Source organism: Suncus etruscus, chromosome 1 (assembly GCF_024139225.1).
Source record: "Suncus etruscus isolate mSunEtr1 chromosome 1, mSunEtr1.pri.cur, whole genome shotgun sequence".
Classification (NCBI taxonomy): Eukaryota; Metazoa; Chordata; class Mammalia; order Eulipotyphla; family Soricidae; genus Suncus; species Suncus etruscus.
This window is the reverse complement of record NC_064848.1, coordinates 86,622,463-86,766,641: the sequence shown is the minus strand read 5'-3', so window position 1 is coordinate 86,766,641 and position 144,179 is coordinate 86,622,463. Positions and strand designations below refer to the sequence as shown.

General features: G+C 33.0%; 1 protein-coding gene across 1 annotated transcript; it reads left to right on the top strand.

Annotated features, from left to right (window-relative positions):
* Positions 1 to 73,178: 73,178 nt before the first annotated feature.
* Positions 73,179 to 143,415, top strand: CALCR (calcitonin receptor). The gene is made up of 13 exons (XM_049785253.1): positions 73,179 to 73,255; positions 92,585 to 92,662; positions 102,887 to 103,043; positions 104,479 to 104,589; positions 105,526 to 105,638; positions 110,114 to 110,205; positions 118,337 to 118,463; positions 130,807 to 130,960; positions 133,520 to 133,580; positions 133,668 to 133,734; positions 135,139 to 135,357; positions 137,399 to 137,440; positions 141,331 to 143,415. The coding sequence occupies exons 1-13, from the start codon at positions 73,220 to 73,222 to the stop codon at positions 141,589 to 141,591; spliced, it is 1,518 nt and encodes a 505-aa protein (XP_049641210.1). The 5' UTR covers positions 73,179 to 73,219; the 3' UTR covers positions 141,592 to 143,415.
* The last annotated feature ends 764 nt before the right edge of the window (positions 143,416 to 144,179 follow it).

Genomic DNA, 144,179 nt, shown 5'->3' with positions numbered 1-144,179 from the left:
TAAATATTATTACAGAGAAGCATTTACAAAAGTTTGTGTGCATATTTGTAGTACAAGTTTGAATGGGAATGATATAGTTAAGCATTTCTAATCATTCCTATTGTCTTTTCTGTCATCCCAGGTATATAGTTTTTTGATGTGAATAACAGACCATAAACATAAGAAATATAATATTTGGGGGCTGGAGAGATAGCACAGCAGTAGGGTGTTTGTCTACCGAGAATGGAAGGTGGTTCAAATCCTGGAATCCCACATGGTCCTCCAAGCCTGGCAAGTGCTATTTCTGAGCACTGACCCAGGAGTAACCTCTGAGCATCGCCAGATATAACACAAAAAGAAAAAAAAGAAATCGAATACTTTGGGGGAAGAAGAATTTGAGAACTTGAGAACTCTCTTTTCCAACACTAAAACTGATGGGATAGACTATTGTCTGATTCAAAGCCCAGTGGCAGAGATGGACTCTAAAGGTGTTCAGACTGATAAAAAAAAAAAAGTGGAAAGGGAAAGCTGAGTTTTAATAAGAAACCTCAAGGAATTGTTCATAGTGGAAGGAAGGGGTTGGATTTGAAGCTTTTTGGTATCATCAAGTTTACTCTGGACAAGAATGGTTGAACACATTTATTTTAGATAAGGACCTCTTAGTACTAAATGCATTCACCTTATGTCAACAAGTGTATCACTGCTTTCTAGCATTCCAAATCTATGTGTATTTTATCTAAGTCAATGCTACTAATGCATGTAATAAAAAGCAGTAGTAAAACCAAATTTACTAATTTCCAATTCTTCAATCTGGAATATAAAAATTGGATTAAAATTTCACTCTGTTAGTGAATAAACCCTGGGGTTCTTGTGAAATTCTAAAGTGAAAGAATAGACAAATATTTCTTGACTTCTTGCAATTAAGAGAATTTGCAAGCATTTGTTAATAATGACATTTATTTGTTAATATTTGCATTTTAACTTAATTATATATATTTCAAGTTGATGACATATTATTATGACTTTCCTGCTTACCCATCATCCTGTTCAAGACACTTTACTCTTGTTATTTAGAGTCATCACCAAAGTTGATCACCCAGGGGGTCAGTGCAATAGTGCAGTGGGTAGTAAACTTGCCTTGCATGATGCCAACCTGCATTCAGTCCCCAGCACCCCATATGATCATGTGACCTTCATTAAGAGTTCACCTTGAACTAGAAGGAAACCTTGAGCATTAGGGGGTATGGCCCCTAAACAACAACAAAAATGGATCATGGAGGCCCAAGACTTTGTTTTAAGATCAGACTAAGAAATAAACTCATCTGTAACAATGGAATAACTTAATACCAGTAAGACACAAACTTTCCCTGAGCACTGCCAGGTGTGGCAAAAAAAGAAAAGAAAAGGGAAAAAAAAAGACAAAACTTGAGAGCAAGTAGAAAAACAGCATATACATATTATCAGGCTCTGACACTATTTACAAAGTCTAACACAATGGAAATAATAATGAAAAAGGCAATAATGTAAATATGAAAATACACAGATAAAAGTTTTTATGGAATAAAAGATCTGAATTGTAAGGCATTCATATGTCAAGATAGTTTAGTGTTATTTAAAAGAAATATGTTTCAAAATTTTTGCAGTAGCAAACTAGCATGTTCAAAATGTATTTAGGAATTATATAATTTGTTCCACACAGTATGTGGAACAAAGAAAATTGGGTAAATGTGAAGTTAAAATAGTACTGCAATGTCATAGGTGAGAAAAAATAAAAGGCAGTAGAAAGAAGGTAATATTGAGAAATTTTTGTGATAACTTCAACTAGAAAGCAATATAATGTGGTGGTTAAGTGTATAAACTCAGGAGTCAGTATCTACTAGACTCATCCTACATCCATCATGGTTCAAGTATTACATGAGATGGGCCTTATAAGTCTTGGTTTACTCCACCTGCAATATGGAAGTATTAATAATAAATACCTGATTGGGATTTTGAGGTATAAAGTGATAATAAGTGCAAGTAAGATCTTCATATTTTTTGTGACTGTAGACCACTTTTAATTATTAAGGTTATTAAGAGTAATATTTTTTGTTTAATATAATTATATTTCAGAGCACTATAATGCTTGTTTGTTTATATAATGTTTATGTAATATATATTTGTGTGTATGTAATGTTTGTGTATAACAGTAAAACAAACTATTTTCTTTTTCTTTTTTCAGAAAAAGCTTGAAATGTTTATTATTTTAGTTGGGATTCATGTAGAACAATAACTTGCTTAAGAGCACAGTGTCTGTGCAATGTAGAGTCCAATTTTGAACTATGAATGTCATTCTACTAGCTATGCCCTTTAGGTACCAGTATGTATATCTGCAACAGAGGTGTATAAAAAGACAGGGATTTCTGAAAATTATTATTGCATAGTACATTATAACGTAATACAATAAGTCTTTTTTGAAGATAGTAATCTTGGGATGATATCTATAGTTTTTTTTGGTATCTTGGTTAATTCTCTCAGCATCTCAAGAAGATATGCTTATCACTATTTTCTTGTTGAGAAAAACTAGAAGAAATATATCTAACTTTATATTTATAATCAAAGCAACAAAAGATAAAACTAAGATTTAGACTATGAGCTACATAATTTTAAATCTCATATTTTTTCTGAATTTAGAATTTTGTCATATGATACAGGTGACATAAATTCCAAAGAAGAATCAGATAAAATTAAGACTTAAGTGGCTGGAAAAAAAGCCCAGAAACTTATTAAATGAGAAACAGAAAGTGCATAAAGAAGGATAAAGAACATCCCGAAGATATCAAAAAAATCAAACTGAAATAGCTAAAATACTGGTCAACAAAAACAGAATTGCAGGGGTGTGTGAGAGAGGGTGAGGAATGAAATTCAAAGTAAGCAATAAGTAAAGAGACACAGATTTGGCAGTTGGTTTTATAGGTTAACAGTGGGAAAGAAATAATTTACTGATGGCAGTATGCTAATTTGCTAAAGAAATAACAATTTCCTGCCATATATTTAATCAGTCATTTTTTTCTAAATTAGTCTTACAGATTATATCATACTGTGTTTATGCCTCTGTAAAATAAGAAACTATACTACTTTGTAGATCAAGTATAAAAGAACTAATTTGGAAAATAGTGCATTACAATTAAAATCATTAACATGAAAATTATTTTATTAATTTTCTTATATCTTACATGAAAATAACTTCAATGGCATGTGACTATAATGGGTCACTAATTGTTTCCCAAAAATATTCTCCTTTAGGTAAAGAACCCAATTTTAGATGAATGAAAAGATTACATGTTACATATTTTCTCATGAAAAGGTATTATTCAAGTAAAAAAGATGTAAGCTGAAGACTTCCATGAGAAAGACTTGCATCAGAAAGTTCATAATGCAGAATGCACTTAAGAATCTAAGGATATTCAAAGCAGCGTGACAAAAGGAAAAAAAAAATGATCCCTGATAAACTTGGTATTTCACTGCAATGCCATTAGCCACCTTCCTTGACAGTCCTCCGTGAGTGAGTTAAAGCTTGCTTTTTGTAATAATATATTACTTAGTATTTTTTTGTTTCTGTTGTTTTATTTTGTGGCCACAGCGACTGTGCTCTGGGCTTACTCATGGCTCTGTGGTCAGAGATTAGTTTCTGGCACACTTTGGACCATATGAAGTGCTGGGAATCAAAATGTTCAGATGCACTTGAGGCAAGTGCCTCATCAGCTGTTCTATCTCTCTGGCTGCAAGGATTTTTCCCATTTGTTTTATGGAAGAATCTAACCGACTTAATGTATGACTAATCTGACTAAATTATCATTGATTTAGGTTGTCAAATGTTCGGTAATTTAAATTAACACTAGAATAAACAAAGATAAATTGATGATTCAAGTAATTGGAAACTTATAAATGCTATTTGTAGCTGAGTTTGATCCACAAGTATATACTGTAATAATTATTAAGTACCAAGAATCAAAGTGAGGATGTAAGAGTGAAAGCTTTTTCATTATTACATAAGCTTTCACTATTATAGTCTTTCTTTATCAAAAGTTTTTTCCTTTCCAGTATTTCACACACAAATGTTTCACACACAAATTTCATACATTAAATGTTTTTGTATTCACAATTATTAAGTCTTTATAATGAAAGAAATATATGTACATACCATAGAAATATAAAATTATGTCTTAAATTCTCTGAAATTCACTGAATTCTCTATATTTTTCTGGTAGTTATGTTGTTGTAATGTGAATTTTTTAAGAAACATAATTCTTAAATATAAATCTTGTGATAATTATTTATAATTAATTAGTGAGTCAGAGGCAGATTATGGAAGCGCTATTATGATGCTTTTTAAAAAAATTTCAATTATTTTGCTATAATTTGACTATGATTTTCTTTTTATTCTCTATGTGGAATTCTTCAACTGACTGTATAATTTCAGACTGAGAGAAGACATCAGAGGACAGGATAAGCTATTTCCAAAAGGAAGGAGAGGAGAAAAAAAGAACTATTGAGTTATACTAAGTGGGCCAATGTGCTTACTTTATAAATATTTCTATTATGGGGGGTTACAAATATTTCTATTATAAAAAATCTTCCTATTAATATTAGGAAGAGAATCCTTTGACCTAGCTCCACTACTTAACCTTATCACATTTCAAAGCCACCAAATTTATTTTAGATTTATAAAACCCAGTTCACATGGCCATATGCAGCCCCTGCCATCTCTATAATGTACAGTAGTGTCAGCCCAATAGTATCATAGGAAATCTGATGGGAAAGTGATATAGTAATCTATCAAACTCAGTGAGCCTAAACAGTAGCCAGAAGGCTCCACTAGCAGCTATCACAGCCCAGTAAAACCTTAGACACTAACTTTACTAACATGGAGAGATATAACAATCATTTCAAATTGACCTGTGTTGATATACGTTTTGATAATTCATTTGCCTTTATGTTGTAACAAACAATATGAAGTAAATTTGTTTGGTCCTGCATGGAGGTAGGCTATGGTTGTGGATGAGAGATTGAGGACACTGTTAAAAATGGTAGTGATTGGTGTTTGAATACTTAATATTCAATGACTGTATTATGAACTTGATAAATCATGGTGTTATACTAAAAAATAGGGGAAAATATCTATTTGGTGGCTGGATCAATCACACAGAGGGTAGGACACTTGCTTTGCACACAGCCACCTGGTTTGAAGCCCAGACATTTCATATGGTCTACTGAGCCTCCCTGTAGTAATTTATGAACATAAAGCCAGGAGTAACCCCTGAGTAACCCTCATGTGGCCCAAAATTTACCCCAGATATCCATTTCAAGAGTGCTACTTAGAAACATCACTTACATTTTCATTTTATCATGCTTTGTGCTTAACAGTTTCTCCTGCTCTCTTTTCAACTTACATGTGCTCTCTACTTTAGTTAATGCAATCGACTTTCATTGTTCTTACCACATTTTCTCACTTTCTTCCTGAATTTTCTCACTTTTATTCCTGAAGGACTTTCCTCTGCAAGTTTCCTCTTAGTTGTGTCTTTTTTCCAGAGTTTCTATATAAATTACCCCCTAATGATCAAAATTAGACTGCCCCCCCACAAACACACATACAGACATCCTCATAGCTAGATTTTTATCCTTTCTGTCCTTTTCACCTTCAACTAAAAAAGTTCATTTTATAAAAACCAGGTCTGACTATATATAATCTATTTTTAAAAGCCTTCAAAGGCAATCTTTTCCTAAAAAAATTCATATTTCACCACCTGTCATTTGTAGACCATGACCTGGTGCTCTGGCTATTTGATTGATTCACATTTCTTCAAACAAGATATGCACTTGGGACCTTCATGGCTTTCCTGATGTCCTGTCTTCTGCATGAGGTTCCCTCTTTTCTGTCTCAGCTTGTTCATATTATGCATGTGTGTGTACATCTGTGACATGTTCTTTGTCCTTCTCTGTCAGAATGAATTGCTCAGTCTTTCACAATGTAAAATTAAAGCAGTAGGTACACACCTCAATTATAATATTGTATTTTATCTGTTGCTTTATTTTAATTCCCTTTGTACCACTAAATTAAATTCTTTAACAATAGAAATCATATTTTAATCATTTTTATACTTTTATAAGTTTAAATATTTATTTTGTTTTCTTGGCCACCCCAGTGATGCGCAGGGGTTACTACTCCTAGCTATGCACTCAGAATCATTGCTGGCTTGGGGTACCATAAGGGATGCCAGGGGATCAAATCGCGGTCCATCCTAGGCTAGCGTGCGCAAGACAGACGCATTACCACTTGTGCCACTATTCGGGCCCCAAATACACATGTGATTTTTTTTTGGTTTTTGGTTTTCTTGGGGCCACACTTGGTGATGCTTAGGGGTTACACCTGGCTATGCACTCAGAATTACCCCTAGCTTGATGGACCATATGGGATGCCAGAGGATCAAACCATGGTCTTGTCTATCCTAAATTAGCATGTGCAAGGCAAATGCCTTACCGCTTGAGCCACCACTCCAGTTCCTATTTTTATATTCTTAATAGTACAGCATACTACCTGCTATAACTAGTGCTAAATTTGTCTACATTTATAAGAAACATATTGCCATGCTATTTAATACTTTTTGTTTTACATTCGAATTTTCTACTGAAAACAAACCATTACCTGGGTTTTATTCTCAAATTGTAATGACTTGAAATAAGTAGAGAATCAAACCTGGAAGATACTCACATAGCTATTTCCTTTACACAGCATGTTTTATGTGTACCACAGTACTTACAATTATATTAAGTATTAAAATATAACCTTCTTTTCCAGTTAATTAAACTTGAGTTTGATAAAGCTATCCAATTTTGGCAAATTAATAGATTTTTTTCTAGGTATATATGTGTGTTAAATGATGGCTTGATACAAGTTTTAGGCAGTAGACTAATACTTTCCCCTAATTAAATAGATTGTAACACTGCTTCTAAATAAAGGAGGGCTCTTACAAAGAACCAGTGAGACTTCAGTGTCTCTAAAGAGATACATTTTAAATTAGAGTTGTTATTTTTCTATTAGACATAGAATCTTATAGATTAAAATTATCTTTTAGATACCCAAACCATAAATATTCAAAGAATCTAAAGCATAGTATTTGGTCTTTCCAAATAAATTTTCCTACCACAAGTAAGTGATCTAAATTCTATATCAATAAAGTGCAGGCTCTTTATCAAAGATGCTCATCTCAGAAATGAATAGATTTCAACACAGCATTATTTTTTCTAGGAGATATTTGCCTTCTATGTTTATGGATGCACATACTGTTTTTGGAGTACTCAATCAGAGACACACATTTTACAGATGCGCACATTTTCTGGAACTTATGATTTAATTCTGGATGCAAAGCACAAAGATATCACTCTCCAATAGGAGTTAATCTACTCAAGGCACCAGTCTGTGATGGGCTTTCCTTGGGGATTCAAATTAAAATATCATATCGGTATGTTTAAATCTCCCTCCATACCACCCCACCCCCACCTCCACCTGTACTCTAGACAGGCTTTCCAGTTCCCTCATTCATTCACATGATTATGGTAGTTCTCTGTGTAGTTATTTCTATAACTGCACTCACCACTCTTTGTGGTGAGCTTCATGAAGTGAGCTGGAAGTTCCAGCCCTCCTCTCATTGTTTCTGAGGATTGTTTCAAAAATGACTTATTTTCTTAAAACCCATAGATGAGTGAGACTATTCTGCATCTCTCTCTCTCTCCCTCTGACTTATTTCACTCAGCATGATAGATTCCATGTACATCCATGTATAGGAAAATTTCATGACTTTATCTTTCCTGACGGCTGCATAATATTCCATTTTGTATATGTACCATAGTTTCTTTAGCCATTCGTCTGTTGAAGGGCATCTTGGTTGTTTTCAGAGCCTGGCTATTGTGAATAGTGCTCCAATAAATATAGGTATGAGAAAGGGGTTTTTGTATTGTGTTCTTGTGTTCTTAGGGTATATCCCTAGGAGTAGAATAGCTGGGTTGAATGGGAGCTCAATTTTCAGTTTTTGGAGGAATCTCCATATCACTTTCCATAGAGGTTAGACTAGATGGCATTCCCACCAGCAGTGGATAAGAGTTCCTTTCCACATCCCTGCCAGCACTGATTGCTCTCATTCTTTGTGATGTGCGTCAATCTTTAAGAAATATATACTAAGTTCTACTATCCATCCTTTGTCCCTATTTCTAAGTGATAATACTTTAAAATAATATATTTTGGGGCCGGGCGGTGGCGCTAAAGGTAAGGTGTCTGCCTTGCCAGCACTAGCCTAGGACGGACCGCGGTTCGATCCCCTGGTGTCCCATATGGTCCCCCAAGCCAGGAGCGACTTCTGAGCGCATAGCCAGGAGTAACCCCTGAGCGTCAAATGGGTGTGGCCCAAAAACCAAAAAAAAAAAAAAATAATAATAATATATTTCATTTGTGTATATACTTAAATGCCATTCATTTATTAAAAAGCATTTTTGAATTCATGGTCTTGACAATTGCAGAAACATATAAGTGGATTTATATATAAGTGAATTCAAACATAAGTTTATTTTAACTTAGTGAAACTATAATTTAGAGTGTATAGTAGAAGTTGATAAGCTTATTAGGCCAGATCAGGCTGTAACTATTCCCTTCCCTTATGTAACTGCATTTATTTTTCAAAAATAATTGCCAGAATAGATTTGCTCCACAGGTTGTTTAGTGCTACCCCTTCACTAAACAGTGTATATTGAATTATTATATAACTACATGGTTGGGGCTAGAGTGATTTAACAGTGGATGGAGCATTTTCCTTGCACATGAATAACCCCAGCACCCATATAGCCCCCAAATACTGCCAGGATGGAACCCTGAGAATAGAGCCAAGAGAAATCCCTCAGCACTGTTGGGTGTGGCCTCCAAACCAAAAAACAATTACCTGAAACATAATTTTATTTATTTATAATAAGCTTCAAATAATATTAATTATAGCTCATATTAATTTCTTAATAAGATATCAAAATGACTATGACATCAGTTTTCCTTCTATTCCACAATTCTTATAAGTTTGGGCTCACAGTGATATGGAATAGATTAATTTTTCTATATCCCTTTGTATCTTGTGGCCATGGACTAAGTTCTGCCATTAAACTATAAATACAAGAGTCATAGGACAGTTTTACAAACTATCTTTAAAAAGAAGCTGACATTTTTTCAGAGTGTTTTCACTTGCTTCCAGCATCCTGCTGCTTAAAATGTGCTTGAAACTCAGCTCACGAGGACATAAGCTTCACTCTAGGAATGGAATAGCAACATGGAAGGATCACAGATTTGGAGATTGTTGCAGTAGATCTTATTGGCAATGTAATGCCTTAAACACTCATTAAATATGCTTGGTTTCTCCTGTTGCTATATATATATATATGTCTCTATTAGAATAAAATTTTTCATTTTCATCTTTTTGAAAAATATATTATCATGTAGTCTTTGATATTATCAATCTCATAACAATTTTTGTTTTGTAAAATTCTGTATTAAGTAGTAACTCATTTTTCTCCTACCCATCTTTACAAGCCACCATTATACTTTATATCTTAATGATTTTGCCTAAAGATCTCATGCAACTGGAATATGCAGTATTTGTCAAATTATTACTGCTTCACTTAGCTTAACATCTTCAAAATTCATTTGTTGTTGCATATCAACAATTTTCTTTTTAAGACACTGAGCAATATTCTTCTGTATTTATAATAAATACTTATGTATACATACATTTGCTAATATAATTTTTATAATAAAAATAAACTTTTATACTAATACATAGCAATTTAGTCATATCTAATATTTTTAAAATAATCTTTAAAATAATTTTCTAGTAACTCTATAGACAATGAACAAACCTTTAATGCAACACAGCATCAATTTTCTTATGAGTCTCCTTACTTCTCATTAAAATTAACATCGTGAAATTCTATTAATCATAGAACCTACTAAAAATAATATTTGCTTACACTAGTTACTCATGTTAAATATAAATTTATATGTTAACATACAAGTTAACATATAACATATGTTAAATATAAAAATTATCAATATCCTCTCTACAATTCTTAAATGCATAACAGAGGGATTGCAGATTTATTTCAAATTCTGAATATGTAGGGACCGGAGCGGTGGCACAGAAGTAAGGTGTTTGCCTTGCACATACTGACCTTGATGGCAGCAGTTCAATCTCTGGAGTTCCATATGGTCCCCTGAGCCAGGAGCGATTTCTGAGGGCCTAGCCAGGAGTAACTCCTGACCGTCACATGGTGTGGCCAAAAATATTCTGAAAATGTCAATGTATTTTGTTCTTATTATTTGTGTTAATTAGCCTAAGAAAATGTACACTTTTTTTCTTTGCTTTTTAGGTCACATCTTGTGACACTCAGGTGTTACTCCTTGCTATGCACTCAGAAATAGCTCTGCACTCGGGGGACCATATGGAATGCCTAGGGATCAAACTGCGGTCTGTCCTTGGTCAGCGCATGCAAGGCAGATGCCTTGCTGCTTGCACCACTGCTACAGCCCCAGAAAATGTACACTTTTAAGCATCACTGCAGTTTAAATAGGTACCAAAATAATGACAGTTCTTATTTTATTTTTACTTTCACAATTGTAGGTGAAAGTAGGCTGAAAAAACCCTGAAATGAGTTCATCTAGTGACTAAAAGCCATATGACATATACCTCAAACTTATAGAATATGTCCCTCCTTTATATGTAGCATTCTTATTTTAGAGTAATTTATTTCATATCTGTTTTTATGTAAAGTATTTTTACACATCGTGAAGTGCGCTGGAGGAAATCGATTGGAAAAGGAATTACAACCTCAATTTAAATGTAATTTAAAATAAGAGAAAGATAAGCAGATACAATTAATATTTCTTACATGGAAAAACTATTGGGGGAAAGAACAAATATGTTGATGTTGCTTATCTTTGACTAGTAAAGTTACAGATGATTTATTTCTTACTTTTTATTTTCTAAATATTGTACAACAAAATTTATCACTTTTGAAAAGAGAAAAAATATATAATTCAGTTCCTGAAAAACTCCATTAAATAAAGAAAATACATAGAGAATGAAAAATATGAGGAAGATCAAAATGGCATAGAAATTAGGAGCACATAAAAGACTGCCAGTTCCCATTTTTCTGAGTGATATGTAGGCAACAAAATACAGCTACCATAAAAGCAAGTAACACAGTGCACAATTAACTTCAGTTCTTTTTGGAAAACCTCTGCAAATACGAGAGATTTTTGAGCATTTAAACCTCAGTTTTCTCTCTGTAATAGTGTACCCAAGCCTTTAAACTGCTGGGTAGATTGAGAATTAGTGTGAAAGCACCTGAATTTCAATTCTAGTAAATGAATAATGATCTATCTGATCATTATACTAGCAGATGTTCAACCAATTCATGAAATGCTGTGTGAGTGCACAGTGATGCACATCAGCGTTGTGTGGGAAATAGAGATGGATGCCAGAACCTCCCTTTACCCAAGAATTAAACAATTAATTTGGAAGGGTAAAATATACATGTAGTTATAATGGAGTATTTCTCATAAGAGCCAAACCAAAAAAGAAATAAGTTCAGAGGCAAAAGAAGTTTTACCAGGCGGAGTGATATTTTAATATAAAAAACTGAAAGAAACATTCAGGAGAGGAAATGAAAAGTCTAAATTCTAAAGTGATTGTCCAAACTACTAAAGAACCCAGGAAGGGTTACAAACTTTCTTTGACTTTCCTATTCATCATTTTTCCAATTAGGAGGAGTTTTCCAAATAGCACTAAGATAACTTCTGCTTTTATAAAAAATTTTTTGATGTAATTTTTATTTTGCAAGAATCAACTGACCTTTTTTATAGCTAAAGTTTAAAATGAAAAGTGTGTATGAGAGAGAGAGAAAGAGAGAAAGAAAGAGAGGAGGTATAGAGAGAGAGAGAAAAGGAAAGAGAGAGAAAGAAAGAAAGATGACACAGGGGCATACACATATAAACTTTACTATACAGCTGATCACAAAGAAGTTAGCAAGTTTCTAAAACCATATATCTAGAATTCAAAGCAAATTATTTTTCAATTAGTAACATTGACTGAAGCTTGAGCAGTTTTTATGATTTTATAAGAAACAACAAAAATAAGAAGTATAATTTTTCCCAGTGAACAAAAGTGGAACATTTCTGTTTTGTATAATTTGGCAGACTATTCTTGGGATCTGGAAACTCTTAAAAATGTTTTATATAGGGGCCGAAGCTGTAACGCAAGTGGTTAGGCATCTGCCTTATGAACACTAGCCTAGGATGGACTGTGGTTCGGTCCCCCAAGCCAGGAGCGATTTCTGAGCACATAGCCAGGAGTAACCCCTGAGTGTCATTGAGTGTGGCTCCAAAAAAACAAAAAACAAAAGTAAAAGTTTGATATCATTTATTGATTAGATTAATTATGATTATAGTAAAATTAACTTATACTTTGCAGAATGTTAATTCAGCATGAGTAAAACAAAGAAATACACTATTTTTTATTTAAACACCTTGATTACATACATGATTGTGTTTGGGTTTCAGTCATGTAAAGAACACCACCCATCACCAGTGCAACATTCCCATCACCAATGTTCCAAATCTCCCTCCTCCCCACCCAACCCCTACCTGTACTCTAGACAGGCTTTCTATTTCCCTTGCACATTCTCATTATAAGGATAGTTCAAAACGTAGTTATTTCTCTAACTAAACTCATCCCTGTTTGTGGTGAGCTTCTTGAGGTGAGCTGTTACTTCCAGCTCTTTTCCTTTCGTGTCTGAAAGTTGTTATTGCAAAAATGTCTTTAATTTTTCTTAAAACCCATAGATGAGTGAGACCATTCTGCGTCTCTCTCTCTCTCTCCCCCTCTGGCTTATTTCACTCAGCATAATAGATTCCATGTACATCCATGTATAGGAAAATTTCATGACTTCATCTCTCCTGACAGCTGCATAATATTCCATTGTGTATATGTACCAGTTTCTTTAGCCATTCATCTGTTGAAGGGCATCTTGGTTGTTTCCAGAGTCTTGCTATGGTAAATAGTGCTGCAATGAATATAGGTGTAAGGAAGGGATTTTCGTATTGAAATACACTTTGTTTTAAAGAATCAGTAAATAATATCAGAAGCGGTAGCTTTTTTATAGTTAAATGGTCAGTTGGAATATATAGTCACTTTATGGTTGTGATAAATAATTAAATAATTCTAAGTTTAATAATCTTTATTTTAGTATAGTATGTGTATATTCAGCATGATTAGTAAATAATAAAATACATGCAAAATCTAAACAGTATCTGTACATAATGAATACATAAAATGCATGTACATAATGTATACATAGAATATACACAATGTACATATAGTATGTACATTATAATATAGTACAACACAATATTATATTATGCACATTATAATGATGTACATAGAATATGTGTGTCCATGTATGTACACATTAACTACATATATAATATGAATGTATATAATATTCTACATAATAAATCTGTACATAAAAACAGTATCTGTACATAATAAACAGGACAGCACATAATAAAACTGAAGTTATTATATATTATATCTCTAATGCATGAAAGTCAGTTTCACTGAGCCATGTCAGGATAAGTTGAGAGCTGGAAAATGATTTTCCAAATGATTTTACCTACAAAGATAGTTATGGTTGGAAACATTTAGAATGGTCAGGAGGTTTATATCTTGTTTTGCTTTACGTTGCAGCCACAAGAGGTAGTACACAGAGCTTCCTCCTGGATCTGTGTTCAAGGATCTCTCCTAGAGGGATATGGGATGGCTCAGATCTAAGCTGTGTGGGAACAGACTAAGCAAGTGTCCTACTGATTGTACTAGTGTTCCGGTCCTGAGGCTTAGAATTTTAATGAAATTTCTTAATGTTTTCAAGGAGAGAATTTTCTATGTTTATGATGAAAATTAAACTTGTTTTGAATTTCAATAGCTTATGACTAGTGGGAATGTAATCATCTTCCTTGATGTTACTTAGGGTGAATCCTGGGTTGAACAGTTAGGATATATAAAAAATAATACACAACTATATGCAAGAATATTGACTCTTCACCTATAAGTTTATAGAACAGCTAAAATTTCTGTCTAGAAATATACTGTTTGAGGGCCAGAGAGAGAGAGTACTGGGTAAATTTGCTTTGCAGGCAGCCAACCTGGATTAGTTTCTCCTCAGCACCTATGTGGTCCTCTCAGCTCAGCCAGATTTAATCCCTATATACAGAGCCAAGAGTAAACTATGAGCATTTTCAGTTGTGGCCCCCAAGCAAACAAAAAGAAATACTATAATATTCTAGAATACATTTCTAAAAGATAGACTTCATAAAAAGTTTTCAAATAAATATTTGAATTAAATTTATTAATCAAAGATAAATATCATATCTATGACTCTTAATCTGAGAAAATGAGAATGTTACCAAAAATAGAGAAAATATTCAGTAAATTAACAATACTTTGAATTTGATCCATTTGTATACAAGTTAAGAGTAGTGTTATCAGGCAATTTACTAATAATCAACAAATTATTTAACATTGTGTTGCATGATTCATGCTTCTTATGTTTTAATTTCAACTAAACTTCATACTCTCATAAGCATACCATACTCATAGCTAAATATTTTTAGCACTTTTATAAATGAGGAAACTGAGTTTCACAGACATTAAGTAATTTGGAAAAGGAGATAGTTATGTCAAATGGCTCAAACCTGAATTGAAAACTAGTTTTTCTTGTTTTATTATTTAGTGCAGATTGATAACTCTTCCATACTACCCCTCTCATTTGTTACTACCACCATCAAAACCTCTAACACCATCACCAATGTTACTATCATAAGAACTTCCTCCAATTCTATAACCACTATTATAATTAGACCACTACCAACACACAAAATGCCAATCAATATTTTATCATCCTACAGCCTTAGCCCATCACTAGAATCCTCACATCATGCACATAACAATCACACTTTCACTTTAAAACTTACCGCCATACTAACAATAATCATTATAAAATTACAGTTGCCTCTACATCACAGCTACCTGTACCACCATCATCATCAAACACCACCATCACCATCGCTGTTACTAATATCACTACTATTACCACCAATGCTACCAATAATCTAAGCATCTTCACCAGTGACATTCCTACTACCTCCAAGAGAAACCAGTTGCTTTAAAATTAAACACCTTCACAGAAAAGATAATTATCAGAGACTATCTCAAGGTTAAAGTTCTTTCTGAACTTTCTCCTACACAATGCATATCTTTCTTAACTGCATCCCTTTGAAAGACAATTGTTATCAATACTTCTACTATATATGTATATATATATTTATATATATATTCGTTAAGATATTTTTGAATCCAAGGAAATCAGAATTCACACTAATTTTTGTGGTCATAAAATAATGTATTCAAATAGACTTAACACTATTTCCAAATTTTAAAATGCTAGGTTCTCAGATGATGTACATTTGAAGGGAATGCTTCTAAAAAATCATTTTTACTTAAACAGTCATCCATAATCATCACCAATGCATGTAATCTTGTTAGAAATACAGAATCTCAGGCCCTACCTTTATTTGCTAACTCAGGATATAGAGTGAACGAAATCTCCAAGTGATCTGAGTCCTTTAAAATCTTGTAAATACTATCTAAATTTTTATTTTTATTTATTTTTTTATTTTTTGGGTCACATCCAGCAGTGCTCAGTGGTTACTCTTGGCTCTACACCAGAAATCATTTCTGGCAGGTTTGGGGGATCATATGGGATGCCGAGATTTGAACCACCGTCCTTCTGCATGAAGCCCTACCTCCAAGCTATCTCTCCAGCCCCTAAATCTTTTAATCAAAACTTTCTTTTAATCAAATCTGTATCTTTGCCATAGTGATTTTTGCTTGTTCATTATTTTTGAACAGTTCAACTCAGAAAAAGAAAAACATCTTTTTTAAAATAATAATGTATTCTACAACTTTTATTTTCTTAAAGCTGAGAATCTGACTCATTATTGAATGATAAAAATAATTTCTTAGGAAGGAGAAGGCAAACTGCAATAAATGACAGTATGGTAAAGAGTAAATAATAGTATGGAGACAGAAAGCCAGGTAAAATATAAACACTGTTTGAAAAAAATTATAATGGAGAATACATTCTTTAAATAGAACAGGGATAAAAGAAGATACAGAAAAATATTGCTCCCCTTTGGAAATATAGAAAGGAAAACTGATAAAAAAAAAAAAAAGAAAAAGCTGATGCTCCAGTGACAGAGGCTATTAAGGATAGAAGACTTGTTTTGACTCAATGCCTATATTCTTTATAGCACTCTGTAATAACCACATTAGCATTTTGTAGTCAATATTTAAGAATAATATAACTTCAGTAAAAGGGGTAATTTAAGACTCACCAGAGAAATGAAATACCTTATTTCTCACAGTCTTCCTTTTGTTTTGTTTTGAGGCCACACCCATAATGCTCAGTGATTATTTCAAACTTAACTCTCAGGGATCATCCTTGGCTGGCTTTAGGGACCTACAATTGTACTTGGGTCAGTATTGAGCAAGACAAGAGCACTAGCTGCTGCACTATATCTCTGCACCTCACTTATTTTGTGTTTTAAGACATACCCTTTCTATTTCTGAGATTTCTCTCTAGTTTCCTCATCTCTCTGTCTCTGTCTGTCTGTCTCTGTCTCTGTCTCTGTCTCTGTCTCTCTCTGTCTCTCTCTGTCTCTCTCTGTCTCTCTCTGTCTCTCTGTCTCTCTGTCTCTGTCTCTCTGTCTCTGTCTCTGTCTCTCTGTCTCTCTCTGTCTCTCTCTCTCTCTCTCTCTCTCTCTCTCTCTCTTTCTCTCTCTCTCTCTCTCTCTCTCTCTCTTTCTCTGCCCTGCCAACTGGTGCTGGTAGAGCAGAAGATTCTAAATTTTATTAAAAACATTTTTTATACACTGGAATTTTTTTTTATTTTTAGCATTTGAGTTAATTGTTCTTGCCCCGTTTTCTATTTCACCATTGAAATGCTCTATTTCCATATTTAACACTAAATCCATTTTATTTTCTACCCTTTAATTTTCAGGTTCATGAAAATTATCAAGATAATATTTTTTAAAACATTGAGCTGAAATAATTTTCTATGAGTGCCAATACTTACTACCTAAAGAAAATATGTGTAGACAACATACTCTACTGATATACAATTTAATTCATATTTATTTACTATGCAATTTAAAAAGCTACCTATTATTTTATATAGACAAGGAAAATTCTATTTTAAGGTCACATAAAGTTCTGTTTTTCTAACAGTCGCCCACCCACACCAGTCATTTAGTGCCAGAGTATTAAATTTCACAGAGACAATAACTAGTAAAAACAAATCTCTTCTCAGGAAGAATTAATCCTCTCTTTCTGAGCTCCTGGGGCACAGAAACATACTTGTGCTAAAGATCTTTAAGTTATTATTAATTGTTTAAATGGTTTGACTCTCCCATTATACTACATAGTGCCTTGAAGGCTCTAATCTACTGCAGTTTTGATGGCTAGGTACAAATTTATTGTGTACAGTTTATGAGAAAGATTATTGAAATATTTTTGTTTGGTTATTTTTAAAAATTGGAAGTGTGTTTATTAAATCAATATTATTTTTCATTAAAATGTACATACATGAATATATATGTGCAGAGTAATTACTGAATTCAAGATTTGTCAGATATATATTAGTATAGCTATATTAGAATGTCTTTATGATAATCTGAACTTCATCAAATCATATAGTCTATTTAATGTGTCTCTATTTACATGGGGTTAATCATGTCTCATAAAATTAAAATGAAGTAATATAGTGAAATTTTTATTACAATATCTAGTATTTAATAAGGCAAATGTAATAAAACTATTGTCCCTTATTTTAAAAAATGAAAATCTAAGGGATATAATATTAAAGGTAAGTCAGCTATTACTTTGGAAAAGTTGTATATTCTCTCACTTTAGCATTCTGCTAGAATATCCTGAGATAATCTAAACCAAGTGGCTAGCACCATATGAAAGGCTCTTCTAACTTAACTTCATATATACCAACCTCAAAAGAATTGAAAATTACTCTGACCTATCCTACTTACCACTTAACTGCAAACCAAATATTTTCCTGTTCTCAGACACCTGAGAATGGACTAAGAAAATGAAAATATCATATAGAGAACATTACTAAGAACCTTCACAAAGACATGTACATACAATTATTAAATGAAACTATACACTTGAGGGACCTGTCTTTAGTTTTTATAATGGGGTGGAAGTGCAATGGCATTGTCAAATTGTCAAGGGATCCATTGGATCCTTCTCATTCACACTTCTGTTCCAACAGGTCCTTCTGAGCATTCCTAGTATGAGTGCTTGTCTGCCTCTCAAATCTCTGACTGAGATAATCCTAGCATTCTTAGTATCTGGTGTTAGTAACATATAACATAGGGTATTTATTATACATCGTTATTCTCCCAGTAGGATGAAAATGTTGGGGCCAAGGATGAGTGTTTTGGTTTGAATCACTCTCTGCTTTTTTCATGACTTACTGCTAGCTCTGTGTTCAGAGATTGCTCCTGGTGGTTCTTGGTGAGGCTCTGGTGTGTGCAAAGTAGGTACCTTACTCACTGTATTATCTATCTAATCTAGAATGTAAACAATTTTATTTCAGATAGGAATTATGTATTTAATGCATGGGATAAATTATCTCTGCAGTTTTTTTTCTCTAACATCCAGGTTTCCTCCTAAAATTCTCTATAGGTACTAGAGATATGTCTATATATACATATATGTATAACAATACAGCAATCCTTTCCTTATATGATGATGACCCAGTTTGATCCTTGGAACCTCATATGGTACCCTGAGTCCTGCCAGGAGTGATGATTAAGGGCAGAGTCCTCTTTAAAATGAGAACTATTTAGATTTTGCTCAAGTTTATCAAGTAAGGAGCAAATTGTTGCCACTATTACTGGTGGTATATGCCTCCATATTTTCCTTCCTCCATGTTTTATTAATTCATAAAATTAACAGTTAGCCCAAGGGAAGCTTATGGAATAAAATCTAGACAGACACTTCTATTTTAAGTGGAATGTGGCTTCTGTCTTCCAGGACATAATTTCTATAGAGAAGCACAACAATTAAAGTCCTTGAAAGAGGAAGAGCTGAGTGACTTACAAGTTTATCAGCTCCTATTTCTGGAAAGAAGGCAGAAAATCAAAATAGGAGGTTACCCTCAAGAGAGCTTGATCTACTGAGATAAAATCCAAGTTATCTAAACATTGAAATTTTTATTTTTACCTAAGCAAATTATTATTATCTTTGATATGATATGTATGATATATACCTTTACCATGTAAAGGGTAATTAAATAAAAGCTAATCGTTGATTGTTGTCTGTTTAGAAGACTAAAAGAGGAAGAAACAAACATTTCTTTTTCTTTACTATTTCATTTAAGCACCATTATTACAAACATGATTATAGTTGGGTTTCAGTCATAAACAGAACACCCCCCTTCACCAATGCAACATTCTTACCACCAGTGCCGCCCCCCTTCTTCCTTCCCAACCCCTGCCTGTATTTGAGACAGGAGTTTTACTTCTCTCACTGATTAAGATAGTCATAATAGTTGTTAGTGTAGTTATTTCCCTAACTGCACTCATTACTTTTTGTGGTGAGCTTCATATTGTGAACCAGTCCTTCCAGCCCTCATCTCTATTATCTCTGGGCATTATTACAATAATGTCCTTAATTTTTCTTAAGATGAGTGAGACTATTCTGTGCCTATTTCTCTCCCTCTGACTTCTTTCACTCAGCATAATAGATTTCAGAAACAAACATGTCTAAACAAATTGTGGGAACCATAATTATCACAACCTAAGAGAGATTTAAGAACTCTCATATAATAATTTGGAATCTTGAGGCCAAAGTGACAGCACAGCATTAGGGCATTTGCTTTGCACGTTGCCAACCGAGCACAAACTAGGGTTTGATCCCCAGCATCCCGTATGATCCTCTGAGCCTGTCAGGATTGATCTCTGAGTGCAGACCCAGTAGTATCCCCTGAGCACCACCAGATGTGGCAGAAAAAAAACAAACAAAAAAAAAATGGAATCTGGGCCCTATAGGAATAAGGAACTCAATGTGTTATGATATATGTTAATATAGATATGCATTAAATTCTAGACATAAAGATTATTAAATATATTAAGACATAAAGGCTTTAAAGACATAAAGATATTATGGTTTGTTTAAGTGAAATAAAAGTAATTGATGGAGAGTCAACTAAAATCAGTGTGTTCTCGAGAGGCTAGAAATGTTTTTCCTTAAATTTATTTTCAACAGACACAAATGAATCCTTTATCCTAATAATTTTTCATCTATGTATAATACAGATACTCTTGCAAAATTTTTCACAATCTCTCTGTGATCTTCATTGTATTACAATGTATAACAAGGGGTAATATTTAATAAGGGGAAATCTCTCCATTTAAGCAATTCAAAACTTCATGGTTTTATTACCAATCTTTGGATATAGAACCACCAATGGTTCTAGATCTGAATAAATGGTCTTATCTAAGCTCTATTTTTTTTCCAAAAGATTAAGTCTTATTCTGGAGAGAAAGCTATAAGAAGTTATACAACCCACCCAAAGTTAGTGACAGGCTTTTACTTCCTTAGAATGACAATAGAAGCTTTGAAGGCTAGAATGAAATTTGAATCTAAAGGTTTAACTTCCATATCCAAATGTAAAAGAAGAGATTTTCAACTGAATTCTACTCCCTAATTAACATCAGCCCAAAGTTTGGAGGAAGAGTTTCTCAAGTAGTATTCTGGGATAGAATCTGTGGTGTTTAGGGGATGACTGGTGCCAGAAGTGAAACCAGGGTTGGCCTTATACAAGGTAAGTGACTATCTCTACCATCTAATGGGAAAAATATAGTTTACAATTATAATAAAGATTATAGTATTATGTAATAAGTTATGTACCCAAAAGTGTCTATTACTCTCTATGTTTACCCCAGGGAAAATTTTAAGGAGAGACAAGGTAGAAGGAAAATTCAAACTTCATTTAAAATAGAATTAGAGGGGCCAGAGAAATAGCATGGAGTTAGGGCGTTTGCCTTACCTGCAGAACGATGGTGGTTCAAATCCCGGCATCCCATATGGTCTCTCGAGCTGCCAGGAACAATTTCTGAGCATAGAGCCAGCCCTGAGAGCAGCTGGGTGTGACCTATAAATCGAAAATAAAATAGAATTAGATAGTCCCAGGAATCAGTGTGAATACCAAAGATGTGTTAATCTTACATTTTAAAATACTTTATTTTTTAATTCCTTTCAAAAACTAATTTTTTGAAGTATGACTTATTTGAGCCAAGAATCTTAAAATATATTTATTGTTAGAATAAAATATATTCTAGTTAGTAACTGAGTGCTCACATACATATGTAGAAGATATGCACATTTTAAGAAACCATGTTTACTCATATCCCAGGAGATAGTTTATTATTTTTTATTCTGTTCAAACTTCTTGTTAAACTATAGCAAGTGATTGATATAAACCACTAAATTGATTTCAAAACTAATAATGGGACTCATGGCATTTTCCAAAAACATTGTTAGTTTCCCTTATCAGACTATGCTAAAGCTAACAGCTCCTTCTACACACACACACACACACACACACACACACACACACACACACACATCTACAACTCAATACCTACAAAGAAAATATTTTGATAGTGTTAAGACATCAGTAGAGTTAACTTTCCATACACATTAATCAGCCTGAGTCTCTTATTTACACTAGATACAGTTTACACCTTCAAAATATATTCATTCAATTTTTCTCAGTAATTTTCAGACGTCTGTTTTGTCTCTTTAAGTACTGGATATGAGCTGCATTGCACTTATTTTTCAGTAGTTTTATAGAACCAAGTCCATGCAGCTCTCAAAACGCAAGTTGTTAATATTAGAAATGAAGGCTGTCCTAGGATTAACCTCTAGCAGAAAAATCTTTCTGTGCTTGTTCCGTGGTACAACGAGGATAGCAATAATGTACAAGAGCAGGCTAGAAATGCCCTCCTCTTGAGAAAAATAAATTTTCCCCAAACAATGTTATTTCCATTATTTTGTTAGTGTTAATATTTGACCTCCAGTCTTTGTCTGAGATACCCAAACATCCATAATAATTGTTTGCATTAAAAGAGGGTGGGCAATTAATGTTCGGAAACAGAATTCTAGAAGGAGAATGTGGTCAGGTGATAGCTATACAACAGCACCTGGAAATCAGAGAACAAAATAATATCAAAATAGGAAGTGAATATTCATCCCTAAATCCTGACTTCAAGTATCTTATAAAAGTTTTTGTGCTGTTATGTGTTTTTGTATGTGTCGTGGTGTGGTGTTTGTTTGAATGTTTTCCTCTCACTGTTGCCTCAATTCCATTTCTTGTTACATTTCTTTGTAATCATTAATGCTATTACCATTTATCCGAGTAATAAAGATTCTGTGGACTATTTCCCGGCAGTGGGGTGGTGCTAGAAGGGTTTGAATGCATGGTGAGTCACAGAGCCCTCTGGGTCACCAGACTGGAGGAGCAGACAAGAAGGGGGACTTATGCAGGAAGATCCTGGAAAAACAGAACCCCTGGATAGTCAGGCTTGAAAGATGATCTGGCCCCTGGACTCTGTTCTTTAGGTACCCTGAAACCAAAATAAGACAGACACACGCACCTTTTGCCTATGGTAGTTAATCTCTTCAGAGAAGAAATCCAAGAACAGATGGGTCCTGATTGCAGTTCTAGTCTCAAGGCAACTCTATTGCCTGAGTGCTTTGAGGGAGGAAGAAGAGAGAGAAAGTGAGACAGACAGACAGACAGACAGACAGACGACAGACAGACAGACAGACAGACAGAGACAAAGAAAGAGACAGAGAGACAGTTATGTAGACAGAGGAGAGAAAGAGAGAGAGGAGAGAGAGAGAGAGAGAGAGAGAGAGAGAGAGAGAGAGAGAGAGAGAGAGAGAGAGAGAGAGAGAGAGAGAGAGAGAGAGAGAGAGAGAGAGAGAGAAGACAACAACTCCTAGTCCTACTGCCCGGGAAAAGTGTGCAGAATTGCCTTTGACTATTTATTATATTGTTATGTCCATTTTATAAGCCGAGCAATACAGCGATGGTAACTGGACAATGTACCAAAACACACTTCTCAGTCCTGGGACAGGCAGTATTCTGTTTTCTAATCCAATGCCCCTTGAGCAGAATTACAGGGACAGGGGTCTGGGTTGAGGTTAGCTGCTGCCTCTCTTGAACTAACAGTGGCTTTAAACAAGGTTGAGGGCTGCATGTCCTTGGAATCAACTTGCCCGCTCCCCGGGGCGCTCTCCTCAGCCCGGTTTGCGTCCTGACTGGAATTGAGTTGCCCCTGATCCTCCTGGCATCTAACGCTTTAGCCCGGGAGAGAGAAGAGTTGAAATCCTTGCCTGTCTGGCACTCCGAAGCCGCATCTTCCCATGCTGTCCTCGCTGCTGTCCTCACTCAATCCATCACTCGGGGTTACTGACCAGCAGCCCCCCGAAGTGGAGGGCGCTGTTCCCCCAAATCTAGCCTTGTACTTGCAGCTCCGAAACTGCTGCTGCTCAACTCCGCACCCTCTTCCAGGGCTTGCAGGACCCTGCCCTGAGCCTCTCCCGCAGAGCCCCTGTGGTCCTTAACTTGTCTCGGCTCAGCACCCCAACACCTAGCCCACCCGTTCCCCACCCGTCCTCAGCTCCCTTTCACTCCCTTTCCACTTCGCTCTCCACCAGACGCGCAGGTGGTGCTAATCCCCGGTGTGGTGTGGTGTGGTGGTGGGGAAGGAGTCCGAGTGGTCCGGGGACTTGAGATTTCTTTTGGAAACTCGCCTCCCTCTAAAAAATGTGGGTACTCCGGAGAAGCGATGTCTCGGGGCTAAATTCCCAATTTCCTAAGCTCCTTCCATCCCTAAAAAAAAAAAAAAAAAACGGGGTCTAACTCGTCCCTCTCCTGCTCTCCCTGTTTCCGCTGGGTTTGGGTGTCCGGGACCCCTTGGGGTGAGAGCTGATGGGGGCCTGGAGCAAGAAGAGACTATCACCTCGAATTCAGCTTCACTAGCGGGCTTGGAGGGGGGGGATGAGTGAGCGCTGTTGCTCTGCTTGTCCCTCCCTTTCCAGGGACCTTAGAGGGCTGGCGTGGGCGGGAGAGTGCGGGTGCGAGGTGGAAAGGAGGGGTGCCTTGGCAATCAACAATTCCGCTGCCACCTCCTCTTCTGCCAGGGGGGAGGCGGACGCGGGTGGGGCGGGAGCGCGGGAGAGGATCCGACTCTTTAAAAGACAGAAGTTTGCGCACTGCTCAGAGCTGAGCGAGGGGAGGAAGGCACCGGATAGGTGAGCTCTCCAGCACTTTGGAGAGATGAAAATAAAGCCTCAGCAGAGTGTTTCTGCCTGGTAGCCAGGGAGGCGCATCAGGTCTTAGACTTAAACCCTTTCCTGAAGGCAGAATTAGAGGGTAGGAAATTTGGGAGGGGGCTAGATGGGGAGGACTCAGGACTAATGTCATTTGTTCTCACGTCCAACTAGGAAAGCCAGCTTCCCCTGCGCGCTGGGTGGCTGACAAAGCGCGCACGGTTGGCGGACCGGACCTTCCAGACTTGGAGAGGTGTGCGCAGTCTGCACCTCACCAGCTCCTAGTGGCATCTCCTGCCCGGGAGATGGGTGCTGTAGCGTGAGTGTCCTGTATCTCTGGAGCCACCTGCGAACCTCTTGCAACATCTGCTGAGTTTTCCAGGTAAGAAGGATGTGGGAAGGAGTGGGGTGGAGAGCTTTGGGATGTTTGCAGGATGGTTAATAATGGAGGGGTGTCTGATACCTTGCTTTGGGGGGGGTAATGATACTGCAGTTTGGGGTGTTTGACTTTCAATATAGGGTCAGCGTGGTCTTGAACACTTCATTTTACCCAGTCTTTAAGAAAGCCTGCCACCTGAGCAGGTATTACAATTTGTAGTTTCTTACTGCAGAATCTTGTGACTTCTTTGGACTTTTGTTTTTCCTGCTGTTGATAATGATATTCCCTCAAAACTTTATTCTCCAGATTCTCTGCTGTGAAATTACGGGGCTGAAAGTTGTGGGGTTTCCCTAAAAAGGTGTTTATTAAAAACAAACTGGTCATATTTGTCTCCGTGTGATGTGCCGTGGTCGTGCTGGATATTGAAAATGAGCACAGGGGTGAATAGAGTGCTTGTTAAGTCATGTTTTACAGAGAATTATTTTCCAACAATCATTTATGCGTAGCAGCCATTCTTCACACCTATTAGGGAAAATATGTTGTGTGATAGTTTCCAAAATGATACTTTTTTTTTTCCATGATGCCCTGTCCAAGTCCGGGTGAAAGACAAAGCTCTATCAGCCAACCTGGGTTCTATCTCCAGAACCCCAAGCCCACCAGGAGTGATCTCTGATCAAATAAGCCAGAAATAAGCTTTAAGTATCTTCGGGTGTGGTGCCCCCAAACATATCGATCCTCCAAAGAAATACTCTAGCAAGTTATTTTTTCCCACCACATCAATTTTCATTTAGATACAAGGAAATCCAATTAAAATTAAAAAGTCAACAGTGCAATTAGTGGTTTAATCCACGATTTAAGCTTAATTTCTGTAAATGTGCCTGAAAAAAAAAAAGTTCTAAGAGAATGTCTTAACCTATAAAGTGTCTGCTAGACTAAAAGGTAAACTTCTATTTGCCTATCCTGAGGAGACAGACTGTCAAAATGTCATGGCTGTAACTAACATGAACCATGTAATCTATCTGTTCAAGGCTATTTGTTAAAATTTATTGTGTGATTGAAAGTGCAATGTTCAAAATAAAACAGTGTAAAACCAGGTACTTCTGAAAACTGACCTGAAATAAGTTTCCAAACCTTAATCTGGCTTAAATGATCATAGAAAACATCTATATATATATATACAATTTTGTAGGTATCATTATGCACATTATATTAATATATTATATATATGCCATACAAATACAAAAAATGCAAAAGAAATGCTTTTAGTGTGTGGGATGATTTATAACGTGAAATCTGTAATAATATATTGCTAACTGTGTGGTTAAAGAACGTAGCTTTTAAAAGTAAAAATTACTTCTGTTTTCACACTAGCCTTATGAGAGGAACTAAGGTGATTTAATTTGCAAAACATTTTGCAATTGAAGTCAGTATTCTCAGTGGGCATTTTACTCAATATTTTAACATAGCGCAGAACATCCGTCAGCTGGGATTTGTTTTGGTTCAGTGTCCCTAATTGCAATAATGATAGCCACAAGAATAATATTTAATCATATTTTAAATATTCTAAGATTACTTATTGACCACACCAATTTACTGAGTATAGTAAATGTGAGCTCCTTATTATAAGGGTGTACTAAATATCTCAGAATTGTACTATTTCATGATGCCTGAATTTGAAGGAAATTAGCTAATACATATACAGCTAACAACAATTTTTTGTTGTTATTGGAATTCTGAATGATGATGGATAGATAAAATAGTAATTGCTTAAATCAGTTAAAGAAATAAAGCTTTAACTTACCATAGTACTCTCATGGCAACTTTGTTTTTATAAACTTCTTTTGGCACATTAAACGTTGACCTGAATTAAAATATTACCTATTGTTAGTTTTAAATTTAGTAAAAAAACTGAAAATATGATATTGTTGATATTTTCAATGATAACCTACATCAATATTTTCAAGTCAGACTGCAAACTAAAAAAAAAAATTAAAAAAAACTATACATGGACTCCCAGACCCTAACCAAAACAACTAAATTATAATATTAATGAGGAAGGGGTCTTTGATTATATGTTGTATATGATCTTAAAATACTTAGTCATGATCAGGAAGCACTCTAAAATGGCTCCGGTGAGATTTGGGAGAGTCCATAAATGTCAGAGAGAGGTATGTGCTGCAAGAATTGGAGGAGTGAAAATCCATGAAATAATAACATATTACTACTATTGGTCTAATAGTTTTTCCTTTAAAAATATGTGGAATTTTATTTTAGAATATTTTCCTCCCTGAAGTAGATGTTTAGACCATAAAAACTTCTTCCACAAAAAAAAAATTTCTAGAAAACAAGTTATTGGCTTGAAACTTATCTAACAAAGCAGTAAATGCTTTGTGAATGAAATTTAGCTTTACCAGATTTTGAAATGCTTTTTGAAACACAGAAATTCAATCTCATTTTGCTAAGACTTGTATGATGGGCCATGTACAAATATGTACCTTTGTGAAAGGGAGGGGGGAGAAATAATATTCTATTTGATACACAAGTAACATATATCATTTGTGATTATTTTGTATTTTCCTATAAATTCTTTAATATTAGCAATAAGTTTGGAAAATACTAGTTACTATCCTGATTTTAGATATGAGGAAAATAAACTCCTTAGAGTAATAGACTTTTTCAAAGTTACAAACAAATGATATTTAATATGTATTTCAACTCATCTTATTTGATTAAGCACAGTGTTGTAAAACATGAAAATATATTTTATTTTAAAGTTATATTCTTCTAAGATAATTTTTTAAAAGCAGATTCTGGTATGGCTTGGCAATGCTCAGCTTCATGAACTGTGCACTTTCTAAGAAACTGTTTCATTCGGGCAAGTAATCAACACTTCCTGCTTAGTTTCCTTTGTAAAGAAAGTGTTTTATAAACAAAATTAAATAAGTTAATATTTGTAAAAACATTTTATATGGAAGTCTGATACATAGTATGTTCTATGTAAGTGTTATATATTTACATACCACTTATTCAAAAATATTTTAGTATTTATTATAGACAAACATTATATCAAGCTTAAAAATATATAGACAAATAAGACATATCCCAGCCCTCAAGGATTTTGTGCTTAATTGAGAATTACTAATATAAATTTCTTTTAGGTATGATTTTTCTTCCATTTTAATAATTTTGTATGACAATCGTGATAATAAAATCTTCCAGAGGTCCATAAGAGGGTTAAAAATTGAATGATAATATTTTGTGTTGTCCGGAATGGTACGAAATTCTTTCAATGTTACTTTAAAAACAAAATGATATTGACATATTTCTGATGTTATTTTATTGGTTTAGGAAATGGTGATATGGAAAAGCTTCAGTGCTTCAAAATATTTTCCGAGGGGAAGATATTAGGAAGGAAGAATTGTAAGAAAACATCAACAAAATTTATTCCTCATTCTCAGTGCAATTTGCTTGTATTGGTCATCTAAAATTGTTTGATTAGAATGTAGTTATTTTTATTTTTCAAAGAGAAAATAATATTAAAATAAGAAGATTGAATCAAATACAGTTCAAGACTTCTACCGCAGGGTTTGCTTAGCAATAAAGTATCTTATCGGATCTGCCTCTGCTTCTTGTGCTGGGTGCCTGCTTCTGCTGATATTGCATGACACCTCCAGGGTATTTGTGGGATACCCAAGGCACAGAATTTTGGATTTTATTCAATTGAAATCTTATTATTATTAAAAATAACATACTTGGTACTGAAGAGATAGCAAAGCCGGTATGAGCTTGTACCACACACAGCTGAATCGGGTTCAAGACCGACATGGAATATTGCCCGTAGAGCCCCACCAGAAGTGATCTCTTATGCAGAGGCAGAAGTAAGCCAACTGTGACCCCAAAACCAAGTAAATAATTAAAATTAAAACTCATGTTCTTTAAAAATAAATCATGCAAGAATTCTAAATTTAAGGTGCTATTTTCCTCAAGGAAAAAAAGTGACTGGGAAACATTTCCGGTTTTTGTAATCAATATTTAACTATTGCATTTAACTAAAAGCTGTTTGCAAATATATGTTTCTCTTCTCTCTTATCACCTCACAAGTCTATACCAAATTTTTTCAATGGATGCTGCATTTTCATCCTCAGAGTTTCATGGATGCAACTCCTTACTTTAATACTGAAATATTCTAAAACATTTTTAGAATTATTTTTAATTTATTCTAAAATTTTTTCTAAAAATTTTCTAAAATGTTTCTAGAAATATTAAAAAAAATTTAAAGCATTTTTTAAAATTACATTTTCTTCCAGTATTTTGTCACATTTATTCTCTCTCTGCATCAAATGCACTATTCATCCTCTCTGCATCAAATGCATCAAAAGCCCGATATGGTCAGAATTATTTTCTAAGCTCCTATTTTTGTCATTCTCAATTATACAGGGAGCATAAGATTACGACTAATTTGTTAACCAAGCACTTAACATATTTCATTTTATTATTCCATTTTATCTTCCTACCCATATCAGGTTGAAAATCCAGAGTCCTATTTACAGTTATGAAGCTGGAGTTATGCCACAAAAATTGAGTTCAGATTTGGAGTCTGTCTTTCACTTCCAATTCGTTGACCTTGCCTGTCAACCTCAGTGCATTATATTTTACTATCAACTTATGTTTTATTGATTAGTGGTATATGACAAAGGGATCGTATTATGGTTTTGGTTTCTTCCCTGACATCTTATTCATCCTGTGCCTTTTATTCGTCTTAAGTAGTTAAGAATTCGGTATTTCTAATCTTATTATTTCTATCTTTTAAAATGTATTAATCATTCACCTTAAAATATTCAAGTAATTTTATGTTTTATAGTTTTTCTCATTAAAAACATCTCAATAAATACTTACTATATGTTCTAGGTGAGAAAATGTGTACAATTTAAAGTTCCTGATTTTATGGATCTGAAAAAGAGAGACAAGCTACCAGACAATTACACACCTATGTGTTAAGTACTTTAACAGGGAAAATTGGTGATGAAGATCTCTGGAAGCTAGAAGGAACACATTGAGCTGGGCACCAAGGGTGTTTTCTAAGACCCTAAATTTCATCCTAAACATACATGATTCAGCATAGAATGGCAAGATAGTATAGCTCAAGAAAAAAAAAGAAAGAAAAGAAAAGAAAAAGACAAAGTAGACTATATACACAACCCGAAGTAGTGAAAATTCTGGATGATTCGAGCAACATGTGATTGAAGACGGTGATAAGTATTTTTGTGATTTTGAAAAGTCTGCAGGGCACATATTATAAGAAAGTTTTTGTGCCAGCAGTGCTAACAGGTTTACACTTTCTCACCAAGATAGGGCATAGGGTGGTAGATTCTTACTAAAGTAGGGGACTGAAATAATAAAATATGCCATTCTAGATAGAAATGTTAAATGGAGAAAAATATGGATACACATTACTTTAACACCTGAAAGCATTAATACTGTAACAGGGGGTGGTAGTATTAAGGCCACCTCACTGGAAACAGAAAAAGAAAAGAAAACAGCAGGTTATTATAAGGACTATATAATCTTGCTATATAAAATCATTATAAGGATGGGTTTTGTAGGTTTTGTCAAATAAAATAAATCTGAGGTAGGAAGATATGAATGAAATCCCAGTTTTCTTTCACAGAAAATAGAAATAAAAATAGATGTCATTCACTTAGTCTGGTGAGGGAATTTTTCTTGAAAGAAAGATAAAGATTTTAATCTGTACTGAAGATCTAGAAATGGCAAACAAGTATATATATTTCCAGTTATATTGTAGGACAAAGGACTTCACCTATGAGATGTTTTCAAAAAGAAAAGAAGGTGACCTAGGGATTTCTCAAATGCTGAAGTGCATGCTATGCGTGCAAGAACCCCAGATTGCATTGTCTCTCGAGTACTGCCAGGTGTGACTCCCAGGGGGTGGGTGATGAAAAGAAAAGATATAAAACAAAAGCATAAAATTGAAAAAGAAAAACTATTTTAAAATGTTAAATATTTTAAAACAGGGATTAGGGAAATAGTACAGCTAGTACAGATTTGATCCCCGGCACCCTATGCGGACATACCCAGAGCTATGACAGAAACAATCCCTTTGCATGGAGCTAAGAAGAAACCCTAAGCAGAGCTGGTTGTGGCCTCCAAAAACCTAAATAATATGGAAATGTATTAAAAAATCAGGAAAACCATTTATTAAAGAAATTTTAAAAGCCTGTAAAAAAATAGAGATAAGAGACTCAAAGGACGAAACAAAAGAAAACAAGGAAAAGGATGTAACTAAGCAAGATATTAGCAGTAAAGTCAAAGGAGATAAGGAAAAAGAGATGGCATTTGAATTGGATTAAGAGCTTTTTCATTAATAAGTAGGGTGAGGTTAACATTGGAAGTAAGGGAAAGGTTACACTATGCTATAATCTCAATAAAATATTGTTCCTGTACTTATTACATTATCTTTTCTTTTTAAAATCTTTCAATACACTGAGGTTTAACTTAAATACAGATTCCTTATTTTAACTTTACCTGGATGGTCAATGACTATTCAAGCAAGATATAATATCATATCTGATATCCGTTTCCTTGGATATTCCAAATGTCTTTATGTGTGCATTTTTGTTTGAATTATTTTATCATTCACTATCAGAAATGAACTTGAAAATTTTATCTATTATAATAATGACTGGACAACTACTCATATTTGATCTACAACATAGCATTGTCCCTGAACATCACAGGGAAAAACACAGCACAAAGAAGTACCCTTGAGTACCACCAGGTTTGGTCCAACCATCCTTACTCCCAAATAGGGTTTGGAAAGAAAATGTACATTTAATAGCCCTTATTCACTGACTATAATCTAAAATTCTTAGAGTGTCATCATCCAGATACTTCCAGAATATCTGTAAAATCACCCAAAATGTTAGGTGCATGTATATACAGGGCCTTGAGTCTATCTCAGACACCGCATGTCCTGAGCACCATCAGGAGTAGCATTGGTGACTCCAATACTGTGGGGTAGCTCTCACCAAAATAGTTACAGGGGATAAAATTTGCAGATTAAATATAACAAGATTGAATTATAAATGAGATTTTAGACTTGATTTATACTTCTCTAGCCTATTTTTATTTAATGAATATATAAATTATGACTATTATATATATTAACATGTGAATATTAATGACATATTCAACCTATGAATATTATTTTTTTCTGGTTTTTTTGGGCCACACCCGGTGACACTCAGGGTTACTTCTGGCTATGTGCTCAGAAAGTGCCCCTGGCTTGGGGTACCATATGGGACGCCGGGGGATCGAACTGCGGTCGATCCTAGGTTAGCATGTGTAAGGCAGACGTCTTACATCCTGTACCACAACTCTGGCCACTATGAATATTATTTTTATAATTTTTTTACAAAGGTAAAAAGTTTAATAGTCATCTTTAATTTGCATTCCTCAGTTTACTTTGGAGGCCTTCTCTTCTATTATTGAGATGTATTTAAACTTGCCTAAACATGACCATAACTATGGTGCTTTTTTTCTTTTTTCTGCTATGACTTTTGTAAGATCGAGATTTGAATATTTCCTTTTTTAAGATACCATTTAGATGTTGTTCCAGAGGTTTCAGCCCAATCTTTACTACTTTCTGCAAATCAATAATACTTTCTATTCTGAGCACTACTATACCCAAGCTCATATTACTAAAGCTTTTTTTTTTTTAGTATTAACTTGATAAACATTCATTAGTTTTTATGGGAGGTTTGTTTTTTGTTGTTGTTGTTGTTGTTAGTTTGTTTGATTGGTTGTTTTTTGTTTATTTTGTTTTGTTTTTTTTAGTGAGAATCTGAAACAAAGCTCACTCTCCAGCATAGAGCATTCAATTTGGCCACGCAGAGTGCTTTTCATCAATCCTTCTCACACAATCTGAATCACAATAATTCTACTTATCTCCAAATTTTGAATTAGGTTGCAGTTACTTTTAGTAATATTTTATACCCCCTAAAATAGAAAAAAAGATAGAACTTATCTTTATGTTTTCTAAGTATGAGTCAGAATTTTGGAAACTGATCTTTAGTAAGTCCAGACCTCTTAGATTTTAGGAATATAAAATAATAAGGATCTATAATTCACTGAATCCATGATGTGCTAACTACAACACTGCTCCATTATTTCTCATTAAAATTATATGAGGTATTATTAAACCAATATCGGAGCTGCAGAAACAGGGACTTTAAAACTTTACATTACCCACCAAAATTTGTCCTTCTCTGAAGAGTTCAAACATAAATATTTTTAGAGAAATAGACTAGACTCATTTTATTGCAAACAAATGACATTTTGATGATGACTTTGAAATCTTTTAAAAGTATAATTGATACATGTGTATAGAGACATATAAATTATATTAAATTATTGAAATCTGTAGGTGACGAAATTAGAACTCCATCGACATTTAAATCAGTCACTCTGGAGGCTTTTAGTTCCTGTGTCCAATAAAGTGGAGTTACAGAGTCTGTGACTATACCTATAATAAAAGCTCAGGCTTTTGGAATAACCTGGGATAATCTAGACTTATAGTACTTGATAAGCAGACATTTTAGATAGGTACATTGTGAAGTAGAGGCTTCCTGCACACAAGTGAAAATGTGATATAGTAATTCTAGAATTCCAGACTTTTCTTTCTGGCTCAAATGATTTCTATTTAGAATATATTAGATGAATTAATTACAAACAGATAAGCAAGTGGACAATAGACAAATTTAAAAGCTAGGGGTCATAGCAATAGCAGAGCAGGTAGAGCATTTGCCTTGTCTGTGGCCCAGGTTTAATCCAAAATCCCATATGGTTCCTGAACCTGCCAGGAGTGATTTCTGAACTCAGAGCCAGGAATAAACCCTGAACACCGCTGAGTATAGCCCCAAAACCAAAATATATTTATTATAAATAAGATATATATCTAAGCTATATTTTTGCTTTTCTATAGCCAGCAAGTAACTTATCTCAGGACTATATTAGAAAAGTTATCTCTAATAATAATTCTTTTAAAAAATGCTTTGCTGTTTGAGGAAATTTCTCCTTTATAAAGTGTTTTTAAGGTCAATCAGGCATCAAGCAGGAAAGGAAAGGAACATTGCACCCTTGACAAATTTGAATTTTAAATTGAGTTGACTCATACTTTAACTAACACAAATTTGACCATAATTATTTATTTCTAAGCTTTAGTCTGACAGAATTCTTACAAACATGAGGATGCATTGTTGAAAATGTTAGTGTTTATGGACATTGAGATGGAATCTTCTTAGCCTAAGATTCAAACAAGTTCATGGCACAGAGAACACAATAATGCAAATTGTGTTAGCACCTCATTTCCTGAGCCTACTAAAAGGTTAAAAGGTCAGAACAATATTAGAACACTTTTTCATTCTTAACATCATATAGGCAGCAAAGATGGCATTAAGGCAAAATCCCAGCAAAGTGGTGAACAATTGTTGTAGCTTGAGGGCCAATTTAGAAAAGATAAGAATTTAGTTTATTTTCCTCAAAATAATAATAATAATAGTATTGCACCCAATGAGGAAAATGTATATTCTTTCAAATTAGATATATTATTTTAGTGAGGGGATGCTCACTGTGAAACTTGGCATTTTTTCTTAGATACCAAAATATTAATGTCAGGTCATTTCTTAGGGAAAGACAGCAACCAAAGTAAGCAAATAAGAAAACTGGAAGTTATAGTTTTATTCCCTGTGCATTTATTTTGCTAAAGAGACATTCCAGTTATTTGAAATAATGATTTATATATCCTGTTAATGAATATTTTGGTATTATTGATCATATACCAGTTTTTTCATAAAAGAAAGTGAGTTGGAAGATGGCATACTTGGCACCAGTGATAGTGCTTCCATGAGAACTCTAGCCTTCTGTGTCCTAATCCAGTACTCTCCTTATAAAATCTGAAAAGACATCATGAGTACCTATTTAAAATAAAAAAGTTTCTGCTACACTTCTATAGGCCACCAGGAGAGTTTTACTACGAAGTGTACCCCTGGATTTCATTCTCTATGAAGCATCTCTGACTCTGGTGTCCCCTTTTCAAGTTTGTCAACATCTGTCAATCATAATGATCATGTTCTCCCCAGAAGCCTGTTTTTCAAAAGCGATTCCCACGGCTTAGTCTTTCTATAGTCCCATCAATTCCCTTTTATCTCCCACAGATCAGTTACTTTCCTTTGATTCGGATTCTTCTCTCTAGAGCTAATATAGTAATGGAGGAGTGGTTATTCCACTGCTGCAGGAAAAAGCTTTTACTATCCATAATCATGTAGGAGATCATTCCTGAACCTAGCACTTCTTAATGTGGAATCTTTGATCATATCAGTCTGAGTCTTAATTTCCAAGTTCAATACTTTATGTACACATAATAGTAAAAATTGCAAGCAGTGTGCATCAGTGCCTATCTATCTCATAGCGCAACACAGCGCCAGCCAAGTAATTCTTTCATGCTTCATCAATAGTTTCCTCTCTTGTTAACTCACTAGTTCATCCTTTCTTTCCTTCATTGTTTCTTTAGCACTCAGCGTCAACTACAGTGTACATTTGCTTTGGTTACTTTTTGTCACAACACTTAATAACTTCCGAACACACCCAAACTCATGTTTACAAAGTGCTCCCTCTCTATAAGCTCAAATTTCTCTGATTTGTGTTACATCCTTTGGCTCCAGCCTCGTCAACCTCCAAACACACTGCACACGCTGATCTTGATTCAGGGAAACATGCCATGTGCTTTCCACCTCACAGCCTTCCCATGTGTCTTCCTCCTTCCGAGATGCTTTTTCACTCATTTTCACATGTCTAAATGATTTTGTTTCTTCAGAACGTAACTTAAATTTACTACCTCAAAGAACCCTCCCACTATCTATCACACATTTTAAAGTCTATGTTATCCTGTTAATCTCCAGCTCGGCTCCTTGGCTATATTTATTTTAAAAAATTTAGTAGAATCTTTAATCTGTAGTAAAGTTTTTTTGTGAATAATTTTTTTTAATTTTTTTCCTTGGTTATTTCTTTTACAATCTGTAACCTTTAGTACAATCTGTAACCTCTAGTACAATTCTTTGGTAAATAATTCTTTTTCTTGCCTTAATAGGTTAGATGTAGTGAGCTCTTAATTCTTAGTATTCAATAATTAATAAGTATTCATTTAATAATTAAAAGGATATATCCAATAATCTTAGTCCTCTACTGAGCATTACTCTCTTGATGTGGACATAAGACCTATTTGTGGTAAACCAACTTTTAATATTCTATTGAAAATCAGGAAAATCTGGTTTATTTTCCAAAAAAAAAACAAGTTTTATACTTATTAAAATAATTTTACGTACTGTTCCAACTCTTAATTGTAGAAGATAAGCCCTTTAGATAATTTAAAAGGCTCCCCTTAGGCTGTTCAGAGAGGAATTGAGAGTCAGGTGTCTAATCCACCCACCAGTAGAAATAAGTTTAGTAACAACTAGGGTAAAATTAAACTCACATTAATTTAGTCTCCATCAATATTTAGTCTATTGCTGAGAATATGATTTTAAAAATCTATTCTTAGGCCAGAGGGATAGCACAGAAGGAAGAACACTTTCCTTGCATGTGGCCTTCCTGGGTTCGATTCCCATCATCTCATATAATCCCCAGAGCACTGCCAGTAATGACCTCTGAGCCTGATCATAGCCAGGAGTAATCCCTATGCACCCTTAGTAAACTCTTAGATAATTTCTGAATAACACTATAGGTCACACCTTAACTTTGCTAGGCTTGACCTCAAATCCCAAAATAAATAAGATAAAAATCTATTCTTGCCCTATAAATTACCATAACTGTTTCTATTATTCAAAACTCCTCTTCAATCTGCAGCTCTCTCAAGCCCAATTTTAGTTGCCTGATTTCCTACATACAAAAGTGAACCTCTTGGGGCTGGAGTGATAGCGCAGTGGTAGGGCATTTGCCTTGTAGGCGGCTGACCCAGGAGATGCAGTTTGATCCCCAGAATATCATATGGTCCCCCAAGCCAAAAGTGATTTCTGAGCACACAGCCAGGAGTAACCCCTGAGTGTCAGCAGGTATGGCACAAAACAAACAAACAAACAAACACAAATAAAAAAAAGTGAACCTCTTTAAATAAAATACCAAAGAACTCTCCAAAAATATGTGGTTCACATGAGATTTTTTTTTTTTTTTTTTTTGGTTTTTGGGCCACACCCTGTGACGCTCAGGAGTTACTCCTGGCTATGCGCTCAGAAGTTGCTCCTGGCTTCTTGGGGGACCATATGGGACGCCGGGGGATCGAACCGCGGTCCATCCTAGGCTAGCGCAGGCAAGGCAGGCACCTTACCTCCAGCGCCACCGCCGGCCCCTCACATGAGATTTTAAATAAGTATTTCAAGTTGCACTGTTCAAACTAACTAAAAGAACGGTCTCAAAATTTATGTGATAAACTATGCTTTTATGTGATAGTTTCTCCAAAAGTATTGAGACTGATTTGACGAGGATCCAAGCAAAGCCTAATATGAACTTCATCAATATCTCATTTTTAGAAAAGTTTAATTTTCAGATTTAAACAAAAAAGGTTTTGTTAGTAAAACTTTCAAGGAAAATTGAAAATAATATAGGCTGGTTGAAATAATTCAGTGATATTAATAATGATTGTAAAGGTAATACAAACCAACACTTACGTAGTACTTGCTATGAGCCAGTATATTAGCCCTTTATAAATATTGATGTATTTTATCTTCACAGAGATATAAGGTAAGTACTATTACTATGCCTTTTAATATAAGGAAATACAAGCACCTCAGAGCACAGAGAGGTAAGTAATCATCGAAGGCAACACAGCTAACCAAGGACAGGTTCAGAAATTCTATTAAGGATGCCTGGTTCCAAAGAGTAAGTAAATCCTTAAAGGAAAATGTAATGATTTTAAATGTCTTTCATTTTACATTTTTGCATGTGTTTCAAAAGCAGATCAAAGCACTTCTCTCTCTTTAGTAAACTGAAAGAACTTAATGGTGGGTTTTTTTTTTGTTGTTGTTGTTGTTGTAAATAATAATGTCTGCAACTATTGTGTGATATTTTGTTCTAATAATATTTTTACAAGAAGAATAAATTGTGCTTTGTTAAACTGAATCTTAATTCATAAAAGGATAGTCAGTCAAATGTACAAACCACCTAGTATATTTACATTATTTTAAAGGTAAATTTTCTACTTACAAAATAAAAAAAACATACAACTTTTAATGATATGTGGTTTTAGATCATTCAAAAGTTTACTTTGATTACTTATGTGAAAAATCAGTCAGGAACTCATGATATTATGTGGTTTTAATGATGTGAAGGGTGGGGGGGAAAGTGGTCTAAAAGTAGCAAGTAAAAAATACTTTGGATTTTAATTAGTCTAAAAATGGTCAAGTTTCCAATTCACTCACTTGAAGATGATAAACTTCCCAAGATCTATTTTGGAGCATGGCAACTCTTTTCCACGTGTTCTAAACTGTCTGTGCGGTGACTACGTTGGCACTCTGTGTACTTGTGCAATAGAAGGGATCTGTCCAGATACCCAAAGGAAAATCTGTGTGTACTTCCTTCCGTGTTTAGGCTGCTTAACCTTTTGCAAGTGATTTTTATTTACCATCTCTAAAGAGTTCTAACTATTTATTATAACTAAGGTTATTTTAACTCCAAATAGTAATATTGATTCTTATTTGTTCTTTTAATATTTTTGTGTGTTCCATCATGGAATATGCTTTAGTCTAAATTTACTTTCTTTCATTAGAACCATTTTAAGAATAATGACAAAAGAATGGAAAACATGCTTAAAGAATATTTTTTATCTAGAGCCTAAAAGTTTTACTTTAGATTATCCAATATTTCTGTGAATCAGGTTAATTTTTTCAGCAGTAGGTTATCATTTTAGAGGTGAGGAAATGAATGTGCCAGCAGGTGAGAAGGATTTTATCCTCCAAAGTTGAATCAAATTCATAGGGAAAATGTGCAGTGACACTAAGAGAAACTCTTTCAAGTTTCATTTCAATCTAACTGGAAAATAAAATTAACTCTTTACATTTTCTCTATTGATTGGATATGATGCAATATTTAAGTACTTAAAGATTAATTAACGATATTTTGTTGCCTTTATTAATATAAAACATTGTAAAATTGTTTTACATTGTGATACAAAAATCATTATAGGTAAAAGAGCAAGTATAGAAACATCTTTAATATTTTTGAAGCTTAATCACTGTTCCAATAGAATAAAAGTTTTCATTTGTCTTAAGTAAATTTGTCAACTCAGCAAAAACCTAAATTTTCATAAGCATAAAATTATATTATAAAAATATATGTTTATATTATAGAAATATAGCCATATAGAATTTATTTTAGTCCTGTCTACATTCTTTAGTGCCAGAAGGCAAAGATTAATTTAACATTGTAAATTTACAAATTAGAAGTATTTTCTAATTTTTAAGTTTAGAATGTCTGCAAGTTTTAATTCAAAGCCAACTAACTCTCATTATCGTATGTTGAAACTGAAAAGATAAGCCCCTATTCTCCTTAATACGATTTAATTCTTTTATTGATTTACTAATCTTGAATTTTTCTAGGCCCTTGTTTTTTGCTTTTTATATTTCCTATCTGTACTACCTACTAACATAACGGAAAAATACATTTGATCTCTTTTTATGTTGCTGTATATATTTCTACAAGAATATTTAAGATAACACTCCCAAGTTTAAATATACCAAGTTTTTTCAGAAAAAGCTCTCTTGTATCATCAGTTTTACATTTGTATACACAGTCTAGACTTCATCTAGATTCTTAACTCATTATTATGTTAGCTTATGTTAGCCCATACTATACTTGCATGCTTGACGAATTTTCAAAAGAATGCAATACTTTTCAATTGTGTTCCCCCTTCTTTTCAGTAAATTGTAAGGCTTATAAAATAATTCCTTATCTTTGATCTTTAATATATTTTTTGGAGGGGGGAGACTCTCAGCAGTGCACCTCTGGCTCTGCACCCAGAAATCATTCCTGACAGGCTCAGGGGAGTACATGGGATACCAAGAATAGAACCTGGGTCAGTCCCATGTTCACTGTGTGCAAGGCAAATGCCCTACCACTGTGTTATCACAGTGGTATTTTTATTATTTATTTATTTATATTATATATTTATTATGCAGAGCATAATTTAAAATCCTAATCCAACTCTTTCAGCATAGGAATGAATAAGCAAGAGATATTTTACTCTGCCTTTTTCCCTGGTCGGTCAAAGGTTGTATTGGGAGGAGTTGGTAGGAGCCAGTCCAATTCTATCCTGAGGGCATATAAAATTTTAAATAGGGATAGAGATATAGATTACAAAGAAAATAGGACATTCTTTAATAGAACACCAATTACATCAATATATGCTGTTTACTCTTTCTTTTAACTTCACTAAAATTTGACTTTCTATAATCGTCTAGCTAGTTTACCTCACATAGAATAAAAAGTTGAAAGTCAGACAAACTAGCAGGCAGTAGTAATACAAGATAAATCACTTCTTAAACTACTCCTTGAGTTATCCAGGATGATAATACCAGAAATTGTAGAGTTGGACAGGAGAATAATCAAATTGATCTGGCTTTATTCTTACTCATTGGCTCCAAACTGTTCTTTTAAATTATGAAGTCTTCACTAAATTTTTCTCATCAGAACACTGTATTCAATTTTGGGAGGACCTTCAAGCAGTGGTCAGAGAAATGGAGGTCAATCCTGATGATGGCCAGCCAAGTATGCAATATAGCTCAATACTGAGGCAACAGTGGTACTGCTCAGGATCAACAGTGCCATACCCTACATTAAGGCAACACTAGTAGTTCTGGGAGGAGGCATATGGTGACTGTGGTTAAACTTAAGTCACTACATATGCAAGATCTACACCCCTGCCCATCGAGCATTGCTTTCATGCTCATCAACAATACTTTTTAGCAGAACTCCAAAATAAATATGGCTGAGTTTTCATGGGATCACATCATATGTTCTGCTCTTAGGATTACTCAATATTTTTATTTAAAAACTACTCAAAACTTTCCCAAAGCAATTTTCTGATGAAATTACTTTCAAATGCATTCTGGACCATAATGGGAAAATAAATGGGACATTTTTAGAGTCACATGAAAAAAAGGGTTAGTTAGATTCTAGGACAATTTTGGGGAGCCCAGGAAAATCCAAAAACTATGAGTGCACAAAGGAGTAGGGAGGGAAAAATATCATAAAATATAGTAATGATTGCTTATTTACCAGCCTTCTGTTATAGATTAATTTATGTTAAAAGATACATTATTCCATTTAGGCAACATTGCAATCCTGAAAGATATGTATTTTTAATTTTTATTTTACATGTAGGAAAATAAAAAATCAAAGAAATTAAATAAATTTAGAATAAATACAAAATTTATAATTGTTAACAATAATATTTTAATAATATGTTAATTTAACTTTTTGGAGAGCTTACTATGTTGGTTCCTGAATATATTAGGTTATTTAATTCTCAATTATTCATTACAGAAATTATAATTATAAGAATTGCTATTATGTTATTTTGTCTTCCAAAAATGGAAGACTTGCAAACTTAAAGATGATTTTTAACTAGAACTAGAGGCTGGGTTTAAAGGTAAACAGCCTAATCAAAAATCCCACCATTATTTTTACTTATACACCTGAAAGTGAGACATGCATTTTTAACAAATTCTATTTGCTATGTGGTTTCTCAGGGTCTCACACAGTGATTAGACTAAAACAGTGTCTCTCAAATGTGGTCTGATAACCCTGCTGGACTATGAAGAAAGTTTACTGCCTGATAGCAAAATTAAAGGAGTAAAGACAATGTTCAGAGTTTCACCTACCACTAAATGTGCTTAATTTAGAGGGCTGTACTTTGTTCTGACATTATCATTTTCTTTTCTTGAAGCAAAAAACAAAAACAAAAAAACATCCTTATTTTTATCTTATGATAATGAAAGTTGATAATAGTTTTTAAATTTATTTAAAATTTTAAATATGTCGATCCTGTGATTTATTTAGAAACAGTGGGAAATGAACTGTGTTATTCATAAAATTAAAAATATGCTCTCTTCTGAAAAAGAAAATATGTACTTTTTGAGGGAATAAAGTGTAGCACACAAAGCAAATGCTGAGATTTTCCCAAGCTTAATTTGTCCTTAGTGAGTACACTTAGTGAGTATGCTTCAATGAAAAGATATAAAGGGTTACACATAGAAATATTAGTATATAAATATAAATATTATGGTAAAGCAGTACATATATAAAAAGCACCTATGCAAGGGCTAAGTAATGTACACATAGACTTCAAAATGGTTTCACAATCAAAATCTCTTTTGATCTGTGTCCTATACTTCCTGTGGCAGTGAGATTGTAACAGGAAGACTGCTAATGTTAGAGTACAACCAGGTAAACTACTACTTTGTATTGGTTAGCTCCTTTGGCTTTAGTTTTCCTTAAGTAATAAATTCTATCTGACATTATCATTCAATGTTATAATTTAAAATGAATTCTAGGTACCTTTGGGAATTATAAAACATACAGACATATAGAAGTCAACTATTTTCTATTATTATAATTATGGTGTTCCTCATCTTACTGATAAAAAAAGAAAAACCGGTCACATTGAAACATAAACCACTAGGACTGGAGAGTACAATGAGTAAGGTATTGGACTAGGTTCGATCAACAGCATCCCAGATAGTTTCCCTAAATTCTCTAGTAGTAATCCTGAATACAAAGTCAGAAGTTCTCCTTGAGAAACACTGGGTGTGGTCCTCAAACAAACATACAAAATAGCTTAAACATAAGCCAATAAACTAAAGTAAGTCACTTAGTTATATGACTGACTCAGAGACAATTTAATTCTATCCATATTCCAAAGCTTCCTTGGGTTACCATCTTAACCACACTTAATCTCTATTCCCAACCTTATTATTGTTAAGAAATGAAAAAAATTTGAGAATTGTTCTATCATCATTAAGTGTATATATTAGATGATACTTTCCATGTGGGTTTAGCAGAACTTCTTAGTAGAAAAATCAAATGAAACTTTAAATGATTTATTGTATGTGTCAATATAGTAAATATACCATTAATACATATGCAAGTAGAAATTGTAAAGATTACCAGATAATAGGAAATGCAAGCTCCTCCAGGAAATAAAAGAGATAATAGCTGAAACTTATCAGTGTAATCAGAAAATAAAATTTGAAAGTATACCCCAGAATTTTTGTATGAGACCTTCTTATGTGACTCATACATACCAGAAAATGCAGCAAGCCCCAGGCACTGAGTTTTTGTTGAACCACATTACCTTTGATAGAAGTTTCATCTCTCTAGGTTAGACCAGGCATTCATTCTCAATAGAAGGGAAAGAAAAAGTGAGCATCTCACTAATTCCTTTATCAAAAATCTTTGTTTGATCATAACTATAAAGAGAAATGATTTGGTCTTTTCTTTTAATCATTTTTATTGAAACCAACGTGAGTTACAAGTTTTTCATAGTAATATTTAAGGTATGTAGTGACAGTAAATTAGGTCAATTCCCACCACCACTGTTAACCTCCCTCCACCCCTGTTCCCAGCATGCATCTTATATCTTCACCCTTAGGCCCCTGGACTGCTAGTGTTTCTGTCTTTTTAAAAAGAAAAGAGAAGTATGCAATAACTCAGTTTTCAGAGTGAGTAAATGAGGAAGGAAAGCCAATTCCTTTTCTTTCAGAGAGATTTTCTCTTAATATAGCACACTCTAATTTAGAGTTCCATCTTTTGTTCTGAATTCACTAGAGGTCTAGATTATAAAGTCACTTCTAATATATTCAGAGACAAGTGTATACTCGATATACAGTAGCAAGCATGTTTATCTTGAGCTTAAAGGATTAAATAGCCTTATTAATTAAGTTTCATATCTTCCTGTCATTTAAGGGTACATACTTAGAGCAGAGGGCTTGTCCCATCGTGGGTCAGTTACCAGACAGGAAAGATAACAAGGCTGGATATCCAAACGGAAGTTAAAGTTACACAAGGCATAGAGAAACTAGGGAGAGTGTGAGAGCAAAGACAGTGGCAATATTTGAATATCTCACTTGTTCATTAATTTATGAAAAAGTCCTGTATACATTAAAATAGCAACATGTTTATTCTAAGATTAATTGCTCAAATAAAATAATACAAATAATTATTCAAAATTAATTTTATTCAAAAACTGAAATTTCTCACCAGTAGTAGCTCACTATTTTGTCTCTTTCTTGCTCAGTAAGCTACTGGTGAGAAAGGCAAGAAAGACAAAGTTACAACATTTTGCTTAAGGTCTTGCAGGTTTATTTCAGGTTATAAAAATATGTGGAATGAAATAATTGAATTGTCTTATAAAGAAGTCATTTTGCTAAGCACTAAAAGGTGTGGCCCAAAAAGCCGGAAAAAAAAAAGAAAAAGTATGTATATTATATAGAACAAATACCTACTAAGACAAATTGTAGCTAATATTATCCTAATTTTTAAAAACAATTACTGTATTTTGAGAACTTAGTAAATGTTTATTGGGTATATTTTCTTGTTATTTTTGTTTTGTGTATAAGTTGTTTAAGGATTTTAAACTTTACAAAGTGTCAAATCATCTAACCAAGAAAAATAAAAGAGAGAGACAAAATCAATAAAAGAGACAGAAAGAGACAAAATATGGATCGAAATACAGAACTCTCTGACTCCATAGTTGAGTTGTTAAACACAGGAATACAAAAGCTCCTAGAAACCAAAAAGGTATAATAAAATTAACCCAATTTTTCAAGAGTGGGAATAAGAGGACTGGGTGCTAGATCAAAGGGTTGGAGTACAGGCAGGAGCTCCAGGTTAAATCCCCAGCATCACATAGTCTAATGAGTACCACTGGGCATGATCTTCCCAAACACTATATAGGAGTAGCCTCTGAGCACCACTGACTTTATAAACCCATGGAGAATATGCAAGATGGACAACATCTTTTTAAGTTTATTTAGCTTTATTAATGCTCAAGAAAAAGTAGCTACTCAGTATTTGTCCAACTTTCAAGTGTTTATATGGGGTTGGGTCAGCATTTTTTCTTATTGTTGTTTTTTTTTGTGGTGGGGGGGCACATCTGATGTTGCTCAGATCTTATTTCTGGCTCTGCACTCAGGAATCACTCCTGGTATGCTGGGGGGACTATATGGGATGGAACCTAGTCAGCTGTGTGAAAGGCAAGCACCTTACCTGTTGTACTAGCTCTTCGACCCCAGAGCATTTCTATTTATTACTTACCTCTCATACAGAAATAAATTCCTTTCTACACATTTGATTTGCTACTCTATAATGTTATTTACAACATTGCTAGTAATACTTCAAAGGCAGGTGTTCCCTAAACACTTAACAAAAGGGCATGGTTAAAATATATTATGGTATATTTCTATTGTGAAATGTTACAAGACTATTAAAGAGATGGCTCCATATACATCATAAAAATAATGTTAAGTTAAAATTTTTTATTTTTTATAAAAATATTTTTAATTATTCTTATAAAAATATTAAACATATATTGAACAGTTTCAAGGAACAAAAGGACAGTTTGGGCAAGACTATTTTTAGATAGATAAACTGATTCAGTTTGTAAATTTATATACTTTACAATGTCTGTATTTATAGTAAAATATTAACTAATTTTAACTAATTCTGAGGAATATAAGAAGTGGAAAAGTTATGATAGAGAATTTTAACTTGCAAAACAGTTGTACAAAATAAATTAAAATTTGTAACCAAATGTAACTTAACATTTGAAAATACAACAATATGAAAAACGTATGAAAAGGCGATGAAAAATAATTTTTAATTTGTCAACAAATGAAGAATATATCAAATATATTCCAAATCAAAGTGTGAAGTATTTCTTACTGAACAGTATCTCTGAATACAAAGCATTATTTCTGACTCAATCAATATCTTTGAGTGTCAGAGTTTGCCTTCATTTTTTTTCCTGGGCCACTGATCAGAAAATCTATCTAAATTATATTTCTGTGTTTATTCTCCATCTCCACTTACTATTTTAAAGTAAAATCTTGCCATAAGAAACTAACTCATGCATCCCCCAGCATCTTAGTGATTTAATGTTAATTATAATGGATTCAAAAGGATCCATGCCCTGGATTATTGCTGAACTGTTTTGTGAGGCATAGTAATTGGCTAAGGAAAGCCATGTGTGCCTTGGCTTTCAAAAATTTGACTTTCTGAATTACCTCACTATTACAGGCTAAGTATATTATTTTCACAATTGGTGAAAATATCTCAGTCAGCATGGGATGTTTTAATTAGATAAAAAGCTGACAGTAAAAGTTGTTCACTAATAATATAAAGTAGAAAACCTCTGGTGACCACCAAGGAGTTTTTATCTTCACTGTCTAGTTATTGCTTTAAAGATGTGAGTTCAAATTAGTTGTTAAATTGCCATTTTATTGTAAAGATAACCCATTGACATGCTCACTGCCATGCTTACTATGTACCACTTTGTATAGCCATTTTCCTTCATCAATAAACTAACAAGTATGCAGTTCAATGTCTACCCTTTGCTAGATGCCTATTCTTTTAAAAGAACATGAAAGGAGATACCATTTTTATTGCTTATATTTAATAAGATCCATAAGTGACATTTTGCTGTTTAAACTTCTCTCAAATTTACTTTGAATTTCAGGCCTTAGTCTCACCTTAGCTTTTCCAAATGACCCCGGGAGTATTCAGCCTGTCATTTCTTCCTCTCAGTCAGTTTAAGAATAATGACTCAGTCTTTCTCTTGTTCCCTCATGGTCCCTAAGGACCCTGAATTAACCATGCCTGCACTGTTTTGGAGCACGGAGGTGATGGAGTATTACTGAAGTCTGAACAGATCAAAATCCCCACTGAGTATATTCTGTTCCTCTGGGTGTTTCTCTAAGTTCAGACTATATAGATTTCTAAATATTTGTTTGACTTTCCTGGTCATCTGACTGCTATCAGCCTGCTCCAGTTGTCAGATGGTCACACCATTATTGAATCCTGAAAGTTTTCTCATAACTAATACCTCAGTGTAGTAGTTAAGTATAAACACTCTGGAGTGAGACATTTGTCTTCCCCTTTCCAGTAAGACAACACCATCTAAAGCAAACAATTTAAAGTCCTGTGTCTTGATTTGCTCATCTTTTTAATGGAGATATTTATTTATATCTTTCGAAGTTATTGTGTTAATAAAGACTTACTAAGTCTCTAAGTAAGCACAGTCCCTAGTACAGACTAAGGGCTTATCTATTAATAATATGCTCTCATTAGATAACATAGATTTATAAAATGTATGGCCAAGCAAATGGAAAAACTACTACTTGTGCTGTAAGAATTCTGATTTTGGTCTGGAGAGGTATAGCTCAAAGGATTAGGTTCCTACTCTGCATGCAGGAAGTCTAAATTCATTCCCTGGCACTCCTTAACTCCCCAAGCATTGCTGGGAGTGATCCCAAGCACTGAGCTTGAAGAATTCCTGGGTACTGCTGAGTAAGCATCCTGCCTCAAAAAAAAATTTCTGCAATTGGTGTGTGTCCTACCTCTAAAGTTGAGACTTTTCTTTGAAACTCAGTATGTACCTTGTATTTAGAAATTCTTTACAACTACTTAGTATTAAACATACTGTTCTAAATAATGTCTGGATTTAACATTCTTACAGGTATGTTCTCCTACACACCTCATTGGGAAGGGGTGCAGTAAGGCCCCATGAGTACATCTGTCAGTGCTCAGTGGTTACTCCTGGTTCTGCACTCAGAAATTACTCCTGGCAGGCTCAAGGGACCTTATGGGATACCAGAGATCTAACTCAATTGGCCATGTGCAAGACAAACGCCCTATTCACTGTGCATTAGCTCTGGCCCATAGTTATCTTGTTTTTGCAAAAGAAGATAATAAATGTCTTTTTCCCTCATAAATATGACAGTGTCATCTTTAGCAACTTATGATACATGCTGTCTATTTTCTCTTCTTTTATCTCTTTCCAGGTAGGTTTTAGTTCTGTAAAGAAAGTTTGCATATGTAAGATTTTCTTTTTTTTTTTTTTTTTACTTTTTAAAGAACTGGAGCAAAACTCTTATAGCAAGTATTGGAAACCCATTTTGTCACTGTTAAAAAAATATGAGATAATATACGCCAATGATTTCTAATGAAAAGGTATCTTTGACAAAACTCAAAAACATTTTAAGTGGTACTTTTGTTACTATTTTTACATAAAATCTGCATTTATCTTGTGAGAAATAAACATATCAAGCCAAAACATCTAACAATTGCATATAGCAAAGCCACTACTAAGTACTAAACTAAGCCAAAGAATGGAGTAGTATCAACATGATGCATTTCATAGTTCAAACTTAAAAACAAACATCTTGACTAAGTCAGAAAAATAAAAAAATGATAGATTTCTTTTTATGTATCTTATCTACTTTAGACTATTGAGAAGGATGAAAAGATCATGTCAAGGCCCAGATATGTAGTAAAATAACTATCTAACTTTTTAAAATAAAAATGATATTTGTACTACATAGCTATCATATTTGCTTATTTTTGTTGCACACATACATTTCCCATATATAGTCTAAGTCCAGTGCATGTGCATTTTGTACAAAAGGAGAATACACTGATATTTGCCAATGGAAATAAGAACTTTGAGCATGGCATTCAACTCTCAGAGCATTTTACATACATGCTCACCAAATTAATCATAATATTCCTATTCAGTATACTTTTATTAATGCATGGTACAAGTTGGAACCATAAGAACTGACTATATTAGTAACTTTTATAATTTGATATAGCTAATAATGAAGAAATATCATTGACAAGATAATACAAAAATCTGGCTATGTACATCCAAATATTTTATACCAAAATATAGATAAAATATTTATATCAGTAATTTCTTCAATATTAGTGTTTCAAAGTTAATATCATAAATTTTATGTAGCTTGAAATGTTGCTGGTTATTATGAGACAAGTATTTAAGAATTCGGTCACTAGTAGTCAGTCCCATTTCAGTATCTTTGGATTCTTTCCTTGTTAACATCTCATAGTTTTGAGCAAAACTCTACTCCCTTTAAGTCCTATCTGTGATTCTACTAAGTGTCCTCTATGGCACACACACACACACACACACACACAATCTACTACAATCTATTTTATAAGAAACCAATTAGCATCTGGTTAGTAAAGTCTCACTTTAAGTGAAATTTGATAAACAAAATGATAGAAGAAGGCCATTTTATTTAAAACATCCTTTTCCTAAACTGCCATTTTATTTTAAAAGAAGATATGGTTTTGTTCCATAGCTTAAAGGATAGATAGAAAATACTTTAATATTTTTGCTTTTACTTTTAACATGAATTATTTGTTAATTGAACTTAGAAAAAAAGAAAAATTTTCCAAAGGTAATAAACAATCATCATTACTTAATACTTATTGATCATGATCACAATGTTCCTTTTATATGGAACAGAGATGCAGTAAAGAAAGTAGGTTATGTCTACTTGAGCATTTCTCTTAATTTTAGGTTCAAAAATTCTTTTTTTTTTTTTTTTTTTGGTTTTTGGGCCACACCCGGTGACGCTCAGGGGTTACTCCTGGCTATGCGCTCAGAAGTCGCTCCTGGCTTGGGGGACCATATGGGACGCCGGGGGATCGAACCGCGGTCCGTCTCCTAGGCTAGCGCAGGTAAGGCAGGCACCTTACCTCGAGCGCCACCGCCCGGCCCCAAAAATTCTTTTTGTTAATTATAACCTATTAATGTGTTGTCCTTCACGCATAAAAAGAATACTATCAAAGATTAACTTTATTATCAAATTGTATCTTTCAGAGGAAATAGAATCAATAAAAAAGAAGTAATTAGCTTAATATAATGGGTTAACATCAATCCTGAATAACAAATAATCCAACCAATACTTCATTCTAATAAAGGGTCTGACTGAAAGGTCAATTAATTCACTATGATCAAACATTAACCTGGGTTTAGTTGCTATTCCCATTCATTTGTATTCTAATGAAGCTTAATGACTTAAAGGCAAATCCTAAAACAGAGGAAGCAGCCTTGAAGGGATCAACACACTTAACAGGACATCTGAGATATAGTTTCAGTTCTGCCAATAGGGTTTGTGAGTGGGATAGGATCACATTTATTAAGCAATCTTAAAATGTTTACCTTATTTAATCTTCATATCTATTTGTAAATTATATATGTAATACATTTACCTTATACATATGTAAAATCAAAACACTGAGAGATTAATTAAAAAAGATTAAGGGCCTGGAGAGATAGCACAGCGGTGTTTGCCTTGCAAGCAGCCGATCCAGGACCTAAGGTGGTTGGTTTGAATCCCGGTGTTCCATATGGTCCCCCATGCCTGCCAGGAGCTATTTCTGAGCAGACAGCCAGGAATAACCCCTGAGCACCACGTGGTGTGGCCCAAAAACCAAAAAAAAAAGAAAAAAAAGGATTAAAATGATGAATCTGATAAATGACTAAATTAGAACTTGGCAAAAGCTTTACTTTACTTCACTTTTTTGTAGAAGTGAAGTCTATATGCTCTCTATTTTATTATTTGATTTTAGTGTAAATATTTAAATAAAAAGAATTATTTTTACTGAGATTTTTATAATGCTAACCATATTCCTGACTCCTCACTTTAATACCATAATTTTTTAATTTATGTTATCTGTGCTGAATATTTCAGCCACATTTACTTAATGTTGTAATTGTTTCTTAGATTGGCTTAACATCTTAATATCATCATGATTTTATGTTTTCTTTGTCACGTCTTTAAAATAAGTTTAATACTACAGAATTTATGCCTATAGTTTAAAACTGGCAACTTTGGTCCCACCTTCCGTATGGTCTAATCTCCAATTTTAGAGGAGTCAATACACAGAATTGCCTTAATTTTTCTTGTCCTACAGGATAGAGGAAAATAAATACCTACAACTTTCTGCAAAATTTTCTTCACTTTTGCTACCATGTTTGGCCTGTGCCTAAAATTTGACTGTTGTTTATATGGGAACAGACTAAAAAGGCTGTCACCAAAAACATGTTGGAGCATTTTGTTGCTTTGCTGTCATTGTTTGACTGATTCTGAGCATGTAGATCATGATATAAAAAAAAAAAGTCTTGAGTAATACATGGGAAAATACCAATCGAGTTGGAAAAGTTCTGTCACGATTTATCCCTGAGCTTTTTATCTACCAAAGGCTTGGAGGTCTGTTAAATGAAATACACACATTCTTGAGAGCATTCTCAGGAATCCAGTAGGTGGCAGAGTGTTAACACTCTGGTAATGGATTTTCTTATTAAAAACCTTTTTATGACTGAAGCTCAACTACAAACATATTTGTAATTATGGTGCTTAAATAAAGTATTATTAAAATAATAATCTCATAAAGAACTTGATTTGTATTTCAGATATGAAAATGTATACACAGAACATTTATTTTTGGAAATTCATTTTGTGATTAAATATTTTTCACTTTTAGATATTTTTTGATTGTTAGCTTTATACTTCTTATGCATTCTTTCTTCAAATATTTGCATTATACACTTAAATTATTTTACCATACAAATAAAAAGAAGCATGTGAAGATTAAAATTAGATTTTTATTATTTATTTATTTTTGGTTTTTGGGCCTGTGATGCTCAGGGGTTACTCCTGGGCATTTACTCAGAAATCGCTCCTGGCTTTGGGGACCATATAGGATGCCAGGGATAGAACCATCGTCTGTCCTGGGTCAGGCAAGTGCAAGGCAAATGCCTTACTGCTGTGCTACCGCTTAGACCCCTAAAATTAAATTTTTTCAGTATTTCAAATATTTTTAAAAAGTCAGAAGTAAAAAGTTTCACAATCAAATTAAGGGTTTTGAATAGTTTATACATTTGTTATGCAATTTGCAATTAAGCTAGTGGGTAAGCAAAGAATAGAAAATTCATTCCTACAAATAATGCAGACAATTTAAACAAAGCATAAATGAATTAGCTATTAAAATAGATCAAGCAAGAGAATTGTTGTTTTTAATTCATTTCAAATACACTGGTCAAATTCTTTTTTCCAGTGATCCCAGTTCCAACACTTTGGCACTTAGGCCAAAATGGAACTCAATGTTCACTAACGAGAAACTTCAAAATATAAATCTGCCAATGTTAATTAAATTGACACAATTCTTCTTTAATTTGTCTCAAAATAGAAAACAAACTATAAATATGCTCTGTAGTAAATACTGTCCTACTAAATCATTATTTTGAAAAACATAACTAATTAAACATCTTATACCAGTAAAAATAAAAAAAGATTTTATCCCATATTTGACATATTCTTGTATTTAGCTAAAATAACAGATGATAAATTCTATCACTATGTTCTGAAGCAAATCATTGAATTTAATTATGCAGCTAATTTGATCTCCCCAGAAGATAAGATTGTGATTGAATTGGAATTGCTTATTTTCACTGTTTAAAACATTGCCGCATCAGCAGCATATGGTAGCTTAGGATAGATTTACTTATAAAAAGTCTCCAGCGTACTTGTCATTGTAATAATATTTAAACACTGTTTATGGCCTATACACTTCAATTGAGTACAAAACTATAGAGTAGCTTTACATTTCCCATTAATTCTCTTTAAGAAGGTCTTCATCAAGCCTTTAGTCTTCTGGGTATTTATCATGGTAGATTATCTAAAATTCTAAAAGCAATCTCTTAACTTTAAAAAATATTTTATCTTATCTCTTGATATGCTAACCTCAAATCTTAAATCTTAATAATCTTAAAATTATTTCCCCCCCCAAATTTTTCTATTAAGAATAGCTAATAACATTAGCTTCCAGAGTTTTTACCTTATAATCTAATATCAGCTTTCTAAGGTGGGCATTTTAAATGATTTACAAGCTGAGAATGATCAAAAAGTAAACTGGAAAATTCAGTAGTCAAAATGACCCTCTCTGTTCTATCAAATCTTTTGCTTTTTCCTCATTATAGTCCTAAAAGTAACATTTGATTAGACCACTGTACTGTAAATATTTAGGTGAATTAAAGTAATTGGCATAAAAACATTTGTATATACTAAATCAAATGTATTTATTATCCCCAAAGTTCATTACACCCCACTACTTGTTCTTGCAATCCAATTTATGGGTCATTGTACCATAAGTTAACATGTAAATTAGCTGTGATTTAAGGCTATTCTAATAAAATGAGGTTGAAGGATGGATATATTGATAAATATTTGCTTCCTTTTTTGAGCTAAGAAGGTCTTTGTTGAACCCTACTGGCAAAGTTGTGTTTCTTTCCATATGTAATTTTCAGTAGTTTTTTCAATGACAATAATGTCCAATCCAACTACAGAAAAATTTCACCAAAGTAATTCAACTTCTTTTAATCACTCGATCCCACCTTTAAATCAACAGTTAAAATTATAAAGAATTCAACAGTTAAAATCATAAATCTATTGTATTCAACCTCTTCACTGTAGAACTAAGAAAATAAAGATATAATATTGCCAAATGACATATCTGACATCTTTATAAACTTATTATTTGACTTTTTACATCATTTTTGTTATGTATTTTATTTCTATATATCTATTTTATATTTATATATAAATATATTTATATTTATATTTTTGTTATGTATTTTATTTCCATATTTCTATTTAACCTCAGTGAGATAAAAAATAAATTCATTATTGTGGCTGGAATGGTGGCGCAAGTGATAAGACGTCTGCCTTGTGCGTGCCAGCCTAGGATGGACTGTGGCTTGATCCCCCAGCATCCCATATGGTCTCCCAAGCCAGGAATGATTTCTGAGCACATATCCAGGAGTAACCTCTGACAGTCACTGGATGTGGTCAAAACACAAAAGAATAAATAAAAATAAAAATAAACAAATTAATTTATTGTAACATTTTATAGATTAAAAATAATTTTACTTTAAAAGTCATTATTTACAATTATTTGAAAAAATTTATTATCACATTATACTTCTCTGTGGAATGGGGAAGAAATTTAAATAACAAGAGGAAAAATAATTAAGTTTACAGGAAAGTAATTCATTCTGTATTGAATCCATTCTCAGTATCTTCTCAGGGAAATTTTCTCAGGAAAAGATGATAAGAACTTATCCTTTTATAGATGCTCTATCACTTCATTGGAGTAGAGATGAAAATTTAAAAAAGCATATCCAGAAGCTTCTCCTGTAGAATCCAAACATGAATCCAGATTCATTTCCATGATAAGATTATAATATAAGTGAAAGCTGGTCATGGGGTAACTAGAAGACAAATGTTGGGGATCCACTATGATAGGCTCTGATGCCAGACTGTTTAGACTTAAACTCCGATCACTGACATTTACAAAATGTCAGACTTCAGAAAGTGACTTCAATGAACGTTTTATAGGGGTCAGAGAGATAGTATGACAGATAAAGTAATTGTCTTGCAACAGCTGATTGAAGATTGGTACTCAGTACTCAATATGATTCCCTGAGTCCAGCCAGGAGTGATCTCTGAGAGCAGAACCGTAAGCAAGTTATGAATACTGCCAGGAGTGGCCCCAAAACAATAACAAATATCTTTTCTATAAATGTTCTTCTCTGAAAAATTGAGATTATAATAATAGCATCTACTAAAAAAATCTTATTATAGTAATAAAATTAGGTAACACATATATAAGATGACCACCCAAATGATCATTCAAATTAGTATATTTTTGTGAGTAAAAAGTGATGCCTTTAATACATTACATCAAGACAAAAGGAACCTCAAGGACTTTCTTGGGAAATTCAAAACATATGAGGTTATGACCTAACATGACCTTTTATTACATGTTAGAATTATCTATTTATTAATAATATATTTATTATAGGATAACAAATATTTTCAGATTATTTATAGAAAAATCTTCTGAGAAAATAGTACTCTCTTAAATTAGTATTTTCAGACTTTGTTAATTTGCATAGTATTTTTTAAATAGACGAAAGAGAGTATACTCCAATGTATCTCTTTAATAGGCTCCTTTTCATTCTTTTTCTTATTTAGCCTCACTGTAAGAGAAATGCAACTCTGATTCTTTTTCTTTGTTCTAATCATTGTGCTATGTGTGTTATGATGAAAGTGGGGTAATGTGAGGTCAGCTCACAGTAATTGCAGGACTAAAGTTAAACTACAGAAGATTGACAAATACGTTGTTTAGATTTAAAAAAAAATCAAATAGTGTCAAAAAATCCAGCAAAAAATAATTGGCAATAGAAGCAAAGAAATTCCAGACTCAAAAGTCTCATGAAGTCATTTCTATACCTCTTGCCAGCGTAGGGTCTTTTAAAAACATGTTCTCAGGGTCCTGGCCAGCCTAGCATCAGCTGCCCCAATGGTGGGACTTCCATCATTTCTTTGGCAAAACATCATCAAAGTCAGCAAACAAATATCTTCCGACCTGGACTTCTCAGTCCAGTAAAATCCCAGTACTAATACTGTCACACTATATTTCTATTAAACAGATTAATTTTTTCTTTTTATGAAATTGTGCATCTGGATGCAGCATAATTCAGATCTTTTGAATTCTTTGAATTCTTTTAATTTTATAATTAAAATCAGTTTCCTCTCCAAGTCTAAATTTTAGAAAACACAACACTAACGTCTTGATAGGAGAACAGAATTTTCAAACTACATGACAAAAAAAGCGATAGCATTTATAGAAGTCATATTTTATTGAATAGTCTAGTATGTTCCTTTATTCTTAATAATGACATAAGCAGAAACAGCATTTGTACAGGGCCCCACAGTTTACACAGTATGCCCAAATATATTATCCCATGGGCATTTTATTCTTTCAGTTCTGACATTTAGCAGGCAGCAGGTCCAACCTCAGGCACAAAACAAGCTAGGAGCAAATTCAGGCAGTAGTGTCCTACATTGTTTTCTATTCTTTTCAGGCAGTTCAAGGAACGTGAGGAACAGCTCTTAAAAGATGAGTTCATGTTCAGCCTGGGAAAGCTGCACAGCAGCCTTTCCTGCTGCCCGGCATGAAATGAGCCATGAGCAGCATGAAATCACTGACCACAGGTGTAGAGATTCGCAGTGACATAAATATCTTTGCTGCTTAGCAGTTGGAGAAAGGCTGTGGGAAGATCTGTCACAAGCTTTTCTTGGCCAACTCTGACTTTATGAAGAAATGGTCATTTAGACCAGTGTTTCTCAACCTTTTTCTGACCTTACTCTCCTTCACATCTTCTTTATTCGTTGTACTGTGCCCTTTCCCCACTTTTGAGATTTTATTTTTCCTTTGGAATTCCCTGGGTTTAACTGGGGACTCTAGAAGTCTCCATTGAGAAATGCTGTGTAAGATCACACTTGCTAGGGAATTTCATGACTCTCATCCCAATTTATTATTAAAATTCTCATAGAGAAGAATTAGGGGAATGGTGAAAGATAAATATTAATTTGGAATATTTTGAAGAAAGAAGAAAATAGATTGAATGGTTAGAGAAGTGGTACAGTAAGGGATTTGGTTTGCACACAGATGACACCAGTTCAAGCCCCAGCACTACATAAGGTTCTCCATGCATCACTAAGAATGATTTCTGAGACCACAACCAGAAATAAGTCCTGTATATTGACAGGTGTGATCCCCAGCAAGACCAAAATATTATAAGATGTAAAATTGACATGTTTGATCATCAACACATAAAACTTTTATGTAATTAAAATAAACTCCATAAACAAAATTTTCAATGTTGTATACATTTACATTCCTAGAATAAAGACTGAAAGGCGAATACATCAAAATGGTAACAATGGTTATCACTTACTTAATGGTTATTAGCAACCTTTTCTCTGATGTATCTAAAAGTTTTGCCACAAGAGCTGGTGTGAGTACAGTGTAATGAACTTGTCTTGCATAAAAGTTCAAACCCCAGCACTACGTATGATCCTGAGCCTTACCAGTGCACTCAGAGGTCCGAGAGTACAGCTATCAGAACTGTCAGGTGTGGTCCCAAAACTAAAAAGAAAAGCAAAAATGTTCCCTAATTTTTGTAGTGCTATCATACTGCTTTTACAATCTCAAAATAATTACGAAGTGAAATTTAACATAATACTATCAATGTTCTCAGGAATTAATTCTTTTCTGAATGTAGAAACATCAAAACCCCTTATAAGTGCTTTGTGGCAGACTGGGGATTTTTAGAAGTTAAGAGATTTCATTTATAGTAGTTAGTCTAAGTTAGATACTAAGAGGAATGGATAAATCCAGCCTGAGAAGAACTAAGTATTGCACAGATGTAATGGAACTTCACTTGCAATCTATCAAATTGTTTGTACATGTTTATATAAATCACATCTTCTAGTCTATATATTGTCTACTATACCAGAGGAACATAAAATGCTTCTGGAGTTTACCTTTTAATTTAAAAGCAATTTATGTTTCATTTTAAGTCAATACTGAATAAAAATATAGCATTAAAAATATCTTCCTTTCAATTCTATTACTCTTTTATCTTAAAAATAATTCATTACTCATATTTCTCTTTCATTTACTTGACCATAATTTGATTTTCTTACTTTGGAGTTTCTAAACAATTTGTATCAGTTTTCTGCTCAGTATAGAGAATTTGCACGGCAATCAAAGGTTACAAATTATAAACACACTTGAGATTTTGCAGTTCTTCAAAGAAAACTATAGCAATTTCTAAACCAAATCAATTGCATTTATAAATTAAATTAAGTTTAGGCACCAATATTAAACAATTTTTACTGAATCTTTCCTGATTGATTGTAAATGGTAAATGAGAATTTTCAAATTACCTTAACTTGTAGAACAATAATACTGTTTATGTGGCCCTATTTCTGTCACATCACATAAATATATTTAAGACTAATGCCTTTACTTTAGTTGTCTTAATGCTTGAACAAGTCTTTAAACTATGACAATTAAGGATGAAATAAAATACAAATTGTTTAAAAGGAACCAAAAAAAGTAAATTTCACTAGGTAGTTAAAATAAATTTCCACTGCACACTAAATTTGCCTTTGATTTTCCTGCAAGATTTTCCTGCAACACATTCAGCTACTTAAAGATAATATAAACAAAATAATTCAAAAATAAACTTTTTTTCACTGTTGATCTTAATTTAACAAAATTTCATCACATGATTCTATTTAAAATGACTGCTCTTGGGGTTAGACAGAATAGTGGTTACTTTGCTTGCCTGATTTGCGATGATGGTCCTTGTTTGAATACCCCAACCATTTCCAGGTATTATTCCTAAGCACAGAGCCAGGAATAGTCTCTGACCACCACTAACATAACCCCAAAACTCATACTCCAAATGTTGAGCAAATGCAAAGAGCATTGGAGTTGTCAGTGAAGTGATGAGGTGGACTGGAAGCAGTTTAAGGACATTAGTAAAGGGTCTTAGATACTTCAGTGGTAGGGAGAAGTGCTGTGTATATCAAAGACATAAATGTTAACACTATTATAAACATGAGACTTAAACTATAATGATCATATTTTAAAATAAGTTGAGTGAGCATCAGCACAAAATACAGCTACATTACTTTTATCAATTCAATTTGATTAATAACCCCATGACAAAAAACACTCATTATACTTATTTTACATCTGATAGAACCAAATTTTTATTTGATAACTTGCCCCACAATATACAGCAATCACGTCTTAAAGCTGAGATGTTTTAGTACATCAGAGGTCTGATTCCAGAGACCTGTGTCATGTGAAATTGATCTGGTGTAATTGACCTAAGAGTATTTTTCATAAGCTTATGTAAAAGAATCATCTATTTAAGAGAACATTATTTCCTTTAAACGTACATATATGAAATAAAAATTTATGGCCCTCATATTTCCTGAGACATTAGGCACAACTACTTGGATTTGCATCCATACTTACTAAATCTCCGTTTCAAAAAGCTCAGATCAAAATGGGAGGAACAGAACAATCACAAATCTTCCCTAATATCAGTAAGTTGTGTACTAAACTGGGCCTCTAGTTTGGATTCTACTAGGAGCTTTGAGAAGCAAAACCTAGAGAGCATGTGGAGTGTATCTGCTTTATTTAACACATATGACTCCAAAGACATCAGAATGTGTTTCAATCAGTCCCCACAAAGCTCCTTAAGGTATATACTTCCAATTAATCTTGAATTATATCCAATTCGTAGCTCAAGATTTTAGGAGTGCAACTTGAAATATATTCATGGAGAGTTTTATTTGAATACTGCTCTCTTGGAGAGTGGTGTATGGACTTCAAGATAGACCATATCCCAAAACAGATCAAGTTTTGAACAACACGCATTTATCTGCCTGAAAAGATACTAGATCCTCTGTAGTGTTCTCAAAAAATGTCTGATACAAAGAAAGGTTATGAATCACGGGAATACAGGAAAGATGGATGAGTATTTTAAAGATAAACAAAATTTCAGTGTGAAGGAGATCAGAATTATTTAGCCCAGGATAGAATCACTGACCTCGGGGTAAATCCAAACATTTTGAATGAATGATTGCTCTCCAAAGGTTCACCCACCTCCTAAAGGTATATGAAGAGTAACTATCATGTAATTGTAACAGAAGGAATTGAGATAGGAAATAAACAGCTCTTCACACTAAAAATGCTACAAATATACCCAGAGGGTGGGAATAATCAATCACCTGTCTGAAAAGACAGAAACACTAAAAGATAGATTGGTCATATATGTCTTTTTTTTTTCAATAGAAAAATATAATTATACCTTTTTGGTTGTTTCTGTGATTATAGTAACCACAACTACGCTGAAGAAAATAAGAAATAATGAATTACTACATTTAAGGTATTTTGAAGTTTAGATTGATCTCATTAAGCCCATATTGCCAGGATAATTTTCTACCACAGACAATATTAAAATTTGATATTAAATAGTATCCATTCAGAACAAAGTAAATTTATATAACAATGAAATAAATAATATAGTTGCCTTAAGACCCAACAAAAAAATTCCAGAAATTACTCCATTTAATTATTTAAATGAGAAATAATTAAGCATTTAATTTGGCATTATGTAAGAGAATTAAAATGATGACTTTTTATATAGATTTAAATATAGTTAAGAAATTTGGAGAAAGGATAGAGTAGATAGGATAGGAAGCCTGTATTAAGTTAACTGTAACAAGTTAGCTACATGATTGACATAATTGTTTTTGTTCATTTTAAAAATATTTTAAGTGATCAAATATGAGACTATGTGCTAAGCTCATAGCAGTGAAAAAGTAAATCATAAAAACAAAATTATTAAGCTGGAAACCAATTCTACAAAGCTTAAAGGGATGAGACAAATAGTTATATTTTTGAGCATTTATGTTTTAGAGTAGGTAAATATTAGTTGTATGACTATCAAAGTGAGGGGGTGGCAAGATGGCTCAAAAGACTAGTGCATACTTTGCATATGGGAGATCTGGTTTTAATCTCCAATTCTGCATGGTTCAAACACTTCTGGGAACAACACTAAACAATGTAAGCCCAATGACCACAAACCAAAGAGAAAAGTAGAAAATATATATTGTATAATTAAACTAATAACAACTTTTTTAGGGGGCTGGAGCGATAGCACAGTAGTAAGGCCTTTGCCTCTCATGCAGCTGACCCAGGATGGACCACGGTTCAATCCCTCTGCGTCCCACATGGTCGGTCCCCCAAGCCAGGAGAGATTTCTGAGTGAATAGCCAGGAGTAACGCCTGAGAGTCACCAGGGGTGGCCCAAAATAAACAACAACAAAAACAAATTTCTAGCCCCACTTCTACCATCAGTTTTTGCCTGAATCTGTTTTAATGCACTCAGGTTCTATGAACTAACAGCAAATGAGAATATTCTCACTCAAATTCATTATATTATATTCTCTAATGTAAAAAATTAAATGTATTTGAAAATATATAACTTAAGGAATTTCAAGTTAACCTGAAACTTGGAAAGACTTAATGGAAAAAAAATACTTCAATGACTTTACAGTTTAAATAATTTAAGAATCATTTAAAAAAACTTGTTTACAAATTTTTCTTAGTTTTAGTTTAATTATATAACTTATTTTTCTACAATTTAAAACCCCAAAATTATGAAAACATGTAATAAGTAGATATATATTCTTTGCCCTAGTTAATCATCTCATTCTATCATTCTTTTTCTGTGAAACACTTTAGTGTATATTTGCTAATAATAAGTATCTTTTTATATAACCATAGTTGAGTTTCTAAAATAATATTTAACATTGATAAACACACAGTCTATATTTAATTCTATCTATAATTTTTACATAAAAGTTGACCCATTTTTATTTTAAAAATATGAGAAAAATAAATATCATGCTATATGTTGCTTTTCTTTTCTTTTTTTAATACCACCCTTTCTACATGCAGAGTGACATCTTTAAAATCATACTTCTCATGCTGGAGCTATAGTTCAGTGGGTAAATACTTGCCTTCCAAGCAGATGACCTACCAATATGGGGTCTTCCAGAGGCCTCAAAAGTGATCACTGAATATATAGGCAGGAACAAACCCTGTGCACAGCTAGGTGTGTGTGACTCAGCCTCCAAAATAACAATAAATAAAAATTATCAACAAAAGAAACCTTTTGTTGATCAATAGTGCTTTATTGACTTTTCAGTTTAAATAGGAAACAGAATCATTTTCTAGTGACAACCGTGTCTATACCAATACCTAAATACATATAATAAAGGTAAATGCAGAGAGCTATCAATCTCATAAAATTTAATCCTCAGAACTATTTTCCAAAGAAATAGAATTTATATAAAAGTAACAAAAGTAATAAATAACATAGCTGGGGAAAAGCTTCCTGAATTTACTGAATTTGGAAGTAAAATTGCAAATGATTGACAGTTTTTATGTGTTAGAGCTACTACTTAGCTACAAAATTTGGTAAATCCTTTAATCTGAATGAATCTAGAGTAAGAATAGTATTTCTCGACCCTAGCAAATCTTTTTGAAATTTCAGTCAATATTCTCACTGAAATCTCATCTTTGTTATATCATTAACACTAAAACTATATCAGCTTAATTTTTTGTTTTTGTCTTTGAATAGAGGCCAAAGGTTAATATTTCAGTAGACCTTGAAATATGATTCGCTTTAAAAAAAAATCAAGCTTCATGGAAAAAAGGTGTCAGATTAGGAAGATAATTTCCTTCAAAAATATTGGGCATTTTTAGTAAATATTAGAAAAATGAAAATGCCCATCAGATATTTGATTTATTCAAAATGAAATCACTTGGTTTAGAAATGCAGACCTATAGTCGAGTACAAGTTTTACATATATGAGGTTCTGAATTTGATGCCTCAAACAAAACAGAAAGAGGCATCCACAGAATATATCCATCCATCATTCCAAAACCTACCAGATGGGATGTTAGTTGTCCTGATCTAATTTGGGAACCATTAGAGTTCAGAAATCAAGATCATTAATAACATTTTTCCATGTATATCAGTCATTTGCTGAAAAATTTGGCCCATCCTGTTGCATAATTAAGCAGCTTTTTTATATCACTATCAACTGTAAAGCATCCTATCAATAAAATGTATTCTAAACTGCTTGGAATCTTTTCATATGACCTCCTGCCCAAGGCAAATGAAGATTAGCAAAAATTAGCATATATGACATAAGGGAATATAGATTAGTGCACAGTGACTAGTAGATGAGATTATGGGATATAGCAATATTCGCTTCCTATCTTTACTTCTGCTCTATCCTCGTAGCTAAACCCTTTGAACATGGAATAATATAGCCATAACTATTATAGAAATGACACTTTCAACTTTATCATGTAATATCTTTCATCCATTGAAAAGATAAAATGTTTTTAGATAATAAACATTATTTCCAGTACTTTTTTATTCATACCATATTAAATAAATTATCAACTGTATAATAATAAAGTTACTGAATAATCAACAAAAGATTTTTGAAGTTATAGGGCTTGCATAAATAGCATTAACAGTAGTAATTTAAGCTTTCTACTAGTTTGTTGACTTAACAACTCAGTCTAGGTTTCATCTCAATAGTGTCAACTTTCTGTTGTTTAAGGGATATTTCTCTTGTATATTTATCAATCATGTAGTGCTATATCAATGATTATTCATTCAAATACTAATTTGTAATGAACTAATTATGGAAAATTAAATATAAAATTAAACATGACAAAATAGAATTTAAATATAATATAAGTCAGTTACGATTAGAACTTAACTTTTACATGTAACTATGTTCTCTTTCTGGAGAATCTTATCCCAGATACCTCCATGTAGTTTACAATGAACACTTTTTACAATTTACCTGGCATGAAATCACTAATAACTGGTCTCCATTACTGAGTTTCTAGTACAGTGTGTCTGGAGAGGGACTAAAAATTTGTGTTCTTAGACTTCTCTCCTCTTTAGAGAAGCTCACATTTTTCTCTTGAAAGCAATGCTCACACTCTTTCTCCCTATATTTCCTAAATACAACAATTTTACTTTTTCCAAAAAACTAAAATAAAGAGGTTGCATCACCGGTTCGTCCTAGATTAGCACATGCAAGGCAGACACCCTACCTCTGTGCCACCGCTCTGGCCCAGGGCTTTGCATTTTTGACGTACATTTATGATAAGTGAACATTCTTACTTTAAACACAATTTCCATGTTCTGGAGAAGTGGCCTACACAATCCTGCTTTATGTATACTTGTTTATTTTTCTTCTCTGGATAAGCCCATTCTCTCTTTATCTACCCCTCTCCTTTTTTCCTTTATAAACTGTCAACTTTTTTATTTTTATCAAAAAATGAGCATAATTAGTCATAGCTCAGACTAAACATAAGAGAATATTTGATTTATCAATTTGCAAATCCTGTCTGTCCTGATTTTTAAGATCACTTAGCTTCTCAAACACAGTAGTTCTCAGTTCCATAATATGGGACAATCATTTTGACTTGCCCTGTAATTATGTGAAAGCACAATTAATGGAAAAGAGCTCTTTTCAGAATTTTATTTTTGAGAATATAAATAATGGTCAAAGTACTTATCACAGAATACTTATGCTCAATTTGGCTAGACAATTTAACAGAAAATTCATGCTATGAAGCATAAGTACTAATAGAGAAATTTAAAAAAATTTATAAAAAATGTAGATAGGGTAATGAGACTTTTTGTATTATAAAACAATATATATCACTCCTTTGGAGAAACAGAGATCTGAAAAGATCTTTAGTCTTTTCCTTTCTGTTTAGTTCTTAAGATCTAAAAGTGAGACTTTCATGCTTCTAATGGTTTTCCCACTAGTGTATTTCAAAATTACATAATTTTAGAGTAAAATAATAAATTTTTATATATTCAGATAAAATGTTTTAGAACTTAACTATGTTATATAATAAAATTGATATTTCATGGTAACTTCCACAATAATATCAAAAATAATACACTGCTTGAAGCTCTGTGTAAAGAGAAATAAAATTAAGATTTTAGGAAGGGATCTGACAATATCTAAGTTAGTATATTAATGTTGTTTTGCCATTAGCATTACTAATAATATACAGAATTTGTTTAATTAGAGGCTTAGTTTTTGAACTAATCATAAGCATCAAAGCATTTACTGAAAAATTTTAAGACTCCTTTAGGAAGAACAATTTTAATATTTCAGAGCAATATGCAATAGTGGTATAACATCACTCTGGAAACTAAAATAAGCCATTCTAATACTATGCTCCTTTAATTGATTTAATATGTTTTATTCCCATATAACTTAGTGTGCTCCTACTGGGACTGTTAATATTATGAAATTTGTAGTTATTGCATGGCCATGTTTGCAGCTGCAAGTTCTAGGTACTCCAAAATTCATGGAGTAGAACTGGGCCCATGAGCTTCTGTGAATTAATTTTACTTGCATCTCTTTCCAATGTTAGTGGTAAAGCTGGGCCATTGCTTTCATGGTGGGGCGATAGACTGTGGATGTGGCTGTTAAGGCCTCAGTAGTATGGGGTCAAAGGTCAGCGGGATTTTAGAAAAATATCTTCTAAATTAAAAATGATTAGTGATATCATAATTGCAATATATGATTAATGCTTGTGTAGACAACTTAAAACAAACTAATGAAGTACACCTGTGTTTTACATAGCTTATAGACACATATAATTAGAATTAAACGTTGCTAATTTTAGAGATATTTAAGTTGAATTTTTAAATATTTTAAGTTGACTTTTTAAATATTTTAAGTTGAATTTAAGTTGATATTTAAATATTAAATTTATTAAATTTAAATATTAAATAAAATATTTAATTTTAATTAATATTAGTTAATATTTAATTAAATAAAATATTTTAAGTTGAAATTTTAAATAATCATAATATATGATGTCATGTATATAGTTTACTTGGTGTAGTATACTAAGTATATACATAAATATTTTTTGTGGACAAGTACTATTTACTTGATTGACTTCTATTTAAGAAATAAACTGGAAACTTTAATATTTAGCAATTAGTTAAATCCAAGTGTAAACATTCCAAATATTTCTTTGATGAAAATATTTTAAAAGAAAACATAACCAGCTTCTGCTTTGAAAACAATTGATGTCCTAAGTTTTAGATTATCTTTTTTTGTTTTGTTTTGTTTTTGTTTTTGGGTTACACCGGGCAGCTCTTAGGGGTTACTTCTGGCTCTATGCTTAGAAATCGCTCCTGGCAGGCTCCGGGGACCATATGGGATTCCGGGATTCCAACTACCGGCCATCTGCATGTAAGCAAATGCCGTACCTCCATGCTATCTCTCCAGCCCCGTTTTAGATTATCTTAATTGGAATTTTTACTGAACTATTTTGAAAGATTTTTGTATTTGATTTGGTTTTATCATATGTATTAAAAGTCCCAAAGGAATAAGGGCAACTTTGTATTTATATGATATGAGGTTCAAAGCCTGTTAGTTCTTAAATACCCTTCCGAGTTTTGTTTTGTTTTTTTTTGGTTTTTTTTTTTTTTGAGATAATAGCATCCTGTATCTAATAACTTAAGTTTCGAAGTTGTTAGAAATTCTTGAAAGACTGGCTACCCAAATCTAATTATCAGTAAAGTGAAGGTAAATTTACATAATATCTGTCTAAATCCCATATTTAAGAGATTTGGGGTAAACTTTGGGTTATTTTTGTTTGTTTAATTTTTGCTTAGTTTTTTGTTTGTTTGTTTTTTAGAATTGTATGGAATCCCTCTCTGCTGTGCTTTTATCTGAAGTAATAAGGTGCCTATTGGATTTGATCTTCCCTCAGCTTCCTCACAGATTTTTCACAGGCAAAGAAAGTCCAACCCCTAAAAACAAAGCTTCATTCTCTCTGAAAGCAGTTTGTCTTTTATATGAAAACATTAGATTCAATTGCCAAGGACATCATGTTTCTTGGGCTGATGCACTGGTGGTTCTGAGAATAGCTAAAGACTGACTGATAGCCACTCACCTGGCAATGTGATTTAACTGAGATACTAATTCACAACTTGCTGTTTTTCCTTTATGCCACCGTTTATTTCACTTCTGTCACACAGAACTGGGAGCATAGAAGTTTGATATTCTAGAAAGGGGAAGCATGAAATAATTTGCCCTTAAAATAACTATTTCCTACATTTCTGTCAAGGAACATTTCGTTTCTAAAAATAAAAAAAAGAGTAAAGCTTCCTTTTCTTTTTTGTTGCATGTTTTTGTTAGTTTGTGAACTTAGGAAAAGTGAAAGGCCAGACTTTGCCACTGAAGATTAATTGAATGTATGCTAACCAAAACCTGGGCCATACCTAGTAAAAAAAAAAAAAAAACTTTAATAAGAAACCAAGTTCAGATACCTTTAAAAATATGCATGTATGTACATATTTTTAAAATTTAGAACCTATAAATGACAAGGCTGTTGACAAAGTTTTTAAGCATATAATATTCAAAACTCAAATCCTACCACTAGTAATAGCATCCCTTCACCAATGACCAGGTTCCCTCCCATTCCCCAAACTATCTCCTTGACAGACGTATTTTTTAAGTTTAATTATTGTAGTTAGGGTCCTCTGCTTACATTATAAGCATAAGACCTAGTGGTTAGCCCAGATACTTCACCTTACACTACAGACAAGCCCAAGAACTCGACCATCTTGCTCCAATCTATGCTACTACTAGATTACACTTAACCCCTCCCCCATTTTCTGCTTTCTGTGATATATTTAGTATTCCACTGTGTTTGTGCATGCACGCATGTCCATGAACATCCATAGAAAAAAAATAGAATCACCTAATTCACTACAACTCAGTTGGAACTAGAAGATCTCATTTTAAGTGAATTTGGAATGATAAGGACAAATACTAACTGTTCTCACTAACCTGTGATATATAGAATGACGTTTCTAGTGAATGGAAGGTAATTAGGACTCTAGGCTACAGAAATCAGTGAGATGTAAAACTCCCAAGTGATTGCAATATACATATAGGTTTGAAAATCCTTAGTTTCTAACTCGGAAACAATATTGATTCCTTTAACTTGCTAGTTACTCTACCATGCTATCATATGATAGAGTATACATTGTTTTTGTATCATAATGTAGGATTGGTGAGGGGTGACAGTTGCTCTATTATTTTAAATTATGAGAATCACAAACTGTAGCAGTTTTTCCTGCATGAAGATGTTGTAACATACATCAATATGATCAAATAATTAATACATTGGTCCACTCATTATGCCAAAATTAAAGCTTCAAAGGTAAAATATTCAAATGGATAGATACTACATTTAAATACATTGCACAATATTTTTAATTTTTTGTTGTTTGGGGGCCACACCCAGTGACACTCAGGGGTTACTCTTGGCTATGTGCTCAGAAATAGCTCCTGGCTTGGGGGACCATATGGGTCACTGGGGGATCGAACCATGGTCCATCCTAGGTTAGTGTGTGCAAGGCAAACACTCTACCACTTGTGCCACTGCTCCAGCTGAGATATTTTTTAATTTTAATTTATTTATTTAACACATATTTATTTGGTATAAGCATGATATTTATGTATTAAAATATCATAATGTAATCATAAAATCGAGGGCTGAAAATGTTATATTCAAACTTTTCCAAATAAAATATAGAAAAATCCAGACTCAGAGGGAATTATGACTATTCAAGACTAGTTACACTACACTAAAAAATGCATCTAGTGACAGGATTAGAAATTTACAACAAATAATCCTTCCTTGGTGGTTTACTTGAGCCTGAGTCATATTTTATTAAAGTTCATTGTTGTTCTAAAAAAAATCAACCAAATATTTAGTCATTTTAAAATCACAATGATTAGTTATCCAAGAGCTTTTCCATGATCATAAATTAAAACTGGGCATAGATAAAATAGTGACTTGTACCTCTATGTAGGTTTAGTTAAAATACATAGACATGAAACTAATAACATCTAAGGGTAACATAAATAAGCATGTACAGTTCACTAGAACACATATTCTAGGCCTTTATACACTTTGGGGGTCTAGGTTTCTTTCAAGTATGTGGCTGTGTCCTAAGGGTAAGTGTATCTAGAGGAAACAATAAACCATCAACCTTTAGTAGTTGTGTCTTGAAAATCTTGCAGAATTTTTTCTACTACAATCTATTGGTCATCAGTTACTAAGAAATGCTAGATTAAAGAGGAGAAATATAAACACTACCTCTAAATAAAAGAATTCCCATATAACAATGTAAAAAGATTATATGGACTGAGATATATATATATTAAAACTAGCATCTTTGGGAAAATACAATTTGCCACAATTTAGAATTATATACTGTAAATTACCATGAGTTGAAAATCATGACTATCACTTTTTTACATCAATAGGATTAGAGTAATGACTCCATGGGAATAGAATTTTTTAAAAGTCTAAATTCAATTATGCTTTAAATACATACATGTGTTTCCCCTCAATAGTTAATGTTCTGAATTGTGCTTTATACATATGCCCTGACTTATAATGCCACATAAATGATGTTAGTAACAGCTTTGAAAATGTTAACACATCCATTTCATTGTTATATATCGTAACATTTATCAAGTGAGAGAGACTTCAGTTACATCATATAAACTGCAATATGTTTGAAAATATGATCAACTTTCTGGGTAATAGAATAAATAAAAGTCTGGTTGTATAAAATACTTTCCTAAAAAAGTACATAGACAGTTTTTCTTATTCTTGAAGCTATAATATTTATAAAGTCAATATTAAAATATATATTTATATATTATGTACTGTGATAACTATATTTCTTCTAAGAATAAAAGTCTTAGATCATGTCATGTGTCTTTCCTAGAGAGCATATGGTGCTAGGGATCAAATTACAGGCCTTAGAGGTGTTCATTATGTGCTCTGCTACTTAAGATATGTTCCCTAATCAGCTCTTATTAAGTTTCTTATTACCTATTTACCAGAACACTCTATTTTATAACTATGTGATATATAAAAAAATAAAGGCTTGTCTGGAAAAAATATCTAATGTTATTAACTCACATATTAAAGCCAAAAGGTTTTTTTAAATATTTATGTAGCATCAACAATTATCATCTAAATTACTGATCAGACATTTAATCTTATAATTTCTATCAATTCCTAAAATAGATCAGTATGTAATGAGTATGTGTCTGTTTATATTACATATATTCAAAAGTTTATATAAGTAGAAAATACTTTTCTTGATTTCCCTTGCCACTATAACATAAAAAGAAAATATAAGAATTACTATTTATATTGTATCCAATCCCTGATATTTTTTATTCTTAAATTTTTATTGATTAATTCATCTTTATTGATTAATTCATTTTCTTCTCTTTTTTGTTTTGTTTTGTTTTGGGGCCACACCCAGTGGCGCTCAGAGGTTACTCGTGGCTCAACACTCAGAAATCACTCTTGGCAGTCCTGGGGGATGCTAGAAACCGATTCCAGGTCTGTCCCAGGTTGGCTGCATGTAAGATAAACACCCTACCACTGTACTATCGCTCAGGCCCAATTCATTCTCTTCTAATGAATTTTTGGTATTGTAGAAGTATAGACTATTTGAAATTAATTCTCAACATATCATGATTAGTTAATGCACTTTTGTGTTAGGAAGAAAACTCTTAACCAATATTTTTCTGTACTTATTTGATTTTGACTACTGGGGTAGAAAGAAATTTTTAAAATTATAACTGACTTTATAAATTAAATTCAAGAATAACTTTTAGTGCATAGTGTCAAAGCATGGGGACTAATAATTTGAATATTGAGTGCCAGCTCTGCCACTATTTCACTGCTAAACACCTTTAAGGGTTGTTGAATTATTAATTTAGGTGATAAAGAAAAAATCTTAACTACAGTTCTAGGCACACACCTATTATTTAAGTAGGTAATAATAAGACTATTATCATTGACTAGACTTCCATTTCAAAATATTAAAAAATACTTAAGTAACACCATGAAGCAGAAAATTTAGCTTTTTTTCAGTAATTCCTTTTATTTTGCAACATGAGAGTTCAATATTAATAGAACCAGAGTTAAAGTTTAAATTTATAAAAGTTGCATCAAAAATAAATTCCATTTAATGATTTAATTCAAATGTATATAAATTGTCCACTTTCCCTATAGAGCTTATCTGCTTTCTATATATTTCTAGATGTGTGGAATAAATAATTACAATAAATATCAGATTTTTACTCTCATTCCTTTATTCTTTTAGCAAAGACAGATTTGTTTGGTACTGTTGAATATCTTGGTAAAATATTCAATAGATATTAGAATTATTTATTTTATACTTATCCAGTAAAATGTGCAATTCTTTTTCTTTGACTAAGAATAAAATAATAATAATGTTCTAACTATATTCAGCAAATATATTTTCACAAAATTCTCAGCAAACATTTATGACATATCATGAAATTGATCCTGGAATTCTATGTAAATAAAATATTATAGATTTTATGAAACTGGAGTCCAGATTCTTACTAATAAAAATTAAGATAAAGAAGTCATCTTCATCTTGTCTATATGAATTGTTGCAAAGAAAATGCAGAATTCTGTTTAATCAAGACACACTCACACAGTATAAAGAATAACTTCTTTCATTTTGCTTCTTTTCTTTCTGTGTTATTCTCCTTTCATAATACCTGATTTTCTTGTTATTCTCCTTTAAGATCTTTTCTTTGAGCTATCTTCCTGGTTGTCTCAGAATTCCAACAGTAAAGACTCAATTGTACTTATTTCCACCCTTTCCATTCAGGTTCTCTATGATTCCTTCTCTTCACTATTCTACCAACTCTTCATCCTTTTTGCATGTGTCTATTATAATAATGTCTTCTCAGTCAGTTGCTTATAGCTCAGCTTTCTCTTTTTACCACTTCCAGAACCTACCAATCTTTTTCTCTCCATATATGCACTTGTGTTTTCAATAAGGTAGTATTCTCTGTCCTCTAATTACAACCAGGTTACTCTTCTCTGTTCTCTCTAAAGTACTGAGGCTCTTTAGGAGTTCTTTTCTGAGAAGTGGTCACTTCCTGGAGAAGTCTTTGCTTAGAAGTAGAAAACTGAGACTCAGCTAATGTTATGTCCCAACATTGACAGAAACGTGAAGCAACACAGAAAATTGTTTGCCCAAATGAGTCAACAGTCTGAGTCATCTGGTGGATATTTGGTAGCAAATAATAAATAACAGCAGATTCTTGTTGATTATCTCTAGAGTCATTTATCAGCTTTCTTCTGCAGTGTAGAAATCACTGACTTTTGTTTTGTAGGACAATGAGCAAATACATTCATGAACATTACATATCAAATGTGACTACTATGAAGTCAGAACAGTTAAGCTAAATATCGCTAAGAAATGTTTCTTATGTGCACCCAGAAGACAAGCTTCCAGTAAAATATGGTGATGAATGTGTGAAATTGGTCTCTAATAAATACTACTTCATATCCTAAACTAAATTAGGAACTTCCAATAAAATCCAATACTTCTCCAGTGAATACTCATTCAGTAAGCTGCATTGTTATAGAATTCTTATGAAATCTTGAAGCTTCAGAGTTATCCTCCAAAGCTCTTCATCTTTACTCTCCCTCTTATAACTAAATGTCAACTTGAACTCCTAAATCACTTCCAAATATTTATCCCCTAGACAACTTCAAGTGATTCCTTACCTACTCCTTCTGCTTCCAAATTTTTATCCAAGTCATCTACATATCATGTCAACATTCCTCCCTCTGCTTCTCTTGAAATACTTTAAAGTGTTGTCTCTGAATTTTAAATTACTGAGTCAGAACCATTGTGCAGCTCACCTAACATTTTCTAGGGTTTACATAATGAAGTACAACAGAATAACCTAAGCAACTTAAATTTATTTGTTTCTAAACAAATTCTAACTTAGTGGTTAGATCAAGTTAGATCTAATTTGAGGATAGATCAAGTCGTTGACAGGCCTTCTGAAGCCTCTCTCAACTTGCAGGTGGCCATCTCTTTCTTCTGTCTTTGCATCTCATTCCAATCTATATAACTCTGTCTTGATCACTTTGTCTCATAAAAAGTTCAGAAAATTAGATTATGGCACAACTTAATAATTACATTTAATTAAAATAATTTTATCTATACATACATATGGATTTTGTAAAGCTAAACCCAATTCACCTCCCCAGTTCCATGTCTTACCTTAGCTCACAATCATTTTGAATTCATCACATGGATTCATACCATAGGCTATTACATATTGTTTATAAAACAGAAAGCAGTCTTCCCCTCTACTAGGTTAACTCCAAATACTCTCATATCTAATTTGATCTACAGTTTTTCAGGAAGCTTCCTAGACTGTTCTGACAATTACAGTATTATAATAGCAATTCTTAGAATTTTTAGTTCTCCTGATCAGCACTTTTAATAAAAATGACTATGCATTTATTCTCATAATTAAAAAATATTCTATGTATCTCTAACTTTAAGTGCTAAAATGATGAGGACCTCATTTGCTTTTGTCTGCTATATTATCTGAAGAGTTTAGTATTTAGTTTATTACTTGGAAACCTAGAAGCTTAACAATGATATTTTTGTGGGAGGGCCTCCCAAGAAGCTCTCGGGAGTCCAGGTGAAACTCCTGGACAATACTTGGCCAACTGAGTTGGACAGTTCAATGTTTTGCCTGAAATGGTGGAGCTGGTCGGCCCAGCGGTGGCATGCAAGGTATGAGCCCCTAACCACTGAGATACCTCCCTCATCCTAACAAATATTTTTATTTAGTAAATGAGATATATCAAAATTTTATTGTTCTAATTAAGTAAGCAAATAATACTACTCTAAGGAAATGTTATACATTTTTAAGTTTCTACCCGCATGTAAACAACTGAAGATTTAAATGAGAATCTCACATAGTAACTCAAATCTGATAGAAGTTGTGTTTATTTAATTTTCATATAGACAATACATCAGTAATAATTATGAGTGGTTTATTATGGATATCTTTTTCTCTTAATTTATGATTCAAACTGGTTTGTGTTTTGCTTCTCTTTATTTTATATCTTCAAATCAACTTTATTAAAGAAAATATCTACATTGGTTTTAATATAGGTAACAGTATTTTCTTATTAACCAGGATTTACTTTTTATGATAATATATGTAAGTACCATAATTCAAACATGTTTGTAGTAGTGATTCAGTCATAAAATAGAACACCTCCCTTCACCAGTTTGACCTTCCCACAACCACTGACGCCCATCTCCCTCCTCTTCCTCCTCCCCTACCTGTATTCAATACAGGCATTATTATTCTCACTCACTATCATTGTCATGTGAGTTGTTAGTGTAGGTATTTCTCTAACTCACTCTTTTTGGTAAACTTCGTATAGCAGGCCATTCCTTCCAGTCATCATCTCTATTGTCCCTGGGTATTATTACAATATTGTCTTTTATTGTTCGTAAATCACAGAGAAGAGTGAGACTATTCTGTGTCTATCTCTCTCTTTCTGACTTAGCATAATAGTTTCCATGTCCATCATGTCCATCATGTGTAGGAAAATTTCATCACTTCATTTTTCCTGGTGGCTGAATAGTATTCCATTGTGTATATGTTCCATGGTTTCTTTAGCCATTCATCTATTATTAGGCTTGTGGGTTGTTTCCAGATTCTGGCTATTGTATATAGCACTACAATGTATTTGGAAACAGAAGGCATTTTTGTATTGTGTTTTTGTGTTCCTAGGGTATATTCCTAAGAATAGTATAGCTGGATCTTAGAAGAGCTCAATTTCTAGTTTTTTGAGAATATTCCATATTGTTTTCCAGAGAAGCTGGACTAGAGACATTCCCACTACTAGTGAATGAGAGTTCCTTTGTCCCCCATATCCTTGCCAGCACTGATTGTTCTTGTTCTTTGTGATGTGTGCCAATCTCTGTGGTGTGATATAGTACCTCATTTTTTGATCTGCATCTTCCTGATGATTAGTAACGTGGAGCAATTTTTCATGTGTTTTTTGGCCATTTGTATTTCTTCTTTGAGGAAGTGTCTGTTCATTTCTTCTCCTCACCTCTTGATGGAGTTTGATATATTACTCTTGATAAATTCTGTCAGTACCATGGTATATATCTTAGATATTAGCCCCTTATTTAATGGGTATTGAGTGAATAGTATGTGGGTGGCCTTTATACCCTAGTCACCATTTTCTTTGAGGTGCAGAAGGTTCTCAGTTTAATATAGTCCCATTTGTTTATCTCTGCTTCCACTTATTTGGACAGTGGTGTTTCCTCCTTGAAGATGCATTTAGTCTCAATGTCAAGGAGTGTTTTACCTACATGTTATTCGATATACTTTATGGTTTTGGGTCTGATACTATGGTCTTTAATCCATTTGGATTTTACCTTTGTGCATGGTGTTATATGAAGGTCCAGGTTTGATTTTTCACATGTGGTGGACCAGTTGTCCCAATACCACTTGTTGAAAAGGTTTTCCTTGCTCCATTTTATGTTATATGCTAGTTTATCAAAGAATATTTTATTGTCTAGGGAATATTGTATGAATAGTCAATTCTATTTCATTGATTTGAGGGTCTCTTTATTTTAATACCATGCTGTTTTAATGACTATTGCTTTATAATACAATTTAATTTGCCTTGTATTCTTTTTTTATTTCTTGAAGCAGTGTTTTGTAGTTTTCTTTGTATAGGTCATTCACCTCTTTAGTTAAGTTGACTCCAAGGTATTTGAGTTTCTGTGGTACTAATGTGAATGGGATTTTTATTTGTTTGTTTTTTGGGGGCCAAACCTGGCATCACTCAGGTGTTACTTCTGGCTTTGCACTCAGAAATCACTCCTGCCAGGCTGAAGACCATATGGAATGCTGAGAATTGAATCAACAACATCTGTCCTGAGTTGGACAAATGCAAGGCAAATTTCCTACTGCTGCACTATCTCTCTGGCCCCAGGGTTTATTTTTTAATGTCAATTTAGTCTCTATCATTATTTGTGTATAAGAAAGCCATTGATTTTTGCATATTAATTTTGTAGCCTGCCACTTTGCGCTATGTAAATTTTTTTCTAGAAGCTTTTTTGGTAGAGTATTTAGGGTTTTCTAAATATAGTAGCATATCATTTGCAAACAATGCGAGTTTGACTTCTTTCTTTCCTATCTGATGCCTTTAATATCTTTTTCTTGCCTAATTGCTATGGCAAGTAAATCCAGTACTATGTTATGTTCGAGTGGTGAGAAGGGACAGCTTTTTCTTATATAAGATTTTAGAGGGAATGCTTTTAGTTTATCTGCATTGAAAATAATATTTACTATTGGCTTGTGGTAAGTGGCCTTGACTATATTGAGAAAAATTCCTTCCCTTGTTGAATTCTTTTTATAATGAACGAGTGTTGGACCTTATCAAATGCTTTCTGATGCATCTATTGACATCTGTAGTAATATACCCCTTTTCATTTCTAATTAGGTTTTATTAACTGTCTCTCTCTTTCTTTCTTTGTGAGTTTTGCTAGAGGTTTACTAATCTTGTTTATTTTTTCAAACAACAATCTTTAGTTTTCATTGATCTTTTGAATTGTTCTTTGGATTTCTACTTCATTAATTCTGCTCTAAGAGTTGTTATTTTCTTCTGCCTACCTAGTCTTGGTTTATATTGTAGCTCACTTTCTCATTTTATAAGTTGACACATTAAATTATTTATGTAGGCACCTTCTTTCCTGATGTGTGCTTGTAAAGCTATAAATTTTCTTCTTTGTACTGCTTTTGCCTTGTCACACAAATTCTGGTAATTTGTGTTTTCATTTGCATTTGTTTATGGGAATTTTTTAACTTTTTTTCTTTGACTTTATCTCTGACCCACTTATTAATCAGTAGTGAGTTGTTCAGTTTACAGGTGTTAAATTTTTTCCTCTGTGTCTGTTTGTCTTTCACTCCTAATTTCAGTGCTTTATTATCTGAGAAGGTAGTTTGTAAAATTTCTATCCTTTTTATTTTATGGAGGTATGTTTTATGGTCCAGCATGTGGTCTATACTGAGAATGATCCATGTGTCCTGGAGAAGAATATGTATCCAGTTTTCTGGGGGTAAAGAGCTCTAACTATATATCTACTAGGTCAATTTCTTCCCTATTCAAAGTCTTCTATTTTTTGTCCAAGTTCTTGATTCTTTTTGCTATTCTCTAAGCAGTAACTTTGATTGAATTTTTTATATTTTGTGTTCTGCTAGACAGAAGGAAGACATAATCCTTCTTCACAGGAAAATAGAAGAATGTGTGTATCCAAGATCCTGACTGTTTAGGATATAGTATTAATATGTGAACAGTACCCCCCACCCCATTGCTACTCCCAACAAAGTCAATTTTGTTTCCTCCTTCTTTTAATCCTGAATGCTGAACATTACTTTGATTAATTATTCATTTTCTATATATCATTCCCTAGTTTTATAAAAGAATAAAGTTACTGAAAGTTACTATTCTTTCAAAATAATCTGTCATTTTACACATCTGTAGTCTTCATCTTGTCTAAATTCCTACATTATCTACAAATTAGGTTAATAATTCAACCACTATCACTGATGTTGTACCCCATCAATTATCTAATTTGGTTTAATTCTTCACTGTGGTAGTAATAAACATTAAATGATGCCTGCTGTGTAGAGATTTTTTTCTTCTTCTTTACCTTCTACTTATCTGTTTGATAAAGTGCAAATATCATAAAATTCACAAAATAACTATTTTTGCATACAGTTTAGTTGCACTAAGTATATTTATATTATTGCACTACCTTTACCAATATCAGCTTTTCTTTAATCTTTCAAATTTATATACCCATTGAGAAATAATATTGAGAATTTATATACCCATTGAGAAATAATATTCTAAGTTTCCAGTGAGGTGGCATTTTATTGTGCTTTTGATTTACAGTATTTTCATTAGTAATGTATAACAAATTTTTTCATGGGATTATTATATACTTGCATATATGCTTTGAAAAAAATGAGTCAATGTCCTTGCCCATTTAAAATGTATTACTCTTTGTTTTTGTTGTTCTTTTTAATAGATTAATACAATCTCTTTCCTCCTGAGAAATGTCATGCTGAAAATGTATCATTTCAAGAGATAGCATAGGTACAACTTAGATAGAGATTCCAACATGGCCTCTTTTATCAACATATATTCACAAATTGAATAACTTAGCTGTTTGAACACTTCATTTCTCTGGAGTCTTCAAACATTAAGGACTGTTGAGCTTATTGTAAAACAGAGATCCTATTTTTTTTTATGTATACTGTTTGCCTCTCTGCTCAACATGGAAAATCACAAATTTTTCATAAAGTTGAAGGAAACAATGTTGAAGAGACTAAATATTATAGAGTTTCCACCAGGAATTAGAGATAATAAGGTTAATGGTTGAGGCAGTTGCTTTTTATACCTTAATCAAAGTTTGGTCCCTGGTATGACATATATTCTCTTGATCTCCAATAGGAGTGACCCCTAAGCACAGGAGTAAGACAATAGCATTGTTGGAGTTGCTCCCTCTCCCATCTTTGACTACAAAATAATGCTGAAGTTATATATTATAATAATCTTATGGTCTGTTCTTTTTAGTCAAGAGTTGCCTTCATTTTAATCACATATTTTGCAAAGTTTATTTCTTCATTTAAATAGTCTTTAAATTGTATGTCTAATAAGGAAGCAAATGTGAAATGTAAAGAACTTGTTTGTTTTTTCCTGTTGGTTAGGAATTTTCAAAGAAGCAGTACAATAGTAACTAAGTGAAAGGCTTAAACAATTTTCTAAGTCACAGAGCATGATACATCTTTTGCTTTGTAGGGGGCTGTTTTTATGGGTATATTATGACTATTCTTCACAAGATGTTGTAATTCATATCTCTTATGGTTTAGTAATTACATTTATGAAATAGATTTTAGCACCTAATCAACATCAGGACACTCTTAAAAGAAGTAATTAGAAAGACCATCAGACTTTCAGTTTTAAATGTATTGCTAAATTAGTACAACTCATTCTATTATTGTAATTTGTTATTGGTATCATGAATGAAGATTTAATTGTAGAGAATGATCCTTACTGAAGTGCATTCCATTGGCTTAAGTGCCTCCTTTAATTAGTTGGATATTCATTTTTGGAAATTTTTGCTAAACATTTTTAAGCACACTACCAGTAGCTGGAGATTGGTTAAAGGATATTCAAGCTACTAAGGTGAGAAGATATAATTTTCTTGCCTTCTTTCTACAACTTTCTTATTCTGTGCTCCAAATCCTTGCCATCAAATGCATTTTTTTTTAGCCACAGTGAATAAGAATGAATTAATTTGTCTTTGTTTTCTTCTTCATTAAAAAAAATTCCTGGGGCCAGAGTGATAGCACAAGCAGTTGGGCATGCCTTGCATGTGGCTGACCCAAGATGGACCTGGGTTCGATCCTCAATGTCCCATATGGTCCCCTGAGCCAAGAAAGATTTCTAAGCGCAGAGCCAGGAGTAACCCCTGAGCGTCACCGGGTGTGAACCAAAAACAAAAATTTTCTGTACATTATAAAAATTAGAAAATTCAGGCAAGTAAAATATATCACCTATAATTCCACCTCCTAAAAAATGTAGTATAATCTTTGACACCATACTATAAAAACTTGTGAAATTTTCTTTCTATGTCTATGTATGCCTCAGTATTCAATTTTTCTTTTCATTTTAGGAAACATTTTCATAAAATGTTTATGCATTCCCAATACCTTAACTTTGGGCTTGATATTGTGACTTGCTTAAGTGGGATGTCAGAGTTGGATCTTTCTTATTTAAGCAAACCATTATCACTCTATCATGAGAATAATCTGTTACAGATCAGATCTGAGACTCCATTATTTTTGGTCACAGATGAGACCAAATACTTCATCCTTTAGCTTCTGTTTAACTCCAAAGTGACAAGAATAAAAATGTTATTTTAAAGCAATGAAATTTGAGAAATTACTTATTAACAAGCAAAGTTTGGTTTTGGTTTTGTTTTTTTTTGGTTTTGAATCACACCTGCCAGTGCTGCGGAGAGAGTAGTTAAATCAGATTAGGTGCTTGAGTGTTATACCCAGCTGTGCTTGGGAGAACATGAGGTTCCAGGGATCAAACCCTGGTCTCTCATGCAATCACTTCAGTCTTTTGATATGTCTCTCTGGCCCCAGACTAATATTTTGTTTAGATTCTAAATATTCAATTTCTATAGTTGGACAAATACAGTAACATAGCAGTAGCTGCTTTAAAAGGTTCTGGAAAGGATTAAGAGGATAATTCAATAACAGTGTCTGTTGCTTAATAAAAACTTAAGCATTAATGTTATTGTGTTATTCAAGTCCTTGTTATATGCATATATAAATGTAATATTTACAAAATAGATTTTACTTTGCACTCAGATTACAGGTCTTTCTAAGTTTGTCTGTGCAGGTATTAATTATTCTAATACACAGATTTTAATGATAGAGAATTCCATAGTATAGATCTACCAACATTTATTTAACAAATAAATTTTTGACGGATTACTTCCAACCTACTTCTTATCCAGTAATATTGATTATACTATGTATATTTATTATATTATTAAATTATTAAATAATATATTTACATACTATATTATATGATTATTATAATAGTATTTATGATATATATAAATATTTCTAAAATTATGTTTGAACCTATTTATGTTTAAAGCTTGAGGAAACCTTCCTGGTCACGTGCTTTATATGTTTTAAGGATTTTGAAACATACTGCAGAATTGTTTACAGTTTACAACCTAATGCAGTCAAGAAAGTAAAATCTTAGCTGGAAGACAGTACATATTCTATAATTATAGTACTTATATTTAAACTACTGTAGCAAAATCACATAAATTATTTTAAATGCAAGATTTCTTATGTAGAGTATTTCTCCAGTACTTTCCTCATATTATTTTAGTCAAAAAATATGTAACTTGTCAGGGGCTGGAGCAGTGACACAAGGTGTCTGCCTTGCCCATGCTAGCCTAAGACAGACCGCGGTTCAATTCCCCAGCATCCCATATGGTCCCCCAAGCCAGGAACGATTTCTGAGCACATAGCCAGGAGTAATCCCTGAATATCACTGGATATGCCCCCCCCAAAAATGCAACTTGTTATGCAAGCAACTAATATTTATGTTAGTATAAGAAATATATGCTGAGCAAGATAAGACAATTACTCTTACATAACATGTATAGTAGCTTGTAAATATGCCACTATTATATGAAAACAGTAAACCATATTTTGTAATGTGATTGAAATATATAACAATAAGGTAATCTATTGTCTTGTCTTGATAATATTCTCACGATTTTTAAAAAAATTAATTTAGTTAAATAACTTTAAGACTATTTAAATACTTGAGTTCATTTAATAGCACATAATTTTTATTGTGATACTGCATTATATAAAACAAGGAAACAATTCTATCCTATGCTTTTTGTGCTATTATGTTATTTTCTACTCTGGTAACTATTGCCCGCCCATGGGGATTTGTGGTTTACTTAACTGCTAATTAGGTGTATGTGTGAGATGGTAGACAGGGTGAGTGGAGTAATGAACTTTACATTGTTTGCCCTCTGATATATATACAAAATTCTGTGAACAGCATTACTTTGTGCTAGAGTCACAAGCTATAATTAAATTGCCATTAATATTATGAATCCCCATGGCATTTTAAAAATATTATCTCATTAGTATACTAATATCATAAAATATTTCTTTTTTTTTTTTTGGTTTTTGGGCCACACCCTGTGACGCTCAGGGGTTACTCCTGGCTATGCGCTCAGAAGTTGCTCCTGGCTTCTTGGGGGACCATATGGGACCCCGGGGGATCGAACCGCAGTCCATCCTAGGCTAGCGCAGGCAAGGCAGGCACCTTACCTCCAGCGCCACCGCCCGGCCCCAAAATATTTCTATATATATTTAAAATCCCTTTAAGTTATGAGTTTTAAATGAGTTTTTCTATATATGTTTCCTATATATATATTTCTAAATTATTTATTATAATATACATTTATATATTTTTAGATATACAAATTATAGAAATTATAGAAATACAATAATTTTTAAAATTTTTTGCCAATGCCAAACTAAGTAGATTCTAAAATAGTAATGGTGTGAACCAAATTAAAAGATTTATCTGACTCTATTTTCCACAATTATTTGGTTTAGAAAGCTATGAACATTAGCTTCACTTTTATACTGGGTTAAGAAAATCCTTGATAATCTGGATTATTTGATTTCTATATTATTATCTTTTGTAGTAAAGACCACATATCTGATATTGATAGAAGAAAAAAGAGTGCTACATTTTATAATTATGAACAAATATTGAATAGTTAATCAAGTATAAAATGTAATATCTGTCTAGTATTTACCTTTTGATTAGAATGAGCACAATCCCATAGAAAGTAACTGAAACTTATATCAAATCATTTGTGGATAATTGCTTCCATTGAAATAAGTTAGGAAAAACTTGAATAGGTCTTGCTTCTATTTTTAAGGAAAAAAATCATTTCAAGGCAGAATTTATTATTTTACAGGTATGACTTAGTTAAAAGTCAATATAGTACTACATATCATCTTGAAAAAAAAGATATTGGACTGATTTTTTAAAATAAATAGACAAAAATTTTTAGCCTTTTAAATTTTGACTTTGTAAGTATTTTGGTGGCTGAAATGGTTATTAATAAAAGTTAAGAATTCTCAGTTTCCCTTTACATCTCAACAATGAAGGCTCATAAAGATACTCTAAATGGAAGTATATTGTTGTTATTATACGAGTGTATATAATTTTTAAATAATCAAGTAAAATATTAATGAACTGATAGTAAGAATTAAATGTATTCTGATTTATTTAGCAAAGTTTGCATAAAATGATAACAATTTAATAGACAGAAAATAGTGGTTGGAAAGAGTGCGGTGAATAAGGCACTTGTCTGTATGAAACTGGCCCAAATTTGAAGCTTGGATGATCTCTCAAGCACCAGCAGGAAGCACAAATCAGGAGTAAATTCTACATACACAAACACACCTCCCCTCCAAAAAAGATAAATGAATAAAAGAGAAAAGAAACTTTACTAAATTGTTTTTTTTCCAAAGAAAAATCTTATATATTCTTTAGAAAGCATATTAATTAAAAAATAGCCAACAACTTTTTCAAACTATCTTTCTCTAACAGATATTTAAAATGTGCATGTTTCTACAATCAGTGTGAACTACAAATAATAAAGCATAGATTTGAAGTAAGAATCTTTTTAGTTCTGCCTCATTGGCCCTAAGAACTTGGTATGGTTAGGTCAGAGGTGATACAATGTGTAAGGCATTTGCCTTTCATACAGCTTATCTGAGTTCAATCCATGGCACCACATTTGGTCCTGGGGCACTGCTGAGTGTGGGCCAAAAACAAAAGTGAAAAAATGAAATTGAAACTTTGAGAGAAAGAAAATGTTTTAAAGAGAAAAGTATCTTAATGAAGTTATCTAAAATCTGTGAACCTTTGTTTCCAGTGTAATAAATTAAAGTTATTGCTTATATGGATTTGATACAAAGATTATATAATACATAAAATTATCAGATTCTTAGAACTCAGGACATTTTGCTTTAATGTATTCTATTCTACTAGCTAATTAAGAAGAGTGCTTAAGCTTTCTTAATGAACATTAAGTTATACCTCTATATATTCCAAAGAAAATCAGAATTTGCCTAGGCCTAAAAACTGGAGTATGAAGTATATGTATCTTACTCCTGTATATAATAAACTAAGGAAGAACTCTATTTTCTATAACCTCCCTGCCAACAGGTAGTACAGATTCCAAGAAGATTGACCCTTGGAAACTACAGGGAAGTAGTGAACTTTAAGTAAACTTTCATGAGGCTATATTTAGAATAGGATTCCTTTAGTCACATATCCTGTTCCTTTGTTTATTTCATTTATTTGAATTTTGTTCTTTGGCATTGCACTCCTTCTAGCTCTTCTTCAGTGTTTCTTTTAGCTACTATAATTGAATTCACAAACCCCAAAGGAAAGCAGGGGAAGTACACAAAGTTATTCAATATTTGGATTTTTCTAATATATGGAAAATATAAATAAGGATCATCTATAGATCAAGGTTCATTGCATGCCTCCTCCAGATATGCTGAATTAAGTGAACCTGATTTCTCTGCTTTTCAGTTATTGCTTTAGTCGCATTCATAAATAAAATCTTGTTTTTATTTGTTTTGTTTTATTTGGGAGCTACATCCCACAGTGTTCAGGACTTAATCTTGACTCTGTATTCAGGAATTTTCCCTTTCTGCATTTAGGAGATGATATGGGATGCTGGGACTCAAACTCAAGTAGGCCATATGCAAAACAAGTGGCCTATCCAATATACTACTTTTATCGCCCTCAAATCATATTCTTTTGCATTTTTTCTTCTTAATTAAGTCATATATGCTATAGCTTCTGAATATACTTACTTGAAGTAAATTAGTAAAATGAGAGATAATAGAATTTCCTTGCTAGAACTACCAAGGTATCTTTAAGAAAACAGCTGGAAAAAAGTACTACTCTTTTTTTTTTTAAACACCTTGATTACGTACATGATTGTGTTTGGGTTTCAGTCATGTAAAGAACACCACCCATCACCAGTGCAACATTCCCATCACCAATGTCCCAAGTCTCCCTCCTCCCCACCCAACCCCCGCCTGTACTCTAAACAGGCTCTCCATTTCCCTCATACATTCTCATTATTATGACAGTTCAAAATGTAGTTATTTCTCTAATTAAACTCATCACTCTTCGTGGTGAGCTTCCTGAGGTGAGCTGTAACTTCCAGCTCTTTTCTCTTTTGTGTCTGAAAATTATTATTGCAAGAATGTCTTTCATTTTTCTTAAAACCCATAGATGAGTGAGACAATTCTGTGTTTTTCTCTCTCTCTCTGACTTATTTCACTCAGCATAATAGATTCCGTGTACATCCATGTATAGGAAAATTTCATGACTTCATCTCTCCTGACAGCTGCATAATATTCCATTGTGTATATGTACCACCGTTTCAAAAAGTACTACTCTTAAAACATTAAATTATCACATTAAAACTGACTTTGACACCATCTTTTTTGTTGTGTTTTTTGTTTTATTTTTAAACTACATGCTATATTTTGAGGGTTACTCTTGGCTCTGAGCTCAGAAATTATTCCTGGTGGGCCTCAGAGGACCATATGGGATGTAGGGGATGAACCTGCAAGGCAAGCTCCAGACACACTGTACTGTCACTCTGGCCCTGACCATCATTTTAAATAAAAATTCAGTAGAAAATTGTCTTTATTAGATGTTAATATTATGATGAAAAACAACTGTTACTTCTGCACCACTATTTGCTTGATTTTGGCCTCTTTGATATATGAGGATATGAGGCAACATCAATGTTACTGGAATTCCTTTTTCTGGGTAATAGTGATGAGAATTTTTAATATAATATTTAACTATATGTTTTGCTTGGAAAGGTATCTATTCATATTCTTCCATTTTTAAATTAATTATTCTTTTCTTGTTGAACTTTTGGGATGTTTATATACCATTTTCTATACCATTGTCGTATGTTTGATACATGAATATTTTCTCCCATTTATTGTGATTTTTCTAAACACATTTTTCTTAAAAATATTTTCTCTGATAATATATTCTGAAAATACTGATACCTTACCTTTTCATAAATTTGTATTTCTTTGTTTTTAGTTCGTATTTAATTGCTACGACAAGATTTCTGATAGTGTATAGAAAAATATTGGTAAGAGTTAGCACAATTGTTCTATGACTGATCTTAGAAGACACATTTATTTGATTATTAAGCATTATTACTCTGAGTGTTTTTCTTGTGGCCCTTAATATATTGAAATATGTACCTGATGATTTACCATAGTTAATATTATAAAATATTTTCTGCATCTAATTTTCACATTTCCTTTTTGTCGATGCAATATATTACATTACTTGTTTATGTGAACTATTCTTTTATACCTAGAATAAAATTCTTTTTTGTAACTATGAATTTAATACATTGTTGAATTCAGTTCACTATTATTTTGTTGAGAATACTTATATCTATGTTTATCAGGTGTACTAGTTTTTAGTTTTCTATTTTTGTAATGTCTTTGTTGGTATTTGAACCCAACTGTTTCTATCTTCTGCTACTAATAATCTAGTACAAATAAAAAACTATGAGTGCATTGCATTATTCTTACATTTGTTTTTTAAATCAGATTTCCATATTAGTAATGGAACTTTTTCTAAAATTATATGATTTTGAATTTTCTTCAATAGCTTACCATTCATTAATGTTAGTTTCTAACAGAATAGAGGCGATCTGTTTTATTCAATAAATATTAAAGCTTACTTTGTCAGAATCAAAATTTTAATAGAACATTTTACTCTGATTAACTTCTACATTCTCTTTTTATTGTATATGTCACCATACTTATCAAATCAATTTCCAATACAAAGTACACGTTTTTTTACAAGGTAGTAAGGAATCTGATTTAGATGGACATTTTTCTTTATTTTTTTCCCTCCCCACAAAAGACAAATTAAACTCATAATGAGTAACAAGAGGGCACTTTTTGCCTAATGTGGCAACATAAAGTAGATTTATAGTCACATTATGCTTCAAAAACTTAGGTCCTGGAGCAATGAAGAATGATTTTCTAATAGGTAATATAAATGTAAGGCTTTGTTAAAGCAATAATTTAGCATTACCCTATGGTTCCACAGAATTAACCTACTTACTTAGAATATGTCTGTAATAACATATTAACTAGAGCTCTCATAAAAAAGGCAAGTTTCACATTTGAAACAAATAGAGGTCTTTGGTAAGAAAGGTCTACAATTTACACACACACACAAAAGATGCCTGTTTTTCCAGTGTCCTATTTTTCTCTATATACCCCTTATGATATTCCTTGCTCTCATAGCTAAAACATTATAGGTGAGGTTCTTTACAAATAAAACCACAAATGATCTTTTGCTTGACATTTTTGTTTCTTTAAGCCTACTTTTTAAAATTAATATCTTTATTTAAGCATCATGATTACAAACATGTTTGTAGTTGGGTTTCAGTTATAAAAAGGACACTCCCCACTCATCAGTGCAAGATTCTCACCACCTTTTATTATAGCTTTGGGTTTTAGGTAGGCAATTATGTTTTGGGGGGCTTGTTTGTTTATTTGTTTTATTTGCTTGTTTTGGGGCTACTCAGGGCAGCTCTCAGAAGGTACTTCTGTCTCTGCTTTCAGAAATCACTCCTGGCAGGCTCGGGGACCATATGTGATGCAGGGGATCAAACCAGGGTTTGCTGCATGCAAGGCAAATACTCTACCTGTTGTGCTATCGCTCCAGTCCAATGGGAGGCAATTCTTAAGACCTTAGAATTCCCTGCATGGAAAACTGGGGTAGGGAATAAAAGAGCAGTTCTTTCTCATGGATACTCATCTAATTGATTCTGGTTGCACAGAAATTGTTATTGTGCTAAAAAGCATTTTCCACAAAATATTCTGTGGTTGCATTCATCATTGCTATCATAGCCAAATATATTTGAAGGATGAAGAGCTAGAGGTAAGTTTATATTTACTATAAGGAAGAATTAAACATTTTCATGTCTAAAATCTATCAAGTGTCACTGTAACATAGGAAAGGCTATTTCCATTGTTACAATGGAAACTTTATTTTATACCTTTTCTCATGGGAGCACTGAAATTCTATAAATAAGTTTTGGAAATGTTGATATATGAAAATAAACATTATTTCAGTCATTATTCTTTTGTATTCTTTGCACAAAATAAAGAAAAGTAATGTAACGTCTCAAGAAAAAATATTCCCCTTAAATGAAGTTTACTATAGTCAACTATCATCTTTCAATTTGTGGTTTAGAGACTATTCAGAGGAGTAGTTCTCACTGACTTGCTCACCCCTGTAACACAGGCACATATTTCCTAGAGAGGAAACTACTTATGAGTTCTCATTTATGTATTCAGAGAAAAGCAGATTTTGCTTTCCTACTCAGTAATTGAACTACTTTCCATGATTAGTTTATTTCCATGGATTTTCAGTCCCACATTCATCTGACTTGTATATGAGGTTCCCACAAAAGATTTTGCTTTTAAAATGTAGTGAAGTGAAAAGACATTTAAAAAAAAAAAACAGAAAGATATCTCAACTATCTGAGGCTCCAAATTCAATCAATTGTTCCATACTCCCTCCCATAACTATTGGTTATGGCTGCTATCTATAAACAATAAAACACATTATCTTGGAAGCCATTTTCCTTACATGACTACTAAGACAAAGTTAGGGGATCAGTAGATAATATAGAGTTTGGGGTTATTATAAGCAAGAAAAATAAAATTAGGAAATCTCTCATATTTAAAAAATGAGCATAGATGTGGAACTCTTTGGTCAAACCTAAATAAACAGGAACTAGAGGCTTGCCTTGCATGTAGCCAACCCAGATTCAATTCCCAGCCCCACATATGATCTCCTGAGTACCACCAGGAGTAATCCCTGAACACAGACCCAACAGGAAACCCTGAGCACATCAGGTGTGGTTCCAAAACCAATTAAAAAACTTAAACAAATAATATAAGCATAAGCAGAGAGGACACAGGGTACAGAAATTAAGCCCCTTGCTTTGCATGTAACTGACCCAATTAAGTCACTGACATCACATAATTAATTATCTGATCACTGCTAGTAGCAAGCTCTGAACACAGAGCCAGGTTTGTCCCAAAGGCAAAAAGAACAAACAAAAAAAAAAAAAAAAAAAAAAAAGAACATGGCACCAGTAATTAGAAACTCTTGATTCCACTGGTAGAGCTCTTTTGGTGAAGAAAATAATGTGATTTGCTTTAATTTATCAAATTCCAAATTAACAGTTCCTAGATTTTGGGGCCAGAGTGATAGCACAACGGTAGGGCATTTGCCTTGCACGAGGCAGATCCAGGACGGGACCTGGTTCGATCCCTGGAGTCCCATATAGTCCCCCGAGCCAGGAGTGATTTCTGAGCACATAGCCAGGAGTAACCCCTGAGCATCACCGGGTGTGGCCCAAAAACCAAAACCAAAACCAAATCCAAATCAAAAATCCTAGATTTTGGCACCAGATCAATTTTTAAATTAAATATTTGCAGAGTTGTAAATATCTTTTAGACTTTTATATAATCTAGGGTTACAAATGAACCAAACTTTGATATTGAGAAGGCATAGAAAAGACTTTAAGAAAATAAAAAAGTAAAAAATGTTGAAGCTAAGCTTTGTTCTTTTTTTTTTCTTTCTGAGTCTTGTTCCAGGTGTTCCATGTGACTGATCACAAATGACTCAACTGTTCCCATTCAATGGTGGCAGTTTCCAAATTGCATTCTTAACTTTATTTACTTCATTTCAACCCTTCTTACTGAGTTCAAATTTAACTCCATAAGTCTTATATCAAAACTATTCTCTTTGGTGCCAGTGGGTATGGCATTTGCCTTGTATATTACCAACCTGGGTTTGATATCCAGCATACCATATGATCCCCAAATATACCAGGAATAAGTTCTTATTTCAGAGCCAAGAGTAACCCCTGCACAGAGAATAACCCCACAGTCTGGTGTGATCCAAATCCACAAGCAAAACAATAACCAAAACTTCTTCTATCCAAGATTAATTCTGAATGTAATTGATGTCATCCTTAACTATGCCTATAGAAAATTTCTTCTTAATATTTTTAAATTCCACCTGGAAACATCTCTTTTGTTAACCTTTTATATGCTTTTTTTTTTTTTTTTTTTTTTGTGGTTTTTGGGTCACACCCGGCAGTGCTCAGGGGTTATTCCTGGCTCCAGGCTCAGAAATTGCTCCTGGCAGGCACGGGGGACCATATGGGACGCCGGGATTCGAACCGATGACCTCCTGCATGAAAGGCAAACGCTTTACCTCCATGCTATCTCTCCGGCCCCAATGCTTTTTAATTAAACAATTAGACTATGTTTACTTTGGATTTCCCTGCACTATCTTATTAAATACCTTATTTTTAGTTCTTTGCTTCTTTGGAAGAATCCTAAATGAGGTAAATTACTTCATCCTCCATATGGTTCTATTCTTCTTTGTATTTTTTAATCATTGAAATTCATATTTTTAATAATTCTACTCTATATTTCCTCTCTCCATAATGTGTCACCACAAAGAATTTAGCTCAACGAGAGCTATTCTGTTAAGATACTGCTTAACCCTTGACATTCAAAGTTAAGTTTTTTTTTACCAAGTCAAACTCTATTGTAAAATCCCTGTATGAAAAATTTTGTAATCATTCAAAAGAATGCAAGAATATGAAATCATAGGTCACTCCAAATAATAGAAAAAATAAAAGAAATTCTCTACTTTCTTTCGTTTTTTTTTGTTTTGTTTTGTTTTTGGTTTTTTTTTTTTTTTTTTTTTTTTTGGTTTTTGGGGCCATACCCGTTTGATGCACAGGGGTTACTCCTAGCTAAGCGCTCAGAAATTGCCCCTGGCCTGGGGGGACTATATGGGACGTCGGGGGATCGAACCTCGGTCCTACCTTGGTTAGCGCTTGCAAGGCAGACACCTTAATTCTAGCGGCACCTCGCTGGCCCACCTCGCCGGCCCCATTGTCTTGTTTCTTAATTAAATTCTCTCATGCTCTTATTTTCAAATGTAGTTGCTCATGGTACGATTGGAAAAGCAGTGTGTGGAGTTGTGAAACCATGGGGCTCCTCTTTCCAATAGTAAGATGCTGATATAGCTCCACTCTCCTTGGTGGGGGGTGGAGGGTGGGCTGGAGATCTCATACTGCTGCTCAAACTCTTCATTTTAATGATACTGTAGAGTCAGACCAAGAAACTTTACTCTATTAAATATCAAATAATAGAAAATATAGGACATAGGTAGAACAAGCCAATTAACTGTCTATTAGCACCAGATTCTTTTCCATAGAGAAGCTGGTTTCTTGCTGTGCTTAATGCTAACATTTGGAATTAATGAACGAGCCTTTCATGTCAAAGAGAGATCTGATTTTAATTCTGACAACTGTAATGCTTCCTACTAATTAAATCATAGTAGCAGATCTATAAAATTACAGTGTATACATGTGACTTTTCTCCTGCTAAATCAAAAGCATGTTAAGAAAATCCACATCAATTTTATAAGTATATATATATATATATATATATATATATATATTTCACATGCCTTAGCATATTCATACTAGAAAATAATTAGTATTATTTCCAAATAAAGGAGAAGACTTAAAAAGTTTCTCCTATTCTACCTAGTTCTTTCTCTTGAATTCCTTCATTATCTATCTTTTCACCTAAGCTACAAATCTAGAGAAAACTTTAATTTTTTCTTTATTTCTTGCTATGATTATGGTGCTATTTGTAGCTCTTACAGTATTACATTCCTAAGTGTTTTAGACATTTACTTTAAAATTATAGCAGAGAGAAATGGTATGTAGTGGGACAATAGATAAAGGGCATAGGGAAGCAGACATTATGGTAGAAAATGTGATATTAGAATGTTTGTGCATAAAACCCTGCAATTGTCAATAACAATATTGTAAACTACAGTCCCTATTTTTTTAAAAAAGTATTAGATGGATGAACAAAAATGTTAACACTGATGGCCCAAAGAGATAGTACAATATGTGAGTTGTTTGTCTTTGATCCTCAGCACCCCATGTGTCACTTGAGCCTCCTCTAGCCAGGAGTGATCTCAGGCACAGAGCCAACAGTAAATCTGAGCACAGTTGGGTTATCCTCCCAGAATAAAAACATAAAACAAAAATTATAGCATTGAGTGAAGATATACTTACATTCAACATGTTAGAAAATGGCTCAGAGGGATGAAGACTTAAAGCAGGGAAATCAGACTTAAAGCTATTCCGTTGGTTTTGATCAGATCAGCACTAGAACAGGAAAGGGATGCACACATTTCAAACTATATCATAGACAGATAAAATCAGAGCCTGAAGGCAAGAGATTGAGATGAGGAAGTTAGTGACATCAAGGTTGATCCCCAATTTCCCATTTTGACAAGTCAAAAATAACTATGCAAGCCATTAACATGGGAGTTCCAAGAATTAGCACTGGAAGATCATGTATTCAGATGTTAACAATGGGTGGTGGAGGGTTGACATAGTTGTAAATATCAGAGTCAGTAATTCTAATATTAACAATAGAAAAATATTGATAACGTTAACATACTTTTAGCTGAAAGGACTTTACATCAAGTAAGGTTTCTATATGTGGAATACTAAAATAAAATGGGAGGAAAAATGGACTTTGGGTAATAAATTGTAAAGCCAATAAATTTTCCAAGTGTACAAACTTTTTATACTCTTGTTCCTACTGTCTGAGAGTTTTTGAAAAGCCCAGTTAAATTTCAAACTATTCTTTATCTCAGTGGCTCTCCTAAATTTTTATATTTTATTTATATCTGCCATCTTGCTTAGTATGTGCTTACTTTTCAAATCTTATGTAATTTAAAATTATCTGTCAAAATAAAAATCTTGACCTGGTCCCTACAAATCATAAGTTAGCTTTTTTTAATTTTATAATATTTTTAAGCATTTATTCATGAGAAGGTTTAGTGCATATCATGTTCCAACATCATACTCTCTTGAAACTGTCTGCTTTTCTTCAGGATTTTCATTGTCTAGGGATCCCCTCCCATTTATTATCAACTCTACCTTTGGTAAACTCAGTTCTGTAACCAGTTCTCAGGTTCTGTAACCTTTGCCCATTTCTTGTCCCCTTACTGTTTCTTTTTCTTCCTTTCTTCTTTCTTTCTTCCCTTCCTTCCTTCCTTCTTTTCTTCCTTCTTTCATTTCTTCCTTTCTTTCTCTTTTTTCTTTCTTTCTTTTGTTCTCCTTTTCTTCTTTCTTTAATCAATAGTAAAAAATTATTGATAAATCAGAATATATATAACCAATGTACTACAGTGATATTAATAAAATAGTTAACTATTCTTTATTATATTTCTTTAGGTCTTATATCTACTTCAAAATCCAAATATGAAGTTCAGAATTACCCGCTGGTGCTTGACTCTATTCATTTTTCTAAACGTAAGTAAAATTATAAAGTTTCTACATTAAACTAATCAAGAATACTGAAATAGGAAGAACTTATTTTTAGTATTAGAGAACAAATATTTTCAAGAGTAGACATTCTCCAAAAACTAAACCTAGATTTCTCAAAATAATAATTTCTATACTGTGTTGGCAAAATATCCCTTCTACATTTTTACTGAGTAGTGTTGCTTTTTCCAGAAACCTGAGGTGTGTTTATGCAAAAAAATTGGCATTGATTTGAGACATCATTATTATCTAAGTAGTAGACTCTTGAAATTTCAACATTATCTTGAAAATTAACATTGAACATTAATAATATTTTTGGATAAAATGTTTCCATTTGGCATGTAAATTTGAGCCATAGTTATGGACTGTTATTTTTTAAAAAGAACCTAAATACTTTCAATCTGGTCACTTTCAAACATATTTTTATCACATTTAAATACATATAATACGATTATCAAATATAATATGAAATATAAATAAAATTACATTTTAATTACAATACATTATTTATTCTTAAATGATTTAACAATTAGTCAAACCTATTATCATCTTAGAAAAGAATAGCAGTGCCTCTTTATTTGTGTCAACGCATCATCACATAAGTTTTAAAAGTACATAAGAAAAATGTATTAATGTTACATGAATAAATTTTGAGTATTTTGTTCCTTATTCTCTACCATAACACAACCATTATGAATTATAGTGGAATTAATTGTCACTCTGATTGTTTTACATTCTCCCAAATAAAACTTCCATGGTTCCAGATCCAGGATTTCAAGTGTTTATCAATTATGTCATTACGTAGTTACGTCATTAAGGTTTATGTAATCTATCTCTTTTTAAATATTCTTTAAGAATTGCCTACTTTCCATTCATGTAGATTTTATTTAAAAATTTTTTTTGATTTGTCTTCTGTCACAAACCAACAGTTGTCAGGGGAATCATGAGGATGAAAATCTAGCTTATGCACATTACTCTAGCCTTTGAGCTTGCACCCAAGACCTTTAAAAGAGTTTGAGAGGGGGGCCAGAATGAGGTAACATCTCATAATGAGGTACCATCTCACACCACAGAAACTGGCATACATCACAAAGAACAAGATCACAAAGAACAAGATCAATCAGTGCTGGCAGGGATGTGGAGAGAAAGAAACTCATTCCTTGCTGGTGGGAATGTCGTCTAGTCTAGCCCTTAGGGAAAACAATATGGAGGTTCCTCAAAAAAACTGAAAATTGAGCTCCCATTTGATCCAGCTATACCACTCCTAGGGATATACCCTAGGAACACAAAAATCCAATGCAAAAAAAAAAATCCCTTCCTCACATCTATATACATCACAGCACTTTTTACAATAGCCAGTTTCTGGAAACAATCAAGATGGGGAGGGGGGCAGAGCAGTGGCTCAGGGCGTAAGCCGTCTGCCTTGCACACACTAGCCCAGGGCTGACTGCAGGTCGATCCCATATGGTCCCCCCCAAGCCAGGGGTGTTTTCTAGGTGTATAGCCAGGAATAACCCCTGCGCGTCACCAGGTGTGGTCCAAAAACAAACAAACAAACAAACAAACAAAGATTTTGAAAGCCAAAAAGATAATAAGATAATATAGTACTTTTGGTATGTGCATTGCACATGGTCAATTCATATCACCCCAATATGGTTCCCAAGCCCACCAGAAGTGTTCCCTAATTGAAGAGCCAGTAATAAGCCTTGTATACCACTGGATATAAATTTAAAAAAGTTTAATCCTGTAATTTTATGCATCAGTAATTTATGGTATTGATTTTATTGTAATTATTTTGTACCCACTTAAATAAATATAGGTTATTATTATGCCAAACTACATATAATTTAGCCTTAGAGAAAGTACTATTTGATTTCCTAAAAGTCGAAGAGTATTTACAAATACTTTTATCTTCATGACATTTCAAATATAATTTTAAAGGCTATACAAAACATTTTTGAAATATTAGAATATTTAATCTTTTCTGTAAACTGGTTTTATGTTGCATTCTATAGATGCAGAAATAATTTCATGTTTTATCTATAAATCAACATTTTTTACAGATCAAATAAAATCAGTATGACAATTGTGATTATTTTTGAATAATTTTATTTCATTGTGTATATAATTATATTATAGGTTGATTGAATAAGCACTGAAGTAATTAGTAAATATTAACAAGATGGTCTGAGAATTATTGAATTACTCTTTTATTTTAAAGACTAGTTATAACTTGTGGTAGGTTCAAAACCTACAACAGATTTGATTTCATTCAAAATTGTATCTAATATATTTTAAATTCAAAGATTGAAAAAAGTTATATAATTTTCAAAACCACAAAAAACCTTTATATTTTGTGGTAATCTGTTTACTAGGCAGACATGCCTATACAGAAAATTTCAATAGAACTGTCCTAAAAAGACAAACATAAATTGGCCTCTCTGTTTGCTGGGATTATATTTTTTTTGTCGTTTTTTGTTTTTGTTTTTGGGCCACACCCGGCAGCGCTCAGGGATTACTCCTGGCTATCTGCTCAGAAATAGCATCTGGCAGGCACGGGAGACCATATGGGACTCCGGGATTCGAACCAACCACCTTGGGTCCTGGGTCAGCTGCTTGCAAGGCAAACACCGCTATGCTATCTCTTCGGCCCCAGGATTATATTTTTGACTTGGATAAATTTTCTATAACATTTTTGATACATTGATTTTCTTATAAAACATTTATGTCCTATAAAGATTTTCTTCAGAGAAAATTTATCAAAAATAACAATTTTGCTTTCTTCAAAACATTAGTTTATAGATAATACTTTACTGTAAAAAATCAATACCAATGTGTTCTGAATCTATTAATTTGAATTCCAAATTATTTTTAAAGTTTTCCATTTGAATCATTACATTCTATTAGCCCCATCTACATTAACTTAAACCCATTTATTTGCTTCCTTTCTGTTATCTGAAAGAATGCAAATGAATTAAAACAGTGCTTGACACAGAGCCAGAACTCAAAACTTGCAGAATAATAAATAGGTCAGGTGCTTGCCTTGAATGTAGCCAAACCCTGCTTAAATCTTCAACACCACATTTGTTTTCCCAATTATTATCAGGGATCACTCTTGAGCACAGAGAAAGAAATAGTGTCTGAGAAGTAACAGGTGAAATTCTCCCCAAATAAAATTTAAAAAGAGCTTATAATAATGATTATTGCTAACTGTAAGACAATAATGTTGATAGAAATTCCAGGTTCTTTGGGATGCATTTTATTTTTAACATAATGATGTCTACCCCATAGTTATTGTCATATTGTTATATATTGTTTAAATAGCAAGTTCAGTAACTACCCAACAGCATCTGATCCTTTTTGAAAATGACAGGGAAAACACTCTACAAAGTTATACTTTACTGTTTGTCTAAAAAGTATTACAGGAAACTATATATATTCTAAAATTTACATTACCTAACTGGAAATGGTGATGTGGAAATACTAATCTTTGCATCAATTTGTGAATTTTGGGTTCAGATTCTTTTTAGAATATTGCTTTTATCCCTTCAGCATAGTAAGTAGCAGGTGTCCCCTTCAGTAGGTTTTAACCATTGCAAAGATAGGCCATTTTTCAAAGTTTTAACTGTTCTATTTCTATAATTTATAATTTAACACCGAAGTAAAACATCAAATCCTTTGAATCAAAGTAAGAATTATTTGAGCACATGCTGTTCAAGTCAGATTGCATCCCACATACTACATAGTTAATGTGATTGACATCTCTATGAGAGCAAAAACCTTGCCAATCTTGTGAACTGCTGAATATCCAAAATCTAGAAAACACCTTACATGTGGCAGGTACTCAAAATATTTACTAATTGGAATTTTTGACTATGGATTACAACTATTGTAACAGCTTAGTAGTCATATTTGTGGTGCCATTTATTCAAATCCTTAATGAGTGACATCACATATATGGTAGTTTAACTGCTACTTAGGACAATAGTGAGATTTGTTTCATTTTTGAAAAATCATATGAGATGAAATATATTCAGAACTTTAAACACTAATCTTTATTCAGGAACAACATGCTCTTAGAGTCACATATCTTCATGTGAAAAAATTCATATGTATAATTTTATCCTCCAATAATATAAGTACTACACGATAAGCAAAGTATTTAAAAATGTTTCATATTGCTTGGCAGTATTCAATATATAAATTGGAGTTCCCCCCCTTTATTGTTAAAAATCATAACACTAAACTAGATATTTATTAGTATGTCACCTACACAAATTAAATATGTTTAATGAATTTATGAAACTTGTATGTGCTGATTTAAGCAAATAGTAATTCCATTATTTTAATGTTATATATTTATTTTATATTAATGGTTTATATATACATATATATCATGTATAAACTTTGCCTTAGTGTGTGTCTAAACTCAGAAAAATGTCTCTGGAAAAATTCAGCAAGCACTGATAATATTCTATCATCTACCACCCAAGATGAACCAGACCAGGAGTGGACGAAGATTATTGTGGCTCATCCAACAACAAAGATTCTAATTGCTCATTCCTTCAGTGTTGAAACAATCTCTGCTGAACCAGATTCCAAACCATGTTCACTGGAGTTTGTTTCAATATTGCAAGAATGAAAATATAGATACTACTATCATCTGCATGAACTTCACCTACTCTTTCAGATGGTCATATCTTCACCTATTGCTGATATTATAACTGCATAAAACCAAATAATACTGTAATACACAATGCACATGCTTGGTTTCCACTTGATATCCTTGAAATAAAAACATACTGTTTTCCTAGGACTTCCATAAATTTCCAACTAGAGTAGAAACATTTATTAATTTGATTTCCATTCTCATTAAGAGAAGAATATGAATGAAATAAAATGAAAGAAAATTGAGAATAGTAGTTCTGGAAAGTATGAAATATTTAAGCAAAATAGTCCTTAAAGTCTAAATACATGTTGCAGAAAATATATCTGAAACATTTTATTTCCAGGAAAAAAATATTTCTACATTCTAATGTGACCTGAAGAAGAAAAATAAATAACATTAATTAGTTTTTCAGGAATCTAAAATAGATTCATAAGTTCAAACAACAATTTAAATCTCCTTTTGCACATTATTTTAAAGATCATGTTCGAGTGGTCTTCAGTTATGTTATGAAAATAGGAGCTGGAGAGATAGTACAGAGGTTAACACACTAGTGTTGCAGGTTGCTCCACCTAAAACAATGGTTCATATCCTAACACCAGGGTCAGTTGGATCAATGAATAAACAGATGGTATGGCTCTTGAGCACTGCCAAGTATGCTCTTTCCAAAATTTATATACATTTATTTATAAGAAACATACATATTCAACTGTAGGTTAATAAAAATTAATCAAGGAGCCTTAAATTTCTTTAAAGTGCATGATTTTACTCTCAAACAGTTTAATTCCTAATTAGATATTTAGCAATTTGTTTCTTCACTCAATTTTAAATGTCAGGAAATAATTTATAATGTTAATCTTTCTTGATAGACTGTAAGCTCCACGAGGGCAGGATCTACATTTGTTTTATTCAGGATTGTGTCTTCAACAGTTAGCACAGTGCTATCAAATACAATGATGAGTCACTGAAATTAATCTTAACATCAGTGAGCAAATTATTTTATGACAATAAAATAATACAACTTTATGACAATAAAATTATACCTAACTGACTTAATTCAGTATTTGCACATTTTCACCTTTTTGTGTGTGCATTTATTCATTTTTTTCTTATGTCAGAATTTTTAGATCATTAAAAATAGAAATATGTTAACATTTAAAAATTAGTATCTTAGATATTAGCCCCTTATCTAGTGGGAATTGGGTGAATAGTTTCTCCCATTCTGTGGGTGGCCTGTGTCCTAGTCACTATTTCCTTTGAGGTGCAGAAGCTTCTCAGTTTCTTCTGTATACCCTATGGTTCTGGATCTGATATCAAGACTTTTAATCCATTTGAATTTGACCTTTGTACATAGTGTTAGATGGAGGTCTGAGTTCAATGTTTTGCATGTGGCTGACCAGTTGTTCCAACATCACTTGTTTAAGAGGATTTCCTTGCTCCATTTTGTATTTCTCCTTTATCAAAGATTAATTGGTTGTATAAATGGGGGAATCTCTGAATACTCAGGTCTATTCCATTGATCTGAGGGCCTGTCTTTATTTCAGTACCATGCTGTTTTAGAGACTATTATTTATATATAGTACAATTTAAAGATATACAAGGTACTGACAGAATTTAACAAGAAAAATGCACATAACCCCATCAAAAAGTGAGGAGAAAAATTATTAGACACTTCCCCAAAGAAGAAATACAAATGGACAAAAGGCACATGAAAAAGTGTTCTATATCACTAATCATCAGGGAGATGCAAATCAAAACATCTCATACCACAGAGACTGGCACACACCACAAAGAACAACAATCAGTGCTGATGGGGATGTGGGGAAGAAAGAAAATCGCATTCACTGCTGGTGGTAATGCTGTCTAGTATAGCCTTTATGAGAAACAATATGGAGAGTCCTCAAAAAACTGGAAATTGAGCTCCCATATGATCCAGCTATACCACTCCTAGCAATATAACCTAGGAACACAAAAACACAGTACAAAATGCCTTCTGCACACATATATTAATTGCAATTCTATTTACAATAGCTAGAATCTGGAAACCCAGATACCTGACAACAGATGAGTGTCTAAAGAAACTGCAGTACATATACACAATAGAATACTATGCAGATGTCACGGAAAAAAATGAAGTGATGAAATTTTTTGATACTTGAAAGGACTTTGGAAACTATTATGCTGAGTGAAGTAAGTCAGATATAGAGATATAGACACAGAATAGTCTTACTCATCTATGGGATGTAAAAAAAAAATAAAAAAGAGAATTGTAATTATATCCAGAGACAATAGAGATGAGGGCTGAAAGGACCAGCCACGATATGAAGCTTGCCACAAATAGTGGTGATTGGAATTAGAGAAAAAACTACACTAACAATCATCATGTCAATGGTAATGAGTGAGAGAAATAGAATGCCTGTCTCAAATATCTGCAGAGGGTAGGGGGTGTAAGATTGGGGGCATTGGTGGTGGAATGTTGCACTGGTGAAGGAGGTTGTTGTTTTCTACGATTGAAACCCATCTGCAAACGTGTGCAATCATGGTGCTTAAATAAAGATACTATTATAAAAAGAGTAGTGTCAACTCTTTTCAAAGTAATATCTATCTAGTGCCATGACAATAATGTCATAACAGTAATCATATTTATCTTTTTCGATTAGCAACCATTTTTTATTCAGATTGTCAACATACCCAAAAGAAGTCCCAAAGAGAATTTGTTTTCTTGGCTTAGTAAAGCAATTTTTCCATTTTCATTATACATCATTTATATTTTTAACTTTATAGGTTAAATTACATGGACTAGTTGACTATTATTGTTCTACTTGCTTTTTATTTAATAACTCTTTTGTGTTTTTATTATTTAAGAAGATGCTGAAAGTTACTGCTCCTTGTTCCATCACAGGAGAAACTAGGTTATACTTTCAGCTAATGTTTGGTTTCCAAATTCAAATAATTTTATGCCTGCCACATGAATTTTACTAAACTTTTCATTAATAAACTTCAATGGGGGGCCCAAGAGATAGCATTGAGATAAGGCATTTACCTTACATGTAGAAGGATGGTGGTTTAAATCCCGGCATCCCATATGGTCCCCTGAACCTGCCAGGAGCAATTTCTGAGTGTAGAGCCAGGAGTAACCCCTGAGCGCTGCCGGGTGTGACCCAAAAACAAAAAACAAAGAACCTTCAATGGTTGAAAGTCTGCAAAATAACATAACATTTTAATGCATTATCTTGTTTTAATATTAGTAGCTAATATAAATTGCACCTTTCATGTTCTCTAGGCAAATGGGAGGGTAGGGGGACACACCTAGCAGCGCTCAGAGGTTACTCCTGTGTCTGCTTTCAAAAATTACTCCTAGCAGGCTCAGTGGACCATATGCAATGCGGGGTATCAAACCTGCATTAACCATGTACAAGGCAAATGACCTCCCTGCTGTGCTGTAGCTCTGGCCTCTCTAGGCCATGTATCTCTCTTTGAACATGGCTCTCATTTCTTAGTATTCCTTAATTCCCTGTCTTATTTTTCATCACAGGGAATTTCCCCTATGCAGTATGGTCTCCTTATAGAAGCTCACAAATTCCATTCTCAATGTATGAGCTTTTTTGCTACCCTTTCCTTCCAAAAAGAAAGCCTTTCTAGGGTTCTCTATGTAGGCACTATGTAACTTAAAGTTAAGTTTCAGTTCTACCCTGCATATGTACTTTCCCCTGATTATTACTGTTGCATGCTTTCTCTAACTTTTGTTTGATTATGATTTTAATCATTTTAGATTTAGGATCTGCTGCTTCATGGGGTAGAATGTTTTGTTAATACAATGGCATATACTAGAAAATAGTGAGAATCTACTAGTAGCCAGGAGTGTGCAAATCAGTAATCAGTAAATTAATGTTTAATTTACCTGCAATCTACTCAGCCTTTCAAACTTTGGAGAATAGAGAAACCTACAATACTATTTCTAATACAAATATAATTGGGAAGATTTCCCACCTTAAATATCTTTTTTAATTCCTTGGGTTTTCGGTTTTTGGGCCACACCAGATGACACTCAGGGGTTACTCCTGGCTATGCGCTAGAAATTGTACTGGCTTGGGGGACCATATAGGATGCTGGAGGATCAAACCGCGGTCCATCCTAGGCTAGCATGGGCAAGGAAGAAGCCTTACCACTTACCACACCGCTCTGGCCACAAGACAAATATATTTCTATAGATGTAATAGAAAATAAGGATTACAAGGGGCCGGGCGGTGGCGCTAAAGGTAAGGTGCCTGCCTTGCCTGCGCTAGCCTTGGACGGACCACGGTTCGATCCCCTGGTGTCCCATATGGTCCCCCAAGCCAGGAGCAGCTTCTAAGCACATAGCCAGGAGTAACCCCTGAGCATTACCGGGTGTGGCCCAAAAATCAAAATAAATAAATAAATAAATAAATAAATAAATAAATAAATAAATAAATAAATAAATAAATAAATAAGGATTACAAGCGATAGCTTCCAAATTTTCAAGAAAAAATATCGTCAGATTAAATGACAGGTTAGTGAATTACTAAAAGCATCATAGCCACAAATTGATATTTACATTAATGAAACTTAGAAAATTCTCTAATGTGATCTTTTCACACATACATACATATCAATTTAGATAAATAGAATCTGTGTTGGTGTTGAGATTCAACTAAGCCCCATGTAAAGAGCTAATGTACGTACCAAAAATCAAAATCTCTTAGAAAAACATTTTTGGAATTTACACTGATCTTCAACAGTGAAATGAATTAATAGACATAGGTCAACTGCTGATGAGACCAAATTAAGAGATTATAGCCAATATTCAGAGCAGAATCTCTTCAAATAACATATTTTATTTTTTCATGAGAAATTTGATTAAATGTGATAAAATTTATGAATGTACTCAGTCTAAGCACAAATAAAACTCAACTGAAAGAATGTAATTAACACTTTTATTTTTTATTAATATATCTCTTGCAGATATAAGTCATAAGTCATGATTTTATGAGTTTCAAATATAAAATGAATTTAATTCTGTGTTTTTTAAAGTTAAATTTATTTTTTTACTTAATTTTAAAGTGATAAAAAATTTAACAAACATGATAAATAGGTAAATAAATATGTGTTGATACTACATGAATGGAATGAATGCAATATAAGATGTATAGGTAAAATTGATCTATGAATTACATACTTACACATAGTTAAAAATCAAAATATTCATCCTGGAGAGAATAATAGCTATTGGTTATAAAAGCATTTTAGTTCAATTTATGCAGACATAAATAAATGTACAAATACATATTTATGTAATACATATTATTATAAAATATAATTGATTACTTATAAGTAATCAGTTACTCCTCATTAGTAACTGATTTTTATTTTTAATACAGCACCCAACCCCAATTCTTCCTGATTCTTTTAGTGAAATCTATACTCATATAATAGAGCCTGATTATAAAGTATAATTGATTAGTTATATGTAATAAATTACTTCTCATAAGTAACTTATTTTTTTCTGATTTTTATTTTTAATACAGCGCCCACTCCCAATTCTTCCTGACTCTTTAAATGACACCTATACTCCTACAATGGAGCCTGAGCTATTTCTCTATGCTCTGGGAAGACAGAAGATGATGGACGCACAGTTCAGGTGCTATCACCGAATGCGAGTGTTGCCACCATACGAAGGAGAAGGTAAAAAAGAAGGATGTATATGAATACAGATGCTTTATATATGCTCATTTTATTCCAGGGACATAAAGGTACCTAATATGCTGCCAATTTCAACAGTGTTTTCCATACCATGGCAAATCCATGTGTTGTATGAAACAGATTGCTTGGTTTCTTTGCTCAATGCATCCCACTACTTTTTGGCTAGCATCTGCTCTCTGACAAACTTTCTAGAATAACTCAATAATCCACCTGATAAGCAGGAACAATACAGGACTAAGTGAGGAAGAATTGGAAAATGACAGGAAGGGAATAGGAAGATGGTGGGCAGAGAATTTGCTCGGAGAGAGATCTTTCAAAATTCTGTTTTGTTTAGGGTCATTAAGCAGTATCTTTCTTCACACTCAGTTTGTCAGTAATTTATCTTCCTTCTTTTTTACCACCAGTTCCCAAAAGAATTAGGTAAAGGTATCACTGAAGCATACATAGTTTATCTTACACCCTCCCTGATTCTGCCCAAATAGAAAGCCTAACATGTTCTCTTGGGTGTAGATAGCCTAGAAGAAAAAAAAAGGGGGGGTGGAGGAGAGATATGATGGTCAAACATTGCTATCTTCACTAAAATTCTCTTTTTTAAGAGGTCTTATACATCCTTGTATATTCTTTAAACATACTTCTTAGTAGTGGAGAGAAAATTGGCTAAATATAATTTATTAGAGCACATGATTTGTCTTCAAGTAGTTAAAAGTTTAAATTTATTAATTCTGTTTTTAGAATTTTCCTTTAAGCACAACATTGTTCATTGAAAGATAAAAGTCATTTTTCTTTCTGTAGTATTATCAGTGTTTTTATTTTATTTTATGTTAGTGTGTGTGTGTGTGTGTGTGTGTATGTGTGTGTGTGCAATGTGTGACACCTGGCTGTCCTCAGGGCTTACTGCTAGCTCTGTGTTCAAGGGTCACTCCTGAAAATACTTTGGCACTTGCAGTGGGCCCTGGTTTGATTCTTGGCACCATGTGTGGTCCCTGAGCATGACCAAGTATGATTCTTTATCACAGAATCAGGAAAAAGCCCTGAACCTGGCTTACTGTGGATCCAAAACCTAATAAATAAATAATTGCGTGATAACAATACATTTTAATTTCCTTCATTTGTTGCTTCTCTAGTTACAATTATTTCTTCTATTTTCATATCCAAATTGGAGAATCCCAGAAACGGCTTTGCCTACTGAGGCAAACAGACCTGTTTGTTTTGGGGCCACACCCAGCATTGTTCAGGGGTTACTCCTGACTCTGTACTCAGAAATCACTCCTGGCAAGCTCCGGGAACTATATGGGATGCTGGGATCAAACTCAGGTTAGCTGCATGCAAGGCAAATGCCCTACCACTGTGCTATTGCTCTGGCCCCGCAGTTTGAAATTTTTGACAAACACAATTTTAATTTCTATCTAATGTTCAGGTCTGTACTGCAACCGCACCTGGGATGGATGGACATGCTGGGATGACACTCCGGCTGGAGTGCTGTCCTTTCAGCACTGCCCAGACTATTTTCCAGACTTTGACCCATCAGGTGAAAGATAATTTTGTTTTGTTCTGTGATGTTTTTAGAACTTTCATAGCTTTGAAAGAGTCAGACCTGAAATATATCTACTAGGTATTCTCTCTCTGTGCATGTATGTATACATATATATACAATATAAGCAATGTAGGGGTATATATAAAAAGCAATCAAGCTAAAATTGATTGAACTTATTAAAACTGACATAAAGGACATTTTTAAACAAATTTTAAGAATATTATTAACTCAAATAAATGATAAAGCAAATAAATCTTAAGTTTAACATTTCAATTAGTGTCACAGAAATATGTTTTATCACATAAATATTTTTATTTTGTAGAACAATGACAGTGTCTTTTAAATTTTCTTTATAGTGATTTTCACAAACTTGTTCAGAATAAAGTTTTATATAAGAAGGTTATTTTTTGGTATGACAGCCTTTTCTGTGACAATGAAAAGTGCTTCAAGAAGTTATGGAAAGTTATACTGTGCAGATTACAAAATATCTTTGACTTGCTATACTGTGGAGTCACAGAAGAGAGAACACATTTGAAGATATGTTTTAAGGAACTAGAATAAGTCTGAAAAAACTTAAATTTTTATTACTTTAATATATGTGTTTCACTAATTCTGTTTCAATTAATTCAATAAATTTTTTCTTCTAATTGTGTATTCAATCAGAATAGAATTTAAATACTACTTGCAGTCAACAAAATTCTTGTGATACTTGTGGTCAGTCAGATGGCATATAGATAATCACTTTGAAACAGAGCTTTGAGTTTTAAGACAAAACTCACTATCTCAGAAACCTTTTGAAATCAAGTGGACCTGAATATGATCATAAGTCTTATATTGTCAATTCTGAAGGAGAATATATTTTACACATAGCCTCAATTTCCTTATTTATACAATGAGATAGTAATACAAACTGTTGTGTTTTATAAACAGAAAAAGTTACAAAATACTGTGATGAAAATGGAGATTGGTATAGACATCCAGAGAATAATAAAACCTGGTCCAATTACAGTATGTGCAATGCTTTTACTCCTGATAAGCTACAGGTAGGTTCTACTAAAATCTTTCATACTGGTAATACTATAGTTTACACATGTAAATTATTCATAATTGTCCAATACCTGCTACCAAGAAGCCAAGACTTTTTATAAAAAATAATCGGTTAAATTCTTTAAACCTTTAAATTTTGAGGCTATTGTGAAGTGATATTAGAAGGAAAGCATGTTTAACTATTTTTGGTTGTTGTACAATATTGATGAGATATCAATATATGGTATTATATAATGCTAGATATTCAGCAGAATTTGTAGGGACTTTAAGTTGTTTCTTCTTTTATTTTGTTCGTTTGTTTTTGTTTTGGGGCCAACCTGGCAGTGCTCAGAGATTGAATACTCCTGGCTCTGCGTTTTGAGATTTTTCCTGGCAGACTTGCGGGACCATATAGGGTGCCGGGGATCAAACCCGGCTCTGTCGTAGGTCTGCCATGAGCAAGGCAAACGCCCTGCAGCTGTGCTATCAGTCCAGCCCTGTATCTTCTTTAAGAAGAGTCCCAAAACTACATATTTTTCCACAAGACAAAAGTCAATGTTGTCCCACTCCCTACCCCAATATATCCACAACAGTTTTTACTATCAGAACTTTAGTAACCTTAGACTGAGGGATTCACATATCCATCCATTGGGAAGTTATTTTAGGGTAAGTTCATTAGGGTAAGTGATTTGTTTATTTTCTTTGTCTTACAGCTACTAACTATTTTAATATCATCTCTGTTCTGAAATGTTTAAGTAAATATGTGGGGATATCCTTCCTCAGTTGTACCAGAAACTGGAAAAAAAAACCCTCTAAATCTACAATTTCTCCCCCACAGAGCTAAGAAAAAGATTATTCAGTGTAGAGTGACTCAGAACACTTCTAAAAAATTCTGGTAACTACATATAAATCTAATGTTTCTTTCAAAGATAGCCCAGTATGTTAATTAATCATTCTTATAAGCTAAAAATCATTATTTTTCATCAGTTTTTTAATAAAAAATTTTTGGAGTAGAGAAATTTTCTTTTTATTAAAACAAAGAAAACAGCAAGTGAAAGCATGCAAGATAAATATTTTTCTTAGGAATTAATTGGTCTAAGAAGGTTGCCTCATTACAAGATTAGGCCAAGGGCACCAAGGCCCAACACCTCTTCATAAATTGTTTAGCCATCTCTGAAAAACAGACAAATGTCACATTGTAATATAGTACTATTTACTTAATGAATTTCAGTTGTAGTAACATTTCACTGGATAAGGAAATTTCCAAATGAGTGTTAATTATTTTCCAAGGAAAAATATGATAGCTACTGAATTGTATAAATTATACACATCCAAAATTAATGCTCAGTGCTGCCATTTTTCACCTTCTCACGCTCTGGTCATATCTGAAAAGAAATAATTTTAAGAACAAATACTTCTCTTTAAATATCTAATATAATAATTGAAATTCTTTTCACAAATCTTCCATCTAATGCAGGCCTGAACAGTATTTGAAGAAATCAAGCAAGCATTTATTAAAGCACACACTTTTTAGTCTTAAGCATGACATAAGAATGCAACTAAATTATGAGTGATTGATTTCCTTTTACACATTTTGACAACTATTTAAGAATAACTGTTTAAAACAGCATTCTGTAAGCACAGAAAGAAATTACATTTTCTAAGAAATAAGACATGCAAAGAAAAAAAACTGATAGAAGTTATAAATATGTCTCTTAAAATGATAATGACAAGGTATTTCCATATGATAAACTATAAAGAAGAGTTAGAAGATGCTTCCTTCATTCTTTGTCACTTATTCACTCTAGCCTTGATTTTTTATTCCTCCAATGGAAATTATATATTTTATAAAACTTAATAATTTATATATTTCAAACTACAAATAATATCTAATTAATTTCTAAACATTAATTTCTAGACATTAAAGTTACATCTCCATATAGGTTTGTTTTGTATATTTTACATTTATGAGACTAAATAATATGTTGTCTTTTGTTATTGGGTTCATTAGTATGAACCTCTTTATTTGTTGTTGTTTTGTTTGTTTGTTTGTTTTTGGGCCACACACGGTGGCCCTCAGGGGTTACTCCTGGCTATGCATCAGAAATCGCTCCTAACTTGGGACACAACATGGGACACTGGGAATCCAACCCATGTTTCTCTTGGGTCAGCTGCCTGCAAGAAAAATGCTTTAATGCTGTGATACCACTCTGGCCTCAGAATTTAAGATTTTTTCAGATTTTAACCTGCATTACTACTTTATTCCTTTAATTGGCTGAGTAGCATTCTATTCTGAACAGTATTCACCCATTAATAGACACTAAGTTGTTTCCACTCTTTAAATATTATGAATAATGCTTGAACAGTTGTACAAGTTTATGTGTAGATATAATTTTTTTCATTGGGACTTTTTATCCCTATATATCTCTTACCAGAAAGTAAAATTTTTGTCTCTGCCAATCCATTTAATCATATGTTCTAATTTACTTTATAATCATTGTTTTGCTTCTGCGTTTTTTAGTTTAGTAATTTTTATTGTGTTAGCTTCTTTAGATAAAAATTTAAAGCATTGGGCCTGGAGAGATAGCATGGAGGTAAGGCGTTTACCTTTTATGCAGAAGGTCATTGGTTCAAATCTCGGAATCCCATATGGTCCCCACAGCCTGCTAGGTGCGATTTCTGAGCGTAGAGCCAGGAGTAACCCCTGAGCGCTGCCAGGTGTGACCCAAAAACCAAATAATAATAATAATAATAATAATAATACAATAATTTAAAGCATTGATTTTTAAATCTTTTCTTTTTATCATATATTCATTTTAATACTTATTTTTTTCTATGTACACAACTACATCTTTATCTTAAATGTTTTGGTATACTGTGAATAATTTTTTGTCCAGTAGACATTTAAAAATTTACTGCCCACTTCATTACAATATGAGAGTGTTTTTAAGTTTTCTTTTTATTAATGAATTCCTTTATTATTTTTATTTGTAATTAATTTATTCTTTAATTCTTTTTATTAAGTCTGTAATGTTTCTAAAGTTTTAAATATGCTGATAGTTTATTTACTGACCAGTATCTATCAATCTGAATAATTTATGCATTAAAAAATGGGTATCCTGGGCAGAAGTGGTAGCACAGTGGTAGCCTTGCATGCGGCTGACCAGGACGGATATGGATTTGATCCCTGACATCCCATATGGACCCCGAGCCAGGAGCAATTTCTGAGCGTAGAGCCAGAAGTAACCCCTGAGTACTACTGGGTGTGGCCTGACAACAAACCAAAAAAATTTTTTCAAAAATATTGGATGCAATGTTTATTTCAAGTAACTTTTTCTCTTTTTGGTTTTTGGGGCAACACCCGTTTGATGCTCAGGGGTTACTCCTGGCTAAGCACTCAGAAATTGCCCCTAGTTTGGGGGAACCATATGGGACGCCGGGGGATCGAACCACGGTCCTTCCTTGGCTAGCGCTTGCAAGGCACACACCTTACCTCTAGCACCACCTCACTGGACCATATTTCATGTAACTTTTAATTGTATTTTTCAAATATTTTGTATCTTTATTCTTGGTCTGTGTGTTTTATCAATTACAATTTTGCTTTCTGACTTATATGGTTTGAATTTATATTATCGAGTTAACAGAAATTGAGAATTATCATATCTCCCTGATTTGATATCACTATCTGACTCTTCTAATATCAAATGTATTCTTTTGATTGGTGTATACCCACGCCATCTTTCTTATACTTTAGTATAACGAATTCCATGCTCCTTATTAACAGTAATTTTGATTTTGCAACTAACTTTAAAGATAATTCAATTCATGGATGCTGAAAGAAAGTAAAGTGATACCTCTTAAATAACAATATTTTAAGCCACTGTGTCTGTCTAAAAGAAAAATAAAAGGAAGACAGAGAGATAGAGAGAGAAAAAGGGAGGAGGTGATATCTGCCATAGAGGAAGGCAGTAGGGAGGGCAGGTTATTAGGAGGGAGACTGGGGACATTAATGGTGGGAATGTGCACTGGTGAAGAGATTGGTGTTGGACATTGTATAACTGAAACTCAATCATGAACAACTTTGTAACTGTCTTTTGTGGTGATTCAATTAAAAATTTATTTAAAACATTCGGTTCATTCAAATTATAAATGAGGACTACTGAAGTCTGGAGATGTAAAGTGACTGATTGATGAAGACTACATAGACTTAATGATAATATTATGAGTAAAGACTAGACTTGATGAATCTAGCACTATGTTCTTCCTACTATGCCATGCATGCTGTAGTGTGACCTATAATGTCATAGTATGTAAACTGATAATCCAACTCATTATAATTCAACTCACTGAAATGGTTACAATGTTATTTAATTTGTAAAGAAGAAAACAAGTGATTTATATTGATATGTTAAGGTAGAAATATTTTCTGTATTCTGAAATTATTCTTTCACAATTTTAACTGTTTTTGTGGTTATTGTTATTGCTTTTATAGATTGCATACAATCTATACTTCTTGGCTATTGCGGGTCATTCTATGTCGATATTCGCCTTAGTGATTTCACTGGCAATTTTCGTGTTATTCAAGTAAGTATACTTATAGTGTCTGATCTTTACTTAATACTGTAAGCTACAAAAATAATAGTACAATCTGCAAGAATGTGTACGTTTAGGCGGCTGAGGGTGTGTGAGTGTTCAGCAAATCAAAACAGATAATTGAAATAAAAAAATTAAAGTATATAAATTATATATTTAGGGGTCAGAGCATTAGCATAGCGATAGGGCATTTGCCTTGCATGCAGCTGACTTGGAATGACCCAGATTTTATCTCCGGTATCCCATATAGTCCATTGAGTCTTCCAGGAGCGATTTCTGAGTACAAAGCCAGGAGTAAGCCATGAATGCCACCAGGGTGTGGCCCAAAAGCCAAAAATAAATTAATAAAATGTGTTTAATTCCTATTTTTAAGAAGTAGAATCAATTCATATACTTTTAAAGGAAATGTGACATTTTAAAAATTAGAAGCGGTCCTTAATTACATAATTTTACTGCATGCACATAAGTATTATACTACCTTAATATGTAAATATTGTATTTACCATGGTTAAGATTCTATTAAGTATTAATAGGAAGATATATCTCTTCTTTTAACCACACTATAAAAGTTGGAAGCCATGGTCAAAAGTTCAAATGCACCTGCCTAACTATACTTTATATAAGATAAAAAAATTTTATTTGGCCACAGAATTGGATCTTATGAAGTCATGTTACTGGCTTTCATTAATAGGATTTTTGAAGCTGGAATGGTAGTTTAGTGATGGGCAGTTGCATTACATGAATGACCTGGGTTCATTCCCCAGTGCCCTATAAGGTTTCCCAAGCACCACCAAAAATGATCCCTTAGTTGAGATACACAATTAAGCCTTGAGCACATACATGTGGGTTCCCAAACCAAAGAACAGCCAAAAAAATCCTTTTTCCTAGATCTAAGGGTATCATATACAATGATGAAGAAACCTACCTACCTTTTAGAAACATACTATAAATCATCCTGACATTCAAAAAATGTCATATGCATATATACACATATATTTATATAATATGTATAATTATGTATATAAATATATCTTAAATAAATATATTTACATATAATAATCAAATATTAATTTATTTTTATTAAAATTTGCTGTGATAATATTAAAAATTAACAACTTGAACATTCCTTTTTCTTACCCTTATTTTCTTTTCTTTTTGATTACTATTATTTTTATTGACCAGTTTTGAATATTTGGTATGATTTTGATATTAATTTTTTAATTTGATATATAATTTGTTATCAAAATAGTTTATTATATTGTTTTCTTAAATTGTATAAACTTTGTAGTGGCATTTGGAGTCACACCTAGTGATGCTTCAGGGTTATTCCAGGTCTATGCTTAGGAGTAATCCCTAAGGGTGCTCAGAACTATATCTGGTGCCAGGTCCAACCCAGATCAGCAACATGCAAGGCAAGCATCTTACCTCTTACATTATCTCTCCAGCCCAGAGAATATAACTGTGTAGCAATTATGTTAACTGAATGGCAAATAAGATCAGAATAAATAGAGAGCTCTTTCTATGCATGTGTAGTTTAACAGGAGAAAGATGGATAAAGCAAAAAGACATAAGGGATTAATTACTATAATTAAAACAGAAGAGTATTTTTAATTACAGGGATCAAAATACAACTAAGTAAACATAGCATGATTAATTTTGGAATGTCTGTGCATTTTGTAGCTGCCCTTAACACAGTGAATAAATAGAAATATCATTGTGACTGCCATACAGTTTTGATTACAAACTCTATCACTAAGAAATTATTATTTAATTATATACATAATTAATACAATTTAAAAAGTTCAAAATTTATAATAGTGCAACTACCCAGGACTTCAAATATAAAATATGTCAAGAGAACATTTCTTAGTCATTTCTTAAGTGAGGAAATAGAAAATTCAAGTCAGCAAAAAAAAAAAAAAGAATAATAAAGTTTAATCAGTCTTCATGTTTATATGAAACCACTAATTATTAGTTGTTTTATTTTATTTTTAAGTGTAACACATGAGCAAAGTAAAATTTTTAACTCTTCTTAGTACCCAAATAAAATTGTTATTCTCAACTCCAAAGATATGGAAACAGATGGTCTTGGAAGTAACTGATTTTGTCCTATTCTCTTCTATTTCCAAAAAACTATATTTGAGGAGAAAAATGTCTTGTCGATTTATAATATGAATAGTAAGTTCTACGTTAAAATAGCATGTTCTCCATAGTACATATAAGAGGTGATTAGTTATAACAATAAGCACATTGAGAGGCTAAATGAATATAACTGAAGGAAGTCATGCCTGTTGCTTATAATTGTTATTGTTATCTTAAATCTGCCCAAACTAAAAATAAATGAAGTCAGCTTTCCTAAATTGTGAGCACTTTTCATAGGTCTTGGGATGAGAATTAAAGGTAGAGCACATGTGTTGTATTGTCTGGAGCCCAAGATTCAATTCCCGTACTAATTTAAAAAAGTTATTTCTGATTATAAAATTTTTCTTTGTATTTCAAAGAAAATATTAAAAAGTTATAGTGAAAATAAACTACCATTCTGGCCTGTCAGTGGATATTACTTTTTAGTAACTTTTTTCCAGAAACTTTTTCAAACACTCAATTTCACTTTAAAGTCTTTAATGAGCACTTTAATAAAGGGATTTTTGATTTATTTACTTATGTGTGTACTTTGTGTGAAAACTAAGCAAAAAATATTTTTCACTCTCTTCTTAATTCCTTCTACCCAGTATTATTCTACAAAGTTAAATTATAATTTCCTAAATATTTTTATTTTAAAAAATTATATGCTACACATCCTGCCCCTCTTCAGAGACTTAATTCTCCTTTTTATAATCATTCTATCGCAATCTCACTCTAAACTTAATAACCCTGCAGGTGTTCTCCTGAAACCATCAGGCTAAGATGGTCTACAAAGGAATTAAAAGTTGCTGAGCACATGGGAGCCTCTGGGACTGCCAATACTTGGTTGAAAATTCTGGCGTATTACTCAGAATAAGATCGTTAAGGAATTCTAATTTTAATAATATTATATGCTGAGCATGCAGGGGAAGGTAGGGTTTTGTGTAACTGAAATGTAAAAAAATTTTGTTTTTATATATCATAAAAGCAGATATATATTCTTATTTTAAAGGAGAAAATCCAGCCTCTGTGACTTCTTCAAGACATAGACTTAAAAAGTTCCATTTTTAATTATATAAAAGACAGAACTGATGATCTTAAGTGTACAAAGTAACAGGGTTTAAGACACTCAAAATGATTTATAGGTTACTTTATGGTCTTTGCTTTAAGTTTAAGACTATGGCTTTAAGATGAAAATGTTAAGACCTTTTCTTGACAAATAATTTGGAACAATTACTTGGGAAGGAAATAAATAGAAGCATCAAATTAGTTCAGCAAGACCCCTCACTACTACATGTCAACTAGGAACTGTCAACAAAAGTTGAGATGAGGATATCTTTAGGAAAGATAGGCTTGAGAAAGTCCCAGAATGGATAATTATTTGTTTGTTCTTAAGCATTTTAATCAAGACCACAAAAACATTTACTTATCCCATCATTTCCATTTAATATTACAGTTAATATTACAGTTAATATTACTCTGAAAGATTTGACTTTGTACCAGTTATAAAAATTATTACAGATAGGAGCCAGAGCGGTGGGTGGTGCAGGTGGTAAATTTTCTGCCTTGCTCACGCTAGCCTAGCAAGCAGACCATGGTTCAATCCCCCAGTGTCCCACATGGTCCCCAAGCCAGGAGGGATTTCTGAGCACACAGCCAGGAGTAACCCTTGAGCGTCACCGGGTGTGGCCCAAAAGAAGCATAAAAAAATATTTCAGATGCATATTTCTCTGTTTTTTAATAACAAATTCTACTTATTTTATTATTCCTAACTTCTTTTTTAATTTTGTGATCTTAATACATTGGCTTTCCATGTCAATAATATAAAATTAATTTATGTAAACTTCAAACCCTAGGAAAATATCTATACTTTCTCACACAACTACAATTTTGCTCCAAATAATATATATGCATATAGAGACTGAATATAATTTGAAATTAATTTTAAATTTTTATACCAGCTAAACTAATTTCACAAATATAATATTTAGCTTTTGCTTTCAATTTGACATCTTGGAATACAGACTCAAGTAAATAATTATCTTGTTCTCACATTTGAATGATACCTTGATTGTGTCAAGACAAAATTAGATTAAGTGTTATCGTCCCACTTTAAAAAAAAACAAATCTGAAGTTCTTTTTGTTACTTGTTACTCAAAGACTAAGCAATAACCTGTGCCTCTAAATGTCATCTACTTAAATGAAGAATCAAGTAGGTTTCTACCATTTCAACTGAAGATATTTCAGATCTGACAGGAAAATGTCAGCTTCTCTCACGTTAATACAAGCAATAGTATTTTTGCATTGAGAACAATGAAACACATAATTACGTCTGCTGAATCAGATTATAACCTTTAGCATCTTAGTTATCTAGACAGATGAGATATCATAATTAAAATAAACAATTTTATGGAATAAAAATGTTCTATGTATCTCTAGCATTTACAAGAAGGTCTAAATCAAAGTGAGTACACAGTAATATGTGTCAGATTATTGAATAAATTTTAATAAATTTAATCTACATTTAACTTACTCTAAAAATCTCAGTGTAAATGTCATCAAGAACATGTAATAAAAAATTTTTAAACTCTATAAGCAGAAATTTTATTGAAACCTTTAAGAGATGGAAATTCATATTATGTTATTTATATTCTTCCTTTGAAATCTAACAGTTTATTTAGCTTTAAACTATCAATTCTCATGATGTACATAACATATTACTGTATTTTATGTATTATTTCTAGTCTTCAATGATAATGTCTAATATTAGTTAATAATAAGAATTAGGCAAATGCTTAATATGATAAAGTTTTTTATAAGATAATATATCATTTAACATAATAGTTTGATATACCAAAAACAGTTTGAGGTTATAATTCAAAGAATATTGTCAATATGAAATTTTTAATCCACGGGCTGAAGAGATAGCATGGAGGTAAGGCATTTGCCTTGCATGCAGAAGGTTGGTGGTTCGAATCCCAGCATCCCATAAGGTCCCCCGAGCCTGCCACGAGCAATTTCTGAGTGTAGAGCCAGGAGTAACCCCTGAGCGCTGCCGGGTGTGACCCCCACACACAAAATGATTATTTCAATGATATATTTACACAGTTCTAGATTTTCAAAACAAATTTCTTTAATATTTCCATTCTAGTTATAAAAAGGAAGAAAACAGAAGACAAAAGCAAATCATAATTTAAGAAGCACTACATGTTAAAAAGAAGAATAAATCAAGGCATAAATTATCATAGAGTAAACTGAAAATGTAGGAAATATATTTTATTTCAGCTGGTTCTAGTTTAAGTAAAAAAAATTAAACAGTAAGCAGTCATTTATGCTAATGTACATCAACAGATTATTGGATTCTACCCAATTAAAAGAAAACCAGGCATGATGCACTCGTCCTTAGATCTAGATAGTATCAGTTGTTGCTATCTTAATTCAAGCTGTATCCACTCATGAAACTTTAGATATTTGTCTCCTTGGAATAAGAATGATTAAGTGCTACTATTACTATATAAAAATTATACATCAAAAATTGAACAGTTTTAAATGCAGAGGTTATATATAAAATAGTTTATGCAGTATAAATGAACATACCACATGTCCTTTTTTCTTTTAAAAATCTTAAAATTGGGATCAGAGTGATTGGTTGCCTAGCATGTAACCAACTTGGGTTTAATCTCTAGCAACTCATATATTCCCCTAAGCACTGCCAATGGTGAACCCTGAGAACTAAAAGCATGTTGGGTGTGGTCCCAAACCAAAAAATAAATAAGTACATAAATAAATGAAAGAAATCTTACATCCCAAGTTCTTTTGTAGGATTATTATAAAACTAATTAGGTTATTTATAATTGAGAATTTTTACTGTTAAAAAATGTAGCAGAAATAAGCTGATGTCTGTGTGTTCACACAATCCTGACTGTAATGTTCTCCATTCTCATGTTCAATAAGTTGAGAATTTTAAAATATTATGTATTAACAATTTACTAATATTGATTTTTCAGAAAAGTAGGAAAATGTAGTTCCAATTTTTAAAAATGCTCTAGTGCATGACCTTCTTTCTTAAATTTACTTTTTGTAACAAATAAATGACGCTCTTTTTTCTTCCTTTGGAAATTTAGGAAAATCCTGTAAGTAAACCTAAATCATTCCCATATGATATATCTTTGCATTTTCATTTCAAAATTACTGGAATTTTTACTTTATTCCATAAAAAATTTTGTTAATAATAATTTCTTTATTTAAGTACAGTGGTTGCAACAATGTTTGTAGTTGGATTTCAGTCACTGAATTTACCTCACCATTTACCAGTGTAAATTTCCTGCCACAATATTCACCATTTCCCTCACACACACTTATCTTTGAGACAAGCATTCTATTTCTCTCTCTGACTATCATTGACACAGTAGTTATTGGTGTAGAGGTCTGAGTTTGATTTTATGCATATGAATGACCAGTTGTCACAGCACCACTTGTTGAAAAGGCTTTTCTTGCTTTATATTGCTTTTCTTGCCCCTTTATCAAAGATTAATTGTTTTATGTCTAGGGTCATTCTCTGAACACTCTTCTATTCTAATAATTTGAAGGTCTGTCTTTATTACAACACAATGCTGTTTTAATGAGTATTGCTTTGTAGTATAATTTAAAGTTAGGAAAGTGATGTCTCCCATATTCTTTTTTCCTAAGGGTTGCTTTAGCTTTTCGTGGGAATTTATTGTTCCAAATGAATTACAGAAGTGTTATATCCACTTCTTTGAAGTATGTCATGGGTATCTTTAAAGAGATAGCATTAAATCTGTACAATGTTTTGGGGAGTAAAGATCATCAAAAAAATCCTAGAAAATAGGATCCAATGACTCATCATGATCAAGTAGGTTTTATTCCAGAGATGCAAGAATGGTTTAACATATTCAAGTCAATCAATGTAATATACCATATTAACAAGATAAAAAATAAAAACCATATGATGATATCAATAGATGTAGAGAAAACATTTGATAAGGTCTAGCCCTCAATAATGATAAAAACTCTCAACAAGATGTAAATAGAAGAAACTTTTATCAATATGGTCAAGACCAGTTACCACAAACCCATGGCAAATATTATACTAGATGAAGAAAAACTGAAAGCCTTCCCTAAAACTTGGCACAAAGCTGCCCCCTCTCACCACTTCTATTCAACATAGCACTGGAATTACTTGTCATAGCAATGAAGCAAGTTAAATATATTAAGACCTTCCATACAGGAAAATAAGTCAAGCTCTCACTGTTTGCTGATGACATATAATATATTTAGAAAATGCTAAAGACTACCAAAAAGCAATAGATTCATATAGTAAAGTGGCTAGCTACAAAATTAACACACAAAAATCAATGGCTTTCTTATACACAAATAATGACAGAGAACAGATAGACATCAAAAAAATGCCATTCACAATAGGGTCACAGGAACTCAAATACCTTGAAATTAGCTAAAGAGGTGAAAAACCTATACAAAGAAAATTATGAAATGCTGCTTCCAGAAATAAAAGAGGACTCAATGAAATGAAGACATATACAGTGTTCATGGATTGGGAGGTTTAGCAACTCTAAAATGGCGATTGTCACCATAAAAACTTTAAACAAATAATTGTTATGATAAATTACTGATATGATTAACTGGATATTTTAAGGTTTTTACACAGTTTATAACTATTTTAAATATTTTGTCTGAGTCAAATAGGACACATTACATTTATGTATCTAGTATAGTCATCACAGTTTTTTAATAGCCATCCTGCTGATTTTCTCTATTTGTATAAAGAGTGAAATGGGATATTCCAACTGATGGAAGCATTAAATCATACAACTAAGATATATACCCGCTGCTCATGCAGTGGAGGAGAAAGAAATGAAACATACAACACAATGCTAAAGGAAGACATTAAAATATTACCAAAATATATTTCCAGCTACTTCGATCTCATAGCATTGGCTAACTTCTCTTTTTTCTAAACCAGGAGCCTTAGTTGCCAAAGAGTCACTATGCACAAGCACATGTTTCTGACCTACATTTTGAATTCCATGATTATTATCATTCACCTCGTTGAAGTAGTACCCAATGGAGAGCTCGTGAGACAGGATCCAGTAAGTACTGCACGATTTGCCTTTAATATTATTTTTAGGTTATATACATCTAAATGGTGAATGTGACATAGTGTGACTTAAGTTTCTGATTATAAGTATGATTATATTTTATATTATAGTTGAATTTTACATTGTTTTATGCTATAGTACCAGGCCAAAACTAACTCAATAGGTTTTAAATTTGAAGCTAACAAATCAAAAGTGTTTTGACTAATCACCAGTCTATTAATAGGCTAATAAAGTTTATTGACACATCCATAAACATATATTATACCAATGTACTAAACTAATGCTTACCAGTGTCCCAGGTTTATCACTAATGAGTTTACAAGTGGACCTAGACAATCATGGGTATATCAACATTCCTACTTTCTGTGTCTATGTCTATACTATATAAAAATAGTTTATTTTTCACATTTTCAAAAAATTTTAATTACCCTGAGATACAGTTATAAAGTCGGTCATGGATGAGTTTTAGTCATCCAGTGTTCTAACATCTGTCTCTTCACTGGGGCACATTTCCTGCCACCAATATCCCCAGTTTTCCTCCCTACCTACTAACCTGACTCTATGGCAGACACTTTTTTCCTCTCTTTTTTGCAATACTGTTAGAAAGGTTACCATACACATCACTTTACCTCCTACAGCATCCAGTTCTTGCCCAGTGTTTATGTTTATTCACCTTCATCTCCCCAAACCAGTTAATGGCCCACCTTTACTAAATCAAACAAGAAACCAGAGCATATGGAAGCCTCGATGGAAATGCATAGATCCATTCTTCCGGACACAGAGCAGTTGGAACAGAGTACAGAATTATTTCAAAACAGACACACACACACACACACACACACACACACACACACACACACACACACACACAATTGAGCACACAATAAATGGCCAAAGGATATTTTCATTTATGTTTCTCTGCTTAACTCTATTATGCAAGCATCTGTAGATAGCCTCATCTTTCAAAACTGGCATTTGACAGCTCTGCCAACTCAATAGCAAAAATGCGTGAAATCTGCCCAGAGCATGGATCCTGCATGACAGTGGCATAGCATGGGAAACAGCTTAATTTGGCTTCTAATGTATCCACAATGCTAATAATTTTTCAGTGTGAATATATCCAGAAAGATGTTGTGATCAATCTTTGGCATATGTGGCATCTGTTTCCTAAGACAAAATGATGTCTAACTCATTGCAAAATCTTGGCTTACCTAGATAATAATTCTATTTTAATATCACAATTTTAATAAAGTCATTTCATTTTATCTCACTCTCACAAAACCCTGAGAAGGGTGTGTATTATTTCCAGTATTTCTAGAGTAACCTGAGATTCAATGAAGTCAATTTTCCTTTAAAAATATTGTGAGTTAGGGATGGGATTTGAACCTGGGTCTTGAAGCAAATCCACTCTCAATTGTGCCACATGTTTCTCCTGATTATTTTGATTCATTTTCTTGAAAGCTGTGAACTTAAAGAAAAAGACCTAGCTATTCCAAATTGATAACTGTTTGTAGTTAGGCATGGACACTTCATTTGAAATTTTTATCTTTATTATATGTATCCTTTAATGTTATAGTACCACATCCACTGCTGTTCCTAGATCCCTTTATATCCTCCTCCTTCTTCCTTCCCTCCCTCTGACTCCACCTCCACTACTTGGTAATCTCAGTAGTACTGAGTCTGAGGTTTACACACTACATTTAATTAAGGAAACTGAGCCCAGCTCTACTGATAAGAGTTGTAAAGGCAATTAATTGAGCATCTCTCAATAAAGAAAACTCTGCTTTGACTTACCTATCTCATAGGGAGAAAGTGCAGAAGTTCTAAAAAAAAATCTATCTATACATAAAAATTAAATGACACTTTAGACAATAAGCAGTGCTCAAACTATTATAAATTCTTAAGTACATTCTACCCCATCTCTCTTGAGGTAGGGAAATCTCAGACCCAGGCATGGCTCATACCTATCCATTGTGAGGTAGTAGCAACTTAATTATAATAAGCCATTTATTCTTATCTATCAAATGAGAGTAATAAAAGCATCTCGCTTACCTCCAAAGGGAGTTCCCATATTCCCAGGAAAGCATATTCCTTTTTAAAATTCCCTAGAGCACAATAGCAAGTAATTACTCACAGAGCTACTACTGACACTTATACAGTGGATAATTAATTCCTTAGATCTGTACGCTTGACTTCTCATCTAACTGAATTTAGTCATTGCTTTTAACAGTCTTGTACGTTATCACTGGCCCTTTTCACTTTCATAATGAGAGAGTTAGAGGTAAATGTTAGCACCTATGTTAGAGGTAAACTTGCCTGTTTCATGTTTACTTTTAAGTAGGATGCAGTCTAGAAGCTGTAGTTTGCCAGTCATGATACCTACTGTAGGTTGTCTCCTAGTCAAAAAAATCCAACCAATTCTGCCTTGCAGCTTCACAATTATTACCTAGCACTTTAAGAAACCCTGTAGGAGGGGCCGGGCGGTGGCGCTGGAGGTAAGGTGCCTGCCTTGCCTGCGCTAGCCTAGGACGGACCGCGGTTCGATCCCCCGGCGTCCCATATGGTCCCCCAAGAAGCCAGGAGCAACTTCTGAGCGCATAGCCAGGAGTAACCCCTGAGCGTCACAGGGTGTGGCCCAAAAACCAAAAAAAAAAAAAAAAAAAAAAAAAAAGAAACCCTGTAGGCAGGTGTCTACAATCTGGCCCAGCCATAACTAATTTAATTGGAAATGTGAGTGAGTATAGGGGAGTCAAAGAAAATCACAGAAATATTTCTTCTCTATAGAAGAGTGAGGGTGACTCTCTCACAAATAGTTGGCACTTTCAAAGTGATGTAAGTTTGAAAATGCAGAAGAAACCTATCTTTATGACGTATTACCACCTTGTTAAGCCAATCAGTACATTTTAAACCTAACAGATAGTTTGCTTTTAGCAAGATCAATTTTTCTGGGGGAATTCATAAAACACTTAAAACATAGTGTCTCTAACAATCACCACTGTTTTTGAACTCTCAAAACTTAAACTAGATTCTTAAATCTGAACTAAATTGTCATCACTTAGGAGGAAAAAATATTTATGAGAACTCCCTTAACAATCCCTCAAATTATGTCAAATATCATATAGAAACAGCCTTCCATGTCTTTCAACCAGAAATGTAGGATTCAATCATTTGCTTACCTATTTAAGAAGTCATGAAAAGCATATGTGTGTATATAAACCAAAGGAGAAATGTTTGAATCTTCGATATATCTGATATCAATAGTTATTTCGTTTCCTTTGGTCATAGAAAATGAGAATATATCATCAATAAGAAATTATTTATAATGGGGAACAGAATATTATATGAACATAGTATACTCTGTTTTCTATTATGCAAATATCTATTTCTTTCATAAAACAAAACATGAAATCATATGCTTTCTCACCAAATGTGCATAAATAATATAGGCTTGAAAATAACAATTATAATGAAAAAATAAAATGTATAAATTGTGAAGTATATCCTTTGATCCAAATGGGGGAAAATTCTCAGGTCATTTATTCTTAGTACATTTTCTATTGAGACACAATCATAGCTTTCAATGAGATTGTATTGTTTTTATCCCCCAAGTACAGGTTATCCACTTTATAACCAACAGTAAAGGGAAAGGAGAGTAAAGAATTTCAAATAGCTATAAATTATCTGTCCTTTAAATTACTTAGATATTATTTCTAAGAACAACATAGGTATGAAATTAATATTTTAGTGCCCCTAAATAACTTTTCTGTCATGAACTCATATGAGAACATTTTTCCAATTTCTTAGAACATTTTCTTCAATTTGTTGAAATATTTTTTTCTATTTAAGAGTCCCTATGTGTCTTATCTTCCTTTCTCATCAATGTGTTCAGTCTCTCTATTGGAAATTCTAGGTCATGTAGATTATCTCCTATTACCAATAAAGAGAATCTTATTTCTTTATGTTATTTTTTAAAAGTACTAAACTTGGGGCAGGAGCGGTGGTGCAGCAGTAGGGCATTTGCCTTGCACGCAGCTGACCTAGGATGGACCACAGTTTGATCCTCCAGCATCCCATATGGTTCCCAAAGACAGGAGCAATTTCTGAGCATAGAGCCAGGAGTAATCCCTGAGCGTCACCGGGTATGGTCCAAAAACAAATAAAATACTAAACTCAAAATAATGTTTGAAATAAATAAAGGCAGATTAGATCATTTAGTGAATGATGTGAAAAGTGCTCATTGTCATTTGAGCATTTTATTCTCATAATACCTAAAATTTCATTTTCTTGCTTTATCTGTGTATTCAATTATCTTCATGTAGCAAGTCAGAAGACAAAATTAAAAGTATTGTTCTTGCAGCATCTAAAGGAAGCTGGCAGTATACTTGTCATTTTCTAGAAAGAAATGTCTTTCTAAACTATCTTATCTGGTCTTGAATGGGACAATAGAGGAACATTAGTTTTTAACTGGAAACCTCAAAGCTAAAACAAAAACCCACATTTTTCTGACCTCCTCTAAAAGGAAATTCAAATGAGCCCCAAGTTATTTCATTGTTTCATTTGTTCAAGATAAACCATCCAGCAAACTAGGCTATTTTAGAGCTTCATTCCAGTTCTAGGAAACAGATTTTCAGAAACGAGGTACTGGAGACAAAACAAAATAAAGAATATAACTGGGACTTTGCTGCTTCACTCATAGAGGATGGTACATGGAAGGACACATAAACCTGAGAAGGTAATTGAGATAGCAGTGTTTGAAGAGAGAGCTCAATGCGAAATAATCCTATATTGCAATAATTTACATTGGTAGCCATTGGAATAAATTCAATTGCAAATGAAACAGTAGGATGAGTTTGTAAGATGAAGTGGGCAGAAGAATTCCAAGATGTGGTACTTCAAGAGAGTATCTGATTTAATCTACTCATTTAGATATAGGGAGCATGATATAGTCATTAAATTAAGACCACAGTACAGAAAATTACAGAAGAATGTTTATTTATTTTTGGTTTTATTATTAACTACATTCCTAAATCTATTTCTAAAATGGCTAAATTTTTAAAATTAAGCCATTCTCATTACCCTCATTTACACTTTTTTGCAGGAAATCAGTAATTTACAAATAGCATTTTCTGATATGGCTTATACAGCTAGTCTTCATCTCAATATTTATAGCTCGTTTTCCCTACTTTAAGAAAATTGGCACAAATTAAGTGCATATGCAGAGATTTTTTTTTTCATTCTCAAAAGGCTTCTTGTTAGAAATGTGCTAGGAATTCTAGTTTATTGCCAGAATGCTAAGACCTAAAGCCAATGTGATATTTGATATGCATTGCTGAATTGCTTTGGACACTATATCTTTGTTCTGAATGAATAATAGAATCCTAAATCTTAACTCTTCTACTAATTTGAGCATTTCTCTGTAAGCTTGATCAATTTACATAACTCACTCCCCTGATGTGGATTATTGGCTAATAATAGTACTGTGGTATACAGTTTCATTTGTCTTCTACAGTAGAGAGACATAGAAAATGAAGAAGATAAAAGTATTTTTAGAATACCACTTAAATATAAAAGAGACTAAATATAAAGTACATACACAAAACATAGAGATTTGTTCATACTATGGATATGGTATGGGAATATAAAACAAATCAGCTATGTCTTGAGAATATCCAAGAAAAAATAATTCAATATCCTCATTACACCATAAAGATCCTTGAGCATAGCTGTATATTTATTATTATTTTCTTGCAGCATGTATAGAGATTTCTGCATAATTTTATGGTTACTTTTTTTTTGTTTTCTGAACTCTTCCAGATTATTTACATTGCCAAATTGCTTGATCATAGTCCAATGTATTTAACACAGATGGGACTTTTTTTCTCAATTTTTCCCAAACATATAATTATAGTTGTAGATTCTAGCTCATATTCTCTGAGGATTTATCAGTTCCAATGCTTACTGTGTGACTAGAATACATTTTCCTTTCATCCAGCAGGCTTTAAGGATTATACAGGTTGACAGTTTTTTACTTCATATATGTCTTTTTGCTCTTTGATTTATCAACTAAACTGGCATTCTGACCTCTTCTCCCAAAATAAACTTCTGTAATTCTTCACAAGATCATAGTATACATGTGATTCAAAGTCAGGATGTCCATTGTATTGTGTGTCTATCAGAAGAGAAAATATCGGAATTTTAAACACTAGATGTCCATCATAGATCTAAAACAAGTGTAAGGACATTATCTCTTTACCTAAATCCTTTTAATTCTTTATTTATAAATGGACATTGAAATTATCAGGGCATTTGTTATAAATTTTGTGAGAAATAAAAATCTTATCTCCCACGTCAGATCTTTTCAAACAGAAAATAGACTACAGTACTGGAATCCAAAGAACTGTTTTGATAATCTCACTTGGTAATTCTGGTACACGCTAAAATCTTAGAAGCACTTCTGTATTATGTTTTATTATTTACCTTGAACTTTATATCTTGGAGTGGATCTTTCTTTATAATTGTTTATAAGAATTGAAACTGCTAAAAATAACCATCTCTATATCCATAGACTTTAATGTCAGTCATTTGTAAGATGTGTAATGGAAGGATAAAGAAGAAAAAGTAGTTTATGTGTACTTTTTGTGTGTATATTTGTAGATGAGTATGTATGTATGTATCAAAATCTCCCTCTAATTTAAGAAGGAAAAGCTGGAGAAATATTAGTATGGTATATCATCAGATTCATTTAGCCCATTTTCCCAGATCAATAAGAATAATTTCTGTTCCAAAGCATTTCCTACTCCATTTATAGACAGGAAAGATCAGAGAGATGCAACTTACATTCCTTGAAAAAGATTTTCTCACAAGGGGCAGACTCATACATGCACCATCACTGAGATAGAAGAGGCAGAAAACCAATAGACACAGTGGTGGCTATTGCACTGCTGATACGTCTATATATTGGCCTGTACTCACTGGGACATTAATAAATAAACAAAATTTGATTTCTAAAGGCATACTAGACTCCAATAAAATTACTAGAAGATCAAAGTTGTTTGGGGTTTTAGCCAATATAAGCCTACTCTAATCCACAAATTTTCTTTTCCAGATTTCTCCCCAAATAATCACTTGCTGACTCTTGTTTTTAGGCAGTTGTGGAAAGGTCTGCATTGTTTCTATGACCTGATTAATTTTCCTTAAAGAAAACATCACATTGCTTCTGAAATTATGTACCGCACATCTAGAGACATCCTTGAGTAATATAAAATGCTTCTCTGAAGTAGCATTACTGTAATTTGCCCTGAAATTCTATAAGGAAGTTTGTCTGAAAAAAAAAAAAAAAAAGAAATCAAGACTGACTCCTGAAAAGATAAAGACCTTGAGAGTTTATATAGTCATTTGGGAATTTTTTTAATGTTTCAGAAAAGAAAATAACACTTATGACCGAAGCAAAGTAATGTTAGTTTGAAAAACACTGTTATTAGCAGGAAAAAAAATAGGGCAAAACCCTTCACTGACATTGGTATAATTTGAGGCATGAGTAACAGGTATGAGGTTGTCTTTAAAATAAATGTGTCACATTCATTTGTCCTCATTAACTCTCCACATGATCAAATCTATCCCCCAAAATCCCTTAAATTGATCACTGAGTACCATAAACATAAAATCATATGCATTTGTAAATATATACTCCTGAAGAGAAATTCATATGCGTACTCAGGCTTGAGAAAACTTTGACATCTATCTACTGGAAATTCAGTTTCTTACTTTGAAATTGTTTCCAGGATAGTAAGTGATGACTTAAAAAGAAACTATGGATGTAATAAATAATACCATAATTTTTTGCTGATTTTTTTTTTTTGTATTTGGAGGAGGGTTCAGGCCACACCCTGTAATACTCAGGGGTTACTCCTGGCTATGCGCTCAGAAATCGCGCCTGGCTTGGAGGAACTTATGGAACGCTGGGGATTGAACTGAGGTCGGTCCTGGGTCAGCTGTGTGCAAGGCAAACGCGCTACCACTGCGCTCGCTCTGACCCAATTTTTTGCTGAATCTTTCTTGAAATTTTGTTTACTGCTTTCGAATTAAAGGAAGTCAACAGAAAAGATTTTAAAAAGAGTTCTAAAGACAAATAAGAATTTTGCTTTCATTAATATGTACTAAAATATTTATATATCTCATTCTGACATGACACGTCTAAGTCATAACTTCAATACTTAAGAGAAATAAAGCACATCTCAACATCCCTCATCTCATCAAATCTAGTATCTCGTGCTTTGGTCTTATAATTGAGTTCAATAATGATAAGTGTATGAAAATTGGGAGCCAGAGGAATAGCACAGCAATTAGGGCATTTGCCTTGCATGTAGCCAACCTCAGTTCAATCTCCAGCACCCGAAAAGGTACCCCAAGCCTGCGGAGAGTGATTTCTGAGCACAGAGTCTAAAGTAATCCCTAAGAGCCACCAGGTGTGTTCCCCCTACTTCCCCACCCCCAGCAAAAAAAAACAAAAAAGAAAAGAAAATTAAACTCACACTTCTAGTAATGTCTCAGAGAATGAGAAACATGAGCTTTTTTTCTTATAAAGCAAAAGATAACTTTTAAAACTTTAGATTACAATACTTTAAATTACATTGACTCACTTATAATTCAATTAAAAATCATCCTGAAATAGAATTTCTTTCTCCTAAGACTCATAAAGTAGGACTTAATTTTCCATTTGTTCTCTAGAATTTCTGTTTTCTTTTCTAAGAAGCTGCTATTTGTGGTGAGAGGTGAGAGAAGAGACATTAAATTTATTAGTCAGAAACCAAAGCTCTTTTTCCTCCATTCATTGATATGCTACGGGAATATAAAACAGCATATACTTAAACAGTTAGCATGTAACGATGGCCATTATGGAAAAATATTTCAGTTGCATGCATAATAGTATTTTAGTGGAGAAAAGCCATTATACTGTGACATGTAATTGAATTAAGCTGATAAATCTTGTATCTTTTCTTTATTAGAAAAAAGTGATTATGGCTTTTACATGTAATATTTGAATGGTCTTGAAATGCTCTGAATAATTTCCATGTAAGGTAAATCATTGAAAAGTGTGAACCATTTTGCAGATTGAAGAGCAAAATTGATACACTAAATTTAGAGGCACCTCTATTTTAAATATACTTGTTTGAGCATTATGTCAAAACTGGAGTTGTATCAGGCTTAATCACAAACCATGAAGGCAGAAAGTGTTTTCAGAAAGAATTCATATGCCCCCTACTTGAGGAACATTGTGAAAATAAAAGCAGATATTTATCAGGGCTTTGAGTTATAATCGATAAGATACAACTTGACTTTGAGGATGCCACTTTCTACGGTGTCCCTTAAAATTTAAGAAATACAACAAAGACACCACATGCTTCCCCACCCCACTCCTTACCCAGCTGTTTTAGTTTCCTACTGATGTTTTTACCCTTAACTATTCAGACATCTGCTCATCTTTACAGATATTCACAAGCACCACAGGACTATCTGGGAAATAAATGAAACCTGGAATTTATTTGTCAGATTTTGATTAACCAATTCTTGCTTGTGCACTTGATCAAATAATCGTCAAATTAGAATTTCAATACTTTCAGTAAACAACATTATAAGTATAGAGTAAAATAATATTTCTTCCTATTTAATAATCATCCTCTTCTGTACAAATATTATGAGGATTAGTTCTCAGGGCAGAACTGGAAAAATAGCCTAGATAGGTTCATAATGCAACTATGGGATCAATAGCAACTAATAGTCACTCAATGTGTAATATAAATGGTCATTCAACAGCATTTAACACTTAAAATAAAATTAAATTGACTAGTTTAACTAAAATATACCACAAATATTTACAATAAAGGGTTTTTAAAAATATCTTCACTTTTAAGTAAAATATGAAGATAGTGAATCTTCTTCCCTGACTCATATAAATATAACTGCATCCTTCTGTTGGTGCTAAAATGAGAGAGATTCTTTGGAAGTTTTATGGAGCTAGGAATAAGCATGCTTAATAATCAGAAAAAACTCCGAACTTACAGCAAAATTTACTTTGCATTAATATAAGAATTGACAGAAATGAAGAACAGTTTTATTACAGAAAAAGTCATGATGTTAATATCATTTGACCATTTTGGATTAAATTTTCATTATTTTGAGATGTTACATATAAAATTAAGAATAAGTTTAGCTAACAATTTTCCACATATATTTATGACATATACTATGTATGCTCTTTATTTTTTCCATTACTGTTTGTGAATTTGAGAAGTAAATTTAAAGTAAGTCACTGTTTTTGTTCATATTGTCTGCAATAAATCCCTCCAAAATGCAAAAATCAAAGAAAGAGCAGAATGCTTGCAATATTCATTAATATGCTCATCTCTGCCAGTATCTACTAGTTTATTTCTTGTAAAATTCACCAAAAAATGAATGTATTTACTTATCATAAAACAAACTATGTTTAATAAATTTATTTTCTTTAATTTAGGTGTCAGGCTTTGCTATGTAACTGAGAGGAAAATTTAGCAATTTTAAAGTTAGCTATGTAAATTATGTTTTTTTATTTTTATTTATTTTTTAATGATAACCTATTTAGCACTATGATTACTCAAACCTATTCCATTGATCTTAGGGTCTGTCTTTATTCCAATACCATGGGAAAAAAAACTTTAGAACCTTCAAAAGCCAAAAAAAAATTACTTTTAACTTAAACTTTAAATTTTATGTACTAACTGTTCTTTGCTCAGTACTCAGAGGTTGATTTGATCTCTGAAAATATAATACCTGTCTTCTCATGGACTCAGATGATGTTTTCTTCTTCTCAATGCATTTGAAAAAAACTCAGCACTTATAATCACCTATAAATGAATTATTACTGTTATGAGTTAGAAATGTGTGTTCCTGAACTTGAGATATAGTACAGGAATTAAGTAAAAAGCCTTAAATTAAGACAATCCCAGTTCAAAATGGCACAACAGATTCCCCTGAACACTAGCAGGAGCAACTCCCAAACATAGAGTTGGAAGAAGTCCCTGAATACCATCAGGTGTGATTTCAAACTTAAAAAAAAAAAGAAGAAGAAGAAGAAGAAAGAAAACTAAGAAACTAAATCTGTGTTCCTGAAAATTTATGTAGTACCAAAAGTTACTTTATCTCTACTTCATTGATTATAAACACAAATAAACCTTAAATCTTGTTAGATTCAAAATGATGGAGGTCAATATTACAAAAAGCACAGCATGTAGAAAATAATAAATCCAGTATCTCCTGACTAATACAGTTTTATTATTTTTACTATAAAAATCACTGTTGTTGATGTGATTAGAGGCAGTTAAAAACAACTAAATACCTTGGGTTAATGATCTGGACTGTGTACAGTTTATTCACCATGTGATACTTAGTAATGCCTGGAACATTTTTTATTTTATACTGGTTACTTCTGGCATCTATTGAGTAGAGGTAAGAAATATTCATCAATTCCCAGATGACAGACTTTCCCCCAAATTATTATTCAGCCCCAAGTGTCAATGGTACTAAGATATAAAAGTTCAGTTTTACATATGACTAGAAAATTATGTACAAATTGTGTTATGCAGTTTAATCAAAGATTATTTACATTCAGATATATGTTGTATGTATATGTATTTGGATACATATATAGTCAAACTAATGCCACCAAATATGTATTTAATTTACCTACACTGGGTACTAAGGTTAATGTAGTTCTCAATGATTAAGTTTGTAATACTCTAACTTCTATGTACTAAAATACTTGAATCTCATATAGAAACAAAACTACCATATGAAAACAAAATCACTATCATCAGTTGAGCTCATTATAGCTCTTAAGTCTAGTAAGAAATTTATCACCTGGTTCTCTTCTCTTTACTGCCAAAGATATATCACCAACAGACTGTGAACAGTGTTAACAATTTCTGTTTTATTTGCTTCATTGATTCTGGAAGAGGGGCCATAAAATGTGTATGACAAATCTTTGCATGATATCAATAATTATAGTTTCACACACATTGCAGGAAAATGATCCAATATAGTCTATCTTTATAAGTCATCTGAAAGAAATGGGAAAAGAACACTTCAGGAACTACTTTTTCATTGCCTTAGTTGGCTCTTATAATTTAATACCATGTCTATCTCTTTATTTCTATGTCTATAGAAGGTGTAATATGTTGATAGATTCTTAGAGAAACTGCCTTACAAGCTGAAAGTGACACCATTATCTTTAAGTTACCCTCTCTCACTGCTATATCCTTGCCAATGTCTTCTACTAAGTATCATTATTTCTTTCCAACAGTTGAGCTGCAAGATTCTGCATTTTTTCCACCAGTACATGATGTCTTGCAACTATTTCTGGATGCTCTGTGAAGGGATTTATCTCCACACATTGATTGTGGTGGCTGTGTTCACTGATAAACAATACATGAGGTGGTATTACCTCCTGGGCTGGGGTATGTATTTTGACCAGTTGAATTTTAAGTCACCATTACTACTGATTGTATATCTATAGTCTTCCTTCTAGGCCTTACAAGTGTCTTATGTCTTTGGGAATTATGGATGCACAGGGTGGATGGGAGATCAGTTTCCAAAAGAACTTGATCAAAATCTCAACTGAATGGGGTCAATTAAGAAAAGGAGCAATATGATTATATGACAGAATTTTCAGGAAATTAATCCATCTAGAACATTGGAAAACAGTCATAACATGATTGAGAATCTAGATTCTTTTCCGTTTTATTTATTACCTGCTAAGAGCAAAGAATTTCATATTTTGAGTACACTATTTCTCCCATATTTTCCAAGGACATTTCTTTCTTCCATTGATCAGTAGGACTCTTCCAGAGAAAGGTCAGGAAGTACAGTCCACTGATTGCTAATTATGATCATGTTTCCCTCCCTAAGTGTCTTATTTAGAAGTCTTTATTACAGTTATTAGAATCCTATGGTTAGTTTGCTTAAGCTATAGCTTCTTCCCATGAAGGTTGGGTTATGAGGTTTATGAGGACTCCAAAGTCCAGTGGAAGGAGAAAAAAATAGACAGTCAGGAAGTACCAGAAAAAACTCCAGAAAAAAAAAACATACACTTCTCCTATTAAAAGAATGTATCACTGGGGCTGGAGCGGTGGCACAAGTAGTTAGGCGTCTGCCTTATGCTAGCCTAGGACGGAACGTGGTTCCCTCGCCCGGCGACCCATATTCTCAAGACATAGCTGATTTGTTTTATATTTCCATACCATATCCGTAGTATGAACAAATCTCTATGTTTTGTGTATGTATTTTATATTTAGTCTCTCTTATATTTAAGTAGTATTCTAAAAATACTTTTATCCTATTATGGTTCCCCGAACCTTCCAGAAGTGATTTCTGAGTGCAGAGCCAGGAGTAATCCCTGAGTGTGGCCTAACAAACAAAAAAAAGATATATTTTTGCTTATAAGTCACCTAAAATAAATAGATGTGGGTAGTTCTACTTCACTTCTGAAACACAATTATCAATCTAATAATAATTTTTTAAATTCTACAAATTCCTCAAACAAGTAAATAATTGTCTATTATACATCTGCAGAAAAGTTTTCGCACAACTCACAATTTGACTCTAATTATATTTTAAACTCAAAATGAATATTTGCAAGTATTACCTGGACATTTATACATAATATACATAAACAAAGGGCCAGAGCAGTGGCGCTAGAGGTAAGACCTTGCAAGCGTTAGCCTAGGACGAACCATGGTTCGATCCTCCTGTGTCCCATATGGTCCACCAAGCCAGAAGTGGTTTCTGAGCGCATAGCCATGAGTAACCCCTGAGCGTCAATGGTTGTGGCCCAAAAACAAACAAAAATATACATAAACAATAATACTATAACCTGAATATACTAAAATATACTGAATATATATTATTCTGAATAATGCTGAATATATTGAAACCTCTTAAGATTGTTGATCTTAAGAGTTCTCATAAAAAATTAGAAAATAAAGTGTTAACAATACCAAATTATGGATATTTACTAGTTACTATGGTGATGATTTTACAACATATACAAGCATAAAATCATTATCATACAGTATACTATAAACTAATATGTGTTATTGTACATTGTACTTCAATTCTATAATATGCACTGTAACTGGATGAACTGCCAGTTCATTATTTTGTTTTTAATTTCAATATCATTTATTTTTGTGTGTGCGCATTGTTTTGTTTTACCAACACTTTAAATGAGATCAGAGAACCAGATTTAAAATGTCTTAATAGTTTCTGTGAGCAAAATGTATATGCACTTGCTACTCAAGATGTTCTTTCTTATTACATGAAAATAGCATCAACATATATAAAAAGGAAGAAAAGCAAACAAAAAAATAGGAAAATGTACTGTGAAAATGCTTTCCAAAATATTTGGTTAACATTACACTGTGCTGTCCAAAGATCTTCTGTGCTTGGTGACCCAGCTTCTCTCCATAAGGCATGGAAATACACACACAATGAAATAAAATCCTGCTCAGTAGTTTTAATTGTATTTTTGTATATGGTCATTATAATAATATATATCATGTTCCAACATACTGGGAAATTTCAGAGAGGCTTTAATTTTCTGGATGCTCTCAATTAAATTTTTAATAAAATGTGATATTCTAACAGTATTTTTACCCAATTTCACTAAAGGTAATTTGTGGGAGACTATCAGAGAAATTTAACAGGAACCTTAAATTTGCCTCTGACTTTTTTGTTCTTGTTGTTTGTTTTGGGGTCACACCTGATGGTGCTCAGGGGTTACTCCTGGCTCTGCGCTCAGATGTTGCTTCTAGCAGGCTTGGGGGACTATATGGGATGCAGGAAATAGAACCAGAGTCCCTCCTGTGTTGGCCACGTGAAAGGCAAATGCCTTACTGCTGTTCTATCGCTCTGGCCCCTTGCCTATGATTTTTGAAGTAAACTGTCATTATCTTTGCAGCCATAGTTTCAGCTTATTGCCAAGATCATAGGTATGATTTATATTTTTTACATTTTAGGCTTCCCATTGGTGCCAACCACTATTCATGCTGTTACTCGGGCATTATATTTCAATGACAAGTAAGTATTATGCAGTTTTCAGGCTCAAATATTATATTTATAAGTAAAATTTATTTGCATTGATGTGCCTCTCTACTTTTTTTTTAGCTGCTGGCTGAGTGTGGATACCCATCTGCTTTACATCATTCATGGCCCAGTCATGGCTGCTTTGGTGGTAAGAATTGGTTTTGAAATTTATCAACAGTATTCTCTTTGTGAGGACTTCCATGAAGATTGTTAAATGTATCATTCTTTAGAATGAATTTAATAATGATCCATAAAAGAAAGATTTGGTTTGATAGTCATCACATTTTTATTTTTAAGCACTGTGGGGAGTATAAGTTAAAAGCAACTATATCTTTGAAACAATTCTAGAACTAAATTCTTCTCTAAGTTACAGACAAAAATTCCTAAATAATGGTTTTAAGAAAAGTTTTTATTTAATTACAAATCTGCAAGTTTTTGTCATCATTACCCTATGCTCAATTTACCAAAAAAAATAATATCATATATAATATTCCATTTATATACAGCTGAAACTATTACTTGAGCTACTTGAGACAGAGTGAGGCTCTTTCCATGTGTGGGTTAGTAATTATGTCAGTACACACACTTACCTAACTTTCTCTAATGTAAACTTTAAAATTTCCATTTTAAAGTTAAACATATCAATAGTTATTTTTTAAAACATGTCATTTAGACAATAATGGTGAACAATAGAAATAAAATGCCTGTCTCTAAGACAAACAAGGGGTAGGGGAAGAGGAAAATCGGGGACATTGGTGGTGGGCAGGTTGCACTGGTGAAGAGGTATGTAATTTTTTATGACTGAAACCAACTACAAACAAGTTTGTAACCATGGTGCCAAAATAAAGATTTAATAAAAAAAAAAACAAGCAAAAAACAAAACAAAACAACAACATGTCATTTAAGGGCCGGACCAGTAGTACAGTGGTACTTGCACGAGGCTGCCCCAGGAGGACTCGGGTTCAATTCCCAGAATTCCATATGGTTCCCTGAGCCTGCCAGGAGTGATTTCTGAGGGCAGAGCCATGAGTAATGGGAGTGCAACCGGTTGTGCCCTCGCCCCCACAAAAAATGCTGGATAAGAGGGAAATCTGCCTAATGGAAGACAAAACAAAAATTTCCTTTGTAATTTGATGATTATTTATTCTACAACTTGTCCTGGTCTAGAGATGTCAAACTAGTTGGTAAATTACTTAGAATAAAATCACATCATATGTTTTGTTTTAAAAATAATTGCCATAAATGTCAAAAAAAATAGTAAACATACTTTTAAAAGTTGAGTCTAACACAGGTTTCATGTTCATGAAAATATCTCAAACATAGGGGGAGGAAATGTTAATTAAGGCCTGAAAGCAGTGTTTGGCTATCCATTACATTCATTGTCTCAATATATTTTTATTATTTGCAATTCTATAACCAAATGATATGATCTTCCAGACTATCTCTCATATCCTATGTCTGTAACATCTAGTCATCACCTTAGATGAAAAAGAATGAAAGAAAGTGGTTATCTTAAGTGGTATTAACCTAGAGGTAATCTCATTCTTTGCAGATCAACTTCTTCTTTTTGCTCAACATCGTCAGGGTGCTTGTTAACAAACTGAGACGATCCCAAGAGCCAGAATCACACACATACCTGAAGGCAGTGAGGGCCACTCTGATCCTGGTGCCCCTGCTGGGAGCCCAGTTTGTTGTCTTTCCCTGGAGACCTTCCAACAAGATCCTTGGGATGATTTATGACTATCTGATGCACTCTCTCATCCATTTCCAGGTAAGGAACCCAGATCTATCTGTGTAAACATCTGCTTAGCTAGTCTGAGCAAGAGACAAATGGTTCTAATCTTTCCTGTTGTGTTCTTTCTCATTTTTGGTATCTTAAAACTGAAGAAATTTAGCTTTGTGAATAACGTACTTATTAGGACAAATGTTTGGTGGAGGAACTGACCAATCAAACAGTGATGAGGAAAAAGGCTCAACTCTTGGGGTCCTTCAAAGCTTTCCCCTATTTTCTCCAATATCATGAGGGTCACAGTTGTTTTTGCTTTGTTAAAGACCAATAAGTTAAAGATACCAATAAGTTTCCAAACCTGGATTACTGACCACATAGTCACTAGTGTTGTGAAAACAAAAAGAACAAATATGTGTTTGTATGTTAGTATGAAAGTCTGTTGAACTCTGAGCTGACTGTTATACTTCTCTTAAATGAGAATTCAGTTTGCAATTTTTTTATTTCATAATCTTCTTATTGATTAGAGAAATTGGGGAATTAAAATGTCATTTTAGGGATTTTATCCAAGAGTGTATAAATCAGATTCTATAAGGCAGTTTCTTACTGTTGCTTTTTTTATTCCTTCCAGTGGCTTTCATCCTTGTCATTCAGAATAATTTTATACACTCCTTTATAATAAACGATGAAGCATATGATGTAATGAACTTATTCAGTCAGCAAGCCTATTTCTCCTTCTATCAGAAGGATATCAGGAATTCCATGTGCCAATTTGTCATCTGTATTTTTCTTTGAAGAAGTGTCTGTTCATTTCTTCTCCCCATATTTTGAGGGAGTTAGTTTTGTTTTGTTTTTTAGTTCTGTCACTTTGTATATCTTAGTTGTTAGCCCCCTTATCTGATGAGTATTGAGTTAATAGTTTCTCCCATTCTGTGGGTGGCCTTTATATCCTAGTCACTATTTCCTTTGAGGTGCAGAAGTTTCTCAGCTTAATATAGTCCCATTTGTTTATCCTGTTTATATTCTTTCTGTCTCAGACCCCAAGTCCCATTGTAGGCACAGCTCTAGCTATTTTGAAATCAAGGTAGATTTGTTGAAAGTTCTCAGGTAGAGATGAGTCTACCACAGCCTTTTAGACCAGAGTTTGCTAACCCAATTATGCATTTCAAAATATCATTATTTTCTGCTGTTGGAGCTGAATGAGAAGGAAGTCAATATTTTTAACTAGACCTAAAATAATATTTGGGGTTTATTTTTTTCATTTACCGGTAGTTATTTTTTAAAATACTCCATGTGATTGCTATGACCTTCTATAGATAATTAAAGTTTGAATATAAGGTATTTCTGAATAATAACCAGACCTTATTATTTATTATGTTCTTATTAGAAAGACTGAATCTGGGATGGAACTACAGGATAGGTCACCAGGATAACACAGAGCTCAGTCATCCCACAACTACATACCATGATATTCACACTATGAAAAATTGCTCTAGAAAACTCATCTTTAAATAAATAATAAATACAATATTTTCCCATTGAAGTTTCTTCACTTTGGTAGCAAGAGGTTCCAGAGATTTAACTCAATTCTACACAGTGTGATCTATATGTTCTACCACAGAGCTGTATTCTTATCCTTTAAAATTTGTTTACAAACTACTATAATCATCATATTCAAATAAAAAATACCCATTTTAAGGATTAAAAGATACTGACCTGAATTTGATAGTCTGATATGCCATGTGGAACCCAGGGTCCCTAAAGGAGTGATCCCCAAGCTCAGAGCTAGGTATAAATCTGGAGTTCCACCAGATGAGGACCAATCCTCCATCCCCAAATATTTATAGATAATACAATAATTGACCATATTGACAAAAGATATTCTTTGAGCCATGCAGTAAGTGTCCTAGAAAGGGAAGAAAAGCATTTCTAATGGAATATTCTTATATTACAGCATGCATATAAGTGGTAGTAGTTTTTTTTCATCAAACCATGACAAACTGTTTCAGTACTGACACTCTTTATCATGATTAGCAAACAAAATGAACACAAAAATACTTCAACTTAATTTCTCTCCTCTTTTTAGGGATTATTCGTTGCGGTCATTTACTGCTTCTGCAACCACGAGGTAAACTTTTATTAATATAATAAATATTATAATATATTAATATAATCATTTATTCAACTAAACTGTAGTGAATACCTATAATATATTGATTCTATGTGGCATGTTATTATTTTTAAACTCCAGCATGGCAAGATTATGCTGCTTGTGTCTTCCCTTTTCATTGATATTTCTCATTCCTTCTTTAATCCATTTACCCATTTCTTCATTTGAGAAAAATATATTGTGTACTCACAGTTGCTAAAGGTTTGTGATTTTTAGAAACCTGTGGTAATCAAAATAAAAAGACATCTTTCTATTGCTAACTAGAAGTGTGTCTTTGCAGAGCAATAGAATAGTGGGTAGGTTGCTTGCCTTACAAGTTTTATTCCTTGGTGCTCCAGTCCCTTGATCACTGCCAGGAGTGATTCCTGAGAACAGAGCCAGAAATAAACCTTGAGCATTACTGGGTGTGTCCCAAAAACCACAGCAAAAAGTAATTCTTCCCTTTTATTAATGATAGTATAAATAAATGAGACATTGGTCAGCATATTAATTTTTAACAATTTCTGTAACTGCATATGTTATATTTTACATTGTTTTAGTTACATACAAAATATTTTCACTTAAAATAATATAAATATAGGGGAAATATAAGAATTACATTTAGGAGAGGGAAACCTAGAAGGCATAAGAATCGTACATGCCTTTCTCAATATTTTGTCTTAACGATGATATTTTATTTGGTGTTGAAAACAAAATCAGATGTTCTCCCAACAGCTGAGTATTTTGGGTTTACATCAATATGTTCTCTCTAAAATATAAAATATAAAAATATGTGATAATATAAATAAATATTATATAAATATAATATAAAATATTAAAATAAAGAAAACATCTTCATTTAAAATAAGATCCTGCTTTTAGAAAAGGTACAGTGTAACATATATGCTTTTAGAAACAAAGAAAACATCTCTGTTTTAATTAAAAATCTTCTACTGGAGACAATCCAGTTGTGACATATCTAATAACATAGAAACTTTATCCTGTATTAAAAGTAATATCCAGCTGCCCGATTTTTTAAGCACCTGGGTATCAGTTGGCCCTTCTGTGAATATATTGTCATAAACATTAAATGTAAGCAGATGACTCATCCATGCTGGAAATTCCTTCCAGATTCACTTGAAATAGAATTGTGATGGGACTTTGCTTGACTGAACATTAGTTTTAGTAGAAATCCAGGTGACTAGATAATTATAAGTTATACAATAATAATAAAAATTTACTTTTATTTATTATCTATATTTATCAATATGGAATTGACTCTTTTCTCATAAGATAGTAATGCAAGGAAGAAATTTGGAGAATTACAGTAGGAGTCAGAAAATCACTTCATTAACTACCATGACAATGATAGTTGAGAGAGAAATAGAATGTCTGTCAAAAACAAGTAGGGGTGTGGTGGGAGGGAAATGAGGGACATTTGTGGCAGGAAAATTGCACTGATGATGGTGGGGTGTACATTTTATGACTGAAACCCAACTATGTACATGTTTGTAACTATGGTGCTTAAATTCAGAAATTAATAAAAAAGAAATTCAAATGAATTATAAGTAGACATACTTTTAAATCAAGGGTTTTAAATTCCTATTGTAGCAAGTGTATTGATTTGTGGTTCTATAAATTGAGGGAGTGAAAAATAGATCTTTACGATCTTTTTTATAAGTACAAACCTTGTATTTAGCAGTACAATTATAGATGCATATAATGAATTTAGCAAGAAAACAGAAGCATTAAAACATGAAGATTCTAACATGTTTACTCTTTTTTCCATTTATTTATTAATTTTTATTTTTACAAATATGCCTTCCTTATACAAGTGGTTAATAATAGAGTTAGGTATGATAATTAAATCTTCAGACTAGAACTCTATTTTTCAAAATTGACAATAAATAAATGGATATAACTAGAGAAATGTGTGAAGTGATTTGTGTCATTTGCCTTTATAACAAATGATGAATTAATGTCATTGAGAACTTTGTATGCTATACTTATTCATAACATTGGCACCTTCTAACATTTGGGGAGAATAATGTTTTTCTCAAGCAGATTCAATGCCTCTATTCTTGTGATCAAAACAGCAATAGGCTCAACCTGTGATATTGTAGGAGATAATTGCTCTTATTAAACTGTAATTATTGATGTCTTTTACATGTTGCATAGGGCCTATTCTTACATGTGTGGTTTCAAAATAAAATGACATTGCCATCTCCACACAAAGGATAAATTATAAATTTGGAAATAATAAAAACATATTAATTATGCAATAATATTTTAATTAAAATATACTCCAAACTTGGGGCCATAGAAATAGTAAAGTGGTAGGGCATTTGCTTTACACGCAGTGACCTAGGATAGACAGTGGTTTGAATCCCAGCATTTCATATGGTCACCCAAGCCTACCAGAAGCTATTTCATGTGCAGAGCCAGGAGTAACCCCTGAGCACCACCAGGTGTGACCCAAAAACAAAACAAAGAAACAAACAAAATATATTCCAAACTTGTTTAGCTTCATGTTGGACTGGGTACTACATTTATATGAACATTATTTCAATGGAATCATTTTGAAAAGGTGAGGTAAAAAAAATTTTTTTCTATTGGTCACTTTCACAAATTCATTCTAAACTTAAACTTAAAAACCCTCTACCTTGGATACCTCTGTATGTCTGCACAAGTTTTAGCTATAAGGTCAATGTTATTTGAGAGATTCTGATCCCATGGAAATGACTCATTACTTTTGTTTAGAGACATTGCTTCTCCTGTGCCCTGAAGACCTATATTTTTTAATATCTACATGGCATCTGATAGTTCCTAGATTAAAACCTGGCACTTAAGGGCCCATATTTAATTGACACTAGAGTAAAAATGAGGCTCATAAACTCTCAGTGAGTTCCAACAGAAAGATAATTGTAAAGAATTCCAAACACAAAGTCCAAAAGAGAAACAGGAAGCAAATTATTTACTAGATTCTAGATATGTAATTCCTTTGTGCAGAAAATGCAAAATATTTCTTCTGGTTTTTTTTCTAAAGTTTAACTCAATCAGGTTAGAGATGAACAGAATAGAGATTAATGCAAAATGATTATCTCAATCTCAAGTATCTTCTGTTTTGAATTTTATGCCACTCTTTCTGGAAAAAAAAAATCAGTCTAGTTGCTTTTGAATTCCGTAGCTATCCCTGCAGAACAGATTACAAAACTAAGCTCTGAAATCAAACAGGGAAGCATGGCATGTGCTTGGAAAGTCACATGAAGAATGAAGTATTTGATGGAAAAATAAAGATTCTAAACTACTTGTGTATCTTCAATAAACACTTGCACTTGAAAACACATTCGCATGAATGACCTCATTGAAAGTGCTTTCTTGGGCCCGGAGAGATAGCACAGTGGTGTTTGCCTTGCAAGCAGCCAATCCAGGACCTGGTTGGTTCGAATCCCTGTGTCCCATATGGTCCCCCGTGCCTGCCAGGAGCTACTTCTGAGCAGACAGCCAGGAGTAACCCCTGAGCACGGACGGGTGTGGCCCAAAAAAACAAAACAAAACAAAAAAAAAACAGAAAAAAGAAAGTGCTTTCTTTTCATTTTCCAAAATGTTCGGCACCACTGCTCAGAAGAACCTAAAACTCTGTCCATGGTAACTGGCAATTAATTCTATCTGCATATTGCAAATTGTTCACAAAATATGAAGACACTTTATATGTACTCAATAGTAGAGTATATACTTTAGATTCCTTTAGATAGAACAATAACTCATTTTCCTTCCACACCTCTGATAAGCTCCAAGAATCATATTCATAAAGTTGACTTGATCATTTCTGACAATTATATAAAAACAAATCTCTCTTTCTCTTCCAGGTCCAAACCACCTTGAAGCGTCAATGGGCCCAATTCCATGCCAACTGGGGCTACCTCTGGGGAAGCACCAGCCCTCGGCGCTTTCCTGGCAATGCTCCAGTCTCTGCTGCAAGAGCTGCAGCCAGAGCAGCAGCAGCAGAAGCAATTGATATCCCTGTTTACATCTGCCACCGGGAGCCAAAGAATGAGCCTGCCAACCTAGGTGAAGAGGGTGCTGAGGGCATAACTTCGGAGGGTGCTGAGCAAGAGACATCTGCTTGAATGTGACAACAATTACATTGTGATCACTGAGCCGTCATTTCCTGGAAGGACAGACCATGTGTTTCAAGTGACCCCCACATCCTTCTAGGAGCTTAACATACCATTTGTGAAGAATTATTAAGCAAATGTGTCCATAGTAAACCTGAAGAAAGTTATACTTGGTACTATTGCTGTGGGAGACAGTCTAGGAATGGAGTCTCCCACTGCCACACTTGTGAACTCCATCTTTCATCCAGTACTGAGATGCTGATGTTATAGTAATGCAAGCAAGGTGTCCAAGAAAAACACAATGAAATTAATTAAATTAAGATACAGGGTGCTCCTTGTTAATCTTGAGCCATTTATACCTTTTAAAAATTAAAATTGCTGTCAGTATTTTCTTTTTAACTCTAGACTTTGAATTAGGATATTTCTGTATTGGGCTATGCATCTGTTTTTTAATTATTTTTAAAATTTAAAATTCTGACTTTAACTCAGATGTTTTACCATCTACACAACAAAAGTGAATTCCATGACCTCTGCAAGGAAAAGTAGCTTTCTAATATAGAGATGACTAAGTAGGTACAGGAAAGAAACTACCTTTGGCAGAAAGATGTAATGCTGTGGGTAAAAAAGACTATTTGCTTTGAAATATTCGGTGGACCAATTTGTTTCTTAGTTTACTAATGTGTGTTTGAGTTGGCTGTGAATAATCCTGTTCATTGGGCAGGTCCCAGTGTTCTAAGGGTTTGGACTTTGCGTAGAACGTCCTTTGGTCGTTGACACTTAAAAGTTCGGAGGTCATAAAAAATCCATTACTAAATTTTTCATAAAACTGCCAAAATAATAGTTCCTTAAGAAAGAGAATACTCTCTTTGAAGAGAGTTTTCTACTTTCCTAGGCTCCAGGATTTATAAAATAAATCAGTCCAAGGTTTATAAAGCAAATTACCTCTTGCCCTTGGGTGCTATCTAACAGTAAAAGATATATTTGCTTAAGACTGGTAATTAAAAGACTCCAAATAAGTCCATTAACTGCCTTCACCTAGCTTCCAAGCTTAACAAGACCTTAGACTTTACCAGAAAGATTCGTAGAGCTAATTAGAAATCAGTTCGTAGTTGATCTCTTGTTTGCTGCTATTAGCAAAATAGAGATTAAAAATACATAACTGTTCCAACTTTGACTATATATCAATTCATTTAAAATCGTTTGACATTAAAATTCAATTGGATATTCCCACATCTCTCTTAACTTACACAGTATAAATCTGAAGAAAAAAAAAGCCTGCATAAACCAGTATCATTACTGGCACCAAAAGTTAATGTGAATTTGCAATAGTAATCAGTTAATATTATTTAGTTCATATGCTAAATGAAGAGGTACAGTGAAACTCTCCAAATCCCAAGTCTCATCTTTGTCACATTGTACCCCTGCCTTTCAGAAGTGATTTAGTTTTGGAAAGAAAAATAATTAATTTGTTATGGTTAAATATTTAGTGCACCCAAAGAAAATTATATTTCTCCAGAGAAAATGAATTTTGGATACTAAAGTAGTTTAAGTCTCCTTTGCTGAGTATAAGGGAGGTTTTGAAGAGAAGGTATTTTTTCAATCACAGTGTTTATGTAGTGATGTTTCTATTTTTGTTTACAAACACGGAAAACAGAGTATTCTGGCAGCTCTGTACAAATGTGATAAAATATTGCTGAAATATTTTAGATGTTATTGTGCTAATATAGTAGGGGCTGAATAAAATGGCTTCAATAGAATTGCACATATAACTAAAATTATGTGAAATGCTTATGCTATATATGTATAAATTAATACAGAGTATGTTATGAGCAAAAATATGAGTATTTGTGTATTTTTAAATATACTTTGCATCTTTTCATTCATTTAACTTGCCTCCGATTCATTACAATTCTCTTTTCCATTTAAGTTATGAGCTGCTAACATCTCATCTTGTTTGCCCTGCAGAGAAAGGAAGTCACATAAATATATAGGTTAGAAAACCACATGTAATGTATCAAGGTTATCATCTTTGTCAACATCACCTTTTTTAATCTTCAATTTGGCTATCAATCCTATAGCATGGTTCTCATATGCATGAGAACACAAAAACCATGCACAAGTATGAATTAAATGCATACATTTAATGAGCACAACAAAGAAAGCAAGGACAAGAAAGTATTTTTTTTATTAATCTGGGACCAATTTAAACTCTGAACATCACAACAGATTGCTAAAATGGTTACAATAATTAATTTTCATATATTTACAACAGTGACAAAAACTGGATAAAAGGTCTGTAATTAAATATCATTAAATGCATAAAAGCCACTTTGGAAACATTTTTCGATTGAAAAACATAAAAAAATGAGTATTAAGTGGGGACTATGATGGACTAATAAAGAAAAGGAGGAACACTGTGTGGGTTCCCCACACCAATCAAGAACAATTCAGAACTGTTGGTACATGAGATATGAAGAACTTTTTCAGAAAAAAGATGGAAGTCTTAGCTTCACTTTTGTGTTTCTACAAACAATACAAGTAGGTATTAGTACATTTGTGTTATACCATCCACACAACAAAAGTGAATTACATGACTTCTG

Coding starts and splice junctions, on each gene's coding strand:
- CALCR (XM_049785253.1), top strand. CDS start 73,220: ATGGTGGAGCTGGTCGGCCCAGCGGTGGCATGCAAG. Junction 105,639..110,113: donor TTACTCCTGATAAGCTACAG/GTAGGTTCTACT, acceptor TTGCTTTTATAG/ATTGCATACAATCTATACTT. Junction 137,441..141,330: donor ACTGCTTCTGCAACCACGAG/GTAAACTTTTAT, acceptor TTTCTCTTCCAG/GTCCAAACCACCTTGAAGCG.